This window comes from Poecile atricapillus, chromosome 1 (assembly GCF_030490865.1).
Source record: "Poecile atricapillus isolate bPoeAtr1 chromosome 1, bPoeAtr1.hap1, whole genome shotgun sequence".
Classification (NCBI taxonomy): Eukaryota; Metazoa; Chordata; class Aves; order Passeriformes; family Paridae; genus Poecile; species Poecile atricapillus.
The window spans coordinates 172953733-173074132 of NC_081249.1; the positions used below are offsets into that span (position 1 = coordinate 172953733).

At 42.1% G+C, this 120400-nt stretch overlaps 2 protein-coding genes across 3 annotated transcripts; one reads left to right on the forward strand and one right to left on the reverse strand.

Moving 5' to 3' along the window:
* The first annotated feature begins 9841 nt into the window (after nucleotides 1–9841).
* On the forward strand, nucleotides 9842–11750 carry SIVA1 (SIVA1 apoptosis inducing factor). Its single transcript, XM_058829057.1, has 4 exons — nucleotides 9842–9992; nucleotides 10130–10306; nucleotides 10963–11119; nucleotides 11520–11750. Exons 1-4 carry the CDS (start codon nucleotides 9875–9877, stop codon nucleotides 11575–11577), a joined length of 510 nt encoding a protein of 169 aa, XP_058685040.1. The 5' UTR covers nucleotides 9842–9874; the 3' UTR covers nucleotides 11578–11750.
* A 15678-nt stretch (nucleotides 11751–27428) lies between these two features.
* On the reverse strand, nucleotides 27429–104209 carry AKT1 (AKT serine/threonine kinase 1). Of its 2 annotated transcripts, none has more exons than XM_058849166.1 (14): nucleotides 104071–104209; nucleotides 97457–97633; nucleotides 66337–66465; nucleotides 59623–59734; nucleotides 56712–56859; nucleotides 50200–50331; nucleotides 49971–50036; nucleotides 48058–48126; nucleotides 47207–47332; nucleotides 45795–45923; nucleotides 41364–41578; nucleotides 33974–34061; nucleotides 29348–29450; nucleotides 27429–28767 (listed from the first exon to the last, which is right to left on the reverse strand). In XM_058849166.1, the coding sequence occupies exons 2-14, from the start codon at nucleotides 97500–97502 to the stop codon at nucleotides 28688–28690; spliced, it is 1443 nt and encodes a 480-aa protein (XP_058705149.1). In that variant the 5' UTR covers nucleotides 97503–97633; nucleotides 104071–104209; the 3' UTR covers nucleotides 27429–28687. The 2 variants fall into 2 exon arrangements, with proteins under 2 accessions (XP_058705149.1, XP_058705157.1); XM_058849174.1 differs by lacking the exon at nucleotides 104071–104209 and adding an exon at nucleotides 103781–103920.
* Nucleotides 104210–120400: the final 16191 nt, after the last annotated feature.

Sequence of the window (120400 nt, forward strand, 5' to 3'; positions counted from 1 at the left end):
AGAAAGGAAATCCAGCTCCAGCCATGTTGCTTCTAGAAGTGCCTGTTCATAGCAGTCCATCAGGGGTGTACCATGGTGGTTTGTTGCTCACTAATGAGGGTGTTAGTGCTTGCTTTGTCTCTTTATTAGATCCAGATTGCCAGTGACAAAGAGGGTGCCCGAAGCGTGGAGCCTGCTCGGCTGCCACGGTGCTACATGGATCCACAGCATGAGAGGAGTGGGATTGTACAGCCTGCTTCAGGGAGGTAGGGAACTGGGTCCTTCCCAAATCATTGGTCCCTCACAAAGGAGCTTTGATAATGGGTGTGTTTTACAGAATGATTGCAAGATTTTGCCATTTATTCTTAGATACAGGAAATTAGTTGTTCTAAAATACCTTCATGTGTTATTGATATCTGTAGATTTCTGGAGCAGACACTGCTCGTTAAATACTTGCCCATCATCTATGAGAGGGTAAGAAAAATAAAATAGGAGAGCTTTTTTTTACATACACTTTGTATCTTCCATTAATGTAAAAAATTTTGGCCAACAGCTGCATTTTTCAGTGGTTGAAAACAATACAAATTTGAACACTGTCCAAATAAATGTGTTTGGCAGGAAAATATCTTTGTCAGGAAAAAAAACCCAAACACTTGTGTATTTTAATGTTTTCACAGTCTCAAGATAATGCACCCTTCTGTGACAGGGATTACCTTTCAGGAGCTGAGCGTAGGCACCAGAGTTTACATTGCAGGGCTGTAAATAGTGCCTCAGACAGCAGTGTTGGGTTTCAGGTGATACCTTTACAGTGCCTGAGGAGTGGCAGAGCACTTCAGACAGTTTAGGTGGCTGCTGAAATCCTTAAAATACCCTGGGCTGAGTCACTGGAAACAAGCTTTCTTAAGGACTGCAGAATAGGACTGTCTTAAGGACAGTCAACTAGACATGTCCTTCCAGCAGAGGTGGCAGTGTCCATTTTTCCCTACAGAACACAAAACTTTTCCTGCTTACTAGGCCTAATTCTTGAAATGTGAGGAAATGGTGTTTGCTGCTGAGGTTTGTGAGCCTGACTGGGCTGTAAATGGAAAAGGTCCCAAGCAAGTGGTGCTGGAGTCAGCTTTTGGTGAGTCTGACAAAATGACAAGCCTGGAAATACAGTGTATTATCAGACATATCATAAAGAGGTGATTCATGGTGTTCTTTGCTACTGAAGAGGAAACTCACTGTGTCAAACCTATAGTAATTGAAGTTGTGTTTCCATTGAGATTCTGAAAATAGTGCAGCCCTCTACCATGAATGGAAACCTGCCCTTTGAGCTCTAAATTCCAGAGTGCTGGAAAAATGGCAAAGACATTGATGAGCTGGGGGGCTGGGCCATGGAAAGCTCCTGAAGCTCAGGAAGAGGGCCAGAGTTGTTCATGTCTCAGTACAGGCTGGGAAGCATCTGCTTAAGGAGCAGCTCTGCCAAGAATGACCTGAGGTTTAAATGAGAGGTCAGGATAAGCATGAGCCAACAGTGCACTTGCATCTTGAATAAAGCAGATGGTCTGCTGGGCTATACTGAGGGGGATAATGGCCAGGAGAGGGAGGGAAGGTGTTTCCCATTACTCATGTTGATGAGTAGTGCTCATCATGCTACATGTCCACTAGTGTCTATTGTAAAGGCATGTTTTGCATCCGTTCTAAGTGGGTGAAGAAAAAAGGAAGAATTGCCAAGATGATGTGATATTCTAGTTTCAAGACTTTGCCTTGCTACAGATAAGACTCCTTTGCTCCCAGTGCACAGTCACATGTATGTCAGTACCACAGTCACAGATTTGCTGCTCAGTTACTACCCCGTAGCATGGAAAACAGTTCAGATTTTGTATTCCAATCTTATGCTGCATTCCTCCCAGCCATTGAGGCTGTGCCCTTGTGGTGACCTTGGCAATGACTCTTATCACTGTTTCATGCTTTTGTTGGAAGATGGGTTCTTTCAGAATTCAGGAATGTAGTTTGTAGCTGTACCAATGGGGCCTCAGTCATGTCTGTCTGAGATAAAATATAGCTTGAAGACATTTACTGAGTAAGTTCACAAAAGGTTTGCCTTGTCATTCTGAAACAGCATTAGGTTTCTATCTATAGCTTTAAAGGAGATTATTGGAAAAGGGGACTAAGCCATCAAACCCATTCCCTGAGTATTTGGTCCACTGATTTTTAGTACTGTATGTTCTGCAGAAAAAATAACATGCCTTTCAGTGATCTCTGCTTGGGTATATTCGGTACTGGAATAAGTAACATCTTCAACTTTGCCAGAAGAACTGAAGCTGGAACAAAATTTCAGGAAACACATGTGCTGGGCGCTGGACCTGGCCTGAAGAACAACCTGTACCTGGAATAAACTGGGTGGGGGCTGTGAATTTTGAAAAGCTAAGAGGAATGTCAGGCTGATCTTCATTTTTCAATCAGTTATTCAATGCAGGTATCACAGTTTTATATTTTAAACAGTTCCAGTGGTGATACATATGTATATTTAAGTAGCCCTTCCTACAGCTTAGGTAGTGATAATAGATCAGTATTAGAAACAGAGGCAACTCTGAACACCTTCACAAACCAACTGGGGATCTTCTAAATCTTGCAGGTAGGAAAGAAAAAAAAGGACAGGATTGTGTCACACCAATATCTTCTCTGAAATCCTCATGCAGAAAAAAAAATATATTAATTCATATTAGAAGCATATATGCATATATATTAAGGCATATAAGAAGCTATTGAGCATAAATACATAGAATAAATTATAACAGGTTCTAATAGAAAAGAAGTCAAGTGAAAGAAATATAAGAAGCTAGCTAGTTAAGGCATTACAAATAGGATAAGGCATTTTGTCTATTAGAGATTGATTTGCCCCACACTATGTAATTAAAATACTAAAGCTGGTACTGATGAAAGTCTGAGCCCTATGCAAAATGCATTGATGATTTCCATGCAGAGGAAACATGCCAGCAGCACAAAAAAGTCTCGTTCTATTAATTGGCACCCCGGATGGTAGGCCTAGGATTAAGCATTACTTTTATAGCTTATACTACACCACTCATGCAAACTGCTCAGCAGAGAGCAAAGAGAATGAGTGCCTTCAAGACTTCCCTGCATAAATGGATTTCGTCTGCAAAGGCTGTGCTCAGGAAATTTCCACATTAGCACTTGTGATGGTCCCTGTAGCTGTGGCATGTTATCCTGGCAACGTTCAGGGAATCGCCTCGACTCTGTTCAGCTTCTGTTCCCTGCACAGAGATCTCTGTGCAGGGCTGACAACACAGCCACGCATATTTCAAATAAGCACACTTTGTGGGCTGCTGCTGGGGATGGTTTGTTAGATGTGGTGAGTGCAGAGCTGGGTTCTTGGCCAGCCTGCACTGACACAGCCCCTTTGAGCTGAGCAGATGTACCCTGAGTTATTCCAGCTGAACAGCTGCTCTGGGGAATGGAGAGAGGAGAGCATGCGAGGAGCAACATATAAAGCTGTCTCAAAGCAAGGATTCATTTCCACAACAAAATAATAAGTGCAGGGCTGGATGCAGCTGCAACGTGGAGGGAGGAAGGTTTTGCCCATCCCTTCCCAAGCCATGTGTGGGAAAGGATGTTTGTACTGTGCAGGGATAGTGAAAGGAGAGTGCTACCTCTCAGAATCTCTCCCACATAAATCCACACTGAATAATGGATAGCACTACTTGGACACAGATTTAAAGAATTCTTAGGACAGCCACCTAGCATTAAATGAAAAACATTGTTGCCTGCAGAGAAAGAAAACAGAACACTTGGCACTATGTTAGGTCAGCAATAGCAGTTCTCCCTGTCAGAGTTTATATTCCTTTTTTCATGACAGATTAAAATAATCTGGAAAGAAGCAAACTGAAAGGAGTGCACAGAAATGAAACACACTATGGAAGGGCCAGGAACAACAACAGCCATGAAAAGAAATGGAGAAAGCAGCCCTTTTGTAAACCCCTCTCAGCGGAACAATAACATCTTTGTAACAGCAAAAACAATTTATAGTTTTGAGGGTGCCCTCTAGTGAGTGGGACCTTCGGGTGCTCTGATTGGCGGAGCAGCACTGGTGCATCTCAGGGCTGGAAGGAACAAAACACGCTCTGAAACTCAACCATGCTGTGCTAATTTAAGAGCAAGCACGGTCTGGAGTTCCAAGACAAGATGGCAGAGCCTTCTCTTAACAGCAGTATGTCTCAAGAGCCAGCCCTTAATCCCACAGATCTCCAGTTTATCAAATATTTTTTTGGATGCATGAACCTCATCAAGAGCTCGTCAAAATGAGGGCATGAACCCTGTGCTAGCAAGTTCTCAGGAAGCAACATGCTCTTGTGAAGAGATAATGTCTGAACAAGGTGTAGCCCTCTGATCCCAGCTGTAAACATGTTGTCTGTTAAGGCTGATGTACTAAGAAAAGGACTACACAGAAGAAAGAAAACAGCCCCTTGCCCTTCCAGTAAAAGCATTTTTATGCAAGGGGGGGAGGTTTAATCTTCAGATCCATATTGCAGAGCAGAGAAAGGACAGTGCAGTGGGACTGAGCACATGGGGTGTGGTGCTTTACCCTAGGCCCAACAGGGGATGTGTGCCCATCCTGATAGTCCATCCCACACAACAGACTGCATGCTGGTACATGGCCAACTATATCAGCTACTATCCTAGAATTTCCACTTAAAAGAATTTCCAGATTATTTTTTTAACCATTTTAGCATGAAAACATTAAAGAAGAACCAGCAAGTTGGCCAAAAGCCATTCATTTTATAACAATTCAACTAAGGAAACTACCTATTTAAAGAGGTGTAGGAGGTAGAATTCCACCTCTATGTGATGTGCTTTGATATCTTTCTAAATGGCCTAGTAATGAAGGAATAGAAAAAATTGGGAAGTTTTACTACAAGCACATGGAGAGGAGGGTTTTGGTATAAGTGAAGCTCGGGGGATAGATAGAGTGTTTTATCTATTTAGGCCTGGCTCACTATTTTTCTGCCACCTATTTCTGAAATGGAACATTTTGACTTTTTACAGTAAGTTTCTTGCAAAACATGGCATAGAGGGAAAGAAGTAAGGCTGATAAATATTTAGATTCACAAAGCCAAATCAGCTATCCTGTATATTTTCCCTGAGCTTGCCTAAAACAGAAGACAGAATTTTCTTCAGTTTGCTGAGCTTTTAAGTTCTTTTTCTTTTAAGAAAACTTTCAGTATTGAATTGCAATGTCTGTGACTTAACACTGATTTTTATCTGGCTCTTTATTTCTAATTACCTTTTGGAGAAGTTGGAAGCATTGAGTGATGGGTAAACATTTATTATGATTGTCTCACAGATAGATCAGATGAATCAGAAACAACAAAAAAAATCTTTAAATCTGTAATTGCTTACTGGAGTATAAAAATCTAAATCTGTATGTTTTGTGGGCAGAGTCTAGAGTAGTTCAGGTCAGAATGTGATTTACTTAATTAAACTGGTCTCAGTGCAAAAGGAATGTGAAGACAACTGTTACAAAGGGATAACTGTGATCCCAAGGACAATATATTTATAGAACTGAGGAAGCTTCTGCCCATTCAGTGTATTTCTAAGTACTCTGAAGAAGGGACACAAGCAGTGATGTATCAGAGAGCTGTCTGTGCAGAGCTCTTGGGGTACCCAGAGCTCCCTCCCTTCCCACATGGTTTTCCATGCCATGAACTAGGATATGGCACAGGACACACTGCAAAGGAGTGCTGCAGTATAAACAAAATATTTCAGCTTGAATAAAAAGTGGAGAAGGATGATAGACAACTTCACAGTCATGGATGTTATTCAGAGAATCAATAGGGAATGGTTATTCATTGTTTTCCGTAAAATCAGACGTAGGGGACACCCAGAGTTGTTCTGTGTCTGCCCTGAATTTCTTGAAGCACAGGTAGAAATAGAATACAGGAAAGACAGGTTTAACAACAGTCCATTTTGTGCATTAGACTTGCTTACTGGAAATGGAAACTGTTGAAAATACACCAAATGTCATTTTTCATTGTGCTGTAAGTGACCAAACTATCAACCAGGAAATTTGTCTGTAATATTCACACAGGCACAGGAGAAGCAAAGTAGCAAGAAAAAGACTAATTTTTATTCTCTGGGTTTTGGGTTGTTTTTTGGTTGGTTGGTTTTTTTTGTTTGTTTGTTGGTTTTTTTTGGTTTTTTTTTGAGGGGGTGGTGGTCACAAAAAGGTTTTCAAGGATAAACCAAAATCATGGTATTTCACAGTTACTTTCACTGACTTGGAATGTGTTCGGGCTGCTTTTTCACATTCAGAATCTCATTAACTAATCTGAAAAATCACCAGCACTAATTTTCAGTAACACTCCATGCCAACAAGCTTTGCCAAGTTGGGTCTCACCCTTTCTGCTACTTCTAAATCACCAGTGGATCTTCCTCGAGGCTCACTGCTCTGGAACTAATAAAACACTCAGCACCATTCTGCTGGGTAGCAATTCAGAAGACAAGCAGGTGAACCAATTCCCTCCCTGCAGGGTTCTCAGGCCTGCTGGTACAGAGCAGAAAGAATTACTTTGCCTTCATAGTTTGCAAAGAGAAGAGAGCTGGTCAGTAGCAGATGTTGGTGAAGGTGAGTCTTAAAAAGCAATTAAGAGATGTCACCACCTGAGGCTGACTCAGAGAGCTGCAACAGAAGATTCCTGCAGTGGGGTAGTGGTGGCAATGTGTCAAATGTAATCAGCCCTCAGCAAAAGCTGGACTTGATGATCCTTGTGATTCCCTTCCAACTCAGAATATCCTGTGATTCTGCAAAAGTGCCCTTAAATTTACTCTTCAATGACAGCACCAGCAGCACTGTTGCAGCATGAGCTGCTCCATTTCAAATCTACTTCGTATTTGAGATCACTGTTTCAGAGCACTCCTTCCCCACAAGTGGAATAGTGCTTTTAGTTCTTTCTTTGTATTTCATCCAGTTCTCAGACAGCCGAGTTCCATCCCATGCCACATTAATGAAACATGTGATCCATTGTCCTCTATCCTTTCCAACTGGAATTACATTCTGATTAACCAATATTCCCCAGAGAACTTCAGGAACATCGAAGTTTCTAGCTAGTGAATATTTAAAAAGTAGTTTCCTTAGCAGAAAGAAAAGACCATGAATTTTCAATATGCAGTTGGAAAAGTCTGCTGAACACCCTTAAGCATGCATTTGCAGAAGCATGCATTTGCAGAAAAAGCTAAAGTATAAATCCTTACAGATAAAGAAAGAGTGGCAGGAGCAAGATTTTGGAGCTCAGAAGGGATTTTTTGGGAATTGCTGTGAATTACAGCCATGGCTTTTGCTCCACAGACCAGAAGGCTGGGCTGATCAGCTCTACAGAAAAATTAAAAAATCACATTAACCTGTATGAAACCAGAGTGGTTGTATCTGCAAACTATCAGCAGTTCAGCAAATCACTCTCATCATTTTGGTGTTTGGACAATGCTCTTGGGCATTGGTGTGATTTTTAGGACTGTTCTGGGCAGAGCCAGGATGCAGAGCTTGATGATCCTTGCAGGCCCCTTCTGACTCAGGACAGCCTGTGATTCTACAGACATAGGCACCGTGCTCAGTACTACTGGTCTTGGAGTTTCAATAATTTTGGAAGAACTCGAGACTAGAGTTAGTCCATTAAGTATTGTGGCCCATTTTCAGCACACTGATCTATAAGTCTCACATAATTGTGCTTTCATATAAATTATTGCTGTTCTAGTATTGTGCTAGTATTGAAAATGTACATTGTTTTTATGAGTTTCTGAATGAAAGAAAGCCTTTTAAAAAATACTGATTCTGTCACTACTTTTTGAGGAGATTGTTATTGTTTGGTTTTTGGTGTTTAGAGGTTTTGTTTGTTTCTTTCAGGAAGAAATGTAAGTCTTAACTTGATAACTTGTTTTTGACCAGAACAAAACAAAGAAGCCAGGAACAAGTCTTTCACCCTTAGCAGACTGTAAGTTCATTCATGGAAAAATTGCTCCTGTACTTGGTTGTGATTCTGTCCCCACTACATACAGGAGAAGTTTTGAATTCAGAGACCTCTGGAAGAAATAAAACTGTCTGGAAGAAATAAAACTGTCTTGACAGATTACCTTCAAGTGACACAAAGCATAGCACCTAAACTCCAACACCAGTTTTAAACTTGTTTGCCCTTAGGAAAACAATGTATTTTCAAAATATACATAGTACCCAGATTGGCTGCCACTTGGAATGGCATCTGAGAGACTTTTAACCCATGAAACCACATCTGGGATGCTATAGAGCCCACCTGTAAATAGCAAATTAATTGCAGTAATTCCCCTTCACAGCAGAAGGTCTTGCAGAAATCCAGTTTTAGCTGAAACTGGATGTCAGTCCCCAAAAACTCATTGTGCCCACAAGTGTTGAGCCCACTCCTAATGTTGGCGGGTGCTGAGGAGTCCACCAGGGTCCCCTTGTGAGACAGATTCTCCAGCCTCCTTGGTGATCTTTCAAAAAGGAAATTCTCAGGCCTGTACACACTTTTGTTGGTTCCACAGCATTCAGACAGCCGAAACCTTGGCAGGGGGTTTAGGCTGCACAAAGAGCTCTGTGAGCCCAGCATAATGTGGGGGCCTGCCAAGAAGGGAAAAGAGGGCTCATAAACAAGTTGGATGCAAGACTGGAAGAGATTCTAAATAAGTTTACAGATAAAATTGGGAGGAGCTGTTGATTCCCCGAATGGCAGAGGCCTTGCAGACAGACCTCGACAAATCAGAGGGCTGGGCAATCACTAACTGTATGAAGTTTGAAAAGTTTTTGAAAAAGTGTTGGTTTCTGCACCTGGAATGGGGCAACCCTGAATGTAGAGACTGGCTGGGGAACTAGGAAAGAGACCTGGGGGTCTTGGTTGATGGGAAGGTGAGTATCAGTCAGCCGTGTCCTGGCAGCCAGGAGGGATAATCCTCTCCTGGGGGCATCAGGCCCAGCATCGCCTGCCGGGCAGGGAAGGGGATTGTCCTGCTCTGCTCTGAGCTGGGGCGGCCTCACCTCAAGTGCTGGTGGCAGTGTTGGGTGCCACAAAATAAAAAAGTATTATAGCTATGAGAGAACTTACCAAGGAGGGCCACGAGGATGGTGAAGGGTCTGGTGGGGAAGCTGTATGAGGAGTAGCTGAGGGCACTTGGTCTGCTCAGCCTGGAGGAGACTGAGGGGAGAGCTCAGTGCAGTTACAGTTTTCTCCTGAGGGGCAGAGGAGGGGCAGACATTGATCTCTTCTCTCTGGAGACCAACCACAGGACGTGAGGCAATGGGCGGAAACTGTATCAGGGGAGGTTTAGCAAAAGGTTCTTCACCCAGAGGGTGGTCGGGCACTGGAACAGCTCCCGAGGGAAGCGGTCACAGCCCCAACCCCGACAGAATTCAAGAAGCGTTTGGACATTGCTCTCAGGCACATAGTGCGAGTCTTGGGGTGTCCTGTGCAAGGCTAAGAGTTGGACTCGATGATCGTCCCGGGTCCTTTCCAGCTCAGCATATTCCACGACTCAGAGTTCATCAACAAACGCGAGTCCCAGAGCAGGTTCCACTTCACCGCGCGGGGTTCGCGCCGCGGCTCCGGGCGCACGGAGGTGACGCCTGAGGGGCGGTGGCAGCGGGCGGGGCGGCGGGGCCGGGCCGGCGCCTCTGCCAACCCCGCCGGGCGCTCGGGACGCGGCGGGAAGAGAAATTTTCCACTGCGGACGAAGCTTTCGCTTCTCTGTGGGAAGAATGGAGCAGCCGCCGCGGTTCCCGAGCGGCCGGGCCGCGATGTGAGGGCGGCGGCGGCGCTGCCGTGACGCGGCGCGGGGCGGGGCGGCGCGGGGCGGGGCCGGGCGGGGCGGGGCGGGCGCGGTCGGTCCGGCCATGCCGAAGCGCTCCTGCCCCTTCGGGGACGCGGCCCCGCTCCAGCTGAAGACCCGCGTGGGGCTGCGGGAGCTGAGCCGCGGCGTGCGGGGCGAGGAGTACCGGCGGGAGGTGTTCGGTGAGCGGGGCGTGGAGGGGGGAGCGCCGGGCCGGCCGGGCCGCCGGGGGGATGTGCCGGGCCGCCGGGGGGATGTGCCGGGCCGCCGCGGCGATGGGGAGCCCGCCCCTAACTCTGCTCTCCTCTCCCGCCGGCAGAGAGGACCCGGCGGCTGCTCTTCAGGGGTGCCCAGGCGTACATGGAGGGCGCGGCGGCCGCCGCCCGTCCGGCGGAGCCGGGGCCGGCCGGGAAGGCGCTGGGCGAGGGGCCCCTCTGGAGCGGGCAGCTCCTCATCGGCCACGACGGGAAACTGCGGCGGCGGCCCGCGGACAAGGGTGAGTGCCCGGGCCGTGTCATAGAACCGCGCAATACCCTGGGCTGGAACGGACCCATCGAAGTACAACTCCTGTCCTGCCCAGGACATTCCCGATCTTCCCACCGTCAGCCTGAGAAAGTTGTCGGAATGATTCTTAAACTCTGGCAGGGTTGGGGCTGTGACCGCTTCTCTGGGGAGCCTGTTGCAGTGCAGACCACCCTCTGGGTGAAGAACCTTTTCCTAATATCCCGCCCAAACCTCCCCTGACACAACTTGAGGCCATTCCCTCTGTTCCTGTCCCTTGGTCACTGCAGAGACCCGTGCTGTCCATTGGCTTCCCCTCCCAAGGAGGGCTGTACTATGATGAATAATTTTGTGCCGTGTAGTTCTTTATTGACATTCCTTAAAGGAAGCGTTAGATTCCATCTGACGGATTTCGGAACTGCCGCGTGTATGTTCTGCTTTAGCATCCCTTAGCGTCTTGCCTCTGAGCAGAGAAAGAACCACGAAAGTGCCAAGCGGCGCTCCCTGTCCCTTTGCCCGAGCTTCCTGCGGAGTGCTGCCACCTGTAGCTGTGCGCGGACGAGCCGCGCTCTGCATCTCCTGCGACTTCCAGCTGCTTTCTCTGCCTTGCTGTAAGGCTCAACCATTCTTATCGGTGTCTTTGCCAAGCAGTTCCGCCGCTGGGAGCATCCAGAGCCTGCTCATCGTGTGTGAGAGCGGCCGATGTGAAGGACGCGTGTGCGCATTGTGACCGGTTCGTCTGCCAGAACTGCAGCAGGCTCTGCAGCTGCTGTAACACGGTTACCTGCTCTTTGTGCTCCACTGTTGAGTAAGTGCCTTTCGAGTTTGGAAGCTTATTTTAATTACACAGCCCTAATAGCTGGGTGCAGCAGTTACCTAGCTCATACACATAAAGGAGTTAAACTCTTCCCAAGCTTTAGCAGCAGTAAAACTGTCTAAACTTGTGAACCAAGATGCCTGTGTGAAGCACTAATCAACTGTAGTGCAAGTCTAGTTCAGCTTCTTATTTAAATGCTGTAGGAGGCAAAACTTTATTTTGCTTTCCCTCCAGCAGTATAGCATGCTGGCCAGTGCTGAATGCTGGGCTGTGTGGGAGTCCCATCGTTGCAGTTGATAATGGAATAGTATGCCATTATTATGTTCCAGAAACAGTAGGCACACTGACTTTTGTTTCTTCTGGTTTGTTTGTGTTGTTTTTTTTCCCCTAGTTATGGTGATGTGGGAGAGCAAGTTCTCTGCAGTGGTTGTTCAGTATTTCAAGTCTGAAACTTGATGAAATAACCCTTGTGGCTAAAACGTCCATGAATTTCATGAAGTCTTCTCCTTACAGCTGGTCAATTAATCCTTTTAGCATGTGAATTAGTTTTGGAATTTCTATGTTTTATAACTTTATATTGTACTTTTAAATATTTTAGCTAAATAAACATTTATATTTTAAAGCTTTTTAGATTATTTTGAGTCAGCTTTCTCCTTTTCCCTAGTTGTGATATGCCTGTCTGGGAGGGACCACTTGGTGCTCTTACCTGTTCTTCCTGATGTGACACAGAATTCAGAATATTCTCTCCTTGCATTGGTCATGTTAGGACACTTTTGTGGGATCAGAATAGAAATCAAAAGGTTTGTGCTTCTGTGCTTTCAGGTGAGTGTGAATCCATTCTGGACACACAACATTTTCTTTGTGAGCTAACTAGGAAAATCAGCCAGGCCTGAAGGCTTTTCCAAATAAGAGAATTTGCTGATTCTGGTTATTTTTTTTTTTAAACTATCACAAACATCTTGTGCTTACTGACAGCTTGAATGGTTTTATTCTGTCTGTGGTAACTTTGACAGAAAGAGCAATAGCACACCAGGCTTGGAGCAGAAGAGTTTTTCACGTTAGTAAATTTTCCAGTACCTTCACTGAAAGGGCTTTCTTGAAAAGCAATTTATCTGTATCAGTTGATCACCTACACTGTAAACTTCATATTGTCCTGAATATCCACTCAGAAACAGCTCATGAAGTGGTCTGAAAAATGGTCAGCACTCAGGGTTACCTCTCCATAAACCAGCTCATTCCCCATTTTCTTTTCAAATCACTGCAGAAGCTTAGTATTGTTTGTGCTGTAAGAGTGAAGTAAAGTACTACTGGACAGCCCCTCAAAGTAGTTTTCTTGTACTGGTTTTGCTATGTTTCATAAAAAAAAGACTTTTCATCTGGCAAACCATCTATGCATAAAAGAAAACTACAGTGGTCTTTACCTCAGTAAAATGCTGATTTGAGTGGCTGATTTCAGACTGTAGGATAAAAGGAATAGATTTGACACACACAAGAAAAGAAATCTTTGTGGCACAGCTAATGATCTGTTTTTCAAATTCTTTGCCCTGAATTCCTGAAGCAAAACCTGCCACTCATGCTTCTCAGTCTTCTCAACTGTAATTAGTATGTTTTGGGTGGAGTAACCTTGTTTTACCTGTTTCCCTCCACTTCAGCCATTTCTGTTTGAAGAGATGGAAAGGCCATTGCAGTGCAATTTGAGAGCCTGACTTTTCCCTCGTGGGGACACCTTTATTTGACATTCTCTTGAAGGCATTCTGGGTATTTGCCCATCAGAATACTGCAGCTACCCAAAGTGAGTGGTAAATGCTTTAGCAAAGGGTGGGGGTTGCTGTTGCTGGAGAGCAGCTCTTCACAGCTGCCCTGGCATGGCTTTGGGTGTATCAGCCACAGTGAGGTGCAGGATGACATCCTCTCTTGCCTGTGTACCACTTTCTGTAACTACACAGACACACTTTAAAGGCATTTGTGCCCTTTAGGGTTTCCTGAGGGGTGTCACTTCACTCTCAACCATCTGTGCCAGCTTAGACTGACCATCTGTGCCAGCCTAGACATGCTGATGGATCTGGTTAGTTTTCCTGTTCTGCATTCTGCATGTTTTGGAGCCAATTAAAATGGGAGATTTTACTGGTTCTTACTCCAGTCTTCTTTTTGAGTAACTGTGAAATGTGTCTCAAAAAAATCTCAAGTCAGGTGACTTAGTAGTGAAAGAGTTAGTTGGAATGTGCAGGAATTCCACAGCATTATCTATCTTTTCAAAGCTCTAATAGATGAAATTAGTTCTCTGGTGTGCAGTTCCCAGCTGGTACCACAGGGCAGATAAAAATGTTGCTCCTGTGGCAGTCATTGTAAATCACAAAGCTGAGTTTTATGGATAGGAAGAACCTATGGCTTACTACATTTAGATGTTAGTTTTAGGAAAGAGTTTTAAAACTTGGCTTTGTTTCATTTGAAGCTTTAAGCAGTGAACTAAAGCATTTTTCAGTTAAGCATATTTTTCAAAATGAAACCTTTAACTATGTGTCTGCTTTTTCTTACTCTCTCTCCTGAGGATGAGAGACTGAAAATAATGTTTTGCTTCTAGGCTCTGGGAGAGATGAGACGTGTTGTTTACAAATGATTTGTGTTTCAAACTAGTGATAGAAATGTTTTTTTGGCTCATTTAGTCACTGCTGTATTTCATAGAAAGCTGTCCTCTGTAAACAATGACATGGATTTCATGGCTTAATGTTCTTATTTGTTATCCTGTAGCTGCTTGAAAGATGGTTGTGCATTGGGATAGATACTTAATGCAGCATGGAGAGCTGGGAGAGGAAAAGCAGGAGGGCTGGAAGAAGGGAGGAGAAGGGCAGGAGGAGCACAGAACAGCATGGCCAGCTCTTGCATAGGGGTGGTGCTTCATACATGTAAGAAATGGAGTTTAGTGGTTACCACATCTGCTTCTTTGGCTTCAGAAGGTGAGAAAACTGCCTGTGTCTACCAAAAGACTCAAACATTACTCAGGAAAGTTCTTTTTCTAGTCCTGCAGTTCTCAGATAAACAATGGGAGGTAAGACTGGAGAATGTTTCTAAATCTTTATAATGCCTACAGGAAAAAAGAACCTGTGTGAAGGGAAAAATCCTTGGGTGATTTTTCTCTTTGCCTAATTAACTCCTCCTCCCAAGAGCTTGTCTCTTGCCACTTATCATTGACCTGTAATAGAGTTACAGTGCAACACATAAGGTACCCCTAGGACTGTAAAGAAACACCAGAGAAATTGTCTGGTTTATTAACTGAGCAGGAAATTTGGTCTAATACTGTGCTTTTTTGTTGTTATCATATGTTCTTCCCCTCCTACTCAGTGCAGTGTCAAAAGTCTAAGTTTGCCTGCTGTTCCAAGGGAAGGCAATCCCCTGAGGAACCAGCATATTGATGGGTAAAAATATCCTGCAGTAATGATTTTACAGATGGATGAGAAACTTCTGAGGCCTGTATATCATTACTGGTGACATATGTCTCAAAGAGCAGACCTTTATGTCTAAAAGGAAGTCAGCTGATCTGATCAGGATAAAACAATTTCTTTTAAGACTAATTACTGAGTAAATTCTAGAATTGTGTGGTTTCATAGACATCAGATATTTAAGGACAGTCTAAGGTGGTAAATGACTGCAGTAGCTTCCAGTGTCTCCAGACTGTATTAGAACAAACCCACAGCATTGTAAAAAAGCTTGCTGAAAACAACAAATACACTTGGGTTGTCTCCTTGAATAGCATTTCTCCTGTGCACATAGTAATTCCCAAATATTTTGCAGTTCAGTTTGGAAGTCTGCTTCTTTTCCAAGAGAAAAGTCATTTTTTTCTTCTCTTTCCAAGAGAAGAGCCATTCTACAGGTGATCCAGACAACATGAAAATTAAGAATAAATAAATGTTAGCTCTTCATTCTGTGATTGATGTGTCTTTTGTTTAAGACAGCCAGCACCTCAGCCTCTTCCCCCTCCTTTTTGTTTTAGTGTCCCACATACATGGGCCCTGACTTGTAGCCAGTTCATAGGCTTTTTTTGGTATTCCTTTCTGAAGAGGTGTAAGTAGATGCAGTTGTATTTTATCTCAGGACAGGGTATAAACCCCAAATAATGCTGGTGAGAGTGAAAGATAATGTTCTTTTTTTCCTTACAAGTATGGATAAGACATTTATGCTTTGCTTCTGTGCTGTATTTGCTGCCATCAGCTGTGGCACTCAGAACTGTCAGAAACATGCAAAGGGATTGAATCTTTTCAATCTTACCTTGAAGAAGTGCAGCCAACAAGTAGAAATGGAAACAGTGTCTTTGTCCCCAGGTTTGTTGGGCTTGTGTTCTTTTGAAAACACTCTGGCCTCTGGCTGGATTGGTTAGACAACAGGAAATGCCAGCACCATGCAAGGAATAAATACTTCTCTCTTTCACCATGCTCCCTACCAGTCGTTGCATGATGGCTTTGGGTTTTGACAGGATCAAACTGGATTAAAAATTGAATCCCAGAAAATCTTGCCTGTCATTAAGTTCCCAGGTGTGGACTATGTGTACAAACTTGCATCTGCTGCTGCACTGTAACTTTTGGTTAGGTGTGATACTGTTTCATCATGGCAAATTCTGCAACTAAAAGCTCTTTGTGCTGCCTTTACTGCCCATCTGGATTCCAGGAGTGCTGACTACCTGGCCATGAAGCCCTCTGTGCTTGGAGAAGCTCCAGCTGGGATAGTGTGTGACAGTATCTCCACAGCTTGATCTGTGTCTGTCCTCTGCTCCTTGCAGTGCTTTACGGTCCTTTGTCAGACTGATCTTGGATCCCAGGCTACTGCAGGAACATGTGGGGTTGTCCAAGCAGAGGGAGGAAAACCTCAGCCCACCCAACAGCAGCACTCAGACACGTGCAGAACAAAACTGCTGGGGCAGCACAGGGACTCCAGAGCCCAACCTTGCAACACAACCTCGGATCTGGCAGCTTGGAAATGGAGAGGGATGTGGGGGGCTCTTCCCAGGGAGCATCTTTCTCCTAGTAGGCTTTTAAATGAGGACAGGTAAGGCTGAGAAACAGCCTTACAGGGTACACCTGTACCCCTGTGTTCAGGTACCTGGTGCTCTTTCCTCCACTCTCTAGGGCTTTTCACTTTTGAGAAAGAGAAGGTAGCAAAGCCTTGAACATTGTTTTTAATGAGGTAAATTGGTTAACCTATTAAAAGTAGCCAAGAGGCCTCAGAAAATGTTAATTCTTTAAGAAATAAATAGGAGATATGTAATTTAAAGACAAATACTTCTTATAGGTAGAAAATTTCTTATTTAAATTCTTTTTTATTTTAGATTATTAAAATTACGATAGGGTGAAAGTGATCACACAGTCTGGTGTATATTTTAATGGCTAATACACATGCGCACACATACATAACCTTTCTTTGTATAGACATTTTATATTGACAGATAATTGAAATACCATACCTTTTACAGTTGATTGCATTTTGAACTGCTACAATTGTAATACAAGCTTTAATATTTGCTGGTGGTGTGTATTCTGGGCTTTTGTTATTTTGTTTTCTTCCTCTGGGAAAAAGCACAGCTGGAATCAAATTATTATGTCTTACACTTTTAATAAAAGTTTTTAGTTCTCATGGTTGTGATTTGCATTAAAATCGTGTGATAGATAATAAGTTACTTATCTCTTGCAGAGCTTATTATTGCTTGAACATTTTGTGGTTATAGGATTTACTTTAAATTTTAGGATTTATTTAATTGTATTTTCTTACATTGTTGTGCTCAAGTGTAATAATTTAAATCATGATCCCCTTCTCACTTATTTGTTCTGTAATGTTGATGTTTTTCTGTTCTTTCCCTGACAAAGACCCAGTTGAAGGTTTTGAGGGCAGGTGTCCCCTTGATAACCTGCACAGCCATGTCAGAACCCCCGTGGTGTTACCAGGTACTGTCCTGATCTGTTCTGTACGATTTTACTTAAACTTGCACTGAATTCCAGCAGCTGCCAGCAGCTCCTTGTGCAGAAGTGCTCTTTAATCTGATTAGAGGTTTAAGATAAAACATAATCCCTCCTCCAGCCTTCGCTGCAGAAGTTTCATCTTCAAGCCACAGGGTGGCAGCGCGATGTTGTGTTTACATCTATTGTTACCCAAATTCTTGTTTTTTTATCTTAAGTCCTCACTGTTCAATTGATGCTGTAATAATTCGACTGCTGATTTGGGGAGGAAGTGTGTTTTAAAATATTCCCTTCATAAATCTGTAGGTAAAATGTTCCCCAAACAGATTTTTAGTTTTTTTTTAATCCCAGATATTTTGTACCATTCATAAAATATGGCCTAAAATTCAGAACAGACCATTTTGCTGCCTGCAAATACAAGAGCAAAATGTAAATTAAATGCAAAAGCATAAATTGATCCTTTTTTTTTCTTTGAATTTTAATGTAATAAGGGTGTCTCTATGCCAAGATGTCAGTTATGTCACACTTTTCTTAAAAAAAAAAGCCCAAAACAGCAACAAATAACACCCCCTCCAAAAATAAAAACAAATCAAAACAAATATTCCCATTACACATTTCTTTTCATTTAATGAACGTATCCTACTCAAGTTGCTTCTCATAAAGCTGTGAAAGAGTACAGTGATGTCTGTGGCAAGGACTGTGAATCTGAACCAGGAAATGTACAGTGGGGTGCTGACTGGCAGTGGCACCTGAGGGATGGTCCTGGTGGTGATGGAAAAAAGGTGAGAGTTGTTCCAGGCTTTGAGGAGAACAATTTGGGGAATGATGGGCTGGTCAGTCTGACCTCAGTCCACAGGAATGTTTCAGTGTGAATCCTCACAAAAGCTGTGTCCAGCTCTACATCCAGGCACAGGAAGGGTGGGAACCTAATTGGGAACAGTCACTCAGATTTATCAAGGACCTTTTACATGTGACCAGCCTCACTGGCTTTCCTGATGAGATGAGCGGCACTGGATGTGAGGAGAGAATTGAAGGTGTCCTTGCCCAGGGAAAGACAAACCTTGTTGGGCTGCAGGAGCAGGGGCAGCACCCCTTGTGCCAGAGTTCCAGAGCTGCTGCTGCTGCCCACAAGGCTTTAGTGGCCCTGGAGACCCTGCACTGCAAAGAAATGACACAGGGGAACAAGAAGCCTGGAGACTTCCAGCTCACACAGTGGGGCACATCTGTGCACTGCAGAGACTACCAAAACCACAAGGATTTCATGATTTTTTGAAGACTGCAAGGCTGTGTGTTGAGGTGTGGTGCTTTTGGATACACTTAGTTTATAGAACCGTTGAAACTCTTCAGCACTCTGCGATCTGCTGTTCTCCTGAGCATTGATTGCTGCTGTCAGAAATGAGGAACTGGGAAAATGGTCTGAGTACGTCCACTCTTACATCCTGTTTACTCTGTTTGAACCACTGATATGATCAGACTTACTCATATCCTTAGGTGTTTTGGTGGGATGTGCTGTAGAGTGCAGCTCTTTGCTGAATATTGATTTCTGAACCTAAAGAAATTATTCCATTTTCAACCAAGTAATTTACATACAGAATTTAATGCGCTTTAATGTATTTTGTCCCAGTGAGTTTCATTTTTGGAACTTGGTTCTCCCACGCTTTCTTGCACTGAGTAATACTTCCCCAAATGAGTAATCTGATTGTTCTGATTTTGCTTTCCATGATAGCAAGATTATTTACTGCCCCAAAACAGATTTTGAAGTATTTTTAAATGCAGTAAAAACAAGCCTAGAAACCTGGGACTGTGATCAGTTGGGATGACCAGTATGAGGAGTTAAAATACAGTAAGATGTAAGGTTGAAAATATGTAGTCAATGTGCAGATTTTCATGGTCTCCTCCCAAAAATGTTAAAATAAGAAAGCCAGTTTGAATATTTCCTTCAGAAATTGTTTCCTCTTCTGTTGAGTGTGGTTTCACTACAGGTTGTTCTGGAAGTCCTCACTTCTCTAAAAATGAGAGAACTTCGCCTCAGTTGGGGTAGTCACCTGTACTGCTGCTTACAGAGTTGATTTGAAGAAATTTGTATACTTAGATGGGTCAAAGGAATGTAGGAGCTTTCTTGCTCAGCCAGGGCATGGAGTAAAGAAGTATTACAGAAAACTGTTTTTTTCCTGTGACTTTGGATCAGCACTGCTGAAAAAAACTCTCTGTAAGTCCTGAAAATACCTTTTGTTCCACACCTAGCTGATACTGCAGTATCTTGGTGAGACCAAGAACTAGAAATTATCAAACATGAAGTTAGAGGGACTTCCTTTCTTCACTGGTACCAGACTTCATTCTCTTTCCTCGATGCATTCTCCTATACCCACCCCCCCATTGTGTTTGGGATCATTGCTGGAACAGTTTTGCACTGATTTTGTCCTTTCTGTGCTGATGCTGCTGATAAGGGCACAGTGAGGGCCTGTGCACTTCTGTTCCCCTTAGCACTAACCAGTTTCCTATTTGTGAACTGCAGTGCTGTCCTTGTCTGCTGAAGAAATCATTGTGATGCTGTCCCTTCATTGCTGCTGCTGCTGCTGCTTGTAATTTATTGCAAAACAACATGACTTGGGGTTCTTTCCTTCTTGCCAGGCATTGTGGCAAGTGCAGCTTCATGTGCAGGGGTTGTGGCTCTGAGCTGTACCTGAAATGTCTGTGATATTAATTCCATATATGGTTGCTTCTGCCCAAGTTAAATGAAGACTTCCACCATAACAAGTGCTGCCAGAAATGAGAGTACCCTTTAAAGTTTAGTGGCATACATCACTTGGACATGAAAACTAGTTCGAACCTCAACACTTGTTCTCTGTATTTTCTCAAGAATTTCAGTTCTTGTGAGGCCTTTAACTTAGAATATTTTCTTAGTTTGCTTAACTCCTGCTACCATCTGTTGTTCAGTAACAACTCGGAGCCAAGGCGGCTGATGGAGATCTGAGTTCTCCTAGATCAGCACTTGGCACCACAAGCTTTTTCACAACCCAACAAGCAGTTCCAACAGCTGCATGCATGAATCACTTAAGTTATAGTACCCTGCAGCACCCTGTAAGAATGGGTTTTGACAATCTGGTCAGATGCCACACAAGCAAAAGTGCGATGAACTGAGCTCCTTGGAAGGTGTAAAATAAGTTTAAGATGATTATTTTGATACATATTTTAATGTAACATGCTCCAGTTTCATTACTGTTCAGAAAGTTTTGGGACTACCTAGATTGCATGGAAGAGTTTGTAATTACTGAAAAAATTCAGTGGGCTGGGGTGTGTGTGTGTTTATTTGTTGTAGCAAACTATTCTGACACATTCCCTGTGGCATTTCATATTACTGAGAGACAGTTTGCCCCAGCAGTAGAACAGCTCTTCACGTACTTTCGAGTCAGTCTATATTTAAACCTATCTCCAGCAGTATTTTATTTCAGTTGTTTTACTCTGATTTGCCTAGCTGTGGATGCATTCTTGATTATGATCTGTGTTTATTGAAAATTTGCTGTCACAGAACCATAGAATCATTTAGGTTGTAAAAAACATCAAATTCAACGATTAACCCAGCACTAAACCCTGTCCCCAAGTGCCCCATCTACACAGCTTTTAAATACCCCCAGGATGATGACTCCACCATTGCCTGGGCAGCCTGTCCCAGTGTTCACATCCCACTCTTCCACAAATGCTGCAGAACATCTTTTCATTCAGAGTCTGGCACTGCAAGGGCACCTCTTCAAGCTTTGCAGGAGGGTTGTTTTTATAGCAGGCACTGCACCAACACCGAGCCCAAGGGACCAGTGTCAATGAGCCTGGTGTCACTGGGCAAACTGGGCTGCACAGCTGAGGATCTGCCCCTGTGTGTAATTTGTGTTCTGCTCTAGTGGTGTCATTATTTGCTTAATGATAACCATTGCTTTGGCTGAGTGTTTAACACGAGGCCATTTACAAAGAATTTATGGAGTCCATATGTTTGGATTTCACTTAGCTGCCCAAATAAGGGGGGAGGGAGCAGAATGGAGGTTGATTTTATTTTGAATCTGCATCTGCAGACCGGCTGGAGCCAAGCAGGGTAACTATAGGATGGGACAGTATCATCCAGGAATAGGGTGTTAAAACTTCTTGGGCAACTTCCACAGAGCTGCCTGGCAGGAATTCCCCCTCAGTTCCTCTTAGAAAATGAGATCAGTGGGTACCCAGGGAATAATGTGGGCTGGGTGCCAGAGAGGGGAAGCTTCCTGTGGTTCTGCAGTAGGATGGGAAAAGACATGATTAAGTCTTGGGTTCCAAGAGTTTTATCAATATTGTTGAGTTGGACTATAAGCTTTTCACACCACTAGAAAAGTGGGTAAATTGGTCTCAGGATGTACAGGCTGCAGACTGAGGCAGTGAACTTGAGGACACTGAAGTAGCTTGGGTTTAGTTTCCCACATTTTAAAGAGTTCTTAAGCATTTGTAAGAGTTTTAAAGAGAAGATGTAAATATTTTCCATCAGCAATTTTCAATTAGTGTCTTATCAGGTACTTAATTCTACATTTTTAGAGAACACTAGATAGGTTAAACTTGATAGTTCATACCACAAAACAAAGCAAAGTGAGATAAAGGGCAGACAAATTTTCTGTTTTCTGCAGTTTTTTCACATTTATCAGCTGGAAATCCACACAAATTTAGGTATGCCCTGTAACAGAAATGGATGCCAGACAGTAAGGAGTAACCAAATATTTTTTTAAAGCAATCAATTCCCTTCTAACTCTACTAAAGGAGCAAGAGTGGTGACAAAAGGCACTCAACACTTACCTCCTCCTTTTATCTGTAGCAGAACTGATATTAAAAATATTAATAGGAATAGGAAATCACTTTAAAACTCAATGGGAGACTTGCTCTTTTCTTTGTTTATACCAGTATTTCATGCCAAAATACACCAGTCAAGAGTCTACATGGAACTTGAGGGCATGGGTCTGTGCAGAGAGTGTATGTGTCCCAATGGCTTGGGGTCAGATGAAGTCTCCACAGTGACCCAAGGAGCATCCAGCATGAGGAAAATAATTATTTAAAAATATATTCTGTCAGTTGATAACACACCCTCTAGAAGGGACTGCAGACGATGGGAGACAGGATAAGGCACAAAAAAAGAATGAAAGCGAGGGAGGAGGAAGAAATACATTGTTTCTTGTCTGCTGGGAATAGATGGGAGTATGATGTCATAAGGCAAAAGGCAAATAAAGAGAACTAGAATTCTGAAAAAAAAACCTAAAAAAACCAAACAAACCTGAAAAAAAGGAAAAGGGACTCAACAGTGCAGGCTGGTCTCTACAGGTACCACCCAGCAATCTGCATCCAACCTCCACGCAGCAGGGAACTGAAAGCCCACCTCCATGTGCCAGCTTTATTCCTGCGCCCAGGAGAGGAGATCTGCTCAGCAGAAGACAGATGGCACTGCCATTGCCTGTGCTCCTGTGGGGGCTTTTTCCAGATGGGGAGTTGGAAGCTTCCTTGTGCTGCTCCAGCCTTCCTGTGCAGCAGCCCTGGGTGCTCGGGGCTCCACCAGCCTGCGCGCCCGGATCCAGCGCTGCTCAGAGAAAGTTGCAGCTGAACCCGTTAAGAAAATAAATGGATTTATACCCAGGGTTTTCTTCCTGTTTAGGTGTCCTTGTTGACTTCACTTTCTTGTAAGGAGAGATTATTGAGCTATTGCTAATAAAAGCTGAGTTATTGTCAGTGATCTGAAAAGAAAGTTGACAGGACTGTTGTGCACAGGGGAACCCCAGACAGCCCTGTGCCTCTCACACACTGACCTCCAGCCAAACTTGCTGCTTTCCTGCATTGCTGGGATGCCTCTCCCACCTCAAGCAAGGCACAGCTATGGCATGTTTCTTAAAGTTACCTGAAAACCCACTAGGTTTTCATTTAATAATGAGCATTGCTCTCATTACAACTCACTTTGCTGCTTATAGGAATTAAAAAAAAAAAAAGATCATTTTAAATACCAAGCAGCCACCTTTGATCTCTACTTCCTTCACACTGAGCCAAAGTCACCACAGAAAGTAAAACTTTGGAGAGGTAACCCGATTCTAAGTTTTACAGCCAAGTAAAGGGAGATTCTAAGTTTAATCCCTTTATCTTAGTTACACATTAAATTTATGACTTCACCTGCGTAAATAAGTACATTTTGTTCCGCTCTCTTCCACTTCCTTTCCTCTGCAACTTTCCAGCCTGCAGTTGTTCCAAGAGACTTTGTTCTCTGCTTTTTACTCGGTTTCATTCTACACTCATTCCTGGATGGGCACCAGGTATTCCTGTCTTCCTGTTCAGTTTCATTTCTCCCAGTAATATCAGAATAAGGAACAATCACAGCAGCTAAATACCACTCAGAAAACTTACTATGTACTGCAACCATTATAATAATATCACCCCATTTTTTGTTCTTGAAGTTCATTGGAGGGCTTAAGTTTTGATCTTTCTGCACATCCACAAAGCCTTTAAAAGTCACTGGAGCAATTTATCACGTATATGAGAAAAGTTCATTAGCTATTGTCGTGGTAGAAAAAAAGAAAATACCTCAAATGCTCTATCAACTCCCAGCCCTATGTGTGGGAGGTGTTGGACTTGTTCTCCAAAGTCAGATCTGTGCCCCACTAAAAATAAAAAAAAAACAATTTCAGAGCAAGGAGCCTCTAAATTGTAGCAAGTCCTAATGCAGATCAGGATCACAGAATCACAGAATAAGCTGAGTTGGAAGGGACCCACAAGGATCATCGAATCCAGCTTAAGAATGGATTTCATGCTCATTTTAATCCAATTTTGATGAATTCTCAGGCATTCTGCTGAAAATCACTACTTTTTGTTCTGATATAGATTTTTTCAGTACTACACAAATTCCTGGCTAACAGCATTGGTGTTGTAAGGACACAGCAGCACAAAGGAATAGGTACAGGGGTTTACCAGTAACTAAAGATCACAGCATTTGGGGAAGGGTTCGTGTGTCCTCTCTGAAGACTTTTCACTCCAGCATAAAAATAATTATGTCTTCTACAGGGTGAATGTATTAATATGTAGAGAATTTGAGAGACCTTCAGAATCCAGAAAACACAGCAAATGCTGTCTGTGTTGCATCCTCTTGAAACAAACTCAAAGCCCTGATGAAATGCAACATACAAGCAGTTACAGTAACCTGACAGAAGACAAGAAAAAAGTGTGGAAAACAGGGCTCCATTTAACACGAAACCCATCTTTGGGGGGAGGCAAAAAAATCCAGTCCCAGGCAAAAAAAAAACCCGTGTGAAGCAGCACTTCAGCAAAGGGAAACAGAACTGAGCTATGTGCAGGCTGAAAAACCACAGAGGGAAGTAGAGTTTTTGCACATGAAGACTTTGATTTGGTCCTTAAGAACCCACCAAACTCATAAAAACAGGGTGGTGACCATCAGTTACAAAAATTTAAAAAAAGTGTCAAGCAGGAACTACTGTAACAAATTGCAGTTGTTTAAAATGATTTTGGACAGAGAGCAAGTAGTCATCACCTGATTAGAATGCAGCATATGCTGCAGCAGACAGCGGGCACACGTCTGCACACTCAGCTGCAGGGGGATAATAAGCTCCTGCTCGCTATAGGCACTGTGTGTTCCTTGTGTGTTACTCCTCGTGGCAATTAACCTCCCTGTTATTAAAAAAATTGAGCTCAAAGTGGAAGACAAACACTCATTTGCAACGCTGAAGAAGCAAGATCCTTTACATTCGCCTGGTTCTTCAACAGTGTTTCTGCCTCTGAAGCTCTTTAAGATACAGTGAAATAAACCAGACCTGTTAAATTATCATTTCCCAAACTCCTCAGGCAGATCCATACAAATCGCACAGACACTTTCCATGTGTGGGCTCCTCTTCTGCACCTCTGTCTCCTTGGAGTTTGCACTCCCACCATGGGCTGTGACCTCTGATCTGAGACCACCACGCTACAGCCAGCTACTGGAGATAAAAATCTGTTTTGGTACATGCTAAGAAACAAGGGATATTTTCTCTGACAAAGACTGAAAAAGCCCCACAAACACTCAGGAGTTATGAGAACACAATGCTGGTAAGCAAGGACCATCCAATCCAAACAATACAGGCAAGTTTTTGCCCTCAAACCGCCAATAGCTATCACAAAAACTACCATAATTTGTTTCTAAGGTGGAAAACTGAATGAATTCAAAAAACAGCTAGGACTCGAGGCCAGTGTGAGAGCAGGAGAGCAGGTGGAGGTCACCTGCTGGAAGAGTGAAGGTGCAGAAAGAAAAATGAAGAAAAAGCTGCTTATTGTACTGGGGGGAGGGGCGGGGGGAAGAGGTCAGTTTGTGCAAAATTTGGAATGCTATGAAGCAGTTATCTTCATCTACTTTAAAGGGAGAACAGCCTGTCATATCCTAATAGGATTGTACTGGATGTTTTAGTTACACCAGGGAATATAAAATGGAATTTGCAGAATTACCTGGCTCCAGCCCATGTCTCAAGCCCTAGCAGCACTCGGGGGAGTGTATCTGTTTCAACCACTGCCCAGCTGACCTCAATTCCAGACTGCGGTCACAGGCACACAGAGAACTTACTCATGTGCTCCTGCCAAGGGTTTCTTTTCCTGTTTTTCTCCAAGTCCGAATTTACAACAAATTTCCTGGGCTGTAACACAGATCCACCACTGGTATTCAGAACTTGGGATGCATGATTCCTGCTGCGATGTGCAACACCAGAGCAAGATGACATTTTTCAATGCCAGGAGGAAGAAAGGAAAGGTTCTGGCTGAATTCTTGGAAAAGTTTTGAGGTTTCAAATCAAAGAGCTAAAGAAACATGCAAGATTTAAGCAGTCTCTGCATATATGGTGCAAAAAGAATCTGAGGTGAATGACACTCAGGTCACAGGTTTTAGCAGTAAGATTTTCTGTGCTAAATTAAAATGTAAAGAACACGTTTTTTGTTTGCAGCTAGACAGCTGTACCAGCCATAACCATTCAATTATGGACAAGTAAGGTATTTAGAACCATCACTGGCAAAATGAGGGGGTGTGTCCAGAAGACCCAGCATTCAGGTGTGGCCCTCACAGCTTTCAGTTCCTAATGTTACTCAGAGTCAGAGACTTTTGGCAGCTTTTTTTTTTTTTTTTTAGTTCCATTTTATGTAAGGGAATTAAAACAATCCATTAGCAACAACTGGCAGAAAAATACTGAGACATAATCAGCCTCAACAAAACAACCTGATCCATGCCTGCTCCTGCATTTGACAGAGCAGATTTTCCTGGGGCAGATTATGGTAAGCTTTGCTCACTCGTGTTGCCTATATTTGGATGCACAAAGTTGTGTTAGTTCAGAACTTGTCAAGACTTGTAGACTTGAAGAAGTTTCCTTGGACTTCGTCCCTGGGCTGGCTGGAGAAGTAGATGAAGACTTGGAAGCAAAGGAAGGAGAGCAGTTAGATCAGACTTGCTGAACGGGACAGGCTGTCCAGCACCAGTCTCTACAGTGACACAGATCTCTTCCTCCCCTTTCCCTCTTCGCATAAAACATTGCACTGGGAATTACAGCTTATTCCTTGAACCAAAAAACCTGCTGGATGTTTAATGGCCCACCACAGTTGCAACTCCTGTTGCTTAGTCTGAAGCACGCTGCAGTTGTTCTTGGATGTTCATTATCTTGTTCTTTGTATTCTTGTTTGAAAAAGGACATTCCAGCCTTCTGTAACCACCTCCCAGCTGTGATTAACGTTAGTGCCAGGAGAGTGTTAGAGGCTGTGCAGCACAGACTGGCCCCAGTGGTGGAACAGAAATACCTTTGCAGATCAGGGCCTTTTGCTGGCACCAGGAGGGCAGCAAAACAAGGCCAGTCCTCATTCACCTCAAGACAATTTATTCCTGGCACAGGGTGAATTTCTCTGAACAAGCGTTTTCCAAAATTATCTTTGCATAATGATCAGCACGGAGATGAAACAACTGAGGAGGAACAGAACAACCTGAATCCCTCAGTGATACGCACATCACACTTGAGAAACTGGAGCAGTTGTTGCATCTCTACAAATTCAGAAGGCTCCTAGCACAAGAAATAAGAACCTAACTTGTTAAAGCAATTTTATTTAAGTATTTGGAGGGAAACTTTCTTATCATGAGTAAAAATCCTAGAGTTAAATGTTAAAAAATCAAGATGATGGGCTCTCTGTGCAAGCACAGCAGTGTCTGATGGAAAGGGGAAGAGAGGGTTTTCATAATATACTTCCTTTCAAATAAAAATATTAAGTGCTACTTAACTGGAATACATGTCATCATTTTTTATACAGTCAAGAGAATGAAAAAAAAACAAAAAAAAGAGCACAATTTAAAGAACGCAACCTACAATGGAATAACTTTATTTGCAGCAGAGACAGAATAAGACTGCTTTTATGAAAATTACAAAGAAACATGATACAACAAAAATAGGGTGTGGGGAATTTCCCACTAAGATTAAAAATGAAAAACAAAAAAAAAAGTTCACTTTTTGAACACCATTATTATTCAAACACATATGAAGTTTCAACCTAGTTTTTTTTATACATGGGAAACACTGTTAAACTGAATCTTCAAGAGTGAGAAGGCACCATGAACTGTTTGTTGGTTGATACCTTTAATGCACACTCAAGAAAGAAGAAATGATCTGGCATGATGCAAAAAATCATTAAGTGTTTATATATATTCATATATCTTTTCATAAAAAAAAAAAAAAGCGGCAACAAGTCATTACTTCAGCGCCAAATGTACTCGTGTCTGGCTGACTCGTTCATGAGGATGATTTCTCACTTAGACCTGTGTGATATTTCTGTACAGTGGTGGAAGTGGGTGATTTTGTGTTGTTGCCTTTCATATTAGATTGGTAAATCAAGTGTTTTCTAGGTTCTGAGAAGCCAATCCTATGAAGTATTCCTAAATTCTATGCAAATGGAATAATTAAATGCACTGTCTAGAATGAAATACTCATCTGTACGGCGTGGCAATCTCACCGGATTCAGTTTGATATGTAATGTCTTGTAGCAGATGTTATAACAAAAATAACTTTTGCTTTTTGATTTACCTCACTGAGGCCATTAATGCTGTTCCTATAGTTGGTTTTCTGGAGTTGGATGACACTTCACTGCTGTCCAAAATGAGTTTGAACCGTAACCCTCCAGAGTTTGTTCACTTTGTTGCTTATATTATTGCACTAGCTACTAAAGTCTTATATCTTCCTATATAAATCTAATTGTTCAGAGTGCAGATTCTGTATTTAGATAATGAACTGTATGAAATAAATAAAGTAAGGGGATTTTCTGGTCAGAGTTGCTGATATGTTGAATACCTTAATTATTTCTAAAGTAAACAGTTTTGGTGTTTATTCTTAAAAACCTATGGTCATTCAGCATAAAAGCCTTGACATAATACTTAAAGAATGGATTTGTTCTCCTTCTCAAAAATGCATCAAAGAATTGTTTTAAATACAGAATCTGTGAGGCTTCCTACAAATTCACCTAAGTCGTAATACAAACACAGTTTGTAACTCGATAATATAGAAAGTTCTCTAGTGTCCATTGAAGTAAGGTCCCCAAAATGCAGTCTGTTTTGTTTCTGAATGGCAAAACATTAAGCGGTTCCACTGGCTGAGTAGGAGAACTGAGGAAAATGAGGTCTTCTCTCGTTATCTACACAATCCATGCTGTCATCTGGAAGAGGAAAAAAACACATTAGGTAACATTTGCTACTTTTTTTTTATTTTCAGCAAATCAACAATAAGATAATACACAGCAAAGTTATTTCAGAAAATAGATGCTCAGATGTCCATTTAAAATTGCTAGGAGCTGCATTGCTTAAATCCACATTCACTGTTCTGAACTTCTGGCAATTGCTATCTGAGAGCATCAAATATGTGTATCACAAAAATACAATATTTTGGTTGAATATGAACATTAGTCCATGCTCAACTGACTGCTTGCATATACATAGTGCATGTGGATATGGACGTGAGCAAAACTCATTATTATCACTGATTTCCAGTGGGAATGTGCAGATTTGGAAAAGACAACAGTACAAATAATTTCACTCTTATTAAATAGGTTTTTCATTTCCAAAACTGGAAAGATGTGGAAAGTTTCCTATCAATTTACCAATGTCTTGGTCAAATACAAACGGAAAACCTTCAAAGTTTAAACTGATGCTTTTTCATATGGGCTGAAGAGACCCATCACAGAAAATTATTTCTGGTGGTATGGAGAACACAGTGGGAAACATTTGGAAAAACTTTACCTTGGTCAGGAGGAGTGATTGTTATCATCTGTGCTGTAAATTCTTCATCAAAGTATCTTGTATCTGTTTCAGATGTAACTTGTGGCTTGAATGGAGGTACAAGCTATGAAAAGGAAACAAAATGTCCATTTACAGGTTCTTGCAGTGCTGTTTGAAACAGGTAGAATTTGACATAGTTATAAACTACAGCACCTTTTTCTACATTCCTAAAACATCTACAAAACACCAGTTCACAAAGAAGGAAGTGTATATAGTGAAAAATACTTACTTAGGTGTGCACTTCCTATTTATGGGGCTTTTTTTTCCTAGGATTTAACTGCACAAAGACAACTTAGAATCCTAAAATTTCTTCAAGTAATAACACACTGACTCAATGTTTAAAAATAACAACACATACTAGTTCCCCACATAATGATATGGAAATTGTCAACCTCATCTAGTCATATTTATGCTTAAGGAGGATGAAAATGAGTAAGAAAGATGCTTAGCGATATGAAACTTACCAACTAACCCTGTGTATCACCACAAGGGTTGTAACAGTCACCAAAAAGTTTCAGCTACAGCGCTACTGTTCCCATGCAGCTCATTCTCGAGGTCTGACCAACCCCGCAGAATCCAGGCTGAGGCAGCAGCAACACTGAGCTTTAATACTCCTGGTCCCCAAAAGCAGTTTGATGTCAACTCTAAACTTCGAAAAGCTGGAGTGCTTACAAAAAGCTGACCCCAGTCAGCAGTGAACATCCTCCTCTTGCTACACCAGGAGCTGCACTTGTTGGGGTTTCCTCCTGAGACTGGCTTGGGCAGACAGGCTGGAAATCACCCATGTGTACCTAGGCAAGCTCTGGCAAGAGCAGCTCCAGATGGAGAGGAGCTGCCTGACTGGGGCTGGAGGAGGAGCGTGCCTGGGATGGGGAGCTGGCTGCATACAGATGTGCACACTTGGAACATGGACAGCTCTGGAGGGCAGCAGAGCCAGGATTCAGACCTTGCTCACCTTCCCCTGCACGGGGCGGCAGAGCCAGGATGCAAACACAGCACGGAGCCCTGCCGAGCACAGGGAACAGCGCCGGGATCCCGCTCGCCCACCACCGCGGTTACACGCGGTCGTCTGTCAATAGCACACAGACATGCTGGGCAGCAATTTAGGACTGTGACTGAGGAACTGTCGAGCTTCCAATCCAAAACTGCAGGGAGAGGTTTAGCAAGGTCCTACTCCAACTGGAATTACGCAGTGACCCCAAGACATGCACTTCTGCACTTGTACAAACAAGAACAACACCAACCGAAATCACTACCTGGAAAACATCAGCAAATCTTGAATACACCGAACACCTCTTCCCCACCCCCGACTTTGCCTCTTGCTTGGATGTGAAGAATCATTTGTTTGTCAAGTTGGCAAACAACAAAAATATTGGTTTCAAGCTCCCTATCACCAGGATGATCTGTTTTGAGAGCACCTAACAGTTCCTGTCTTACGAACAGCAATCCAATCAAATGCATTCATTTTCAATGTAGACTGTAAGAAATGTAATGTAAACATATGGCAGCATTCCCCCATACAAAGAAGCATTTACTGTTTAAAATCAATCCTTAAAAATTTAGGGGCATAAAAGTTCTGTTTATTATGAGAAAGCACAATTATAGTATATATTCATCATCTTGTTTTCACCATTACTCACAATTCTCTGTGCCCAAGAATGGCTTAAAGGAGCTGGGTGCGTTACCCTTACAAAAAAAAAAAATATTAGGTCCTTAGAAATGGTCTTTATGTCCTGAATTTAAAAAGGAAAAGGAAATAGGATATCCCAAAGTCAGCAGTCACTCTGAGCCTTGCAGCTCCCTGAAGCTATTGAAGACGGAACGCTTCGCATTATAATGTTAATAACACTTCTCAATCAAATCACACCAACATATTACATATAAAAGCCCTGTGGAGCATGAAGATTCTTCCTCATGTAACTCTATTCTCTCTCTCCTTGTAGCAGTTTCTGCCTGCTCCCCCAAGCAACCCCGGGTTTGTTTTTGACAGGCTGTGCATGTGTGTGAAGCTCTATCTGTCCTTTTAAGCTAATGGTGGTTTTGGCACTCACAGTGCCCCCAGTTGCTGTGCACAGCACAGAGTGATTTAGGACTTGGGCACTGCAGCAGACACCTGAACTGAGCACATTGGAGCGACTCAGAGCAGCAATCCCAAGCCAGCACACATGTGGAATGGGCTAGCGCTGCCTGTATCATTTTCCTTTTTATTTTATCTGTTAAAAGCAATTTGAGACAGATTATGATGTACTCACAAGACATCTTTTCCCCCTAGCTGTCAAATTCTGAGCGCTAAGCTGGAAACAGAGGGGAAGCCGCAGAAAGCTCCAACGCTGGCTTTAACAAGCAAATATGTCACTTTACTGAAAAGCTGTCACTGCAATAGCTCTGCAGTTCAACTGGCAGGGAGGTGCCACCTGTAGCCTCCCACGGCTGCAGACCAGCATTGGTACCCGCAGGCTCATGCTGGTTTAAGAGACAAAAAGGACCAGAAAAATCCCCCCATGTGATTAAAATCTCTGAGTATGTTTTGCTTGTGGGTGGTCAAAATACTGAAAATTAAACTGTACCTTTCTCTGCACCAGAGACAGACAGCACTCTTGCAAGTGAGCCTAATAAGCATTTTAAATTTTGGGGACAACCCCAGGTATTCAAAGCTCCTTATAATTTAAAGCAAAGCTATGTTTCCAAAAGGCCTAATTACAAAGCAGATGCTCTGGATTACCCAAGCCCATATTCATACACATATTCAGCATTACTGGAGATGGTAGGGAACAACTGAGCTTAACACATAAATACCTCTCGGCAGCTGACAAAATCCAGCTTCAATCCATGGGACTGCACTTCAGGTAAATGCTGCAAGACCCTCTTTGGGTCACCCAGAATGTAGGCAGCAACCACCCACAGGTGCTCCATTTGCACAGCATGCCTACCTCAGATGCAAACACTAATGGGACACAGAGTGGATCCAGACTCCCTGGATAGCCCAAGGTCAGGAATAGTCTCATTTAGCACACATTTTTCTCCAAAAGATGCAAGCATTTGGAATTTCCTGATAGTTTTCAGAATAATCTGAATCAGTATCACTATGGGACAATTCATGAAGGCTTTCTCAGTCCTATGGATAAATAAAACATTGCCTCCAGCTTCTGTGATTTCTCTTCTGTTCAGGGAACTGGGACTACTACCAAATGACAAATAACTTTACTCAAAACATTTGAGCACCATTGTCAGCTTTTTACCTTAAACTTCATAAAACCAGCAAACCCTCAAGCGTTCAGCTTGTCAGCTGGGTGAAAATGGGGACAATTTAATGCTTAGAATAGGAATTCAGATCTACTTTTCACATTATACTGAATAAACTCCATGGAACTCTCTCCTGCCTTCATGACTGCATGCAGCTCTCTGTCAAGGGATGCTTTGAAAGGGCTGAGGTTGAACATCTTATCCACACTTTCAAGGCACAAAAACTCATTTTATGATTTTTCAGTTCCTTCAGCCATACAGATCTGAAGGAAGTGAAAGAAGAGAAGGAAACAGAGCCCTCCCTGTAGCTGTATACAGACACTGGACAATGCTCCCACGACAGTATGGGAACTCAGTTTCTGCCACGTTTCTTACCTGCTCCCACCAACTGGAGGGACAACCAAACTGTATTTAGAGATCAAATGAGATCTGATACCACAAGGGACTGCTGGGGGAAGGAGGGACATCAGTAAAGGCTGGGATCGAGTGAAATCACGTGGCATCAGTAGATAGGAGCTCTGAATCGGCAGACCCATGTTTTAGTTGGCTGAGTTTCATGCGTGTTATGAAAATGAGGCTGTTGAGAATTGAACATGAGAGGACAACAGCACACCACCCTTAGAGCACAAAGCAGGGCATCTTGGAGGAGTGAAGTAGTTACCTGAGAAGGAAGGGGCAGTGAGGCACAGACAATTGATGAAACATGTTCTTACAGGAAAGGCTGGGCTCTTTGACTTCAGTGGAACTCACTGAAAAGCCAACAAACGCAGTGGGTGTCAAGGAAAACCCATGAGAAACACCATGAAGTGCAGACACTTCATATCAGTCCTTTGCCGCACACAAAAAATAGTATTAGGCTTGGATTGATGTAAGAGCCTACTGGACTTGTCTTGAATGCTGACATTAGATTGAAAAGGCAGGAAAAAGGCAATGGGAAAGAAGAGAGCATCTTCTACTACTGTTCTAGAAAGTTTGGCTTTAGATGCTCAGGAACCAGCAGCAACTCTGGGCTTGCACGGGATGCATCAGTCAACAACAAGAAATGGCAGCAAGAGTTAAAGGAAAAGCCATTTTAAAAGCTTATATACTCTCTAAATGTGGAAGCTATTTTGATTACATCCTATTTATTCAGCCATAAAACCATGTATCTCATTAAGAAATACTCTTATCATTACAAAATAAAAATCCAGAAGTAATCTGATTACAGTATTATGAGTTGTTGCTAAAACAACTACAAACCTTTTCTGTGGAGGTTTTCTGTGTACCTTTAGAGAGCAACAAAATTTGAAACATTTGCTATATCCACAGCTACAATTCACCTTGGGAGAACAGTTGTATAAATACCTTTTTCTCATATACATCTTGCCAAACAATGCCAGCAAAGAATTTGTGCTGCATAATCTCCTTGGCATCATCAGGACCACCACCTAACCTGTAGGAGGCAAAATAAGTAATTAAATGTTTGAGTACAGTTATTTTTTCTAATACAATTTTTACTGCAGTGTACTGAAGAAATTCTGAGTTTATATAATGCATTTGGGAGCAGTTCTAGCATTTGCTATGTGTTTCGTTTTTTGTGCAAGGCCTATTTTAGGCTTCAACAGAGTTCCACTAAAAGATTTAAGAACAGGCTAACAAACAAAATTAGAAAAAATGTTTCTCTTAGACCAAGAAAAAGAATAATAACCACAATTTAAAAGAGCTGCCCTTCAGGAAAGATGCTGTCCTGGGGACCACAGCAGATCCTGTAAAGTGAAAGGTCTGAGCCACAGATCCTTCTCTCTACATTAACATGCAACTACCCCTTACAGTTTTCTAGTGCACAGTGATGCCAGCAGTAAAACTGAAGTGAAAGAAAGACAAGGCTTTTTAAGGCAAACTGATTTATGCAACCTGATTTAAATTTCCATTAAAGAAAACAGTTGACAACTGCAGTGATAATATCACAGCACATGCAAATCTTTCCTCCTCCTTGGCTTCAGGAAAGCACAAAGGGTGTTTTATTGACTTGAGGTATATCAAGATAAAGCACTTTTATTCCAAAATAAAACTGTCCACACAGCTTATAGATGCAATCAGTTTAGCTGCAGTGTTGAGCTAACTGATGCTTAAATTTTGCTGTGGAGGTTAAAATGTTCTCTAAAAGACCGAACCACATCTGCAAGCAAAGACAGGCATGGAGAAAACAACACCGATACCGGGTAATCAGCAGGAGACTCAGGTAACAAGGTTAAAACAACGCTCAGGTGTTACATGCTCAGCCAGGCTGATCTCTAGGACCTGCCTGTTCTCCCATGCCTGGTGCCACTGGCAAACTGAGATACTGACCCCATTTCAAGAGCTGGAAGCAATGACTCTACAAGAACCAGGCTAGAGTTACAGTGTTACAGACATCAGGGACAAGGCCTGTTCTCTGGGCCTGAAGCCAAGACCTGGCCAGGCCTCATCCACTGCTGCACAACATCTGGCCCTGAAAGTCCTCTGGGCCACGTGTGGTAACCCCATGCCCCAGTTCATGATTATCTGGGGACAGAGGGGAGGGGTTTGGTTCAAAATATCAGAGAAAATATGAAGGCTGTGCTAAAACCCATTGAAGTGGTATTTTTACAGCTTGAGACTGCACGCTCTGGAATGCAGTGAAGGCACAATGCTGTTGGGACAGCACTGGATGACAGTTCAGTGTGGGAAAGTCAAATACTGTGACACTTTGTTCTCAGCGCTGACTGGGAATGGATCCTGATGCATTCAACCCCTCAGCCATGCCTGAGCACCATCTGCAGGAAGGCAAACTGGCAGAGGCCATGGCTGAACCAGAGACACAGAGCAGCAGAGGTGCCTGACAGTCCAGGGGCTGCGCTGCTTCCTTGCCCTCTTCCATTCCAGTGCCACAGCAACCCAAGGGGTTTGCTCCTTATCATCCTTTAGGAAATGGGCAGTGGAACAGCTCCCCAGCCCTCCCAGTACCTGGGTGACTCTCTCCTCCCCAGGTGAGCTCTAAGACCAGCCCAGGTCCACCCTAGAGCCCCAGGGGCCAAACCAAGCTGGACGAGGGCTCTCCCATCTGCCTGGCAGCACTTTCTACAGCTGCAGAGCAGCCTGGAACAGAGATAAACTCCAGGGCAGCCTGGGAACAGAAACAAACTCTGTGAGTAATCATTTCTCGGCTGGTTCCCCCCAGGTCTAGTGGCTTTGCCAAGTCTCTCCCAGACTCCTTGTTGCTTCCACAGCACAGTGATGATGGCCAATGACGAGGGTGGAGTCAATCCTCCTTATGCACGGATGTCAACAGACTGCACAGGAGGTCAGCAGTGACCCTGAGCTAAGAAGCACCTGAACGGTGTTCTGCAGAGAAGCAGGCAGGAAGGCTGGCTGCCTGCAGCCATGTACAAGTGCTTTGCAGAGTATCTTATCTAATACGAGCCTGTGTTCCATGAAGGGCAAACACATATTGAGGGAAATGCCAAGAAAGACTCCAGATGTTTTACTTACCTTTTAAAAATTACAGTCAAAGCGAATGGTGAAACAACAGAAACCTCGTATTTTGGGTATGGATTTATTCCAAAATACAGTTTTGTTTTCCAGAATTATTATGAAAGGTCCCTCTCAAGGAGAACAAAATTAAATTGGCAACTAATGCAAAAAACATTCTTAAGCACCAGTGAGAACGTAAAGAGCAGCAGGTTTGTCTTTCATAGAGACATGCAATAAGGAAAGAAAAATACAGCACAAATAAGAGCTCTGAAGAGACTCCTGGATAATAAATTCTGCACATTTAAGTCCTCAGACAGAACCAAAAATAGTATATATAGGACTTGAAAAGCAAAAGCTACAGAAATTTACAGTATACAAAGAAATATAATAGAAAGTATAGTGGCCAAAAAGCAATTTGAAGAAAAACAAGAGAAAGCATCCCTCAAAACCTAACTGCCGAACAATTCTGGTTATTCATTCAACTTCTATCTACACTTGAGAGACTTTCTTTAGTTAAATTTAAAAGTGAAAATAATTAATAAAGTGCAACATCAATATTAAAATGAAATTACTTTAAATTTTTATGAAACTGCATATTGTTTTAAGTCCCCTTAACCATTTAATGACAAATGTCTGCGCTCCATAAACTGAGGGCAATCAGCCATCATTCCACAGATTTATAATGTACAAATAATTTTTAAATTTTGCTGTACTGTATTTTTTAACATGTGTATATAAATACAGTCTATAAACACATAGGAAGATTGCAATTAGTGGATCACATGAAAAATAATATATCTCTATTTGTCCATGTAGAACTACAGAGTGCTTGGCTCCCAGGTCCATTCCCAGCTCTTTAAAAAGAAACCTGCACACTTCTAGATTTCCAGCCCTGTCTTCACATGATTTCTCTGAGTCACCCCTGCTTCCAAACCTGGTTCTACAACAGCACAAACATCCCCACCAGGCTCAAGAACAGCCCAGCCAATGCTGTTGGTGGTCACCAGCTCCAAGCACACAGACCCCCATTTCTCCTCCTCTGACACAGTCAAGATGGACACCAGTAACATATTCTACTATGGCCCTTATCTTCAGAGGCTTCTAATAGCCACAGGAAGGATTTGGGAGCTGTAACCACATCAGTTTCCTGTGACTGGCACTATCAGCACAGAGAAGTTCTGTCTGGCTTTGAGAACAGCATGATTTGAAGACCCCATATTTGGAAGAAAAAGGCCACATTCTTCCCAAAGCCCTGTACATGGAGTCTTTGAGTGCTTTCCTGCTCAGAGATTAAATCTTTTGGAAAGCCTAATGCAGCTAGCTTTACTTCCCCCACTTCTTCATTAACCACATGCATGTAATACAAACATGGTAGATCCAAAAAGCACTGAAAAAACTCCCACTTCACAACATAAAGTAATCGAGGGGTGTCATGTTTGAGGTTGATGAAGCTTGGGAAGTCTCTGAAGTAGTGGTTTCTGGAAAGCTGGGAGAAAAATTCTTTAAACTTGCCTTTTATGTTTTTCTCAGCTTCAATTTAGATCTCTGTGGGTGAACTGTTTGAATTTTTCTAAATCGCTGTGGACAGAACTGATTTAGACTAAAATTATCATACACAACTAAATCTCAGCTTGTCTCAAAGCACCTGGAGAAACATGAAGATCTGAGCATCTTGCACTTCAGCTGATACACAGGACACTGGAGCTGTCTGGAGACAGAAGCACTCTCCTACTCAAGGCACCCACGTTTTGAAGCAAACACAAGTCACCTGTCAAGTGTGGCTCCAAAACTTGGCATGTCCACAGGCATCCGAGTGTGCTGTCCATGAGGAACAGCTCTTCAAGGTTACCTTTCTCCAGCTTGCTTGGAACCACCTCCAGGCCCCTGAAGTCCCCACAAGTGTCATCTCTAACTCTTCCAATGCCAGCAGTGGCTGTGAGGGATGCAGACTTCCCTGTGCCTGAGAGCAAGGGTGCTCAAGAGCCATCTAACCTTCCTCTAGCAGAGCAGCACAGAGGACACAGACACACAGCTTAACTAAAAATTCCTTTCACTGGGGAAAGAAACAAGGAGTTTGGTTTTCATACAAGTAAGGGCTTGATTGACTCTGACATTCCTGAACATCTGTGGCCAAAGTTTTGTGTGGATATGGAAAGAACCATCATGGCTAGGGAAGAACCAAGCACCAGATCTCTGCGTCATTGCAAGAACTGACCACCAGGTCCCAGGGAGCACCTTCAGCTCTCCAAAGCCACAACTGCAAATCTGTGAAGTCATCAGATCTTTGAACAGGTATTTTTGAAATGCTGCATCATCTTCCTCTCATTCTTGCTGAATGGCAAGGTCCAACAGCACCACAGAGGCAGTGAAGCAGCCTGTGACAAACCCCATCCGAGAGAGGCTGAACAATCCTGGCCTATGACAGGGACTAAGGCATGTAGTGAAATCTGACCATCAAAATTCAGATTAAACCATCCTGAAGTTCTCTCAAGTTAAAAACCTGATAAGATTTGGACCTTGCAAGACACTAATTACAAACCCGCCCATCCATCTAAACGTAGCCCATTTACATGGGGTGCTCTGATCCATGCGCACCTTTATAGGCTGCAGTATCCACAGCCAGAGGAAGAACAATAAAAGGTAAAAACTTTGTTGTTTCATGTATGGAAAACTGCCCTGATTACTTTCTTTCATTTGATCCATGTCACAAAGCAGCGAAGGGGAATTTCAGGTCACATTAACAGGAAATATTTACAGAATAGATTTTTTCCTTCTTAGGAAAATTAGGGCTCACATTACAAGATTAATAAACTTATATCAATCCCAAAAGAAACTTCAAAATTCCTTTTCTCTTACAAAATGGATTTCATATGACCAAATTTAGAAAACAGCCATGATTAAAAGCAGAATGCAATTTATTGTTCTTCACATTTTCTCCATATGCCTGGGAGCTTGAGACTGAAGTGGTATTACTGAACACAGAGTGCTAACACTGCTTCTGTAAATCCAGCTCAGGTACAACGGGTCATTTTTCAAATTTAATTCACTGACACAGATCACAATTCCCTAGCTCCTTGATATTTAACTTAAAACTATCCTTGGCACTGAGCTTCATTATATCAACCTGTATTGCTGGGTTGGTTGATTTTTTTTATTTCAGGGGAAGTGACAACATCCCCCAGTTTCCTTTTTCTCATGGTTTTGGCTGCCTCCTCCATCTCACTCTGAAGTTCATCCAAAGTTATGCTGCCAATTCTGAAGCTTTCTGCCACAAGCAATACAGTGATACAACTTCTGTCCGCCACTGGGCTTCGTGGAAGAGGGGATTTCTGTTGAATTACAACAGAATTCTGTTGAATTACAGTGGCTCCCCAAAGCATCAGACTATCATACACTATATAACTTTTCAGTGAATGCATTTCAGTACCTCTCTGGCTGTTTTTTGTCCATATGGCTCCATGAGCTCACTGTGAGTCAACTACCAAGTATGCCAGGCGCCCACCCCAGCACCCAGACCACCCAGAAAACAGAACATAACACTACAAGGGCAGGATGCACGACTTCTACCTCTAGTGCTTCCAGATCAGCTCTCCACGCTGCCTGAAATGTCATAAAGTGAAGAGGATTTGCCGAACCACAACTTCAGTTCAAAAGTTATGGGAACAGTTATGGGAGAGAAACCTGTATTTAAGAACAGTCCATGATCCAGAAAAGCTGAGGAAACACCAGTGTAACTAAGCATAATTACAATTAGGCACGTGTACAGGCTTGTCTAGTCAACAATTACTTTTACCAGCAGCATGAGAATCATCTGTCCAACAGATCAGAGCAGCGCTGCTTCCAAGCCTGCAGAAGATCCATGTGAAGAAGTGGCTATTTGTATAAAGTGAGCATATTGGGGAGTAATTATTGGCATTGGGAAAATCTCGTAATTAGAAACGAGTGGGTGTTCTTTGTTTGTAAACAAATTGCATTTTGGTTCATCAGAGATGCTCCTTTAAGAACAAACTGCAGCAGATGCTGTTTGTGTTCCCAGTGATTGAAAGGCCCCACCTGAATAAGCTATGAAAGGGTCACAATTGCATTTAACCCAGCGCTTTACTGGACAGGAATGCTGTTGGCAGGGGCTGCAGCCAGGCTCCCAGAGCACAGAGCCTGGGGGCTGCTCATCAATTACACAACCTTCTCCTGGAGGTCCCCTCACAGGCGCCAGCAGGAGGGGGTGCAGCTGCTGCCACCTTGTACAGGGCTGGCCACGCTCCGGGCTGCAGCCGTGCCCCGCTCCCCACAGCACCTCCAAGATGAATCCTCCAATATTACAAACTGTGGATCTGCATTATGAGACCTCCCAACAGGATTTTCCATCACAAAACAGCCATGGAAATAGCCTACAGTGATGACAGAAATCCTTGCTACATGTATCCAGGTAGTGGCAAACCCCATCTTCCTGCTATGTGCACACACATGCACAGACTAAACAAACACCAGAAAGCAAACCGGAATTCTCTGCTTGCACCTCACATGAAAGGTTTCCTATTTGGGGCCCATTAACAGCAGAAGGTTCAGGACAGGAGATCAGGGGCAGAGTCACAATATTATTTGTTTTAAAAATGTCTGGGTTGACAAGATGGCAGGTTTTTAACTGATGTGTATCTCTGTGTGAAGGTCAACATCCTTTTTGGATCTTGTTCTATTTTCTGTTTGTTAGCCATTAGAGGCTTTTTTTGTGGGTTGTTTTTTTTTTTGTTTTGTTTTTAAATCAAGGGTTCTTCTTAAAAAAAAATACAGCAATAAAAGAAAAAAAATCCAAAAAAACCAAAAGGAGGAAATAAGAAAAGTCAATTGAGCATGGTATAAACTCCAACACAAACATGGTACAAACATCACCACCTACTGTCCGAAGCAGGACGCTAAATCATTGGCACGGATCTAGACAAACTGCAACAGAAGGTAAAAGCATTTGGTGTAGAGCATCTTAAAAGTCACAGAAGCCACTGGATTCATTACAGTCAAAGGCAGGGTTAACTCGCTTTTTCCCAGGCTATAGTTCTGCATTAATAGCAGCCACCATACTCTGAAGTTCAGCTCCAAAGCTGCTTCATGTCACTGTTTACACTGTCAGCTCATATAAAAAGTTAAAAATAAATGAGTAGATCCACTTGCTGCATCTTGTTGGATAATCGCTTTGAACGGATTAAAAAAAAAAAGACAATTTTGTCTCAAATACCTTAAAAAAAGCGCAACTATTAAACAACAGCCTCACCTTTGCTTAGGATCCTTCTTCAGCAAACCTGACAAGAGGGATTTTGCTTCAGGTGACAATGTGCGTGGAAATCTGATCTCCTCCATAAGGATGAGTTCAAAAAGCTTTTCATGGTCCTGATTGTAGAAAGGGAGCCGGCCACACATCATTTCATACATCACAACTCCTAAACCCCACCAGTCTACCGCACGGCCGTAGTCATTATCCTCCAGAACCTGCAGAATGTAAGGAAAAAGCTTTAGAAGATACTCCCAAACCAGGCATGAACACAGAACTCAAGAAGCAAAATTTACCCCAGCAAGTCCATCTTTCATGACATAGCCAAATCTACAAGTAGAGTATTTGCAGAAGAACCATGTGAAAAGAACTGGTATCCATGCTCACCATCCTAAGTGTGCAGAGGGGGGGAAAAGGAGGCAGCAGGTATGTTACAGCAGCCTCCTTGTCCTCCTTCTCCCACCCTCCCTCACACTATGGTCACAATAAGCACAACCTTTGAAAGTCCAAAGGTCAAGAACTGTTCTCGCATAACAGAGCCAGCTGTTAAACTCTCACTTATTCATCACGAACTGCTCCAAATGGGATCCAAGATTTTAGAAAAACCCCAACCTACCAAGGAGCCAGTACAGGGAGAAAAGACCATCAACCTGCTCCTTCACCAAGCAAAACGCCAAACATATCCATCATCTTCTAATCAACCTGTATCCCAAAGGGGTGGCTCTACACATCCTAAAAGACCACCCACAAATACTCAATGACTAATCTACATTAAACACTAAGTGCCAGAACACCACTCCTAACATCTGACCGGCTTTAAGGTTGTAAAATGGCAGCCAAATCGTCTGGAAATGTTTCCCCTCCAACCCCTTGCCCTGCTCCAAAGGCACTCCTGCCTCTGCTTAGAGGGCTGCAAACGCAGGAACAGTCAGTGGGGTGGATTTCTGCCAGGTCTCACAGCTAAAGGAGCCCAGCACAGTTCATGCTTCCCTTCCCCTGGGCACTTCTACCTAGCAAAGCAGTGGCTGGTGCAGGGACTCAGGACCCCAGCAGTGTTCTCCACCTCTCCTGCTTGCTCCAGAGAAGCTTTGCCATGGTGCATTTCTGATCTTCTGCACAGTGGGTTGCTGTAGGGAGCAGGGAGTTTTGTGGCTGGTGCAGTGGATGTTACATGGACTTCTCTAGACTTTGTGTCTCCTATGCAGTTGTCTGTAGCTGACACCAACATCTCATATTCCAGACCCTGTCCTCAGGTTTTAGTTATCGTCTCTACTCCCTGCAGGGGCCTGCACTGAGCTGCTTACTCTTGCTAAGAGCACAAACCACAACTGCACCACCATCCTGTTTTCTTGCTGCACCGTGTCTTTGTGAGCTTTACATTCCTGCGATTCAGAATACTTAACACTTAAAATTAAAAGAGTAAAAGAGCCTAAGTCAGTGCAAGTTTAACAAAAGCAAGATCTTAGCCTCTAAAAAAACCTTGATCTAAAGGTTTTGCACATAAAAAAGAAGAATTGAGGCACTTCATGTAACAACTCTGTGCACTCTGCCTCTCTTTATTCACTAATTATTCCCCTTAATTATCTGAACGAGGGAGAGGGCCTGCAGTAAAAATCAAAAGGCTGCCAGGTATTAGATTACCCCACGTCGGTCTATTTACAGCATCCCCGGCCGTATGATTCACACCAAACGACAGCTGGCTGTGCAGCTGCCCCCTCCATGTACACGGCCGGCACAGCTGCCGGCCGGGATTCCAGGAGCCAGCCCCGTCCTTCCCCAGGCTCACGGAGATTGTGTGACAATGCAGTTCCCGCTCTGAGTCACCCCGCTCAACCAGCGCTTCCTGTTCACACTCCCCTACACTTGGCTTCCCTAAAATAAAACACTCACACGGCCTCCTATTCGTCTTTTTATTTTTTAAGCTGCTGCAATATGCAGCAATATGCAAGATGCAATAGGAGAGACTGAAAGAAAACCACAGAGACCTTTGTTGTGCATAGTTAATGTTACAGGTGCTTTCGAAATGCAGCAAACACTTCAGATGTTACTTGAAAAAGTGTATTAATACTCTGTATTATACGCCAGATTACTAACTACAATGATTTCCTTCATCTCCATTGATTTTAAACAGAGTATAAAATGCTTATTTCTTCAAAGTTCTTTAGCACAATGAGCATATCCTCGTACTAGTGATTGCACAGAAGAGAGCACTTGTGTATCAAAATATACCATAAAAAAAAGATACTGCATTCATCCATCATTTATTTTAACACACTGGATAGCTGGGGAGCAGAAAAGTAACAAGGTCATTTCACTTAAAGGAAGGGATCATCATTTCCTAACAAGCAGCTCTACACTGTTGTGAGATGGAATTTGGAAAGGACGGCAGAACAGCTGTAAACATCACAGCCATTGATGCATCTGACACATCAAAGTTGACATGGTTCAGTCACTGTCATCCATGCATGAGATTCCAGTATGAACCTAAAAACAACGATGCAACAACTGTACAGACACACTGCTGTGCTGGACTCGAGTTACAAATGCAGACAGGAGCATCGACACCCCTACTTTTAAGGCTGTATGACCTTAAACACACAGAAAATCGCTTGCACACGATTTTCAGATTTTTTGCATACTATCAACCAGATGACAACCAGAATTTAACACTCCAACTCACAGATGGGATTTGCAAGTGAGGGAGAGAACTGAGTTAATCAAAAGGATTTGTCCTTCAGGGTTTTTGGATGGGGTAACTCATCATAAATATTAAAAAGAAAAAATAATAACAACTAATTGAACAGAAAGAACAGCCCAATTGCCTGCACAGGGAATCCCCATACTCCAAGTTAGGAAAACCCAAAACAATAAATATTTTTAGCGTCCTCATAAAATCCTTGATGAGAAACTGAAGTTCAGCAATTGATTTTAAGAGGGAAGCTAAAATAAAAGCCATATTTATGATAATAAACACTCTGTCATGCTGCTAATTACTCTCTGCATCAGTAAATCTCAAATTGTGGTGCATGGACCCCCATTTAGATTCACTGAAGACTTCTGGTGATCCATGGAGAAAAGCTGGCAGTCATCATGAGACTGGCTCCACCTCTTTGCTGCAAGCTACTTTGACAGGTGCCCATGTTCTTCATTATTACAAAGGACTGGAGGCCCTTGAAAGCAGCTGGGAGTTAAAAAAAACAAACACAGAAACCAAACAAAACCCAAGAGCATGCTGCCACCACTATGAAAGCAGGGAGCACAAAAGTGCTGATCAGCAAAGACATCAGCTCTGAGCAGAAATACTCCTCCTCCACGCTGGTTTCCCATCCTTTGTTACTTTTACACAGTTCAATTCTAGGCAGTTTGCAATGCTCAAGTCTCCCAACTCAGAGGAAAGCTGTGCCAGCAATTTATAACCTGCCGTCAGCCCACGGTTCCCTTCTGCGTGTGCTCCGAGCAGGACAGAGATGTCAACGTGATGGGAAGCAAAGCTCCATTACAAGGGAAGCAGCCCTCATGCAAGGCACACCACTTTGGCTCAGGCTCTGTGCCTCTCACCTCCAGGAGTTTGCTTCCACACAGCTCAGAGCGTGGGCAGAGGAACCAGAGCCTGCCCGCAGAGCACCGAGCGTACGCGCATCCCCTACAACCTGACTTCACTTCTCATCCGTCCCTAACTCACTCCCAGCTGTAACACCACCTCTGTTGCACAATTCTGAGTGCTTCCAGGAACAAACCTGCAAACACACATTTGTGTTTTGCACTTGAAAAGGAAAATAAAAAAATTGGCACCAAAATAAATTCCCCAAAATATCCTGTTTGGGAACTGAGATCACTGATCCTGCCTGGATTTATTTCCTCTGAAACTGGAGTGCTCAAATCAACACTGAGAAATATCTTGTGTGCTTTCCTAGTCATAAAATAGTCAGCACTTTTAATGTATACCATGCTAAATAATGTGGAAAAAGCTTGGTCTGTCCTGTTTCTGAAAGCATGTCACCTTTTACTGTCCTCAAATAGTAAAATAACTGGACAATACTTTTACTTCTTAAGTGAAGTCCTATTGATGCCTTTGGAATAGGACAACACATAGAAAGCTGCAAAAAAGGTAATCTCTCATGAAATATCTGAAGTGATTAAAAAGGCTGTTTTTTTTTTAAATTACGTATTTGATACAAGAAACAAGCCCTGTTCCAGTAAAATGTACATATTCCATCAAGTGGAAGAAACTACCATGCCAAAAAATTATCATGTATCATTATGCTAAAGATGTGTTCCAGATCATGATGAATAAAGGAGTCTCAGGATGTGTAATTATATAACAGCAGTTAGTGCATGAGTACATCATGGCACAGGAATTTATTCTGTACTCCTACTGCTACCATGGAAGGCACGTAAGAAGGCACTTCAACACAGCACCCGACATAAACATACCTCTGGCGCAAGATACTCTGGAGTGCCACAGAAAGTCTTCATTGTTGCTCCATCCTTGATACCTTCTTTACATAGTCCAAAGTCTGTTATTTTTATGTGTCCATCTTTATCCAGCATAAGATTTTCCAACTGGGAAAAAAAGCCAAATTAAAAGACATGAGTAACATACATTTGTCCTAAGCAGGATAATCAAAGACATGAATTTTTCAGATCAGTTTTGAACCTCATCCTCACTGGGGTCAGAGTCACAGCAGCTGCCAAAGCATGTAAAATGTAAATATACATTTGTAACATTTTCCTCAGTTTTTAGGGAACATTAAGTAATTAATTTGCAGTCCTGGGGTAACCAACCACAGATAAAGAACACAGAAAATGAACATTTTATTCATGCTTCTACATCATCATCAACAGAACAACAGTTCTTTAGAAAGTATATTAAGTATTCCCTCTCACACAACTTCATCCCTGCTTTTACTCTGATTTTATGAAATAATCTGTACCAGTAAGAAATAGCATAAAATAAATAAAACAGAAATAATATGCAACATTAAGGAACCACTTCCAAAGAGACACTTTAAATGAGAATCACTATATACATTTACTCAGCATATGGTACTCATCCCACTCTGAGCCTCTAATTTTTCAGAAAGTCACTCAGGTATTAGGCCAGTTTCATCAGTGTATCAATAAAGTGCATTACAGGAGAATTATGGTGATATGGGAGATAAAATCCCAGCAGAGATCCCAAAATTAATCTGACATAGTCTGAAAACATTACAGAGCATACTTCATTTTAGACTGCCCCTAAATAAACTACCAGGATCTTCAGGATCTACCAGGAACTTCATCCTATCCTGAAAACTCTTCTCAGGAAGAAAAAAAAATGCTACTGTTGCATTTTCCTCAAGAATTTCTCACATTTTTTGCCCTGAGATACCTTGTTTGGTTGGGTTTCTTTTCCCCTGCTGTGCTCCCTAAGCCTGAAGCTTAGGCAGCTTTCTGACTGCAAGCAGCTGCTATGAAGACGATGTGAACAGAGTGCAAGGAAGCACAGCATCCATGCAGTTTGAATTTCCATCTCTTTGCTAAGACCAGGATTATGTTCCACCATGCAGAAGCATCAGCAAAGCTTCTCTCAGAACATAAGCAGGCAAGTGAAAATGAAACCCCTGTAGCCCAGTAACCCTTCATGTTCTCTGAAATGCTGCCAGAGTCACAATATATGCCTTATGCAGTCTCTTGGACCATCAAAGGGTTTAGACATCCTGTAAAGTCCAGCCCAACAGCTGCAACAACAGTTTGGATAAAGTTCAGTCAGGAAAGGATTTCTTAATAGTTCAGGATCATTTGCTTTTTTTAACAACAAACAAAAAGCCAAGCCCCAAAAGCCTGAAAATGATTTTTCTACATACCTTCAAATCTCTATAAACTACATTCTTCTCTGAATGCAGGTAATCCAGCGCTGAAACAATCTCAGCCCCATAAAACCGAGCTCTGTCTTCAGAGAAGACACGCTCTCTTGACAGATGGAAAAACAACTACAAGAACAATAATTTGTTAACTTTAAATATTTTCTGAATTATGTCTTGCAGTTCCATCCTGCTTGGAAGGTTCTATTACATCTAAGAGAAGGTTCTGTTACCTTCCCATCCTCACCCAACTGTGGCCCCAAATGTGTTTAAAAGCATCATAAATTAAATTATTAGATAATTATGTCATATATTCACAGATGAAAACTGATAGCCAGTTCATGTACTACAGTCTTACAGGTTCAGAAAATCATAAAACTGTTTTTGACTGAACTACAATTACATATTAAAACTACAGCTTAATGCACAATTTAGAGAAATGTTAATATTCCAACTTTTCTTTCCTGACTGTAATAGTAGTTAGCTGTTTCTAGTTCTCCCTCCTGTATAATATTGTACACTCACAATATTAATTTAAGTGTTAAAACTTGTCTGGCAACTAGAGCAACTAGAAAGCAACCTTGCCTTCTTGAACTTCTAAGTGTCAGATTACAATATACTGCTGTCATGTAAAGTATGTACCTATGCCCAAAACCTCTGTGTTCTAAAAATGGAGTTGAAAAAATTGAGTTTTACTTCTTCATGCTAGCTAAACCAGTGAACAGCTCTGTTTAACTTGGACAGCTTGGACTAATTAGAATTGCAAAAATGGACCTTAGCTAAATAATGTCAAGCAAAATTAGCAGTAGAACAGGAAAATCCTAAAGTATTAAACATTATTGTATTTCCCTTACCTCCCCTCCATTAGCATACTCCATAACAAAACACAAGCGATCGTGTGTCTGAAAGGAATACTTTAAAGCCTGAAACAGATTTAAACCAAAACTTAGAAGACAGATCATAGTGACACTTAGGAAAGCATTTTTAATAGAGTTTCAGAAGCAGACATGAAATTTTCTATTTTAGTGAACTTTTTGTTCTTAAATCTTACATAATACTTGTATTTTCCTGTTGCAGCTGAGGACTGATTCACTGCCAACTTATTTCATTAAATAAATTTAATAAAACATTAAACCAATTCCTTGCAGAAGCTATCATCACCTAAAATGCTGTGAAACAAAGTCCTGGCCCATTAATAGGGACTCAAAGTGTACCGACAGTGACTGTGAAGTTTCCTCCTCTGGCCACAGGTTCAGCTGACACATCGAAGGCCACAAGCAAACCCTGGAGCACAAGGTTTCACCACACTCTTATATGAAACACACAAGTATTTTCACACACCAGCTCCCTTGCCTCTGCCCTGCTGCTCCCTGCTGATGGCCCTCCAGGGGATTGCCCAACACTGGCAATACCAATTTGTGAGCAATTCACAAAAACAGACCGGATGGAGGCTGTGATGGAGAGTCACAAGGTGCCTGTGTATAGCCCAGTCACATGGATTCCCGTGGCAAGAGTAACATCAACTTGTTTGCCACAGTATCAAGATTTTTCATCACAGAATATGCTGAACTGGAAGGAACCCACAGGGATCAAGTCCAGCTCCTGGCCCTGCACAGGACCACCCCAAGAATCCCACCATGGGCCTAGAGTGTTTTCCAAATTCTCCTTGAACTCTGCCAAGCTGCTGCTGTGATAATTTCCCTGGGGAGTCCCTGAGTTCAGGGCCCAACTACTCTCTGGGTAAGAACCTTTTTCTACTACCCAAGCTAAACCCAGTCTTGTAACTAATATCAAGACAGGCCTTGCTCTGGATACTTGAGTTTATAAAAGCATTAAAAAGAAAATACTGCATATGATATTGTTATCTTCATTACAAGGGATGATGCTTTTCAACAAGTCATATTTTTTCTGGGAAAAATGAAGGACCAAGCTTTAGACATGTCAACATTATTGATTTTACTCAACAGAGGCAATTTTTACTTCCAGAGATCATGATTAAAAGGTCTGAATTCCAGCTAAGCCCTTATACCTGGCCAAAGGAAATAACCAGGATCTGACATAGTCTCTTAAAGGCTTTAAGCAGTTGTAAACAATTCAGAGGCAACTTATAATAGATATCAGAAACAAAATCTTGAGATGGAACTTGGATATCTGAACTCAGCCCAGAGGGACTGCTGGCACTTAAAGCTCTAGAATGAGAGTATGGATTGACTTTAGAATCCAAAAGGAAAGCAGCAGATAAAGCACAGTCCTGCTCTTCCTCTCCCCATTCCACATGCTCCTACCACATTCCTTTGTCTGGCATTACCAGTGCTCTGATTCCACAATGAGCTGCTTCTGGGAGCTTAAAAAAACACCAAAGACAAAATTAAATTTTTCTCCCCAGTATATCTTCCTGAATTAGTCTGTCACATGATCAGGGTCACCCTGATCTCTGCTACAAAGAGGACACCACACATTTGAAGGGCAAGCAAAGAAGATACTCCTGTCAGAGGTATCAAATCATTAAATGGGTGAGCCCTAATGTAAAACCACTCCCTGGAACCCTGTCTTCAAGAGATGCTGAGGACCTGCTCTGCAAGAATCAGGAAACTTGAAGAAGTATTTTCATTTGGGCATCGCAAAAATGGAAGGGTATAAAACTTCCATTACACAGCCACTCTGAAAACACACATCTCAGATGCATTATATAAGTAACAAAAAGTAAGGAACGCATTGGTGGTGCTGCTGATGTCAAGTTACACTCTGCAGAGGCAGAAATGCTTACTGTTAGGAACGGGTGCCGAGAGTTCTGTAAAACCCGGTTTTCCGTCAGCGTGTGCGCTACTTCATCCTGAAACACAAGCAGAAGGAGATCAGCAGAGTGATTCCCCAGACCAGAGGTCCATTTCAAACACTAACACAACAATTATTTACAACTACTCCAAGAATCATTCCCATGACTTTGACAAAGGCTGTATCAAGGATGAACCACTCTAAGTTTCCCATCTACTCACCTTTGCTACAATAACTTCCTTCTTCAGAATTTTCATAGCGTAATACCGTCCAGTTGCTTTTTCTTTAACTAAAATGACCTTTCCAAAAGTGCCTTTTCCCAGTAGCTTAAGGTATTCAAACTCATTCATGGTCTGTTAACGATACAGATAAAGAAGAACTGAATTACATGATCTAACAAGAAGTGTATTATTCTCAGACCAGAATTTCTCATTCACGTGAGAATGCATCGCATATGTCACATATGCGGTTTTTTTAATCCTTTTGTTTAGTAGAATTCAGGAGCAGAAATGATTCTTCCACAAAAATGAATGTCAGTGCACTCCCAAAGACAATCAATCAAACTATTTACAGAAAACCATAAGCTTTCAATTAACTGAACGCTCCTTTGCATGACTCAACACTCAACTGTACAAGTAACACTGAACATATTAATCCATAGACATTCTGACCTCTTGGCCAGTGCAGACATTCATTAAAAGGCACATGCTGCTCTGATTCCAGGGATTAAACCTACACCTTTTTCCTGATGTTCTCCATTTCTCTAGGAGGCAAGTTTTCTTGTGCTTATTGAACAGCACCAAAAACCAGAGACAAAATTACTCCCCCCTGTAAAGTCTCTATCTGCTCGCTCAATGGGACTTCCAGTAGTCCATGCACTCTGAGTTGGATACACGAGAGAAATACCAACCAGATATTCTCATGAGGTCGAAACAACACACAAGTTTACTGGCAAACTTTAGAACAATCAGGCAACTTTGGCTAAAGCTTTACTACAACATCCAATCAACATAAAACACTTCTCACAGCATTAACCTGGACCATTCAACTTAACAAACTTTAAATCCATTCAATGGGAAATTATTCAAAATATTCCAACAAGAGGGAATGAGGAGAAAAAGACAGAAAATATATAGAAAAGCACACATACAGCTACCAACTTCTGAATTCCAGCCCTGTTCAGATAGAAACTCCAAGAAGAGGTAGCATCTAGACAGGGTGATGGCCCTGTGTTCAGCCCTAAATAACCCTTTGGCCTTCATGGGCCCTTCCTCCAGGTGGGACATGTGCTCATTTGGTCACTCAGGAGCTGGGTTAGGGGAGAATGGAGCACTGCCTCTGGTGTGCCAGTGACTGGCAGCTCTGCTGGGCTGGGATACAGCTCTAGGGGGTGTGGGGCAGCTCAGTGTCTCACCAGGGCAGGGCCCACCTGTCCCCTTCCCCCAACACACATGCACCCAAAATGTCTTGAGACATCACAGCTTTCCAGTCTCTGACAACCATCCCATGCCTCAAGATGGGAGGGACCACAGTAATGGTACCTTTCCTCTTGTGGTCTAATCTAGCAGACAGAGCAGAAAGGAAAGAGGAACGTACACTGAAACTCATATAATGGGCAATTGCTATTCCAATAATCAAAACATAATTCTAGTTTATATTCTCCTATGCAGTTCATTGCTCCCCACTCCCTGAGTCTCTAGAACTGCAGGTGAGGTGCGATGCAAATCAGGATCCGGGGGAAGAGTTCAAGAAGAGTTCAAGAACCATTCTTTCACCTGCAGTGCCCCAAGAGTCCAACAGTTTGGTCTGTGATTTCCTATGTGCTCCTTGAGACAGCACTCCTTTTCTGTGACGTGTGGCATTCTTGACCATAAGGCAATTTCATACAGTTATTTTTGATACTTGCTGGACTTGTAAGCTGGGTTCCAAAATAGCTTGGCAAGTGCAATTTAGGATTCTTTATGACTTTTTGATAGTGCAATACATTGAACTCCTTGTCAAACTCTGTAAGGATCAATAGTTAGGTTGTTTTGCCTTTGGGAGTCCATTTTACAGGTCCAGGTATCAGCACAACCTAAACAAATACACATGTCCCAAATTGCCACCATTTTCCCTCCCACCAAATAGGTTTCAGGGGGATTACCAGAACCTGTACCCAGGGAAAGAGAAAGAGATCAGTGGGAACCATGGGAAATAACATTCAGTAAGCTTCTACTACCTCATAGTCTGGATTGCCTCAGGGGTAGGGTCCAATACATAACAACACTCTAATTCCAACCTCCTCAGCACATAATTTTAATCAAGGTCCTGAGTTTGGACCAAATACTTTCCAACTTTATCAGACTCTTCAGCAGTTCTCAAACCTACAATCTTTTCTTCTCTTAATCACTTACATCTTCTTCATCTACAGCTGGAACTTCCCAGCTCCAGTTCCATTGTCAGCCCTGTTTCTCCTTCCTTCCAGGGCCACCAACAGTTCAATATTCCCTTTCTTCTGCACAATCATGCCTCACACGTTGCTTACCATTACTGCACATGCTTCCCTCAATACAGTAATTTTATACTCTGCACTGAGTATTGAGTATCATATAATGATTTCCATCATTATATGAAATCTTGTATGTGAGCTCCTAAACTAAACTTGAGAGGAATCTTCCCCACTCACTATGGCAAGCAGAGGGAAAATACGAACATCTCAAAACACTGCAGCAAAAAACTCATATAAACACATACAAACATAAATATCTTAAAACCTTTCAAGATAAAAACACATGTAAACACTTGATGTAGCAAAGGACAGCAACTCCTCTGTCCTATCACCCCTTCATCCTCTCATGGAACACATAGGAGAAAACTTGGTCCCACTCAGACCTTCTTCAAAGACAGGAAGCACCTACTTGGGAATCTTTTGTGTTCTCTGCTATAGAAAGTTTCATGGAATAATTAACAGTCTGTGAAAATAATCTTAGAACACATCAAAAATGCAACCATCACTAATGAAACTTAAGTTATCTAATACCTTAACAATACTGATGAGCATTCTTAGCACCATGTAGCCAACTTGACTTAGACTAGCCAGCCATCCTTTTGAGACCTATTCACTTCAGACAAAACTGTTTTCAATGGATCCATGTTATTCTGTTACATCTAGTTCTGCAAATTTGGACTCCAGTCCAAAAGCCAACCAGTAATATGTATTTGTTCTATGTGTGTGATGTAAGAGTAGTCTTTAGGGAAAAGGACACCACTCTCTTTTCTTTCTTGCTCACCCCTTTGAAACCACACTTGCTACTACAACTGTTAGGTACAAGGTCCTGCTAGGATGGTGAACTAATCCAGGAGCAAACAACTGTGCTGGCATACTGGGAACACTGCTCTGAAAACACAAAATGATAAATAAACCATTTAATGTATTTCATTTTAGCTTTCAGATTTCAGTGCAGCTTTATCTCCAACAGATTTACTATTTACTATATTGTCCAATACAGTCCTTCTGTGCTCCTCCTTGTCCAGAGCTGATTTAATTCACATAATTTAGATGTCTCCAGTTACAGATCTCACAGCTGTGAGTGTAGCTGAAGTCCTTTGCACTTCTGCTTAAACAGCTTTCTTCCAGTTCCAGACATACACCCAGTCCTCTGGCTGGTCAGGATATACTTGAACATGCAGAGTTATTACCAAGACTGAGACAACAACCTTGCACAATGGCTGAAGTAATTTTTCCCCAAGAAGTTCCAGATTCTTCAGCAGTTCCACCTCGGGCCTCTAGTGGCAGGCAAGGCTCAATATCCACGGCTGCCAGGATGAGGCAGTGTAGGAGGAGTCTGCAAAGCTTCATGGCAAATACAGGGAAACTTCGAGGATATTTGAATTCACCACCTTCTCTCACTTTTTGGAGTTGGCACTGAGAGTTTTTTGTCTAAGTCTAGATCCTTAAATTTTGCAATAAATAACAAACAATAACACTGGAGAAGGCCAACAGGGCACCAGCTGTTTCCCATACACTGGTTGGAAGCCCACTGACTCCCTCACTCTCCCAGTAATTTTACCACATGTTGGAGTGGGGAGAGGGATGAGTTTTTTCCCCATCAACACGTTTAAACTCTTCACACAGGTGGCAGCGAGGGCTGGCTTTGCTGAGTCAAACCCCTCCTCCAAGAGTAGAGGGAGGCGACATCAGTGACATCAAGCTCAGAGAGTTCCACCTCCTCATTTTTTACTGATGGGCAAAGCAAAGTTTATGGTTTGGGGGGGGGGGGGGGGGTTGGTTTTGTTGCATCAAACTCCTCCAAGGAGTTGAGGGGTTCAAATCACCTTCAGGGAGGCCTAACTCCTCCCCTAGGCTGGAAGACCCTGGTTCATCCTCCACACCTTCCTCAACGGTGTTAATTTGCAACTCTAAAGCTCCGTGGTTCCGCACAAAGTTGTTGAACAGGTTTCTCAGGTTTGGGGCCAGTTGCTTTTGGGCTGTTAATTCTCACTCCGCCCTGAGGCCAGCTATTGTTTCAGCCTCCAAGGCAATTTGCAACTTCATCAGCTCTTTCTCTGGCCCTTCCAACACGTGCTTCTTTATCTTTCTGGGCAGCCATTACAGACTCCGAAGTGCAACCCTTACCAGGTGTTTTTTTCCCTTCTTTTGACGAAGTTCTAATATTCTCCACAAGTACCTGCATTTTCAGCCAGTTTTATTCATACCACATGTCTGTGTCTGATCAAGCTTTTATACCTGTGATTCCATGATCTTTTTTGCCAGAAAACACTGTTTTTGACCAAAAACTACCTTCTTATTCTGAGTTGGATACACGAGAGAAATACCAACCAGATATTCTCATGAGGTCGAAACAACACACAAGTTTACTGGCAAACTTTAGAACAATCAGGCAACTTTGGCTAAAGCTTTACTACAACATCCAATCAACATAAAACACTTCTCACAGCATTAACCTGGACCATTCAACGTAACAGACTTTAAATCCATTCAATGGGAAGTTACTCAAAATATTCCAACAAGAGGGAATGAGGAGAAAAAGACAGAAAATATATAGAAAAGCACACATACAGCTACCAACTTCTGAATTCCAGCCCTGTTCAGATAGAAACTCCAAGAAGAGCTAGCGTCTAGACAAGGTGATGGCCCTGTGTTCAGCCCTAAATAACCCTTTGGCCTTCATGGGCCCTTCCTCCAGGTGGGACATGTGCTCATTTGGTCACTCAGGAGCTGGGTTAGGGGAGAATGGAGCACTGCCTCTGGTGTGCCAGTGACTGGCAGCTCTGCTGGGCTGGGACACAGCTCTAGGGGGTGTGGGGCAGCTCAGTGTCTCACCAGGGCAAGGCCCAACTGTCCCCTTCCCCCACACACATGCACCCAAAATGTCTTGAGACATCTTTCCAGTCTCTGACACTGCCTCACTGCAGCCATTTGCTCTTATTTGTCTCACCATGAGGAAAAATACTGGAGGAATCAGAGGCTGAGCAGAGACTGTACCATCAAATCAATGACCACTGCCAACATGGCAACAATAGGACTTAGACAACCAAAGGCTGCTGCAGCCTCAGTCTGGGAAAAATTTAAGATGCCCCCAACAGCAAACTTTTCCATATTCTGCCCTAGAGCTGGCTGAGGAGATTTTCTTCTAAACTGTTCAATGCAGTTGATGAAAGGACCTCAATATTTGTTTTTGTTATCCCCACTAACATGTCCAGGAAGAGACAGTCACTGTTTCAGAAGACTGTATCCATTTGAGGAATGGGGTGGTTCTTGCATTTCTAGAAAGGACTGCTCAGTAAGAGCAGGATCTGTTCAGCCAAAGACCCAGAGGCCTACTGGCAAACTCTGACTCAGAGTGGCATGAAAATAACCCACATCATTCTGAAAGCACTGACATTCTCTTAGTGAATGGCTAGTGAATGGTGGATGGCTATCTTTTTACAGAAAAACTTCATCACTTTTCACAACACTGAAACAAGCTTGTGAAAGTGGGTGAAGGTGACAATGCTGAGTTAAGACACAAGAAGTGCCCACCTAAATTCCACAGACAATGCATTCACATGGGGAAATGTTCTATCAATTCCCATTTGCTGGAACAGGTGGAGACACTTTGGAAAACAGAAGTATGAAGAGAAGAGCACAATGGGGTAGAAAGAAATAAAGGGAAGTTGAAGACAGATGCTTAAAAAGGCTCAACAGGGCAAAGATCTCCTCTGGCACATACTCATGTCATGGAAGGCCATTCCTTAGCTGGCCCTCTGCATTCAGACTACGCAGTGCCTAATGCAAAACCCCAAGTTGTAGGAGCACTATGGACACACTGCAGTGGCTGGCTGGAGTTAGCCTAAACCCTTAATCCACAGCAATTAAATCCACAGACCCACCCTAAATCCTGCAAATCCACCAGAATACATTTGCACCAGCCTATAAGGGGTTTAGAGTCACAAGGTCCAGTCGGAACTTTGGTTTCAGGCTCTGTATCACAGGGAAACAGGCAAACCAAACCCAGACCTGGGCTGGCCTTGAAAGCCACCCATGAAGGACACATGAACTCAGAATTCTGGCAGACTCAGGTTCTGCTCTGCTGAGGCAATTGTTTCTTCCAGAAGCTGCATCTACAGCAAATCATGTAACTGACAGGGCAACAGACATGGCTTGATGGCTATTTCTTGTCTATGTTTGAGAAGACATAAAAACCAATTTAAAAAAACCAAAAAACCAGTCATCCCTGCTATACCCACTTACCACTTTGTGTTTTGGCTTTGTCATAGAAACCTCCATTTCTTCGGCACCTGAATTATCACTGGGAGAGCCAGATCTAAAATCCATCATCTCTTCCTCTTGTTTCTTGAGGCTGTCTGCTACTGTCTGGATGGCTTTTGTCCATTCTTCCCTGGCAAAATATAGGCAAAAACATTAATTACTTGTGGCTTTAGATTACCACCTGCCATAGCAAGGATCACCAAGGAATACAGAGCCACTAATACTCTCTGATGAATCAATGGAAGATATGATGAATTATGTGCATTTTCAAGCACTATAAAAATGCATTTTTAAAATCTTCATTACTCATACTAAAAACAAGAGACAAATGAAGTCCTCCCAGTCTGGACATCATACAAGGCTTTTTGGATAACAGAATTTCTAATGGGCATTCAGTTAACAGCTCAGGATATAACCTGGTGATACAGAGATTTACATAACCAAAACAGACTTGCCAAAAACAAAAAGCAAAAGGCTTACATGAAGCACAAAAGCAATTAAAGTCAGCTTCTACATTTCTGTGGTGCACTGAAACACACATCCAACTCATAGGTGCACTATGGTACCTCTTCACACACATATTCTAAATTTTAGTGGCTATAGTGGCAAGGGGTGTTCTGGGAGAAGGTATTAAAGCTCAAGACACTTAGGTTATTCTTCTGTTGTAAAGATGATGACATTAGTACAGCAATTGCTGTGTAAACTTCAGTAGAATGTCAGCAAAAGCAGTGACATTTCATCTTAGGCACAGGTCTTGATTACGATAAAGTTTCCACAGCTGTTTCAGCAACCCATGCTCTAACAGTGACCCCTTCAACTCCCATGGAGACCACTTCCACTCCAGTGTCCTTTGGGAGATTTCACACCTTTGGAAGCTACTGAAGTGAAAGTTCTTGGCCTTCACTCAATTTCACTGCAAATTTATTGAACATAAAGAATACAACTCATAAGGGCTTCCAGGGTCTCAGGACAGGCTTTAAAGACACACTCAGGGGCTGAAGACACATCCAGTAGACTACCTGAACTTAACATGCTTACTGTCTTTTGTGTGTGCAGGGAATACGTTTACTTGGTATTTTCTAGGGACTGGTTAAATTTTTCTCCTAAGGACGTCCCAGGTAAAATATTTTGCTACTGCAGCAAGATCAGCAACAGCCAACCCTGAACAACTCTGTGAACAATCTGCAGTGCAGCCGTGCCATCCTTATCAACGTCTGGTTTTTCACTGGTCCTATGAAGTTGTTTTTTTAAAAAAATCGTATCTGAACATGTGAATTTCCATTTATAATGGATACAAGAGGCAGATAATTCCCCAAAGGAAGCAAAGTCCATGGGAAAAAGTATCCAACATAAAATTTTAATAAAAACTGCACCTCATAAGGTCTTTCCTGCCTTGTGCATTTTTTATTTTGAATTTTGCCTGAATTGTGCATGATTCATCCAGTCCTGTCTGGGGCAGCAAGGTAATGCCAAATATTCAGAATATTCTGCCTATACTCCCAGCATAGACTGCTCTACTCATCATCACTAACACATCCCCTTATTTACTAGTCATATTTTTATATTCAAAATTACTACAAAAAACTTCTTCTTCTGCACTTTTCTCTCTCCATTTCTTTCAAAAAGGCAAACATTGCTTCTAAAAGCATATAGAAAGCTAAATGCATATTGACCTTCATATCTCTTTTGTTACTGACTTGGTTGAGATCTCAGCCCTCCTGAAGTGAGTATCTTTGATTTCTGAGAGAAGAGAATTTCACCCTCAGCTTTTATGTCTCAAGAGTACACAACAGAGGTGACTAACACTCTGAGCCCTGAAGTGTCACAAAGCTGACTTAATTGGCTAGGAGGGAACAAAACAAGACTGAAATACAATCTTCCCCCAAGTGGAAACTGCTATTCACTCCCTTTAGGGTCACTGACCACGAAGTTCCTAAAAGAAACAAGGACCAGTTTCTTTTTCTTTTTTTTAATTTGACTTAACCTTTTTCTGATCATTGTAACAGAATCAAAAGCAATAATAAAGAGCATGCAAAGTGCATGCAAAGGCTATAAAAGAAATAAGTGAGTAATACTGAGTAGAATTTACTGGTTTTCAAAATAAACATATGCTAGTATCATATCTAGGGAGGATCAGGGTTTTAAGATACCCACTCCCCTAGGGCAATAATACTGGAATAATTTAAGTTCAGTTTCTGAAGAGCAAGTAAATATTTAAATACTCAGTAGTTGTATTATAGCTGAGCTGTAAAACTGTTCTCTCTGGAGGTAAGAGATCAATTCTCCAATGATGAGAGCACAGGATGTAGCTCTTAGCTCTGTTTCCTGAAAGATGAAACAGAAATCTGCACCTGCAGCAGATAACTATCACCTTTATTATCTAATTTGCATAAAACATTAGCAATCAGCAATGATACAACTAACTTTTCCTTTAGAAATAGGGTGTCTAAATAGATTTTAAAAGGTCACTATTTTGATACAACTCTACTCTGCCTGAATATTTAGCTTGTGCTCATCCTTCCAGAAACTCCCAGGTCAGAAACCCTTCATTTTACATACCACAACATTTCCAGTGAGAAATGAACCTTACATTTCCAGAAATAACTACCTGTATGCTGGTACACACCTGCACCTGTCCGTTTTGGATACCCAACCTAGCAACAATTCATTTACAAACACTGCTCAAAATCCATTCTCTGAAATCCCCCTTTAGGATCGCTTTTATACTAGGAAACACACTAAAACTGAGGCACTCAAAAATTATTTGTCACTTTTCAGTCCAGATGTACATCATCTGATAAATAAGAGCTTCAGCAGAGGACTCACTATTAATGCTGAACACTTGCATCTGCTTTTGCAAGGAGTTTATGCATTAAATATGAATGAAACATACCGCTCCTCTGGAGTCTCCACATGAAATGTTCTTTCAATTACTGTGGTCCACTGGAGGCATCTAATGATAAATGTGTTTGGTTTAGGTCGCTCTGTCTTCATCAGCTGGCACTCTACCACAATCAAGAAAGAAAGAGTCATGGTACATAAGCAGGTTTAAATAATCATTTGTCTTTATTCTTATCTAGCAAACTGTTGCAATTAATCAGCCACAGAAATCTCTGTAAGTACTTCTTTAGGAGACTTGAGACAATTTACTGTGTTGATGAAACCAATAAATAGCTTGGGAGATAGCCATCTAAGCAGCTCTGAAATCAAATTCTGCTTTGAAAGGCTCCACATTTGGTCTGTCCAGAGAGGTAAGCAGAAATGTGATGTGATAACAGAGAAGCCATTCAGACTCAGGTCCCATACTCTAGAGGTCATCCAGAACACAGCACATGGCCAAAGTCATTTGATAATGCAGCAATTACATATACCAAAACTGAAGTCAAGCCCCCACACTCCCTCCTATTGACTTTCCCGCATGAAACCCCATCCATGGGTTCCAGGCAGCTGCAAGAGAACGTCTGATCATTTGGCAGCAAGCTGATGAAGATCAGACTCAGCATTTCCAGTCCTCAAACACTAGAGGGAACATCAAACTGCAAAGGCACCCCCTGAGAAGACCCCGTTCCAAAAGCCTCTGGGAGAGCCGCCGCAGTCGGATGCTGCACGGACACGCAGTGAGCGGCTTCCATCACTGCCAGGGTTTAAGCACAGCCTAAAAAGGCTACAGAAGTACAGCTACATGCTAAGCCACCACTTCCTTCATCAAAACATTCTGTTGAGGGCTGAGTGTAGTTTCTTTTTATTTTTTAATCACATCTACTGCTTTAAGATTCTCAGGCTGTTACAAATGTTTATCCTTCAAATATGGGCCAGAAAATGCTCCTGATAAAGGGTACACTTTAGCGCTACCATCAGAGATCTGAAGAACAAAAGAAAACCAATGAAATAACTACAGGAGCCAAACCACCACATTTTTTAGATAAACATTAATAGAAAAGCTAATTAAACAGATCCTGCTAGAGGAAAGTAAAATTAAGAAACCAAGTGAGCAGGGGGAAAATAATTCTGCAAGTTTTTTTCTTGCATTAAATTCTTTTCCTTGCAGTTAATGAAACCACAAGCTTGCTGTTATTTGGTCTTCAGTTTCTAAATTGACTTCTAAATAAATAAAAAGGCAGAATGAAGACAAGAAGAAATTTCTGTTCACTGCTATGAACTTCAGCAACATGCAAGTGGAGAATCCACCAGAACAGCAGTACACGTTACTAAGGCTACACTGGTGCCATTAGGTTAATTTCATTATTGTGTAAATTTAGAATGCTCAGTTTTAAGTTCAAGCTCTTAATTAGCACCAAGATAAAATATTTACTGCCAGTGTTTTTGGGCGCTGTATTTTTGGCAATATATTTCATGCCTCATTTGCTGCTGGAATTATAAGCTTTTCAATTAGTAACTCTGCATTTTTCTTGAGAAGAAAATATAATTTTTCTTTAATAGCATGCTGAGGTTACACTGCGTCCTACTAAAGCACTCCAATTAGATAAGAGAAAGTTTATTAGTGAGTCATGCAAAGGCTTTAACGCAATAAATGACACTCCTTCATTCAGATTAAACAACTTCCACGCAGCGATGCAGCCGTGCTGGATTTGGCCTTCCAGCCACCTCTGTCCTCTCACACAACGGCAAGGAAAGCCAAACACAACTGCCCGGGCTGGCACAGCCCCGTGGGCCTGGTGCTGATAAATTCCGCTCCAAAGATCTCGTTCCTGCTCCCAGACCTCCCACCTCCATTTAGCTGCCTTTCTCTTTTTGTTGTTTGTTTGTTCTGCCTCCCATTTTTATCTGCTTAACATGATTAGATTAAGGCTGGGGTTGTCCTCTAGGAGCCTGCACAATGCAGCCCTAAGACACCAAATCTGGCTGAAGACTCTAAGAACAACATCAGGCTATTTCCTAACCTTGTGCTAATCCAGAGCTGCTCTCCCATACTTATCCTGAAGCACAACATTATAAAAAATAAATAGAGAAATTTTGCTTAGATTTTAAAAACACTTTAGAGTCGCATTCTGAAGTAGCTGCACAGATATTTAAACTAGGCATGAGCTCCACATTTAACCATTTAATTTCAGCATGATAAACCACACAAGGCTTTTCTTGCCATAGACGGTGACCAATTAAAGGTCACTCTTCCCCTAAATCAGCACTGTCCATTGATATTTGTTAAGTTTGCTGATCCAGCAATCTTTAAGGCATACAGCAAGATGAATAATAGAGATTTGTCAGTTAATAACCACTATAATTCAAGAATGTCAACAAAATTGTTTTGTTTAGTGAACAATATGCTGTCTAATTACCCTGCTCAATCATAACAGCACATATCAAGAAATACAGAAGGCTTTACTTTTAAATTGCTTTAACAAAGTGATGTACCACACCGGTTCTAGAAGTTTGAAACTACCACTTATTTCTCACCATATATGACAATCACATGAATTTTATCAATAAAGCAAATAAACAGTATTTTTTTTCTTACTTTCAAACCCAACTGTGTGCTCTTCACAGAAGCTGAAAAGTTAGAGAAGCACCAAATCCACCCTCTCTAATCATGTACTGCAATATGCACCACTTCAGCAGAGCACAGATAGAGACGCTGTGTAGAATTAGATGTGATTTATGGCATGTTTGGGGGTTCTGCTATAAAAACATTCAATCTCAAATAGGGGCTGAGGGTCGTTTATCCACTTCGAAGGAAGTTTTTCCTGTGAAACAGGCTGACATAAACATTCCCCATTTGCAACAGAGTAAGTACTATAAACAGCAGCCTGTTAAAAATTATTTAAATTGCTCTAAAATACCTCTTGATTCTTTCCTGGTGTTTGGTCTTTTAAAGTAAGTAGGACAGAGAAATTGTTCCTAACAGGAATAGACACCAAGGCATTCAAATGTAAATTACCATTTTGTATTTGAAAGACACTTAGTATTATCCCAGTGACTTTCTAAAATGTCACAATATTTGCTTTCCCAGCACTTAAGCTAAGAGGCAGATTACTTTCGATGAAAGTGTCAAACTCTGCTCCCTATATAATGACATCACACTTAAAACAATAATGTCAAGGAAGAATCCTCCCTATTCCTGCTTTGGTTTCTTTAAGGAAGGGTATGGAGAAACAGAGAAAAGAAAACTGGAAAAAAAAAGTAAAAAGGTAAATAAGGAAAATAGAATGATGAAGAAATAAAACTTTTGGAAGACAAACATGTTTAAGTGTTTGTTTTCTGCTAGCACCACTGGTTAGATTCAACTCTGAACTGTTCAGCATGGCAAAAGTGAGGGGCCAAGAGCACCATGTTACAGACTTGCACAAAGGTGGCTCTTAGTAACAGCAGACAAAAAATCCAACCATTAATCTGGCCATCCTGTGCCCTCTGAAAAATGCTTAACTGCAGACACACAGTCCTGTCCCAAAAGGAGCTCTCGTATTGTTGAGCAATTATGTTTTCAGCAGTACAACTAAACCACCACAGTCAATCTTCCTTTTGACAGCTGGGAGAAATAATCCCTTTCTAACAGGAACAGCCTCTCTCTCCAGCTCCATGTGGTTTTTCACAATATACTGCTTTTCTCAGCTATATGGTTTTAAAGGCTTATAATCTAATAGGGAGACATACATGATAATCCAATATTACAACTGGTATGAAGGCTACTTATCTCACAGATTTACAACTCAGGCTCTATTGGTTATACATCTGCAGGAGCTCTGAAACAGAACTTTTAGGTAGAGATTTTTTTATTTCTTGCACCTTATTAGTAGTAAAGTACAGAACAGAAACAAAAATAGAATTCAAAAATTTCAGTTAAACATTCAGGGATCATGTTTCATGAGTGCTACTTTGGGTTCTTTTGTATTAGTTTTTTGTTTGGTTGTTTTTTTATAACAAATCAATAGGTTAATTCCAGAGAAAATAAATTCCTTAAACAGAGCAAGCATTGGTATATGGCTATTTTAAAAAGAAAATTAGGTGGAGAAAGAATTGTTTTAAACAAATAGTATGCCTCTCTTTAGCTAGAGGGGCTTAGAAACAAGTTTTCAAAAATGTGTGATCAAAACCCTCACAGACCAAAAGCAAAAGTCTAGTGCAGGAGAAAGAAGAGACTGCCAAGCACATAGAAATCACACACTACTGGTAATATTTTCTTCACACCTGTTAAAGGAAAAGACAGGTAACCATTAGTTGTTATCTTCTGTCACAGCTTTCTCATTAATTATTTCCCACCTCTCATGCACTGACAAAATCATCCAATACGAATTTTACACTACAAGTAATAAAATTCTCCTTTTAAAAAAACCCTCCTTTTACTTGCAAAGATAAAAAAGACTACATTTTTGAACAGCAGAAGAGGGTAAAGATTTTAATCAGAAACATGGGACCACTTCCAAAGAACAGACTGACAGAGACAGCCTGCCATCTCATTAAAAAAAATCTGGTTCACTAATTAACAAAAAAAGTCAGGGCTATCATGGTCTCTTGGAGGAAAAGAAAACAGAAGGATTAATTTTTACAAAATATTTAATCTAAATTCCCCCCACCTTTCACTGGCAGGAGGCTTCTACAGGCCTGTGCACTGGCCTGAGCCTTCCTTCACAGACAGTTCAAATTCATTCACACTAACTTGACATGTTAACTTAAATAAAGGATCATGCAATCAGGTTTGAAGGGAAAGCCTGTGGTGCAAAATGCATCCAAAAATGTTCCCTGAGATAAGCTCAGCTGGTCAGAGCCTGGTGTTAATAACACCAAGTTTGTGGGTTCAATCCCCATATGGGCCATTTACTTGAAGAGCTGCACTCAATGATCCTTGTGGGTCCTGTCCAGCTCAGACTATTCTGTCAATCTGTGAAGTGAGGAGGGCACCCAGAAGGGACAGAAGTGCTGGCAGCGCTGCCTGCTACTGCCTACATGAGAAATTAAATCCTGGTGGGGAAACAGCTGTTTCTGTGGGCCCAATCCACTTCTAGCAAGGAGTACAATCTTCAAGGCCTTCCTGACCTGCCACCAGGCAAGAGCCTGCCTGTTCACCAGGCAAGAGCCACTGCTAGAACATCCTCTCACCCAGCCCACCATGCCTCTTACAGGGACTACAGTAATTCATCTATAGGCATGTGCTGTGTCTTCTCCAACAACGCTCCGATGCTATGGTAACAAACCTGTTTATAAATGCTGAGACTGATGGGCTCAATTTGCCAAAAAAACACCATATTCCTGTTGTGAAAACTGATTTAAGCTAACTCATTTTAAGGCAACTTGGACAAAGAAAAGGCGATGGACACATTTTTACTCCTTAGCACTGAGCTGCCCAAGTAATGCAGTTAGCAGCAAGAGGATGGAAGTGTCCTCCAGAAAGTGCATTTGTTAAAAGCCTCTGGCTATAGACCAAGTACTGAATTAATTTATGAATTAATGGCTTTCTGCTGCTTCACTTTACCTTCTTGATCTGTAAGAAGATACCAGTCTAAAGAGTAAAGTACCATGTCATTACCAAAATGAAAACACTATGACAATTTTGCCTCTCAGACGAGACAAAAAGCCCCAAAGCACTCTTGGAATCCTGCACAGAGGCACCAGGCAACAGCATGTCCATTATTTATTCCCATCATCACTCAGAACAGGTATATGCTACTACTGGAGGAAAAATAATGAACATTTCCATTAATTTCTACTGTTGCCCAGCCCTCTTCCAGGAGCAAGGTGTTTATTCAAAATAAATACCTGCTTAATGATCAGCTACAAAGATGAATCCCCTGTATTTTGAGCTACCTTGTAATGAAGAGGAAAAGCCCCTATCCTTCTCTCTGCAGAGCTTTGCTTCCAGTAGTCGCCAGGAACATGGAATAGATCATTGTTAATAACAGGTGCCACAATGATCTATTTTTAAGTGGTGGAACGAGACAGGCAGATCATGAGACAGGAAAGATTAAGAACAGGAGAAAATAAAAGCTGGAAGTATACAGCGAAAGGTTAAAAATATGAGCAAGAAAAGGAAATTATCTTCAGAGTCTTCTATCACATCCTGCGCTGCAGCACCTGAGCAAAGTCGGAAATATTGGCATAGTAGAGAGTGCAGAGGTTAGGAGATGTTACTATTTCCAAACCCTTTTGTTGGCTTTGATAGAAGAACTATGGGTTTATGTTCAAAATTAAGAAAATCCAAGTGTGCTTCATTAAAACATGTGCTCACTCCACATTCTTTTATGCTAACAATTAAATAACTCAGATCTACATCAATGCCACTGGAATCCAGATCTGATGGCAAAAATGCTTCTGCTGTACCTACCTGCCAGATACATGCACCTGGGTGAATTTTCACTTTAAAGCAATTTGCTAACTAACATACATACAAAATATTAACAAATAACCCCATTTCATTCAATAACCAGAAACCACAATTCACTAGAAAACTTAAAAAAAAAATTAAGCAGAGCATCAAACCTCCACATTACAATCACTTCTGAGAAACACAGTGGGATTTATCAGCTTGAATAAACACACTTGGTGTTTAGATACATCGTTCTGGGCAGATCTGAATGTTTCTGATGCAGCTTACCAGCTACGTTACAAGAAGACATCAACCCCCAAACTGGACAAGAGAGCAGCTAAAAACACTTACGAGCTACTGAGAAGTTATTTAAAGGGGATTCCCGCTGGTCAACATCCTGTGGCCGTTCCTTGTAGCCAATGAAGGTGCCATCATTCTTCAACAGAAAATACCGCGGCCTCCATGTTTTGATGTATTCTCCTGGAAAGAGGATGGGCAAAGGGAAACAAGATCAGAAAACACCCTGAAATACTGACACACCAATAATTTCTGTTAATATTGGAACTATATGTCATCCTGACAGCAGCAGTTTTAAGAACATTCAGTTCGCTCTGATACAAACAGCGGAAAAATACAGGCACTGAGTCACATACTGATAGCAATGTTAGCTGTAAAAATGGGACTTCATAAAAGGTAAACAGCTATGTTTTGTTCTTCCATCTACTTCGATTTCCATTCAAATTCTGCAACATCTGCCTTAAATGCATTTTAAATTTTAAAAAAATCAGAGCAGATGTCCTATGTATTATTTTTGCTATTGTCATTTTTCATACTGACAAGTGGAGAAATTTTTTTCATTTACATTTTGCAGCGCAAGTATTTTAAACAACAATGGGTAATTTACTAATTAGTCAACTGCTTTATCAAACCAACAGTCACTTTCAGACCATAAGAAGATAATTCTCTGCTTATGTTACATAACATCACTCACTTCTCTCACAACATCTCAAGCATGAAATACAAGATGATGTATCACAATATGAAGGGGAAAACACTGGATGATGTATAGCCACCACAAAGTTGAAAACAAACATCTACTCTGAAAGATATGCAACCTTTCTTTGTCTGAGGAAACACCCACTGCTCACACCACGCAACTGCTCATCTGAGTAACCTGCACAGGTGACACATGTGTGACTGTGTTACAGCCACATTCAAAATGTTCAGCAGTAGAATAAGAAGAAAAGAGGTAATCAATACCTCAGTTATTTACTGGATTTATTAAGCTGGTCTTCAGGGAAGGAAGACAGAAGTCCCACCAATGGCTCTTCTGGATGACTGTCAGTATGCCTCAAATTTTTGCTTATTGAGCAGATCATTGTTTTCTGAGGCAGTCTCTCAAGAACCTCAAATAGCTTTTCATGGCGCCAAGCTGCCCCTCTAGGTCCTACAAGGTCTTGCAGTAATGTTTCTACTCAAGTGAGTTACAAAAATCTCATTCAAGGTATTATTCTAAACACAGTACTGACCACACTTTTCCAATTCTGCTCACCCCAACAACTGATTTAGAAATTTTAAAAGCAAATGGTCAACTACAAAACATCCACAGCCACGCATCAACCATACCCTCCTCCATTCTGTATAGTTTCTCATTGATTTGTTTAACACTGGGGAGAAGATGAGGGAGCACACTAGGAGCTGAACTGTCTTCCAGCCTGCCACAGCAGGACCACACCTGTGCACCCTGTAATGCTGCCCTGCAGCGGCTGCTGCTCAGTGCCCACAGGTTCACCCGCTGGCAAGCTTTTCAGACAACCAAGAACAGTGAGAGAAGGCTCACCAGATATATGGGCAACCTTCTGCTGCTCTCCTGTTCTCCCAGGCTCCTCTCATACTTTCCCATTGCTCAGCTTTCCTCTATTAGTGATTTCTCTCCCAGTGAAGTGCACCTTGCCACAGGAACTCCCTTGCAGCTGCTTTGTCTCCTTCCTCTCCCCACAGACCTCCTCTCCGTCTGTGGTGCAGTTTCAACCTGCTTCGGGCAGCAGCTGTGTCACTTCTGTGTTCACACTCATCCTTCTCCCTCCTGCACAAAGAAGCAGAAGCGACCCCGACGCCCACACAACACAGACACGGGTGTGCACAGTCCCCCCAGCAGCTGCCTTCACCTCTTTAATCCTCAGTGGGCTTTCAATTTCCTAATTTAAAGCAAAAAGCTAAGAACTACTGAACTGTTAGAGAGAGTCACACAGAGCCACCTTTGCAGTGGCCATATCTGCAGAAAACATCCATTTGAACTGATGAAACAGGTAGGGGGCAAGAAAGAGGAGAGGAAAAGGAGCACAAACCTTCTCATTGTTTCTTTTAGAGATGGCTGTTACTGCTCTAAGTGTTCCACCAACCTATAAAGCGTTTATGAAAGTGTCATCATCACTCCAGGAATTTCAGAAGAACTCACCTGTCATGGTTTGACATTTATAGGCAAGGAGGTAAAGGTAGAAGGTTTTGTTGTCATCATCTTTTTAGTTCTGACCTTAATTAAATGCTGAAAATTTTCTGTGATCAGCAGGAGATTATGAAGCCTTTCACATTTAAATTGCCAGTCCAACTCAGCCCAGATCAGTGAGATTACTCCAATCTCATTACTATTATACCACAGATGTGACTACAGGGATGAGAAGATATGTGGCACACTCAACACAGCTCCTGACTAGAGGTTTGCCAGGTAAGCAGGTTGGGGAGGTGGCTGCCCAGACTATCAGGATTTTGGAACATGCTGTTACATACCTGACTCGTTGGTATTTTCTTCTCTTGCATAAAGCACACCCAGGAGACCTAATGACCCCCCACCTACCTTTTATCATATCTGCACTTAGGACTAAATCCAGATTGGATGGGACAAAAAATACCTGAACAGGGACATTACTGAGAGTTTCTACTTTCCTTGTTCCCTAATTTATGCTACACATCTTCCCCACTGGCATTTACAGACAGGGCATTAATTTTTTGCAGATTCTAAAATTATTATCTGGTTATTTGCAGTGAAGTATACATAATTTTAAACAGAATTACACTGTACTGTCACAGGAGACTTTCTCTGAGATTAGATGCTTATGTTTGGCTCTCATACTTTCTTACAGCTTTATCCCACCGATCTGCTTCTCTTTTAGAAACACATCCTCTAACAGGATTAATCACATAGTCTTTAAAATGGTGCCTTCTATACATATATAGCATCCTCCTCCACACTCACTGCTTTTGTGTGAAAAATCAAGGATTTCATTACCACCAGTCTTTCTGCAGGGATCATTCTACTTGGATCTTCCTTTGAGCATTGCTTTAGCTGGTTATGGTTCCTGATCCACCTTTTTAATTTGCAAATAAGTAATATGATTTTATTTAAATTTTTTTCCACGTGTCTGAAAATTCATTCTTAACAAATACTGTAATATAACAACTCAACATATTGATTATTCTTGCCAAGGAGAGTATGAGGCACAGTGCAGCATCTGTGGTACAAAATTTTATTATATAACACACTGAGGTTGTACTTCTGCATCCTGCAAAAAAAGTGGTAAGACATTGCCTGGTGTGTGACTTCCCAAAGAAATCATCCCCAAGCATAATTTTACATTCAAGCTATCATTCCTCTGCAGAAACCTGGACACACAGTTTCACCAACAGTCATCAAAAAGATGTACAAAGTGCATATTCTTAAGAAACAAGTTCATATTTTTAGGATTAGCTACAAGACTATAAACGGTCTACAGCCCACAAGGACCACATCAAAAGGTGACAGAAAATCCGAGTACTGGAGGCAGAAGAGGGAGTTTGTCAATACAGACAAAATAATTATGTGGAACTGCTGGGACAAAGCTGTCTGAAAAACATCAACACCTTTTCCTTCCTCCGATATACTCAGCAAGCTGTCATGCCTCAAGAGTGAACTGAGCTGTTTCAATTTTTGCCCTCTGTTCTTTGTTCCTGTTGCGGTTTTGTTTTTAAGAATCACAAGAAGAAGTTAGTTGAAGTCACTAATATTAGCAGTTATGTAGTCACACTAGAAAGAATCGTACCGAGTACAGTAAATGCAAGCATGTGTGGCAAATTCTATCAGACAACACTAAAAAAAAAATAATGATCCACCATGGAAAAGTGAACAATTTACAAAGCAAAACATTTTTTCCTCTGTGATTCATTGCTTGTGTAATGCCCTGGCAGAGCCTTCTTTGTTTTCAGTAACAGAATGCTAACACTGCAGAGACAGGAAAGCAAAAGCATGGGTTATAAATCCTACATATAAAATCCTGGAACCAAACAGACTCCTCTGTAGCTTGCTAGCTTTATTATTTAAAATCTTTATGTACCATTCTGTTTACTCCAAGCAATTTCCAAATTGCAAAGATTCCCAAGCTGTATATATCTGGAAACATACACAAAGATTGTTATAGACTGATTTCCCTTTATTGCCTTGTGTCTGCCCCCACACACTGCACATTAAAATACTTAACACACACTCAGAAAGTAAATCCATCTCATGCCAGAAAAGCTTTTTCGCTGTAACACATACTGCAAAGCACACTTATGCCTGAATATTTCAGAAAAAGTTAAACACAAAACTCCTTTGGTTCATGAAAAGTTAATTCTACTGAGGATTTACAATAATGCAGGGTTAGATTATTTTCCTCTCCTCCCCTCAACAGTATCTCACCGAATCTGGAGCTGTCTACCACTGATAGAGTGTCTAACATCAGAAACAGCTGCCACTCCCTGGGAAGCTCACGGGGTAAGTGGAGAATAATGAGCAGCAAGCACCAGCAGAACAAAAGAAAATCCATCTTTATTTACCAACTGCTGCATGCTTGTTGCTGCATCAAGCTCATTCAAAGCCAACACCACACCCTTTAATTCAGAACAGACTATATTTAAGAAGCCTCTGCTTTTTTTTTTTTTTTTTAAATCAACTCATACATACCAATGGTTTGAAAAAAAAAAAATCATTAGGTTAACCAAGTCAGTATCCAACGCTACCCTTCATATTTAGAAAAGCACCCCACTGACTGTTAACTTTCTTATGGCCCAAAGCAACAAGCCCAGGAGCACTGACTGAAAACAGAGTCTCAGTTATAGGAAATGCAGTCAAGTGGCTACCACAAATCTACCAATAAACAATGCATTAAAATTTCTGCTCTGAGCATCAAAAGTAGAACCTTTAATTGCATTTGAGCGTAACACTCAAAAAATGAGAGCTTTTGAGTTATGCAAGCCCTCTCTACATTCCCACACGCTCTGATGATGTACGGCACTCCCTGCCTGTACAGCCCCAGTTCCTGTCCGAGGGAACATGAAAGTTATGCCAATCGCAGAGCTAATGTGCCACCCATCAAAGGCAGAGTGACTCATTTCTGAGCCTCAATGGCCATGAGAAGTGGTCTACATCCTGTCGGCCTAATAAGGGCTCGGAAAACAGATGCCAATTTCCTTAAAGACGTGAAGCTTTCAGGAGCTGCCATCTCGCTCCTGCTGAGGAGTGGGATGAGGATTTACAGTTATAGTTCTTACTGCTTGAGTAAACTGAGTAAGTGTCCACTCGCGTCAAAGCCAGCTGAAATCAAAACAGATTTGGAAAAAGAGAGCAGGGTTTGAAAACTCGCCTTTGCATTTCTAAAGCACTCAGAAGCAAACCCTTTCCAAGTGCAGGGAGCTAATTCTGGATCTTAACGACCTGACACCAAACAATTAAGTCTAGGGTGACCCGAATGAAAACTCTCAGCTGAAACGCTTTGTTTTTTATAAAAATAGTTGCACAGACACCCACCCGGCTGGTGCACCACCCTTTGCTCCCCTTAGCAAACTGTCAGAACAAGATATTTAAGCACAGTAAATTTTCGGTAGCTTGGGAAAATCAAAAAGAAAGGGAAAAAAAAAGAGGTTATGTTAATGTCTTTCCCAACACGGTGGCAGAGAAAGGAGGACCTCTGGTTTGTCTGCCTATTCAGAGGCGCAGCGAAGGGGCCGGTTCTTTGATGATTTTTTTGGGGCCCCTCTCTGGATGCCTCCTCGGCCACCGCCTCCAGCGTACAGCTGCAGAGGCTCTCCCTGTGCCTGGAATCTCAATGAGGTGGCTGGGCCTGCTGGCGGGGCTGCTCCCCGGTGGGGAGGTCACCCGCAGCCCACGGCCGCTGCGCCAGGCCAGCGCTGCGGGAACAGCTCGGCTCCTCTGTGCATGGCCAACACTGCACAGCTCGGCTCCTCTGTGCATGGCCAACACTGCACAGCTCGGCTCCTCTGTGCATGGCCAACACTGCACAGCTCGGCTCCTCTGTGCATGGCCAACACTGCACAGCTCGGCTCCTCTGTGCATGGCCAACACTGCACAGCTCGGCTCCTCTGTGCATGGCCAACACTGCACAGCTCGGCTCCTCTGTGCATGGCCAACACTGCACAGCTCGGCTCCTCTGTGCATGGCCAACACTGCACAGCTCGGCCACCACGCCAGGCCAACAGTGCACAGCTCAGCTCCTCCATGCCTGGCACGGCTCTAAGGCAGGGTCCCACAGCCCCAGTGGGCTGATTCGGGCCACAACAAATCGGTTCCCCACTTTCTTCCCCCACGGGCAGTGGGACGGCTGTGGGGTGCATGGCCGTGACTGACGTGACTGTCAGCAGGTTCAGAAGTGCTGCCTCCTCCTCCTTGGTTTCAGCTTTTCTAAACCTCTTGCCGTTTCTCAAGCTCAGGGAGAGCTGCAATACAGGGCACCTGCTTCATTATCATATCTTGGGGGAATAGGGAGGGAGGGAAGGAGGAGGGAGGTGGGCACCAGAGGTGGGGCGAAGGGTGAAGGATGAGCTGTCTGGCCTTTGAGCGACAAAGGGAGTTGTGGGAGGACAACTTCTGGTCACCTGGCACCCCACATCTGTAAATTAACTTCAGAAAGCAGCACAGAGCATTGGCTTAGGGCTTCCCACAAAGCTGTGTAGAAAAGTAAACGTACTGGAAGCTGCCCGTCTTTAGTTACACAACAGCACAGGTGGGAAACACCTAAGGAAGGCAACGGGTGCTCTGATTCACAGAACTGGCCATGGGAGAGATGAGAAGCCAGATTACAGAGAAAGAAAAACAGATTCTCACCCAATACTTTCTCTGTGCAGGGGATGGACAACTACCACGTTCTCAGATTCTATCTCCACCAATGGGTTTGAGATCGCCAGCCAACAACACCACTGCAGGAGATGACACCTCTGTATTTTTACCACTATACTTCAACTGTATAGTTATATAAAACTGAAACATTGAGGTTTATACTTTTTCTTTTCTTTTTTTTTTGCTGAATTTCAGTTTAGAAGGTCAAAAATGTTGCCATATTGCTTACAGCAATCAATTTAAGCAATACCAGATATTCCCAAAGGAGCAAAAGAGAATTAATCAGCATGTAAAAAACTCCTTACTCCTACCTTTGGCACAGCTTAGTCAGGCTAGTCCTAACCTACAGCTGTGTCCAGTGGGAGAAGATGTAAATGAAATTTCATTAAAAACAGCAGTTTTAAGGATAGCTACATAAATTACAGGAATATAAAGTGATTTCTTAAGCTATACTGAAAACAATCTCAGAGGGAATTGCATCTTCACTACCTCATGGTGTGAACAAAAGGACTTAAAACTACCATGAGGCGTCCAACACGATTAGAGAAATCTTTGCTGCATAAACTTGCAATCAGCTATAGGATTTTAACAAAATAAAACACTTCTGTTAAAGAAAGTGCCATCATGTATTTCTCTGTTTTTGAGAGGTGCCCAACTCTCTCCCATTTTTATAAATAAATAAAAATGACAGAGAAGGTGTCAGATCCACTGAACTGAATTAGGCATACTTAGAACAATTATTTCTCCCCAAGTAATTTTTATCTTGACACTATGATGGAAAATAGCACAAGCAGCTAACAAGGCACTTAAGCTATTAAGCCTCTGCAAGTTTTTAAATATCATCCCTTAGAGGAAGGAGGTAGCTACAAGCTCCATCTGAATACAGTCAATATTTCTGCAAATCAGGCTCTTAAATACACCCCATGTACTTATAAAAACAGTGTGACTTAGTCTTTCAGAGATTTTATGTCTACTACAAATACAAAGAAAAATAAAAACTAAACCAGAAACACCAAACACACCGCACCCTGGTGTATTTGAACAAGGATGGCCTTTTCTAGACAGCATCTGAACGTTGATTCAATTATTTTACCTTTTGCCTAAGAATCCTTAGGCATGACTCTTGTGCTTATCTGAACACATGCCCAATTTGAGTATCGCAAACCCAATTTTGTTCTTCAGTAAATCCCATCTAGAGACTGGCAGAGTGTCTGAGGAGACAAAGCAAAAAAACACAAACCAAAGCTCTTCCAGAACAAACTAAGACTGAAATCACAGTTTTTTAACTTGCATTCCTCAAGCGACCTAAACATAGGGGATGTTCAGAAAAGCATCATTAATTGATTAAAAATTACTTTAGGTCCCTTCCCTCATTCTGCCCCATTAAAAAAAGATTAGGTGAGTTATAAAGACTTGGGCAAGAATGATTTTTATGATACATTTATTTGCTTTATGATCATTAAGCGTGGAAAGTACCCAGCAGAGGTTGCTCATTAAAATCCCAAAGTTGGTGAGGCTGAGAGATGACCTGGTAGCCTGGGGGGTGGGAGCCCATGGGAAAGCAAGAGCAGGAGAGGGGAAAAGCAGGACACAGCCATGAAGAAAACAGAAAACGTCCACATTGAGGATGTTTTCATCCACCACTCCTTGAGTCCCTGGCTTGCTCTTCTAGGCTCCCATTACCACATCATTGTGTCATTCACAAAGTGAATCAAAACCTCAGGGAATATAAAGAAATGGAGAAAAAAAAGGCTAAAGGACATTAGGGGAGATTTATGCAAACAGCATCCTTTCTAAAATAGATATGAACCAACTTCAGAGGCAGTTTGAAGAGGGGGGAAAAAAAGCTCTCTTTGTAAAAACTAAGCTGTAAAACATGGATTTTAATAAATAAGCAATTTATGGAGAAGTTAAGAAATTAACACATTGTATTGTTATCCTTTAGCTTCTGGGTTTGAGTCCTAATTTTCAACATAAATGCACAGAGTTGTTTTCGGTCACTTACAATAAAAGCTCTACCAGTAATTGTGTGATCATGCTGTGCATCAGGAAATTTCTTAAGAGTGCCAAGAAAATAAAATCAATGTAGAATTTTAAACATGTTTATACAAACTGATAAATATTTCGTAGAAAGATGAATGAAAGCTAAGTTAAGCAAACATTTCAATGGAAAAAATAAGCAATATTAAAAAAGAGGGGGTGTCTTTATAGGGCTGGGCCTAATTTGGATTTTCCTTCTTCATTTTCTCACCAGCAAGTCTACAAAATCCTGGAGGAGCACAAGGAGACCATGTTAGTTCTAATAAAAAGTTTAATTTATCTTGAGGCATTTAATGGCCATCAATGGAAAAATTAGGAGCACTTCCCAGAAAGCAAGTCCTAATATTTGTTATCATGGCAACCTCCTGGTTATGCCTCCAAATTTAGTATTCCACAGATAAGTTTTACTGAGTCACTACCCCAAACTCAGCAATGAAAATCTCCTCCAGATAACAAGAGTGCTGCCTCACTTCAGAGGAATTTTGCAAAGTAACTTAATTGCATGCTGAGAATTTATTAAAGCAACTTCACCACTGAGTAGCGTAAGAGCAGAACAGCCACCGCAGCTCTGGTGAACTCAGCTGAGTAACAAAGGCGTAAGAAACTCTGCCAAGGATTTCTGTGCCTTGGACTAAGGTGTGTTGTCACTGTAAAGCAGAGTACAATCCACATTGCTGCCTTAACAGGGTCACAAGCTCAGTCAGACACACTATTACAACTCACTTATAATAGACAGTAAAAATGTTGAGTCTTAATATAGCCAAACAGCAAAATTCCTGCTGGGTTTCAGTGGTACAACAATTTAGCCCTGTGACATAGAAACATGTCTAAAATACAACTAAAACACACACATATAATCACAGCTATTTCTTAACCCAAAAGTTATCTACTATATTAAGCTCATAATACTTCTCTGTAACAGCTCCGAGCTCCAGACAGGTGCATTCCAGTCACATGAAGATCTGTTTCTTACACAAGGACAAATGAAATAAAGACCAGCCTGAAAGAAGACACAATAAAGACCCACCTACCTTGACACTGGTACCACAGATTAATTTCCTTGTTGCCAACAGCATCTTGCTACACTAAATTCACTTTTCATTTTAAAAACATTATAAAAAATGAACAGTATATCCCACACAGAAGTGGAAAGCAGACAGACACAGATGATGGGAGCTTGAATTAGTTTACAGTGTGTGGTGCCTCTTAATTTTGTTTTGGGAAGACATCGCAAAAATTCCAATCTTTTCTATTCAAACTGCTCCTACAAGCAGTGGAAAAACAAACATCATCCCCAGCCTGCCCTAAATTCACACCTGTTTCTGTGGGCATCAAATCTGGCACTTGCCTCACTGGATCTTCTGAGGTCAGGGACTGCTGCATCAGCCCCACCTTTCCTCCACACCTGGTTTTCCAAGCACAGCACACCGCACAACTGCTCCTCACCACACACATTCCTTCATCCACCTGAATCCTGAAAGCCCTATCCCATAACTGAGCACAATGCACTCTCTGTAGGTCCATTTTCCCACTCCCAGTAGGATGTCCCCAAAGAACAGAAGCAAAACAAACTCCAAAACACATCCCTTGCCTAACCGCATTACAGCTACCCATCAGGTGTAAAACTTGCAACAACAGCTTTCCAGGAAACACCAGAAAACCATAAATAAAGCTTAAATAAGGTTTTAAAATCATACGACAGCTTTTTGCTTTTTCTTGTTTATGTATATATTAAAAAAAAAAAAAACAAAACGGGAGAGAAGAAGCCCTACAGGTCACCTGGGGTAACATTCCTGAAGGCCATCTGGGGCTACGTTTGTGCCTCAGGGACTCTTAGCAAGGAAGGTACAGACACATGTACAGAAAAGCCTCCATGCAAGCACTGCTGCATGCTTAGCACACGCTCTGCTTTTTTTTTACAGCATTTCCTGCCACTGGTCCTTGAGCTGATGTTTCCAGCTTAGGTGACAGCTGCTGGGGGCTCCTCTGTTGCTCCAGGGGTCAAGCCAAGCAAGGCCACCCTGCAAACCTTGCTGCTGCCAGGAGAAGCAAAGACAGGGGGCATAGAGGCATCTTTGGGAGGCAAAAAAATGCTAGACATGAGTTAAGATGTGGCTACAATTCTGGCAGAAACAGCTGTGTTAGAGAGCAGTGTTGACAAAGGGACAAGCTGGGTGTGTGACAGGCAGAAGGGACCCTGCTGACTGGACTGAGAGCACAGGCAGAGCAGGGAAAGGCTGCAGCCTGACCCCCATCCCAGGCCATGCCACTTGTGCCTGTGGCCATCACCAGTCCTCTCCTGCTCCTGTCCCAGCACCAACACAGGCAGCTGGAAGCACAGGTTGTGCCCAGTCTGTGGGAAGAGTATGCTTCCCACTTAGTACCTTGTTCTTGACAGGCAGCCAAATCCAGCAAGTTGAAATATCAAAGCTATATACTTTAGATACACACAGACACATAGGTATGTCCTGCAGAGCTAACGTGGAGCCTGGCTGTGAGCACAGTATCACTGCACTGACCATGCTCCTTTCACAGGCACAGCCAACATTCACAGGAAAATCTTCCAGTGTCACACCCTCTGGTTCAATGTACCTCTGGACTGAGGAAGCTATAAGGTTTATATTATTCCCTTATTAATGCTTTTGCACATTTATTTCCCCATCCCCTGTGAGAAAACCTTTTTAACTTCAGGATTACAGCCTGAGTATCAAACTAAGAGACAAAAATGTTTCCAAAAAGCAGTCACTGAACACTTGCAATTTTCATTTATTCACCACACACTAACTAAACCTTGGTTGTGGGCAGACTTAGTGCAAATTATGGTTTTCTAAATGAAGACACATTTGGCTATAGAAATTGGCCAGTACAGGTAACACCCTCTTCTTTAAAAAAATGAAAAAAGAAAAAAAGAGAGAGAACAAAGGATCCAAACGAAAATGACTGTCCTAGTATTATATTTGGTGGTAAAATTGTAGCTCAACTACAAGATTAACTCAGCGCAAGTTCACTACCGTATCACTATCACTAGTTTGAGAGAATGTTTTTCTTTACGCTTTTCTTCCCCTCATAAGAGAATCCAAATTTCCTAACTTAATCATTTTCCCATTTCTAAAAAATAAAATCCTTTTTAAGCAATGAAGACATCTAGTTATTTAATCACAATACAGTACAAGATTAAAATGGTTTCAAAAAATTAATCCTTTATGATAAAGCTTCCCAACGAACTTTAAAGCAACAGGTTCCAAATTTCAGGTATAAAATCTGACAAACTGCTGCTCTGCAAAACCACCACATGCTCTTGCCTGTCCCTACTGCAAATGCAGTCTAAATTTCTACTTCCATAAAGAAATATATCCAATATTAACATGAGTTCTACGAAAAATTCTTCATGGCCTGCAAAGATTGTTGTACTTAACCCAAAGGTAAAATTTACAGTAATTTATCATACAGAAATCAACTGCTCTGCAAATATGCATACAAGCAGGTTCTCATTTCATGCTGCAGTTGGAATTTCTACCAAATTTTGGGTGGTAGCAATTGAACAGCTTTGTTTGCAGTTTTCTATTCTTTGCACCTAATTCATAACAGCATGCAGGATGGAGAGAACGGGGGTTGTGGCATTTCATGCTTCCACATCTTAATGTTCAAAAAGGAAACTGTAAACAGCAAGATAGAAAAAGGATGATGATAAAGCAAAAAAGACAGGAGTGAGGGAAATAAAAGGAATTTCTTTTTAATGGAATTTAGGATTATAAACATCAATGCCTTTTAGAAAGAGGTCCATCCATATTCCCCCCTTCTTTGTACTGAGTTTCATAACATTTTCTCCAAGTTACCAATTTTGAGAAAATCACTGGATAAACACTTGTGTTAACCCAGCTACATGGCTCAGTGCCAAATGTAATGCCAAACTTCCCAGTTGCAAAACGAGCTGTTTTTACACACCAAAGTAACCACGCAGCAGGCCTGCCGAGCCTGAAGACAGCTGACAGAGATGACTGTTGCTGTCCCCCCATTGCACCGACATCCATCCAAATACCAACATCTGCTGTGCTACAATTTACTTTTTACACAACATTTAGCAAAACAGTGCCTCTGACTGCAACATCATTAAGGAAGTAACAACAAATAAATCGCAAAGTCCCATCAGACAATTGTAAAATTAAAGTATAGTTTGCCTTGCATACACTGAGCTTTAGTTCAGACATGTTGGACTTCAGAAATAATAAGCATTAGAAAGTGTTTTCTTTTATTAAACACACAGCACAGATTTCTGTAAACCATGACAAGTGTAATCCATCATTACAGTGTAAATTACAGTTTTGAGGATATTGACTTGACTCAATTGGCAGAGAAGCAGATGCCTGCGAGGCAGCACGGCCTGCCCAGGACCATCACAGCAACCCAGACTCCTAACAGGATTACACCGTGCCTGGGAGTGTAAGCTCTAAATTCGGGGCCCACTCCTTTCCAAACACCCAGAGTGCATATTTGTGCTTGCAAAGTAAGGAATTAACATTCCTAGAAACTCAAGTGCCCTTTGCCTTAAAAGCAGGACTGAGCACGGGGGCCAAGGCAATCAGACACCACTGCACAGAGGGGAGGCTCTGGGAGTGAGCCCTGTTACAAATGCACAGCGTGGAGGTTCAAACCAGGATTTTGGCTCCTGAGTGCAAGCCAGGTCTGGTGAGTGGTTCCACTGTACTGCCCAACACAGTTCACACCACAGAAAACTCTACATGATCAGTGTCCTCCAATCAGCAGTCCAGGGTGCAAGTCAAAATGGGGCTGCACTGCCACACAGCTCAGGCTTTTATTGGCACACAGGCAAAAGAGGAGGAAGAACAAAGAATTTTAATCTTTAGAATTGTGACTGATTTTCAAAACCGACTCTTTTTTCCTTCTGTCCTGCAACAATTCTATGAATGCAAAAATAAGAAAAAAAAAAAGTCTCACTTTCTTTTGAAAAGCAGAAACTGAAATTAAAAATTCAATGAAAAAACAACTTGAATTAGGCATCAATTAAATGGTTTTGCCTCAATCTTTCTGCTCCACATCACCCTCTTTAACTAATCTTTAATAAAAAAATGCTTGAGTTACCAAAAGTAACTTTTTTTTTTTGTTGGAACAATCAGTCCCGCTACATCTCCAGACAACATGTCTGTCAGGAACAACAACATCCCCAACACTCAGCTCAAGATACAAGAACTTGGCAGGCTGTATTTCAAAGCAGTTTCACCAAAACAATACCGTTTCCCTTAAATCCCTATCAGCTTAATAGTGGAAGACAATAATATTTAAGATAACATAGACAGCAAGCCTTTTGGTAAATTCAGTGGACATTCTTTATCCAGTCCAAAACTAGCCAATGTCCACAGCCAGATTAAGAGAAATGCTGCTTCACCTTAATTCATGCTAAAGGCAAGGGGTTTAGGCTTAAATACTTCTGGGGGTTTTAGCCAGTCTTGATCTGTGTTAAGACTCTACACACACACACAAATATATATATACACACACATATATATATATATATATATATGCCTACTGTGGGACATAGGAGAAGCCATGCAAAGCACAGCCAGTGTCCAGATTCTCTCCCAGGCAGGGTTTTAGATGGCAGACTCCTCTGTGCTAGCTGCTACGTGTTTGCACAACACAAGTCAAGGTCCAATTGGAAACTTATCTAAAGAATTGCTCCTGCGCAAGCTTTAAGTTCTGAACCTCTGAGTTCAGAACAGAAACACTATTTGTTTGTCCATTTATCCCTTGGCACGGTTGGCTTTTTGTCAGACAGATGTATGCCACATGCAAGTCATTTCCCAACCTCTCTGCTCCACCTCCCTCCACATATTCAGCACACACTCTGACCCCTCAGCAAATGTTGTAAGGAGGAGGAAGTGTTTCTGACAGTTTGCATACTCTTCACAACAATTTTATGCCGGAGTATAAATGTTTTCTCCTGCCCTCCAACCCTGCTTGTAAGGAAACAAGGCAAAACAAACACCACTTCCCAAACAACTGAATGCCCTAAACCCAGCAGCAGGAAAGGAAAGGGGAGGGGAAGGGGTGGAGAGGAAAGGACAGAGAGGATGGATTACATTGAAGTTATTTTTGGCCTGTTCAAGTGGATGGGCCGAGACAACTAAATATAGAATTTATCAAGGCAGGTGAACAAGAAAGATGACATGAGCCCCATGTTCCAAGGAATAAGCAATAAATGAAGTATACTTCTACCTTCTAGCCTAAAAAGCTACCAAAACCAAACTCATTTGCATGAACAAGATTCAATTGAACAAATACTCAACTCACTGCCTCCTTCCCTTCAGAGATGTCACAATGTACATATTAAGCAGATAGGTTTTCTGTCTCTTACCTGTGTGTACTATTTATAAACAAGACTATAAAGTTAAAACATTAAAACGGAAAGAGCTTCACTGTAGTGACTCTGGTCAGAAATTCTTTAGAAGAAAGTATGCTTGCATGTACAGCTGGGTAATAAAGCTTTGCTTGAAATTAAACATTAAGGAATGTTATGTTGTCAGTGGCAACACAAAGGATGTGGTTTCTATGAAATTTAACCAGTTATGTCAGGGACAATTGCTTTCTTCTGGTCACGCTGCAGTCCAGGGCTTGCTCAGAGTAATTGCTACAGTAGTCTGGATTTCAAAAGTGAAAATCCATTCATATGTATTTTTAACTCCTTCCAGGGTGTGAGTTAATCTGTGAAATGCCCTGGGTGGCTGGTGCCAGAAGCCCACACTTCATTCAGTAACTGTGAGCAGGCCAGGTTGGAAAACAGACAGGAGGACTCACTCAGGCTCTTGGGCTCACAGAACCTGCAGCCAAGGACCCAAACAATCACATTCAGAAGGACATCAGGACATTAAGGGCTTTTCCTGCCGGCACACAGAAGTGAGCAAGGAAGCCTTTGGGGGGAAGACATGGCACCAGTCAAGCCATGACTTCAGTGGAAGCCACACTCACAACAGTGCCATAATCTACCACTGGGCTCAAAGAACAAAAAGTTTTAATGTGGAACATCTCCCTTCTTCCATCTGTGCTCCCAGTTACCACAGTATCCAAGCACCCCACAGCTTGAGCTGCATTTGTCCTCACAACATCCCCACGAGGTAAGGAAGTGCTTTTATCACCACTTTACAGACAGGGAACTGGGGCACACAGAGAGAAAAATAACCCTGTCAGAGGTGATTGTATAAGGAGGAAGTTTGTGGCAGAGCAGGGGAAGACTGGCTTTGATTCTCAGTTTCAGGACGGTACCTTCATGCATCAGACACCTCTTCAGCTTCTAAATGCTCTGCCTCCAATTTGACCGACCTACCAAGCTCCCCATGGCTACAAGGAATGGGTAATGGATATGCCTTTTAGCAACAGCATTTCCAGTCCAAAAAAAAAATGGAAGAGGGTATCAGACATTAGGGCTGTTTGCATGCAAAAGTCCAAACCTGAACAAGGAAAACAATTTCCAAAATAACCACCACTATCCTGGTATTGTGGGAAAAGGAAGGAAGACGTATCAAGTTTTCAAAGCAGAAAATTAAAAACATCCATGGCAGATTCTAAGTATAATTTTAAAATAATTAGTGAAAGTTTAACAGGAAGCTGGTATTAGACATACAACCTTCAAGAATCTCCCTGTTCTAGAGAGTTTAGGTTAAATAACAGTAAGAAATAAAAGAAGTCCCTTTGGTACTACAACTATCTCATTTCATACACAGATCCAAACACAGGTCTAATGTAGTTTCATATGGAGACCTTGGCTCCAGACTTCACACAACAATATTGTCTCAGATAAAACAAATTCCAGAGGCTGTGCACTGCTCAAGGTTTCCCATTCCTGGTATGTTTTCTAATTCTGAATTATCTACATGCACTATTAGTGTTAGGAATTCTCTTATAGCATTCTGAGTGGCCCCACTCAGAATAGAACAAATGCAATTTTATCAAACTGCAATTTTCAAATAAAATTTGAGGAATAAAATCTCAAGCTTGCTTGGCCATATGCCCTCATTTTTATCTCCTTACCTCCAATAACTGGTCTGAGCATTTTATGGGTCAACAGAAAGATGAGTATCAATACATTCTGTGTGTTCTGAGCATAAAAAAGGAGAAATGAATCCACTGTTCCTCCATGGTTTATTGTACCACATGAATGATGAGAGAAAAAGCACAGGATTGTACATGGTCACAAAGGTATGCATGGCCCCTGAAGCATGAACATATATCTACAACCACACATCCTGTTGTGTGTCATTCCATTTCTAAAATAATGCCTGAAAAGAGGAAAGTCTCCAGAAACATGAGGTTTTGCCATAAGCACACCCACTCTATTCACAGGAATAAACAAACCTCTCCAAGAAACCAATAAGAGCTGCTGTGAAGTAGCCCATTCCTTGTAGCCTAGAGCTGCTCCCGAGAAGAAAGCCTTCCTCTGGCCATAGGAAAGATTTCTTAAAATGTGAAGAGAACTTCATATATATTCATTTTTTTGCATAATCCTACCAGTAACATGTCAGAGGATTAGTAAAAAACAAACCCAAACCCCAACCCTTAAAAGGGCATAAAACTTACTAGAGTTTTAAAACTCACTATCTGAATTTTTTCCCTTATTTTAGATGCAGCTTTTCTTTAACATAATGATTTGTATTACTGCAGTACACAGCAACTTCAGATACACATCTGGATCTGAGCCACCTGCTGTACACATGGAACAATGAGACAGTCCCTGTTCTGCAGAGTTCACTGTCACAGGACAGGGACAATGGAAAGCCAGACACAGACACACACAAAAAGGGGGACGGATACTGGGCATTGCTGGGAGCAGCAGTCTCAGTACACACACATTACAAGTTCATTGGTGCCTTTTATAAGCAAAACAAGGAGCCAGAGCTTTTGAAGAGGATAATAAAGCAGCACTGCAGCTGTTTACAGGGACCATTTCCCAAGTGTGAAAGGGTAGCACAAGAGAAAGCATGTAAGTGCCTGCTTGCCTCTACGCTGTAGTCACAGTATAGACACATGCTATGCTAACGGCAGGCAGAAGTTAACATCTTAATAGCAAATTAGAGATGGTAAAAATAGGTATGAAAAGCAAAAGCAGCTGGTTTTGTAGCTCAGTGCAACAGAGGAACTAGTGGCAGGCACAAAGCAGCAGCCTAAAGAACGAGCTCTGCCCTGTTCAGAGCCGCACTCTGAATGGGCCACGGTTACACGCCAAGCATACAAAGATGCAAGATGATGCAAACCTTAGCAAAGTAGATTAACCCCCTCCATGTTTTACTTTTGTTTTCCATTTCCAAGAATAAAAGTATAGTCCAACAACGACAAGAACTTTGAAAAAATCAACTTCGAAGATTAAAAAAGTCTCTGCAGCTGATCTGCTTAGAGCTGCTGTAGAGCTGAGACGAGTCACTATTTTTCAGAAAGAAATCTGGCCACCTGCTGCTCTGAGCAGAGAAGGCAAGATACATGTAAAATCATGCTTTCTCTGAAATTACAACTGATATTACCCAGGAAACACACACTAGACTGGGAAAAATATGCATTAATTCCAAATGGTGCAGAGTGCTGAACTGAATGGGACATGGTTGGCTAACAGTCTTTGTTCTGTTCTCATAGGTTTGCTCATCTCAAAATCATTTTATATTATTCCCAGTGAACAATTTTCTACATACATTTTAGACCTGTGGCTTCCATTCAAGTCAGAGGGTAGATATTGGTAAGACTAGGGCATCACAAAACCTCAGGCATTAACAAAAAGAAAGTTACAGGAGTTATTACGGAAGGATGAAACACCTACAGAACAAAAAGTTCCTACTGCAGCAAGAACAGCACATTCTAACCCAATAAAAGCAATCACCAAGTCTAGTCACAGAGCACACTAGAAATCAGATCAGTCTATGCCAATTACAAGGTGTAAGTTTAAGCAACTGCTCCTAATGCAGCTGAGCCACCATGGCTGAAGAGAAGATACTGCTCCATTGCATCTGTCTTTAACAGGGCTGTCCCACTGTGCTCAAAATGTGAGGTCACATTTGGCTGCCACATCTTTGCAACCCCACTGCATAAAGGGTGAGAATTAACCCAGCTTGTAAAAGCAACAGTCTGGAGGAAAAAATCCCCATTTTACCTGAACATGCTGCATCTGTAAAGAGTTGACAGGGAACACACAGAACCCTTTAAAAATACACAGCATCGTTTATTACACTGGGACAGTACTTTGTGTTGCACAATCCAAGCTTTTGTTTCAAGCAAGAAAATGTTTTCTAAATATTTTGTCACCATGACAGTCTAGCCTTGGACTCTAAATTCTGCCCTTGGTTACTCCAGAAAACCCCTGTTAAGTCAACTGTGTTGCACAGCTCGTCACTGCATCCCAGGCTGCTGGGAAAACTCACCTGGCAGTGCAGCCACCAGCGTCCTCTTGGGCCTGTGTGCCCTGCACAGCTCCTTCAGCCTGAGCTATTGCCTGCCACAAACTAAGATCTGTATAAACTTGCAAACAACATCATATGTAAGAGGAAGAGAGGTTTGCAACTATGAAGCACCAAACACCTTCCCAACACGTTCAGCTTTAACCAAGACAAAAATTACTGCTAAGATGGCAGAATGAAAAATTTTAAACACAGAGGCATAGAAAAACATCCCAACTGCGAGGGCCCTGTTCAAAATAAAACCTTGTCTTTCAGGGCCATTAATTTGGAAACTAAATCTGAGCAGATACAGCCCAAGTCCACAGCACAGCCCCAAGAAGAGCAGTGGAGCATTTCCGTATGACTCAGGAAGCTCAACAAACACTTCTGCAGAACAAGATCAACAGGGTGTTTATATACAGCAGCAGTGTCATGTGAACAGGAGGTTTAGTTTGTGAAATGAATGTTTGCATTGTCATTAAAAAAACCCCAACAACAAACCCCCCCCTGCCACCCCCCCCCCCAAAAAAAAGCAAAAAAACAACCAAAACCAAAAAACACCCTCTATTCCACATTTACAAGCTTCCAACATAAAAACATAGCAGGGGAAGGAAGTAGCTCAGCAGCCAAAATTTACGAATTCTTACCATAACTTTGGCACAGTGAACTCCTCTAGTGTCACAAAGGCCTATTCTTTAGGGGGCTTGGTTGCCTTTTTTTTTCAGAAGGACTAATCCACATGTGAAGGCTATTAAAGAACACGGAAAATGCCAAAAGAAGCATAAACACACACATTTCATGTGTGTCTGTTTTGCAAGTTGTGTCTGTTTTTCCTTACACAGATACCTAAGAACAGCCTGGAGGCAGGTAGTCCTGCTTTCTCACTTTTTTTGATGAAGCTCGGTAAGCTTTTTCTTTTCCCAAAATGACAATGCTCCTTGATTTTAATTCATTCAAATCAGTGAGAGATTCACCCTCTTGAGCTGCACTCAAGCAGTCAGGCTTCAGGAATTTAACAAAGAATGAAGATTTTAATACAGAGGGGTTTTGCTTGTTAGTTTGACTAGAAAAGAAATTCTTCACAGTAACCTTCTAATTGTTTGAGAGGCACCTTACTAGAACCTCAAAGAAAATGCTTAATACTCTAAGTTACACTCGACATTTCTGCACAGCAGAACAAATTCAAGCTCTGAAAGTCAGCATTTTTTTTCCTCTTCTTATCTGAAACTACATAAAAGCCCTAACATAGATTTGAAGGAAATATAACACAAAATTCTGCCTGATCTAAGTGCATAGAGCTAAATTTATCCTTCAGTTTCCAAAACACCACTTGGAGATTGGGCATTTAGAGTTCTATTCACTGGCTAGAAAAAAGCCAAATGGTACATTTTAAAAAAGTGACTTTGAAATATTGTTATGAGAACAGGGACAAGCTATGTAAACCCTAAAATTCTGTGGGTCTTTGTACTCACAATTATTGTCACAAACTAAAAGGCTCATATTCCCTACTAAGCAAACATTTACAATTAAATCCATTCTGCACAAAGCATTTGCATTTTGAGATGGAACAGTCAGTTGTTCAGCTGCTGTGATTTAGATGGATTGGTTCATTATTGCTGCAGTTCGTTTGCAGCTACACTGTATAACAAAGGGGTGCCAATGTAGTCGTGAATGGCTTTAAAGCTAAGTATGCTGCTATTCTTCCATGATGATGCAATTTAACCATCTTCCCATCTCTCAGATCAAGATATCTTGACTTTACAGGCTAAACTTCAGCAGAAACAACAGAAACAAGCTGTCACAAAAGCGTTCAGTAGGCATTATAGCGATACTGCAAGTCAGCTGGAGATTGTTGCCAGCAAGTTTGCAGTGGTTTTCCACAAATGAAAATGCAATTTCCCCCTAATTCTTATTTAGAATAAATGCTTTTCTTACTATGCAAGTGATAAGGCAACTTTGACTTCTACATCAAGAGATAACTAAGTTATATACCTTTCAAATGTTCCTGCTATAGTAAAAATATACCTGCTCAGAAAAGAAGACCAGATTCACAACTATCCCTGATGCAAAGAAAATTTCAAATTGAAAAAGTCAAATATTATCTTACTCTTTCACTGTCTGAAAAATAACACCAAAGACAGTATTAAAGTCACCAATTTCATTCCTTAAGAGGGAGTAAAGAGAGTGTGACTTCTTACACAGACAGACAGTAATAGGACAACAGAAGAATGGTTTTAAACTAAGAGAAAAGATTTAGATTAGGTTAGAAATTCTTTAGGCTTAGGGTGATAAGGCACTAGAACAAGCTACCCAGAGAAACCATGAATATTCCATCCCAAAAGTGTTCAAGACCAGTTTGGATGTGGCTTCGAGCCACTTGATCTAGTAGAAGGTGTCCATCCCTGTCCATGGCAGGGGGTTGAACTAGATGATCTCTAAGGTTGATCCCAACCCAATCCAGTCTACGATTAAAGCAGATAATTTTCATTTTTTTTTTGTAACAACCATGTAAAAAGGTAGTATTTATTTTCTAAAAATATCATGGAAAAAACACCATGATGATCTAAAGAGTGGTCTTCCCAATACGTTGCCCCAGCAGCACGAAGAGCACTTCCAACAGAATGACTTGATGAGTGAATTTATACTGGCATAGGACTCATATCCTCTGCCCAGAAATCAAAGTCCACCTAGAAAACTACTTCCAAATCCTACAACCAGCACTGTCACCACAGATATTCACAACTGGATTCCAGACTGCTCCATGCATAAGCTTCCAGTAGAACAATAAACATTTAATATAGCTAAATCTATGCATTTACACATTTGAATCTTGAATTATTCCTTGGTGTTCCCAAGTTTTCATTCTACATAATAAGCATAGGAAGGCAAGGAGACTACATGATCAAAAGTTAAAAATTAAACAAAACAAGACAAAGAAAAAAATCTACATTACAAAGAAAACACTTTCAGTTAGTTAAATGATTAGTACTTATAGATGGTTTATTGACCACAGACAGGTGCAAGGAAACGTATGATGTGTAAACAGCAGTCCAGACAATCCATGCCTGGAAGCCCCTGAAAAGCAACCAGCAAATAAAAGGCTGTATTCCCATTCTGCAGAGGCCTGGCAATGGATTTTGAGCTGCGTAACAGGTTGTTCAAGGGTGTAACTATTTACTAATACTCCAACTGAGAAGCAGAAAGCCAAAAATATACATAATTGTGTGTAGCCTTGTAATTCTGGGCATAAACCCTACTTAGTGCAAATATTTTCCACACCAGTTTAACCTACAACATTCCGCACAAAGCAGCAATATGTTATCATTTGTAATATGGAACATACAAAGGCTTGTATGGGAAGACATGGCAAAAAAATTAACTAAGTCTTTTTTCTCTTAAATCTTAAGATTTATTTTAAGGGAGTGTGATAAATAAAAAAAAATAGTTCAAATACAGTTTCATTTCTATGTTTCTGTTAACAATTAGATTTGTCAAGCATCTTGCAGATAATCAGAAATTTATTTTTTAATATTGCCTGCTTTCTGAAGTGCCATTAGGACATGTTCTGTGATCCCCAGACTCTCTGACACAACTGCAGAAATAGCAGGGTACTAATACTGCTAAGGCTAGGAAGCCAGAAAAACAAAAACACACACTACAAATTATTTTAAATCCTCTATTTTTTGAGCTTTTTTTCTGACAAGTAATTAAACAGCTCTTTCTGTTCTGCTTAGTCTAAACCATGAAGCAGGCACTCAGGTTATCTTTTCTAATTTTTCTCAACATCATGACAATTAGCAAGCTTCTCTGCTTCAGGAAGAAAAACAGTCAAAACTTTCAAATTCTTGTGACTTCTACAGATGGGAACTGATTTATAAAGCCAACACAAACATAAGGGCACTTAAAATTTGAGCATTAGTAGCAATTGCTTTAGTAGCCTGACCTCCATCACCACCTGAAGTCCACTTCAAGGCACACCAGTATCTCCATCAGCAAATAATGCTTGTCATGAAGACCTCTCCCATGGAGACAGGCTGAGAGAGTTTGGGGTTGTTCAGCCTGAAAAGAGCTGGGACTCTGGAGAGACCTTATTGCTCACTTTTTATACATAATGAGGGCTTTTAAGAAAGCCTGAGAGGGGCTTTTTATCAGGGCCTATTGTGACAGGTCATGGTTTTCAAATATAGGAGAGTAGATTTAGACTACAGAATATTTAAGGAAGAAGTTCTTCACTCTGAAGGTGGTGAGGCACAGGCAGCCCAGTGAGTTGTGGATGTCCCATCCCTAGAACTGGTCCAAGGCTAGGTTGGATGGGGCTTTGAGCAACATGGTTTAGTTAGTGCAAGGTGTGCCTGCCAATGACACAGGGCTTGGACTAGGTCGCTTCCAACCCCGACCATTCTAAGGCTGGAGCTCGCCCCCATAACAGCTATCTCCTGTGAAGGCCATGGTTCACCACCAACACAAAGCCCACTTCTCTGGCATGCTCACCCTGTGGCTCTCATTAGGAGTCCATTAGTAAAGCACAGACAGAGGAGACTGATTTGACAGCCCCATAAATGACTCAGATGCTGCTCTCAGTCTCAATATGAGCATGAAATACCATTGCAGCTATGCAGGGAACCACTGACTCCAGAGTGTATTTCTACATGCAGTTCACCAAAGGCCTAGGTTTTGGACAGCACTTCAAAACATGCTCTCCCAACTCACCCAAGAGACTGGGGGAAACAGTAACAGACTTGCCCACAGTCTGTGATGATTGTTTACCTCGGCTGTCTGCAAATATGACCGTGCACTTTTGAATAAACTGACAAATTTCACAATGTTGTTTGACCAGCTATCTTTTTCACATTTTTGGCTCAACTTGAAGAGGTGGGAGAATAATCCCAGAGGTCTGTAGCATGCTTACCAACTGCATTCAAAGTCAGTCTTCATTATTTCCCCCTTTCAGTTGCAGTAAATATTTCTCACAAAAACACACTACTTCACACCTAATATGGTGTTTTTCTTTCTCCATTCTTTTTCTTCCTCTTTCCTCACATAGTTTCCTGGTTTTTGTTCCCCCTTTAAGAAGCACATTGTACCTACAACATAATGCATCTGAAAATAATAATCCCTCCTATGTCTTCCCCCATGAGAGATGACTTTTAAATAAGACTTAACTAATTTTTTTCTTAGTAAATCAGCTACTCTTATATGTAAAAGGGGGAAAAACCCACACAGCTGACAGGTATTTGGGTTTTACAATGCTCTCTTTTTTAAAATAATTAAAATTATATGTTGAGATATTAAGCAAATCCATTTTTTTCCCCAACAGATATCAAGGTCTGTTTCCCAAATGAATCTGACACAAACCACTACCCCAATTTTTAAGAGAATTATTAGTAACATAGAAAGTGTATGAAAGGAGAGACACCACATGTCACCATGTACTGCCCTAAGAGCACTGAAGTCCTCACCAGCTGTTTCAGACACCAAAGTCTCAGGCTACGAGGGATAACCGGGAGCAAGTTTGGGCAGGGGAAGCCACAGGCACGGACAAGGAGTGCAACTGATGGTGCTTACACAGAGGCAGCAGCACCAGCTGGAAGGGAAGGAACCTTCTGGCAGCCACACAGGGGCTGCACGGGAAGACATTTCCAAGGGAGGACAAGGCACCAAATTCTAAATGCATGGCACAGCACCTTGCCTAAAACCACCCCTGCAGGAACAAGAAGCAAGCTTTATTCTCTTGCTCTCTTTACCTCAAAACAGCATACTCACTCAGTACTTCTTTCTTCCTACAACCAAACCTGATGACTTCTCAATATGCCTACTGAGAGAAAAAAAAAACAACAGAAAACATGGACAGCTTTTTTTTTTTTTTTTCAGAGGCCTACCTTTCCCTTTTTGAAAAGGAAAGAGCCATCAAGGAAAATCAAAGCCAGTACAGGCACTTTCTGCATGATCCACTGAATCAAGCTTTCCCAGGCTCGCTTTTACAGGGCTTGCAACGTCCTAGATCCCTCATTCTCAAATCCCTTTTAGTAACAAGTAACATTAATTTATGACGCTACCCCACTTTTAGAGATAAAATTGAGACCTAGTTTGTTTCACTTCTGATGTGCAATAAAACAGAATAGGAAAGTAAATTTCCAGGACTGACATAAATAACGTGGGCATCAACATCCCAGTTCTTCCTCTTAGCCATTCAAAGCGAAAGTGTTCCGTGTCACTTGCATTTAAATTCCAGTCAGTTTACAATCAATGAGAAACATCTAACCCAGCATCACTTCTCAAAAGAGCTGAAAGTATTTTGTGAAAATGTTGGAATAAAGACTATTTGGAAGTCATTTTTACTGAAGAAACATTCGGATGTCACCCGTCAAAAATGTGAAGCCGTAGATTAAAGAATGGATTTCATGCAGAAGTGTTCTGGAAAAAAGTTTTCTGAAAGGATGCTGGAAAGTAACAAACACTCAAAGACAAGTAGTCTGCTCTGTAAAAGGAAGATGAGCCATTGCTAGGCTACACCAGCTCTTTCAAAGATGAAGTACAGTAGAGTTACACTGCACCAGCTGATTCTCAGTTTCTGACTTCCCCTGTTATCCAGAGCAAACTTTACAGTACACTGGATCCAGCCTGTTTCCTATGACCGCTCCACAAATAATTCCATCAGATGAGATTACCCTCCAAAAGTCTAGCTGACTAGCCATTATCAGCTCGTATTTCTCCAGATGTTTTGTGATCTCATCCTTTCTTAATGCTTCTAGCATCTTGCCTACCACCAAGGTCAGATTTATTGGTTGACAATTTCCTGGTTCCTCCCCAGTCCCGTTTTCCCAGAACAGGACAAGCAAAATGAAAGCAACCAAAGCTAGAATTGCAAAACTATTGCCCCTTGTGTTGAAAAAGAGACACACAAGGAAAACCACAAACTGACACAGCTTATCTTTTGTTTCCAACAAGAAGAGCAACAGATTTCCCTATAAACCCAACCCTTCAGATCTAGAAACAGCATCAGCTTCTTTCCCTCTGTCACAACTTCCCCAACTCTGTTCTTCGTTCAGCCCCACTCAATTTTTTGTTCAGTCCCAAACTTGTTTCTTACCTTTCCATTCCCCCCAGCTTTTCCTCTGAAGCAGCTGTACCCTCTATAGCTGGCATCTTCAGAGTTCAGATGGCTCCTAGGATCCTTTGCATCAAGTGCCACAGCCATTCTTTGACAAACCATGAAAGCCAGACAATCCTTGAACTAATCTGAACCTCAAAGGTTCTGACTACACAGGTCACCGAGACAGTGCATCACTACATCCCAGGGACAGACAGAAGCCAAGGTAAGAACAAAAAACCACCCCAAAATAAAATACACGCACACACACATACATAAAAAGAGGTAGGGAACATGGTGAGAACATAAAAGAGAGAAGAAAGAAGAGGTGAAGAAAAACAGCAACACCAGAGACTCCCTGGCTTAAAAATGGATCTGGTCATACCTTCTAAAATCCTCTTTTGATTCACACTATCAGAATACTGAAAGTATGAACCTCTGCTCAAAATAACAAAGCTAAAGTTCACCATCTGTGCTATTCCGCTAGAGAAAGTTAAAAGAGCAACAATCAGCATTTTACTCCTGGTTTGTATTTTACACGTGGATCTTGCATCCATTTTATGCAATGAAGCTATAGCAAGATGAACCACAACGGGCCACTTGTTATTTATCAGGTCATCTCTATTGCTCCATTCATTACAGAAATAATTCTTTAACCAAAATAATAAAAAAAATATTATATACAGAAGTGGAGTAGGTATCTTATGTACTATTTCTCATTTAAAGGCCTCTGTTAGTTTTGATCAGCTTGTAAACCAGAGACTCCATCAGACAAATAGTTTTACCTGCCTGAAGTCCATAAAAATTGGCATTTGGAGGACATGTTAAGGTTTTCATGGTTAAAATTACTATGTGATGTTAGTATACTAATTTAAAAAAAATAGCTCTGCATTTCCTGCCAAATATTAATGGATGAATACACAGGTCTCTCCAGCTCATTACAATTGCTTCAGATTTCTCAGACTGAGAAGTGGAGATTTTTCTACTTCCTTTTTCAAATGTCAGTGAATATTTTTCCCTCCCCCTCTTTCTCTGCCTCCAAAAGACTCCTCTTTTTCATACAAGTTTATGCCCTAATAAGAAAACCGGACATACTAGGGAGGACAGAGATGACAGAGTATCAAAATGCACAATCCCCTCTTTGTTAGCCATGCAGAAAGACTTAAAAAAAAAAAGAAAAAACAGGATGAAGACTGGAAACAATAGAAGGACCTTTATAAACAGGGACCAGAGCAGAAAGATGCAAGAAATCCAATGAGATCTTTAAAATGTATCAGTAAAGCAAGTAAAATACACTTGAGCACACCTCTGTTCTCCAAAAAGTTCCCCACACACAACCAAAATTAAGGATCCTCATGACATACATTCAGAAAACCTATAATCTTGGAGCCCAACAAGCAGCAATTTGGGCAGATAATTTTCTCCTTCTCCCCTCATATTCAATCACAATTATAGCACCTCTGCGTCGAACCATTTCCCCCATCCTTTCCCACTAAACAGAACCTTCAGTGTTATCCAAGCAGGGCCTGCACACCCTGGATGCACACACACAGTGCACCAAGCCTGAGCTCCTTCACACCTCCTATTCCACCTGTGTTGGAATAGTCCAGCCATGCAGTCACACAAAGAGCAGTCACATAAATCTATCTTTGCTGGGATTTGAGTAAGAGCACTGAGGACTGCCAATGGGGAAAGGGATGGGGAGGGGAAAGTTCATTCATGAATTCTTCTAGTTCTGCCTGGTTGAGGTTAGACATGTCATGGACATGACTGGCCCCTGCACAAACAAACATCTGCACTACTGGAAGTAGAGTTTCCTTTAGTGACTGACTTAGAGAACTGCCAAGAGCTCTCGGTCAGGCAGCAATGTTTAATTTCATTTCTCCATTTGTATTTTTAATCTTGGAAACAAAAACATAAACGTAAAGCATGCTGACAGAAGAAAACAACTCCACAGTTCTAGAAAGCCCTGCTACATCCCTGCCAGGCTGAAACACCTGCTCCTGCTAATGATGGCTTTATGCTTACTTACACCTGCCATCCAGAAGGGCTCCAGAGCACTTTGCAGCCTGATTTATACATACACAAATCATTAAAACCACCAAAATTAAGCCACTGCTGGGGTGAGATGCAGCAACTGTTTAACTGCATGCAGCCATGCTGTTCAACTGCTCAGGACAGGAACTAATAGACACACCAAATCCAACCAAAGCTATGGGGAACATTAGGCTGAGAGAGCATTACTGCCCAATCTGGATTTTGGCCAGTCACTACCTAAAGTATTTGCATGAAGAAAGCCTTAGGAACTTTAAAGAATAGATGCAGTGCACCCTTTGGTTTTCTAAGTGATCTAAAGGACAAACTATGTACGTTTCTTATATCTGAAATCCCCCTTTTAGCAGTCCCTCCCTGCACTAATTATTGTTTATGCCTTGACTTCAGAAGCTCACCGTATCAGACATCAGTTTTGGAAACATCCTGTGGTTGAAGCACTTGATCTAGCAGAGCTAGCAAACTGATAGTGTCTGGCAATAAATGTAGATTATTAAAAAATAAAAAAAAAAAAATCTTAACAAAACACACACGCACGGAGTGGATAAGCTACTCCCCAACAAAGACAGAGCCAAATGAACTGAATTTGTCAACTTATCCCTGAACAGCAACAAAAACCAAGATTTTCCCAGGGCTAACACCAGCAGGCTGAAGAGAAGATAGAGTATTGCTTTCTAAAAATCTCCTCACAAGGACAACACCGAATTAACAGTTGCAAAGTCAATGGAGTGGAACAAAAAAGGTGTCACTGCACATACCAAGAGGGCAAAAAGGCATTGGGGAACAGGTTAAAAAGATTAGGAAACCCAGCATTCAAGAAATGCCAAGTTATGTTTAACAGTTTAGGAGTTTGGGCACAAATTTGCAGCACCAAATATGCGGAACATGCAGAGTAACATTTTGAAAATGGGAATGTGTTCAGCATATAATCTCATCATAATATTATCAGCAAACCATCAGAGATATTAATCTGTTTCTCTAAGGCAACTTTAAAACAGCAAAAAAAAAAATCAGATCAGGAGATCTGGGCATCTTTTACTAAGACCTCCTCCAGAGGTCTCCTTACTTGAAAGTAGCTTTTTTGTAATCCTAGAAACAAAAATTCAGATCCCAAAAGTAAATACACACAAACCTGAAATAAAACATGATTGTTTAGAAGGTTCAGACATGTGCCTCTGAATCATCCTGACAATGTCTTTTCGATACTGTTTGAAATAAATGTTTTTCCCTCAGATTTTTGTGCAGTGCTCCTCAAAATAACAGATTTTTTTTGTAAAATTACAAGTAAGTGCAGGAAGAATTGCAACAACAGATGATTAAAAACCTTCAATCTGAGAACACTGTTTAAAACTAAAAAAAAAATCTCTGATTTGAAGAGTTTCTAGATTCATAAATGGGAATGGGAAGTATAATTCCATGTTTCTTTCTTCTATTTAATCCAAACACAGAGTAGTTCTCAAATACTTTGTCAGAACAAAGCAGCCTGGGTACACCAGAATTACTGAATGAGCTATTTAAGATAATGAGTGCAAAGGTATTTCCAACTGAAACAAACCAGAACAAAATAAAAAAAAAAACACACATCCCCCTAAAAAACTTGAACAAAACATTAGTACAGCAAGCATCAATCTGCTAAACTACATTGCATATCCAATTGTTAGAAATACACGCTTTCACCCTTTTAAAATACACATTATCAACATGTTTTCTAAATTCCTAGAAATTTCTTATTGTTGCAAAAGAACCACCAGCCTTTACCAAGGTTATGATAACACATTTCAAATTTCTTCCATAAATAATTATGCTACACCTTTGCACCTTCAGGCAAGTTGCTGCAAACCCTTTAGAAAAATCCTGAGTCTGCAGAACCATGTAAGCTTCCCTGCTGCTGGAACACAGATTCTGTTTCTGGTCCAAAAAAATGACAATTATCATGGAAAGTACCTAACACTGTTCGCTCCTTTCCAAGAAACAACAGTAGAACACAAAGAAACAGGTAAGTCAAATACCTTATAGGATCAATGCTGTGGTACTTGAAAATGAACACCTCCCCAGAAAAGAACAACCCACTGTTTTGGGAAGAAAACATGTAAGGAGGCAAAAGCCTAATGATACATATGACTGTCTTTTCAGTTTTGCCACTCTGTCAAGAATAAAGACTTTTCATAAAAATCAAATGTCATTGGTGGTACAACCAAAATGCACAGAGAGCACAGACTCAAGGCTATTCGTCCTGTCCAGGACACTGTACCCAGAGCAGTTCAGACACAAAAGAATAGCACATTTTCTAGCACGTCTCTGCAAGAGCATAGCATTGCTCAAAAATACAGGCATATTTTTCACTGTTCAAAAATATTCATCTTAATTCTCCCTTCTAGCACAGAAAGGAAGGCTACAGACCTACATACAAACCAAAATTATTTACTACAGTTTAACCTCTAGCAGTCTAAGTAGCATTTCTTCACTTGCTACCTTTATCATCATTCTCAAAACAGCTGAAACCAATTTTTGGTGAACACATGTACACACACACAAGAAAATCTTATCTTATACATGCATTTTCTAAAGCCTGAAAAAAAGTCAGGCACACTCCCTATGTGCTGTTTCCCACTAGGATGAACAGGAAAATAATGGATTATTTGAGGACATGCTGCTAAAGACCAGATTAGAGAGAGATGGAGTCAATTTACCATCCAGAAGGGAAGAGTCACTTACCTCGTTTGTGAAGCCAGCCTTCCTTCACTATCGCTACTTCATTCATAATGGCAGGAATGTCTCTTGAAAAACCAGTTTATGGCAGAAGATGACTCTGCTGAAATTCTTGAACTCCAGCAGAAGGCTCCACAAAAGGGACAAGGGATTTTCCTCCGTTTTCCTCCTTCCCAGCTATTTCTAAAAGGATCAAAAGAAGAGTACACCATCAGCTCAAAGCACGTCGCAGATGTACAGCAAGGGATACAATACGGAGCAGTTTTCATTGCTGCATTATTGGTTTGGGATTTTTCTGTTCTATTATTATTATTTATCTTAAAAAAGGGTTTAGCTCTCCACAAGAATTTATCTTGGCAGGTGGAGGTGCCAAAATATAGGCTTGCTAAAGTCATGCTTCTTCACTGAGTAGGCTGGTGGTCATGGGCAGACTCACAACTCTACCAGGTGCTATCTGAATTACAAGTGGATTCAAGACCTTACCTAGCAGACTGCCATCTCTGCAACACCACCTCACACTTTGCAACAATAAAAAAATTCTGAAATATCACAAAGATCAGTTTCAATGTCTCCTTGTATAGAAGAACTCTAGAACATCTCCTGGAAGGTTTCTTTACAGCCTGATAATAGTCTGTTAACCAGCAAAGAGCATATCTTAGAGATAAACCTCTGACAGTAAATATTCGTATCCCGCTTCAGATTTTCCAACCTTCAGCATCATCCCCTTAATTCCAGTCAGATCTCCTTGACTTCCCAAAAAGCATCTTCCTACCTTTGGTATTTCTAGCTTTCACTTTTCCTAGAGGTATACAAACAACCATAGATAAGCTAATGTACCACACTTTTATCCCAAATCAGCCCTTATAGCACCATGATCAATTTTATTGCTCTTCCTTAAACGCACTGCAGTTTGCTGCTGTCATTCTCACAATGAAATATACTCAAGAACAACTTGGGATTTGTACCCCTCTGCTTTATGAGACAAAGTCCATCTCTAAATAGCTCAAGATTACCCTTTCTTATTGAAAACATGTCTTGCTCATGGTTGACTACCACAGAAACATTCTGTGCATTTCTCTCCCTCACTGAATGTAATCTCTTCCCAAATGCATTAGCTTTTATTATTTTTCTAAATTGAATCTGATTATTTTTCTGCTTGGGGTACAAATATTCCCGGTTTTTCTTTAATTTTTCTGTGCTCTCTGAAGTGTCCATGCTGCCAATTTGGTATTACTTGAGTGATCAAAAAATCTAATTGGTGACAAATTCCCAGCAGTAACCTACAAGTTTAATAAAACAAAACCCAGCAGCATTTGTAAACTGCCACCAAAGACCTGGCTTTTACTGAAGTTTCTCACCACAGAGACATCCCATTCCCACCTGACAAATATATACCATCTCTGCATGCATTTGGAACATGTGTATCACCTATCTCTGAGCATGCAGGTGATAGCCATCCATCAGAAATTAGATTAAAAAGCAACTAATTCCCCATAACTCACTAAGACACAACACTGGATGGAAGAAAACAGGTGGTCAAAATTAATCCAACCTAGAACTGAAACCCCAGCAGGGGCAGAGGGCTTTGTACCACATCAGAGTGATCTGAAACAGGCGTTCAAAGCACAAAGCTCAAATTTGAACGAGTTCCATCACTGCCAGCAGAAATGGACGAAGAAAGGAGGTCACTCCCCTGACACTCTGCCTATGAACCTACACTGCTTGCCACTGCTCCTCAGCTTTTCCAGTTAACAGTTTACGTTGAAGTTCTCTTCAGAAACAAGGTGAGTTTGGGATTTTTTTCCAAATTACAAATCTGCCGATCTCACTAGTTAGAATTATCAACTCCACAAAACAGATGTTTGCCTGAGGGAGGGAAGACACACAAAAAACTACATTGGAACAAGTGACATGTAAGAATTCCTAATTTCATAAATAAATATGAGAACACCATATGCTGCAGAATAAAGACCAGTAATCCACAGCTGCCAGAGATACCTTGGAACAAACTCTTTAAGCTCCAGAGCAATTAGGATAGAACCTGACAAACATAGCAGGCTTCATTTCAAAATGGCCATGCACAATGCACAATAGCCATGCAAGCTAGACTTGCTTGCTGATATCAAGAGGAGACCAGACCTCACTTAGAGGCTTGAGAAACTTGCAAAGTGTTGAACAAAACCCCCAATATTATCACAGCTTGAGTATGGAAATGCAACACCCAGGTGTGAAAGTTAACGCTTCTAACTTTGTGTCATAGAGGGTGCAGGGACTGTGCAATCCTACCCCTGCACCCTCAATTCGGCCATTTAGAGGCAGTGAGCAATCAATATCCTTTCCAACAACCATACATAAAAAAGGAAGCTACCAGACAAACTAGGCTGCAGAAAGGGCAATACTATTACTAAAAACATAAAAAAACATGAAGGACTAGAATTCTCCAATCTGACACTAACTTACTCCAGGTTTTCCTGTGTTAACACTTGCCAGGATTACCACTTGGCAGCTTCCTGCTTGTCATCAGCTAAACTGTCATTTAATAAACCAAATCTGAATGACAACAGAGCCTAAAAAAGCAGATCAACAAAGAAACAGAAAGTTCAGAGAGACTACTTTTTCTACTCTCTGTGGTGTCCAAACAGCTTGGACTGCCTTTTCTCCACCATTTCTACCCAAGAAACATTTCCCACTTGCTATTGCAGCTGTGTTCTCAGGGACGTGTCTTTACCTGCCCACCTCCTTTCAGGGGAGAGGGGTGGTGAAGGGGGTGGAGGGTTTTGTAAAGAAGCCATGGCACAACAAAGTGGAAAAACATTAAACACTTCCTGACACCAACCTGCAGCACAGGTCCCACCTCAGTCTTTCAGTCAGCCATGTCAGAGCACTTACTTCACATGGAGAAACTTAAGCTATTTTTAATTTGCAATTTGAAGAGCTGAGGATCCCTTCTCACTGTCTAATACGATGCCCATAGACATAGCTCCAACAGCAGCAAACCTGTTCTATCTAGTGTATTTTAAAACACACATTCAAGCTGTGCCTAATACATCTATTTTAGTAAGAGACATTATTGAAGACGGTGGCAGCAAGCAAGAGTAATTTCTCGGAATAGAAGAGCAAGTTAACTATAGGTCAATGTACTGCTGAAGATGTGTAAAACAGAAAAAGTTCCTTTTCCATAAAATCCTTAGAGGGGAAAAAAAAAAAGAAAAAGTAACGATTACAGTCCTCATTTATGGCCATCTAGGAATGGTTCCCAGTGAAGAGAGGGCATCTGAGGTAAGTATGACCTGGCTGCTCCAGTCTGTGTCTGCACAGGACTGAATACTGTCAAAAGCTGAACAACTTGGTCTTTCTCTTAGTCTTCTCTTTGCTTGTTTTTCAATACTCATTTCTGTAATACTTTTTTTAACACTGAAATAGTCCTCATGCAGCTGAAGTGCTGTAAATCATGAATGGTATGACATCAGCATTGTATCATGGTGACACCGGTTTTGCGTACATAATAATTCCTTAAAGGTTATTAACTTCTTTATAAATAATGGGATAACTCACTTCCCTAGGCATTGCAGCAGTGAAAACCTCTTTAAGGAGTCAGTCAAACCAACCAACCAAAAGAAGGTGGAGCAGAACCATCTTTTCAGTTTTTGGGAGCATCATGTTAGAACTCCTTCTCTCGCTCTCTTCTATATATTATCCTCACCTTTCTTTCTCTAAGAAAGTAGAAATATTAATCTGTACTTCCTGTCCCCTTTCCAATGCAAAGTTTTGTATTTGCTTCCACTCACATCCTACAGCACGTCCAGAAGAAAAGAAAGTCTTCCGTAATGCTGAAGCTTAAGCTTATGGGATGCAGGAGCACCTATGGTAATCACCTCATCTTCATGAGGGAGAGAAAGCAAGGGCCTAAAGAGAGGGTCTGGCCCACCAGCCTCAGTCCTAGCATGTGAGAATGTGTCTGGGCTGCACTCATTAGCCCAGATCAGAAAGCAGATTACAAAAAAGCATTCCCCTGGGCTAACACTTTGCCCTGTCACACCAGCAGTTACCAATGCCCACTGCCCTGGTGTGGCACATTGCTGATTCTCCCAGGACACCCTAAGCCCAAACGTGCTGCACATCCTTACATGTTCTCATAATGCACAGCAGCAGGACCAGGCAAAACAGGATCCAGCTGCCCAGGTTTGCCTACTGTGGCCACATGACAGTGTCATGAGAGCAGATGAGGTACACAGGAACTGGACTGAGCCAGGGCGGTGTGTTTGGGCCCGTTACATGGGATGCCAGGAGCAACCTACATTCTCTTCCCAGTGCAAGCTCCCAGCTGACAGCCAACTGCACCTAACAGCACAGACACAACAAAGTTGGGCTCCAGCCAACGTTTCAAGTGGAGCGTACAGATAGATGTTCCCACCAGGCTTTGACCAGTGGAGTACATCTCCTGCATTACGCAAACCCTGCCCTGGGTGTTTCGTGGGAGCAGCAGTGATTCCAATGTGCTCAAGGCCCTCTGAGCCTACAGCAGCTTCACACCATGACCCAGTTACCAAATCTGGGCAGACAGCTTTCAAGGAAGCTTAGAAGGACCAGGTTGTTCCACCATTTTAGCTTTCCTTACAAGAAGGCATTGTGGGCCATGACTTAGGTGTGGTCACCAGTATTTGCTACTATGTGCTGTGTGTCCAATGACACCACATCTAAACTGGAATTTCATGGCAGCAAGTGCAGCTATCAGAAGGTTCACAAAGGATTCTCAGATACTAAGTTATGGGGAAAATAGTAACTGGAAAACAAAAAATCTCTACAGTCACATCTATATTTATTTATTTAATCTGTTGGCCTAATCTAGGTTTACAAAACTGTAATTTGAAATATTTGCACTCTCCTGCCTTTGCAGAGGGTTAGGTTATTAACCTAGACAGGAGGTTAATGCTGTTCAGGTGAGGGGCCACAGTTACAACATCCAACTGTCCATGCTGCAAACACAACAAGTTTGATAGGACAAACTAAGCTACCGATTTCAAAACTGAGCAATGGCAGCAAAGTGACTTCTTCATAACCCACTCTGCAGCCCAGACAAAATCTTCTTTATGTTCCCAAACAAGAACGAGTCCTTTTACAGCTTATGTTCATATAATATAGGAACTCTGCTGCTTGGAGCTTCGGTACCAACCCAAGATATATTTAATCAAATTCTATTTTAAAGTATTTGTAACAGAAATTTTGCTCTGTCCCCAAAGAAATCAAGACAATTGTGAAACTATTTAATTGTTAATGTAATCACTTACAGGACATTTTTATAAGACTGTAAGTGAATTCTGGAGTTGTAAGTGACTTGTGGACACCCGATCAATTTTTAAATTTGATTTACCACTGCTGCACACCAAAAACAGTTCTATAAACACCCCACACAACACAAACCCTACTATTTAAAAAAAAAAAAATCAAAGGTAGCTCCACAGTCTTTAAATCTGCTTAGACAAATGTTGTGGCTGTCACCATGAAACTAACTACCACATGAAAGTAATTACTAGTCACGCAGTATGTCAAATTTATTTACCTGCAAACAAATATTCTTCAGCATTAAGTGTTACTAACTCCCTTTTATAACTGTATTTTGAAACGTACATCCCTCCTGTGGTATAAATAAAACAAACAAGCACAAATCATGGATTTGCTTCTTACATGATAGAGGTGGTAGGAAAACAAAGCAAAACAGCTAAATATTTCCCACAGGGGTGGCCTGGGCGGGAGGGACACACACCACACCACCGATAACGTGTAAGCTGTATCTGCATCAGTAGCGTCCTGTCAGTAAAATATACTAAAAGTACCAGAACGTTTATATACTTGATTATGCGTTTTACAAAGAAACAGACACAAGTCCTACAAGTCTCTAAGAACATTTCGGCAACTGCAGAATTTCACCTGGGGGAGTGGGGGGAGTGCATCTGCAGACAGCTCCCTACACCTCTGCAAAACACGACTAAGAAAAAAAAAAAAAAAAAATCAAGTCCATAAACGCTGCACAGCCACCTACACACGCCAAATGCCCACGGAGAGAATCACACCCCCGTCGGCAAACACTCAGTGGTCCGCAAAGCGGAGCTGGGCTGAACAACGCGGCCGCAGAAGACAAGAGGAGAAAATGGGGGCGGGGGAGGTGGGAAAATGGGGGGCCCTCGGCTACTTTGCTCGCCGCTGTTTCAGAAATATCACAAACCACCCCCCCGCCGCCCACACCGCCGTTTCCCCGGGGGATGCTCGCGCAGGGGCCGGGGCGGGGGCAGGCCTGAGGGGAGACCCCCGCCCCGCCGCCCTCTCACCCACCGCATCCCCGGGGAGCCAACAGCTTCCTGTCCGCTCCGGGCCCGCCGGCAGGACGGACGGCCCGGCCGGGGCCGCCTGCAGCCCGGGCCTCTTCGCCCCCCACCCCGCCCGGCCGTGCCCGGAGGCCGGCGGAGAAGCCCACGCCCGGGGAAGGCGAAAAAAGAGCGGCCGCCCCCTTTCCCGTCCCTTCCTTTCCCTCCCGGCCCCGCACAATGCGGCCGCGCCGAGCAGGCCCCGGCCCCGGCGCTTCCTTCCCCCAGCCCTTCCCAGCCGGGGAGCGGGTCACTTACATGGCTGGAGCCCGGGGAGGAGGAGGCGGCGGCGGCGGCAGGGGAAGGGAGCCGGGGAAGGAATCAGGGGAAGGGGAGGGAAGGGGGGAGCGAGCCAGCGAGCGAGCGGGGGAAGGGGGCGGCCGGCGAGGCGGGCGGGCTCTGCGGCGGGCGCCGAGCGAAGGCCTCACTGGGCTCCCGGCAGCCGCCGCCTCCTCCTCACCATCCCCGGGCGGCGGGGCGGCTCCTCCTCCCCCTCTCGCAGGCGCTCGGCCCGTGGGGTTCGCACGCCCGCTCCGGCTGCCGGCTCGCCTTCCCCGCCGCTCCGCCCTGCGAGGCCGCCCCTCGCCTCGCTGCGCCGCCGCCTCCCCCCGCACCCTCGGGCCGCGCTCCCGCCGCCCGGGCCGGGCTTGTCCCGCACGCGTCTCCGCGGCGCTCGCTCACACCCTCCGCGGAGCGGCCGCCGGGTCCCGCCGCCGCTTCCCGCCCGTGCCGAGGGGCCGCCCCGCTCCGCGCCGCTCCCCGGACGGGCTTCGTGGCCTCGCCACCCTCCGAGCTCCCACAGCGCGGCGGAGCAGCGCCCGCCGGCCCGGCCTCCTCCGCCCACCCGCCGGCCCGGCCCCAGGCCCCGGGGGCGGCGTTTCCTGGCCCCGGGCGTCCCGGTGTTCCCCCTTCCCCTGGCACAGCGTCCCGGCCCTGGACCCGAGCGCTGGGGACGCTGTGCCCCGGGAGGGATGTGGCCTCTCCTGACTCGGCCTGTGAACCGGCTGCCTGGGGCATGGACAATTTCACAGAATCACAGAATCAATTAGGTTGGAAAAGACAGGTCATCGAGACCAACCTATGACCGAACACGACCATATCAACTAGACCGCGGCACTAAGTGCCATATCCAGTTTTTCCTTAAACGGCTCCAGGCACAGTGACTCCACCACCTGCCACTGAAATGGGCAGCCCATTCCAATGTCAAAACACCCTTCCTGTGAAGAATTTCTTGCTAATGTCCAACCTAAACCTTTCCTGGTGCAGCATAAGATTGTGTTCCCTGGTCCTGTTACTGATTTCCTGGGAAGAGAGACTGAGCTCCACCTGGCTACACCCTCCTTTCAGGGAGTTCTAAAGAATGATAAGGTCCCCCTCCTTCTTTCCAGGCTAAACACCCTCAGCTCCTTCAGCTGTTCCTTGTAAGACTTGTTCTCCAGACCCTTCACCAGATTAGTTGCCCTTCCCTGGACAAAGGGCAACCCCAAAAAAGAGGGAGCCAATCCTATATAGGTGAGAGGCCCAGGCAGCCCCAGCATTTAAGACTCTAGGAAGTGCCAGGCTCCTTTAAACCTCTTTGGGTACTTCCAGCAGGCCCTCCCAAAAGCATGGAGTGCCAGTCCTGCTTCTCTGCCCTCAGAGCTTTCTTGTCCTTACACTCCACATGAAAATACCAGATGATTAAATAATAAGATACCACTGTACCTTGGAGGATGCTCCAATATCCTTTTCCACATTGGACAGGCTGCATCAAGGAACTGCCAGTGGAGGGCCCAGGGTAGTGATTCTGGATGTTGCACTTGAGGCCATCCTGCTCTCACAGCAGGAATGGCTCAAAACATCACAAATTGCTTCAACTATTGCTTACAGCATGGCAGTATTTTTGGTAAGGTTTTTGAGAGCCATTCTGCTCTACAAAACAAAGTTGTGGAAACACCTATGACAGATTAATGTTCCTTCACCCTTCTACTATCAAAATTTGTCTTCTTCAGTCATTAAGGGATTTTGCTTATTCTCAAATTGACAGTGCCATAAACGTTAACTGGGTTGTAAGAACTGATTGGATTTTTTCAGAAACATACGATCACTGATGATCACATTTCTGCAATTGGAAGCTGGCTGGAATTTAGGAAACAGTACATCTTCCCACAGCTTTGCGCTGTTGGCAACATAAAAGTGCATAAAACACATTTACAGCAGTAAAGCTAGGGAATACAGCTCTGCCTTTACAAACCTATTGGATATAATAAAAGGCTTTTTCACCACACCATTTTGATGATTGCAAACGTTTACTGAAATTCATTTTCTTCTTCTGCTTTGATCAGCTAGGTCTGACTGATCATATCTGTCATCAGGGCTCCTGAGTGTCAAATGGATTCCTGGATTTTGGGTACACCAGTGTGCTAGAAGAGCCAATGATGAGGCAGAGGAGAAAATGCTTCACTCTTCTTCATGGAGGGTGATGAAAGAGTAATGCCTCCTTTCCCACCAATGTACAGAGAAGTTCCTGCTGGCAAAGCAGCTACACCAGTGTGGGGTTTTCTGTGTGTCACCTTTAGGTTTACTGGAGCGTATTTCAGCACAGCTTTAAAAATGTACCATTCAGGCACTTCAGCAGAGTAAGCAGGCCCCATGGTACTGGCCCAGTTACCCAGGGCAGAATGGAATGGCTGTGAGAACTAAGATATAAAGATAAGGGAAGGAAAAATCTGGGTTTGTGATCACATTTTGACCTACCATGCATTACCTTCAAAATACTTAGTGGTATTAAAATGTAGGTAGTCCTTAAAGATATATTTAAAATCAAATTCATCATCAGTGTGCAAAACTTGCAGGCAGCTTAGATGACATGTATTTTATTTAACAAGAACAAGGAAAAAATTAATTTATTAACTAATTTTGAGCCTTCAGACTGTAGTTACATCTAGAAGTGAAGAGTGCATGTAAGTATAGGAGTTCACTGGCTATGAGACACTTCTGTCCAGGCAGGGGGATCTCTGGTAATAGATCTGGTTTCAGGAGAGCTTTCTCACCTTCCTGACAAGCCCTCTCCTGATTGATAAGCTCCCAGGCCGCATGGTGTGCAAGGTCATTAGGACTTCCCCCTGCAAATGAAGCAGCAGTTTAAAAAATAAGATCATAGAGTAAACAGTTTTCTGTCCTGAAGAGAAGAAAATAAACGTCCGTTGTTTGCTAGAAAGGAAGTACAATTAAAAAAACCCCTCCAGATTTCAACATGAACATATTGTTTAGATTTGCCGACTGTTGATTTACCATGATGAAAGACAGGCCCAAACTAGAAAGTTTGGATCCTGATCTGGATCTGACATTCCCCAAATCTGAAGGGGAAGTGTGATTCAGAGTCTGGAGTAAGGGCTTATCTTTCAAACACAGTGAAGTACTGTGGATAAAAATACCCAGGTAAAGTAGGAAGTGCCTGGTCTGCAACAACAAGAGTGACTTTGTATCAACAATGCACAAAAGCAGCTTTTTTTTTTTCTTTGGGAACAATGAAATCACTCAAGAATTGTTATAAATACAAACAATGTGGGTTTTATCACTCAGCTATCATCAGTGGGATTATAGTCTATAAACCCTAATTTTCAGGGAAGTCCCTAGATTTCCCTGAGCGCTTCCTCAGATTTCACATCTGTTAACTCCAGTTTATTAAGTGCTTCAGGATAAGGTGCATCAACTGAGCCTTGGTATTACATTACCCGAAAATATTGAATGTGGGAGTTAGTGGCAAAGAATGGATGATTTCCAGACAGTGTATTGATACCACGCCAGAAGAGCAGGCACTCCTGTTCCCATCCATTTTTAACACATGTATAGGTAACAATTAATTCAGTGTCACTTAAAAAAGTTATTTCTAAATGTTTAAATTATGACGCTTTGGATAAAATTATCCAGTCAGGTATAAGAAGAAAGACTAGCATGGTAAGATGAAGTGGAATTTCTGAGTTAACCCCCAGTGGAACAAGCTCAGTTCCATGATTTAAAGTAATGACAGCACCTCATTCACTGTGGGCCAACAGTGAATTTGTTCCTCCCTTTGTAAAAGGTGGGCTGTGCTCAGACATACTCAGAGGAAAAAATTATATGGCATCTTATTAGAATTACAAAGCTGGTGTTTCAGTCTAGGCATTAATAGCTTTTAAACAAACAACTCAGTTTTGTTCTCAGAGAAAAATCTAACTCAATAAAAATAGAAGTTAGAAGTGCTTTTCACAGCACCAAATATAATAAACATAGTGGTGCTTCTAAAACTGAACTAATCCAATGTTTGAAGGTGTATTTCTCCATAGCAAAACAATAGCAGGCTCTCTGGAAAAAGTAATAAATATAATCATGCTGAAACATTGTGCATTTGCTTTTTAGAAATTCATCTTGAGACTAGATGTATGGTTCGTTTGTACTTTTCTGGTGAATTTCTTACAAAACCACTGTCAGCTGAACTGGTAATGTTGCTGGAGAGCAGCACTGAATGAGGCCTTGCTGCTCTTCCTCATGGCTTGCTAGAAGGACTCCTGGACAGGAGACCTAGCTTTGGTCTCCTGCTTTTGTTCCTGGGATCCTAAAACTAGACAGCCTTGGAACAGCAGGGTGCCAATGCTGTTAATTCCAAAGGGAGAGCACTACAGTCCTCTGCACCAGGAATAATGATAGCCATGACAAGGGGCAAACATGCTGTGGGGAGTTTGATACATAAACAGGAACCAAATTGGTTTGCATAGAAAATGCACTAAATAAAACATACAAAAATAGCAGACATATCAGTTCTGTGCCATACCCCAGCAGAGTTGCTTTTGTTGTTACAATAATAACCACGAGTCTCAGTCTGGACTAGGCACCGTTAGGCGCTGTAGACGCACGTCAGAAGACATGGGCTTTGATCTGAAGGGACTGAAGTCTGCTTCAAACCACTGCTTTTCCCCCTTCCTTGTAAAGTGACACGTCATGAATTCTTAGATCAGGAAAGAAACCTGAAAAAGCTAAACTCTGATGATCTGTGTGAGAGAACATCACAATTTTAACTATAGTCAGATAGGCAAATCCTCTGAGACTGAAATACTGACATTATAGACACATACTAAAGGAAAAGTAAAAACTTTCAGGTTCCTGTTGCATTCCCAACCCTCACACACCCAGTGCTGATTATATTCTTCACTTAAAATTACGGAACTTAGCATGGTATGGGCATATAAACTTGGGGGCTGTTTCAGTGGTTGATTACCCCTGCAGATCCCCACATGCAGATCTCTGTGAAAGGAGCATCAGCCACGCTGCTGGATGAGGACACAGGCACAGCAGTGGGTTCTTAGAGTACAGATTCTGGCCACATAGGTCTCCAGGTGACAGCCAGCACAGAGCAGCTCAGTCTTGCTCATGACATTTGCAGTTTTCTAAAGAGCAAGAGCTGCAATCAAGTTTTTAAGGTTTTTAAACATTATGGTGACAGGGACTTCCCATACCCTTTAAAGTGTTTATACATATGACATTTACCCAGTGGACTGGCAAGTGTTTTTATTATTTGCATAATAATGCTAGAAGAGAGGGGATTGCTTGTAATTTCTTCAGTGTGTTTTTAATGGCATCTGCATGCACACAACAATCGACTATGCTTTGAATCACCTGCTCAAAATTATATAGTTTGGAAAATTAAGGGCAGAAGTGATCGTTTCAGCATCATTCTGGTCTGACACTCTGGCTACTGCAGCCATAAAATTGTGCTTACTGATATCTTCATCTATATTCAGATTCTGCTTTATTTGTAAAACAAGAAGCAGTCCTGTGAAAGGAGAGGTGCAGTAATAATTTATATATTATTTTTTGTTGTTGTTGTTTGAGCATGTCTCTCCTGTGTTTCTTTGATGTCTAAGCTTATACTACTACTTGCCTTCAGTGAAATCACTGAGAGAACCTTTTCTGCCAGATGTCTTGTTGTGACAAAAGTTTTGAATGCATTTTCTAGTCTTTGGCTAGTTCTATACTGGTTTTGTTAGCTGTTTCTGCAGATAAGCTTGTGGCTGCTGCGCTCTGTGGCCAGAGTGAGTTCCATGAGGTCCATGCTGCTCTGAGGGGGCTGGGCTCCTCTCCAAGCCCAAACCCTCTTCCTATGCCCTCAGTTTGAAATTCCCTGAGAGCAAAAAGCTGCAATGCACTTGGTCTGTGGGAGCAGTAGTGGCCCTGGAGGAGTGATTTTCTGGAGTGATTCTGTGGATATTGAGGACCCCATCTCCAAATCAAAGGTGTTTCAGGGAAGTGGGGGTGCTTCAGGCTAGCTTTAATGGGATCCCATGGACTACCCAGTGATGGCCAGAGTTCATGTCAACTGCTCTGGAAGATCACACTGCTTTAGGTTCACTGGAAGGGTGCTCAGTTCATGCACTCCCAGACTGGTCTGTGATACAAACCTAACTGCAATAAATTGATGTGATCTGCCTCAACAACACAGTCCTGACTCAAGCATGCTAGTAGAGAGTAAGGCATTGAAACCAGAACTTAAGTGGATATTAGGGAGAAGTTTAAGAAGATATTAGGAATAAGAATGAGACACATGCACTGCAAAATTCAAGCTCAAAACCCCTGCACACGTGCTGATGTAACATTTACCTATTTGGTTGCCCACCCCACCCATATACTTGGCACATTGCATCAGTTTTCTTGGACCTCGAGTCATCAGACATTGCCTGTCTGCTGAGCTTCCCATCCCAGCCTGGAATAGAAGGGCTCATGCATTAGCTGGATCCAAGAGAAGCCTGTGTAAGTTGGGACAGGACTATCCCTCAGGGCTGTGTGGGACAGAACCCACCTCTCCACACGTCCATGTCCAGTGCCGAGCACCATCGCTGCAGGAGCTTCTTGGTGCTCCTCTAACATTCTGATTTTTAAAATAATAAAGGCAAACGTGAAAGAAATCAATCTGTTGACTGGCATTGCGGTCTTCAGTGCCCTCAGCCTTGTCATCTGCATTCAGCTGGAGGAGCGACTGCTCCTCAGCCATTTATTCCCTGCCAGCCCGGAGGGAATGAAGCCCACTGTGTTCCTGTGCCGCATCCAGCCTGGCGCTCACACAGCGTTCCCGCTGCGGCCCCGGAGCCTGCCAGGACAGGCTGGCAGTTGTAGGGAATGATGTCACCGAATGGGCAGGGCTTCTTTGCCACCGATAACATCTTAGCAGATGTCCTCCAAACGTGCTCACAGCTCTCCCATTATAGCATCTTTATTTTCCATCTACCTTTCACAGTCCCACCTTTAAAGCTAGCTAAAGACTGTGTTAAAAACTGAAGAAGAGCTTTGCCAACATTACGTGTTTTTTATTTATTCTTGGGCTGAAAAACTTTACATTTCAGTAAAACACCACTACTGAGATACTTCAAAGCATATGGGTACCAGACTATCACCGAAAAAGTTTATGATTTTCCCTCGTTCATTTACCCTCTTCCAAAATAAAACAGGGATCAAAGAAGTTGCTACCCATTACCTATAATGCTATGTTCCCCATAAATCCTGCAGGTTTTACTCTCACCTACTGTGCCCCATCCCTATTTAGAAAATCAGATCTACCCCAGGATATCCTTCTGGACGTGTAGAGTTCCACTGAAATCAGCAGGGATCTGTTTAAGGACATGCCTGCAGAGAGTATCTGTTATTCTATATTTACACAGTACCCAGCATAATAGGACATGAAACCTGATTAAAGCCTCCAAACACTAGTGCCATGGAAATCAGTCTTGTTATTGACTGATGACTCAACATGTCTGGATTTAGATGGAAGAGGGCTACTTTCAATTCCCAATTCTTTTATAGACTCCCTGCATAACCTAGCCAAGTCATTGAATCTCCATACCTCAGACACTCCTGTATTTAATGCAGAGAAAGTCAATCACTGATTAATTCCCTTCTCCCAGCCCATTCTGCGGTTTTTGATTATAAGTTTCTTGGGGCAGACATTGCCTCTTGTGAAGTGTGAGGACAGCACACAGCACCAGGGAGCTCTGGCAAGCCTATAAATGATAAAATAACAATCATGTGCAGTAGCACAGAAGCAGCTGCGATTGTCCTAATATTTGTCCTCATAGAGTCATTTTTAAATTGAAAGCACACCTGGGATAATTCAGTTCCAAAAGAGGCTTGACCTGATCCTGGGATGACAACCTCCGAGTAACCTGAGCTACTGCATTGCCTTTAACAAAATAAGAAAAGGTAAAATGAAGAAGAGTAATAGTTTTGTGGTTTTTTTGCAAAATGTAAAGCACTATGGATGGATTCAAACCTTAAATAAAATACCAGCAGCCACACAGCTTTCCCTCTTCATGAGAACAGATGTGGGAAGCCATTATTATAATTTGCAAATAATGTTACCCCCTTATGTGTGTCATTGGAGCTTTTTAATGACATGGATTCAGCTAGAGAGTTTCTTACATAACACTGTTATTCTGTTTTCACTTCAGATGTAGTTATCAGGTGATGGTTTCCCATGTAAAGGTTCTATTAATAAATAGCCATCAGTTACACAGCTATTTAGCTCTCAAAAATTAGTGTTCTGAAACTGTGAAGGTATTTCCTAGGCTGAAATATTTGCCAAAATTTAAGCTCAGGAGCAAGCATAGCTCCCTGCTGGTATGCCACACAACTTGCACAGACGACCATTATTAATACAAATCACTTCAATTAAAATTGACATGTGAGCTAATTAATAGAATGTTGATTGATAAACAAGACCTTGCTCATTTTATCCAGGCATTTGTTAATTACCTGTCCAATGTTGCAGGTGACCAGCGAGGATACACTCCTGCTCTAAGGAATGTTGTGCCGTTTGTGTATATTCCAGTTACCAGGGATTGGCTATACCTAGAAAATAGCAGTATTTTTTAGCCATGCAATATTAAGTTTTGTGTCTGCCTGCAGTCGCAGATGGGATACGGTATGCATCAGTTCACGCACAGTAAGGTAAATAATACCTGCCATGTGATGCTACAGTAATTTTTCACATTATTTGCTGACGGTATGTATATTTTTTGTCTTCTCTATTCCCCCCCATTTCTGAGTGCACTGGCAGCCTCCACAGCGCTCTGTAGCAGTGAGCACACTGCGACACTGTTGCAGGGGTTCCCTACAGCAGAGCCTTCCCAGTGCCATTGATCAAGCCACAAGCACTAGTTAAGTAATGCAAGGTTGCTCTAATTCCCTGACTCATCTCCTGCTCCCCCTGGAAATCCTAAATTGGTGCTGGAAACCAAACTGCAGTCCTCTGCAGCAGGATGAAGTAACTTTGATTGCTGAGTCACCATGCTGACCCACACAGCTCAAATGTATAGTTGGCAATAGTCAAAAATGCTCGTTGTAATCTTACCGAGTCGAGGTACAAACTGCATATTCCCAGGAAATGCATTCAGCCTGGCTTTCAGCTGGGGGCTCAGATTCTCCAAATCACTATTTGTGTGGTGTTTACAAAAACACATTCCATTTTAAGTAGCCTTGAATTATTATATTCCTGGGGTCCTTTTTTTTATGCATGTCATCTTAGGGCTAATCAGCATTCTGCTCTTGCGTTTGCAACAGCTGAGAAAGTCAGATCTTAAAAAGCCATAACTCCTCGACAATTTCTGCCCGTTGATATCTTGTACAAGCTGTTTGGGTGTAGAAAGTAATGTGGAGGAAAATTGAAGATCAAATTATTCGCAGGTATGAATTAAATCTCTTGCTTTGTAGCCGCCGACACATCTCCATGCTGTGCGTGGTGAAATTCTCCTCATCATGTACTGCATGCTTTTACAAACACTGCTGTCCTCCTGAGCATGATATATGTTTCTCTGATAGAAATCTGTGTTTTGCCATAGTGCCATTGCTATGAAACACTTCTGATAGTGTTAGCTGTGAGCCTCACTGTTTTAGCCTCAAACCTTTCCTTCTGGTCCGCGATGTGACATGGAATGTGTTTGATGTGAGCCTGACTGCAGAGAGAAATGGAAGAGTAGAAACACTTGCATGCTACAGTTTGTTTCTAAAATTGATCTTGACCAGTCAGCATGAAATGCATCATGTCAAAACAATTGCCATGATGCTCTTTCGTTAGGAGAAGTGATTCCTCTCGGACACAGGGCAAGCAGGCGTTGAGGGGATGCCTCTGCTGCTCCTTGAAACTGGCTGATAGAGAAAATTCTGCTTGCAATTCAAAGCAAATCCTGGAAACAGATTGGTGTAAATAAAGATGAAGGAAGAGGGGACTCACATCAGAGAAGACACAAATGAAAAGGCATGTGACCAGTTTAAAATACGAATGAGCTTCTGTTAAAAGAGCTCTCTTCAGTGACCTTCTTTCCTGCCATGTGACCAAATTCTTCAATCAGGCACTGTAAAGGAATGCTATATTTGTCTTTATTTTCATTTCAGATCTAGCCACATTAGTCTATACTTTCTGTAATCATTTATTGCACGAATAATCTCACTTTCTGCTGAAGTCAAAGGGTATTTTTCTTGAAATGCCTCTTCTGGCTCTGCTCTGGGCTTCAGTGATGGTGCCTGCAAGCTTTCAGAATCCCAAGGACCTGGGGAGGTCAGTTCCATTCCATCTCAGGCCCATCTGGGAAGGGTGAAAGTCCTTTTAAAGCCAGCAAATAGCTATGGAAGGAAGCTGATCTCTGTGCAAGCTCCTGCGCTGAAGGGCGAACTTCTCTGAAAACAGCCAGTCCCAGCATGAGCAGAGGGTCCCTCTCTTTGGAGTTTATATTTAACCAAGACAAATGTCCTAAAAACAGGCAAAGAGAGGTAGCAAAGTGGGTAACTATATCTATGCAGCTTCTGTAATTTCTCAAAATCCTTGCTGAATCCCAGACCTGGAGGCAGCATTCACTTGGTTGCACCAGGTGCCAGATGCAGCAATATGGCAACTCCTTCTTCTCCACTGCCCCCACTTAGACTTCCAAGGATCACAGAAGTATTTCTGACATGCTCCAACATTGAACAAAGCAATCTCTGATCTTAAGGAGAAAAAAGAAAAAAAAAAAAAAAAAAAGAAAATAAAAGAAGGGTTCAGTTTAATACAGGCAACTGGCAGAGATTCAAATTGCATCTTATTTTAGCCAAAGCTGTTCACCAATCCTGAGGAGAGATGTGAATTTCATCTCCAGTCAGATGCCTAATTATTCCTTTCTCCTTATCTTGCTTTTAAGATCTTGCCAAGGCTGCACCCATCCCTCTATCTCCAGGCATTTGAATACCACTCAAGAAATATCTGAACCCTGTGACGTTCGGCCTGTTTTCCCATCACCATGTAACCTCTCAGGAACCCCTGCAGATGACAGTGTCTGACAAAGAGCACCTCGTGCTGGAATGATGCTGCCTCTTACCTGTAGAGGTACCACTCCATCCAGAAAGGATCTCTGAGGCTGTCAGCCTGCCCTCACCAGACAGGAGCACGCCCTTTTCTACAGGGTGTTTAAGCAGAGCTGCTGTGTGACAAATAATAACATCCATTTTGCTCTAGGCAGGACCCAGGATTGAATCCACAGTCTGTTATTGACTACACAGTGGGGGCTTCCTCAGATTGCTGAGTCTAAATGAAAGAGGATGGCAAAGAGGGTAAAACATGCAGGTTGTGCAGCACAAAATTAAATTTTTCAAAAATTCCAGTTTTGTTTTCCTTTCCACCCAACTTTCTCATCTTTCATTTCCTTCCCACCCATGTTTTCTGCAAAGGTCCCTTTCAGAGACACACCATGAATTTGTTTTCTTCAGAGCTTGATTTCAGTCTCACCAAAGTCTGTGTCAGTCCTGAGGAAGGATGTGAGATGATCACATCTGAGCCCCAGAGGAGGGACACTTTGGCTTCTGGCAGGGCATCAATTATAGAGTCAGAACAGATTTTTTTTAATGTGTCAGTTACAATTAGAGGAGTGACCTGAGTGATGGATAACTCTTGTGTGGCTTCTACAGGGGCCAGGTTCACCCAGGTAAGGGTTAGCTCCACTAGGAGAGACTGATGGCACTTTATATTGCCTGGGAGACATGCTGTACATGCCACAGGACTAGTTTCTTAACATATCATGTAAGAGGATGCTATGGTTTCCTATATCATCTTCCACTTTTAGATCTGCTTATACTGTATCAGTTATAAAAGTGATTATTGTTTATTACCTTTGGCTTCAAAAATGGCCACCTGCCACTTTAGAGTACAGGACATGCTGAGGAACAAATTTATTTCAGCTCCCTCTCATTTATTAGCAGCTTTGTGCTTGGGCTTCAGGTTTGAGCAAGGAAACATTGAACAAAATTCAGATTGGCTAATGCAGAACCAAAGTCTCTTTTTTAACCTTACAGACCTTTCTAAAACACATCAGTTTGTGTGATCCCTGGAGAGTATGTGACACCAAAGCCCTGCTCTAAAGAGCTTGACTGTGTTTCTCATGCTTTAGACAGAGCAGGCATCAGTGACATTGATACATAATTTAGTCACCACCTTGAGGGTACATTAAATTAGCAAATTCCCTAATTTGCTAGGAATTCACATAGATGAATTGATGATTAAATAGCTGATTGAACTGAAGAACCCAAATGGAGCAGTTTGTTGCTAATTTAAATACTCTCTATGTCTAGACCACTCTCCTTGTTACATTCTAATTGACCTAATTATTTCCAAAATCACCCTTTTAGTCATTTCTTTTGCATTTAGATCGTTCCATATGGGGGCTGGATGTGGGAGGAGGGCTGTTCTGGCGTATTCCAACAGCAGAAAGTATTTTAAGCATTTACTTTGGATGGCAGCAGCAGTAATTCCTTGTGAAGCTGTAGAACTTCAAGTAGACACAGGGAGAAAGAAGATTGCAGGCTTCCTGTTTGAACTTTTCCACTGCACAGCCACAATCCACTTTAAAGATGTCTGAATAATGACCACATCTCTGGAAAGGTCTCAATCCTGCCATCTCACAAGCTACTGTTTGTCAGCTCAGCCAAGTGGGGTGATTGTTGTAACCATGGGCCCACTTTCCCTCCCATAAGGCAGTGGAATAGCCCTTGCTTGTGGGGAAAAACACTACAGTTGCTCTAGGGAGCTATTGTTATTGCTTGTAGGAGCAAGCACCCACAGAGTTACCACATCTCAGCTGACATGAGGTGGCTTGTTCGCTCGTGGTGGCTGCATTGTGCATCTGAGCTCCACGGAGACCTGGGCTTCCCTCACATCATAGTATTGTCTTTAATTTAAAGTAGTGAGGACAACAGCTGTTGGATACAGGAAAGCTAAATGTTAGAACACATTTCTAGTCCTCTAGATCCTCTATCTTTAATGTCAGAAAAAAAAAAGCTAGGCAGGCTGTAAATACTCTGCATGGAGAATCCACCATGGTTGCTGGGAAGCTGTTGCTGTGGCTCATCATTTGTCCTGAAAACATGCTTTACACAGTCAGGCTGAACTGGAAGTGTTTCACTTGCCAGCTCCTGATCATGTTTTACCTTTGGTTGTTCGATGTTCACCAGAAGTTATGTACAATCATCAATGGAGCCAGAAAGGCTGTAATTACGTTTAACTCTTCTAGAATGCACAGGCAGATAGCAACCTGTGTGACCAAAGCAGCCTTTTGATTCCTTCATTTAGAGAGAGAAGCTGAGGGAAAGAAAAATTACTGTCCCAGGTCCTACACAAAATCAGTGATGGTGCAAGTGGGAAAATTTGGATGGCTTGGTTAAAGGACTGCCTCATCAGGCAGGAACATTTTAACATTTAACATTTTAAACATTTAAAACTTGTATCATCCTTAGCCTGTCCTTACTGATCTCAGCTGAGTTACTCCTCGCTCACATTTGGTGGCTGAGAGAAGGAGGCTTAAGATGCACAGACATGCATTTTGTTATCCCTGATGGCTGCTTTGGTTTTTATCAGCTTTCTGTAGCTGGATATGTGTCAGTCAGATGTTTTGCCAGATGTTTCCCCCAAACGGTCACATAAATGAAAAAGCTGGAGCAAGGCAGGAACACACCTGATTGCCACCTGCCTGCCAGTGCCTGCCGACTGTGTTTGCCAACGTATGGCTCTGCTCTTCTTCAGTCAGCCTCAGAAGACTGGCCCATCCAAGGGAGCCAGAGCAGGTGCTGATGGCCACAACAATTGTGAGCAGACAATTACAGTGGCCACCCTGCCCTTTCCCTCACTTCCTTTTCAGGAGTTCAGGACCGTTTGGCAGGGGCAGGTTGGTTTAGATTCATTTAGTGGCAATGCTGGAGGCCTGGATAGAAGGGCAGTTGTACAGCCATGATCAAGAAATAGCATAAAGCTTGTTGGTATGAATGATCCTGCTCCAAGCAGCCTTTCAACAACTCTCCGGTAAAATTTCTTTTCCGAATCTAGAGTGCCAGGTGGGTGTTTCCTGGATCTGGGGCTTTATGGGAGGTTTTCAGCTTACAAAGCACTGGATGTTTTCTGTCTTGTCAGGCCATGAGAAATTTCTGTCGTGTACTCATTTCTCAAATTAAGTGCATAAAAAGATTCTGCAGGCAGCCAAGTCTCACACAGATCCGGCTGTGTACTGCCAAACCTTTACACGCTGCCACTGACCGATGCAACTGGCAGCCAAAAGTGGCTGCTAAATGCAGCAGCCTCCTCCGGAGGTGGTGCACGATGTGCAGATGCAGAACATCCCTCCTCTCCATGTACCATCAGCCAGAGGCTCCTCAGCCTGGCCCCAGTTTCCTCATCCTCATCCCCCCATGCTAATAGCAGTGAACTGGGTCTTTCCTTTTCCTCTAGACAGTTTCTCCCTTGCCACCCTTGGACACCCGAATTCTTGTGAATTCCTTACTAAAAATTAACCCTTTTTAAAGGAATTCAGTGATAAAAATTGGAGTAGCAGCAGCTCTGTCCTTCCAATGCTTTGTGCATTATTATTCACCACACCTTTGGATGTACCCTAGAAAGACTGTCATTTAGGGAAATCAACCATCACCTGGATCAATATCCTGCATAAACCCTCTGATTGCATCAGTGATCTCTGCCCATCACAGACTTCACCTCCCTCTTTTGGTTCTTCAGGGAGATCTTTGGTCTTTTCCAGGTTTTCTATGTCAGTCCTCTGTTCATTTGCTATGATTGAATTGCAGATAAATCCTTAAGGCATTTGCAGACAACTTTTTCTCTTTTTCGTTGTTGTTGTTGCCACTTACAGCATGAGTTTTCACTTACAATATAATCAAAACTTCAGAACTAAAATTCTTAATATGTGTGCATGGTACTTTTCTCTGAACAATATTTCTGCATGCAATTAAAAAGCCCTGATTCTGTACATTTTATAAATAAAGCCTCTAGACTTATATTTAGATTACAATGATCTCTTGGGCATGAACTGTCTTTCCAGTCTCTATTTATGAAGCACACAACACTACAGTAACAATAAAAGCAATGTCATCTGGTTGCATTCAGACAGCAAAGATCTATCATCAGCTATATCTGGATATCCTCCTTTCATCAGCAGCATGTAAAAAAAAACTTACATGAAAATTTCTCACTTGATAAAAAAAAATTAGATTTCCAACAAATATAAATATTCTTGGGAAATTTCAGTGTTACTTGTTTTCTTGTTTTCATTGGAAAACTGGGCACCTCAAACACCACACAAAAAGTTCAGTGCAAACAAAACATAGGGATTTGGCACGTTAAGGTAAAAAAACCCTACTCTTTCATTTCAGGCCAGAACTACCAACAACAGAGGATGTTTTTTAATTAAAAATCAAAATTTCCTCTAGCTATTCTTTTGTTTTTCAGTAAAAACTGCCGAACAATATTTTCTTGCCAACTCTAGCACAAATAACCTCTCTTCTGGTTTTGACAACTTCCTTGGGATTATGTTGCTCTATTTCAAGTTCTTCCTTGTTTTCTTTCCTCTACCTTAATGCCAGCATTGGCACTGAAGCTTCCCTTAATGATGACATATGTTCCTCACTCATTCAGAATATGATCTAACTCTTTATATAGAGCATCTGTTTATTTATCTGTGGGACATGTGGCTAGAACATAAACTTGAATGAGCTGTGGGAAAGGCCAATTTTAAATATGAAAATAGACTAACATTGTAGTTACAGACACTTGCAGCTCCCTAATTTGATTACTAGTCACAGAAAATGCTTAGACATTCTCATGACAATTAGTATAAACATTATTCTTTCCATTGGAAAAAAATATTATCATAGCTGGACAAATAAACTGACCCAACTTAAAAATGAATGTCATTTCATTGCCTTTGAAGGCATATTTCAGTGGTGCTTAATATTCTCAGCTGTCATCAACCATGCAGTAATTAGTTTCAGTTCTAATGAATATTTATTTATATGAACAAGGTATAAGCATTGCAAATATCATAGGTATTTGACCACAGTTTATGATGATGATATTGTATGATTGCATGTATGTATTCATTATTATCACATGAATATTTCATAGATCAGTGTGAAATGTAATTACACCCCAGTATGTTTGCTCAATGTCAGTGTCAACAGTTTGATCATGATTAGCATAAGACCAAGTGATTTTCTCAATGTGCATCCAAGTTTCTCATCTCTGGTACCAGGAGCAAGGTTTTGGGGATCATAAACAACA

Bases quoted from the DNA above. Each gene is read 5' to 3' on its own strand.
- SIVA1 (XM_058829057.1), top strand. From the start codon at position 9,875: ATGCCGAAGCGCTCCTGCCCCTTCGGGGACGCGGCCCCGCTCCAGCTG. The intron at 9,993-10,129 runs GTGAGCGGGGCG...TCCCGCCGGCAG, and splicing joins GTACCGGCGGGAGGTGTTCG to AGAGGACCCGGCGGCTGCTC. The intron at 11,120-11,519 runs GTAAGTGCCTTT...TTTTTCCCCTAG, and splicing joins TCTTTGTGCTCCACTGTTGA to TTATGGTGATGTGGGAGAGC.
- AKT1 (XM_058849166.1), bottom strand. From the start codon at position 97,502: ATGAATGAAGTAGCGATAGTGAAGGAAGGCTGGCTTCACAAACGAG. The intron at 48,127-49,970 runs GTAAGCATTTCT...AATCTGTTTCAG, and splicing joins CTCGGCACCCGTTCCTAACA to GCTTTAAAGTATTCCTTTCA. The intron at 28,768-29,347 runs GTAAAGTTTTTC...TTCCTCTTCCAG, and splicing joins AATCACTCCTCCTGACCAAG to ATGACAGCATGGATTGTGTA.